Source organism: Anabrus simplex, chromosome 1 (genome assembly GCF_040414725.1).
Source record: "Anabrus simplex isolate iqAnaSimp1 chromosome 1, ASM4041472v1, whole genome shotgun sequence".
Taxonomy (NCBI): domain Eukaryota; kingdom Metazoa; phylum Arthropoda; class Insecta; order Orthoptera; family Tettigoniidae; genus Anabrus; species Anabrus simplex.
Window position 1 is genome coordinate 1,564,467,031 of NC_090265.1, and position 144,179 is coordinate 1,564,611,209.

General features: G+C 39.3%; 1 protein-coding gene across 1 annotated transcript; it reads right to left on the reverse strand.

Annotated features, from left to right (window-relative positions):
• Positions 1 to 266: 266 nt before the first annotated feature.
• On the reverse strand, positions 267 to 108,704 carry Paip1 (Poly(A) binding protein interacting protein 1). The gene is made up of 10 exons (XM_067138129.2): positions 108,595 to 108,704; positions 108,324 to 108,444; positions 96,146 to 96,258; positions 64,192 to 64,410; positions 53,199 to 53,308; positions 52,808 to 53,030; positions 31,783 to 31,986; positions 31,532 to 31,644; positions 29,407 to 29,539; positions 267 to 994 (listed from the first exon to the last, which is right to left on the reverse strand). Exons 1-9 carry the CDS (start codon positions 108,661 to 108,663, stop codon positions 29,434 to 29,436), a joined length of 1,278 nt encoding a protein of 425 aa, XP_066994230.1. The 5' UTR covers positions 108,664 to 108,704; the 3' UTR covers positions 267 to 994; positions 29,407 to 29,433.
• Between the last annotated feature and the right edge of the window lie 35,475 nt (positions 108,705 to 144,179).

Here is a 144,179-nt window from a genome sequence, read left to right on the forward strand (position 1 = left end):
AGTTGAAAAACCCATATAATACATATTGGTAAAAATGGGAGGATAGTAGATGGAAGACAGAAGTTCATCAAGATGAAAGGCACAGCTAATAAAGAGCAGCACAGATGTACAATCCTTTTAGGCCAGAGTGCAGAACTGGAGAAAAATGTAGAAACAAAAAGGAAGAAATTATATTTTGATATTTTTTGTTTCAATATAAACAACAGTAAACTGGGAGGTCTTAGCTGTTTTCAGTGAACATGATGCAGAGAAGATTCATTTAAGCTAACAAAAGTTCAAGTAATGTAGAACAAACTATCTAGTGTGTATCCAATCTGATTCTCATCTTGGCGAGTTATTTTCCACCTGCTTTCCTTCCCAATTTATTGTATTTGAATAAGATTTTAACTAATAACATGTATCTTGGAACGTCAGCTTTACCCTAAACAGGTGAGAAAAAGCTTTCTTCCAAAGATGTTTCCTTTGAATTCTCATCACAATAACAATTTTTCATACATAACAACGGGGATCAAGCCCAGTAAACTAACACAGTAAAGACAATGATCAAATACCAAGAGATGATGAAACTGGCAGTCCAATGGAACTACCAGTATACTAACAGCAAGCACTTACATGGAGTTTCTACAATGAGGCATGTGGACGGGTAAAACAACTCTGTAGACATGTAAGATCAACAACATATTACCAACTGCGAGCAAGAAACAACCTGAGAGCTAAAGAAAATAAATTAGTCATACTGTACATATATAATTCTTTTTTAAAATGAGATAAGACACCTAATTATAGTACCAAACATCCAACATACAAAGTAACTTGCTGTTCATCAGTTTATGTCTCTGAAGATGAACAGGTGGTAGGTGGATCTCTCTTTTTGGTCTGTGTCACTCTGGATAATTAGTACATCAAAATTTCTACCAATACCAGTATTTGAATGGAAAGTCCAGCCTGGTGATCCAGATCTCAGGTAACACAGACCATTTCTTCTGTTGTCACACTGGAAAGAAAAACCATCAACATATAAATATAAAATCACAAAAGAAAAAAATTACAAACTTATATCAACTCATCCACTTTGATGAACAGGTTTGCTGTTTTGTCACTGCATTATTGTCAGGGTTTGGGATGGCAACCATTCCAAATATCTGATGCGTGTAAAAGCTGCTGGATAGCCAAAATGAATAGGGGTGACTGTACATATAATTGACAAACACAGGGTTCGAGATGGAAGCTTCAATGGCTTCTATGTCCACTGCTTTTCTGCCTACAGTTCAACTGGAAAACGACACTTCTAAGATGGTTGAGAGTGGAGTGAGCTCTATTCCCTTTCTAGTAGCTTTTAGAGGCTGAGAACACCTTGTTCTTATCTCTTAACCAGGATTACCGGGTGAGTTGGCTGTGCAGTTAGAGGTGCGCACTTGCATCCGGGAGATAGTGGGTTTGAACCCCAGTGTTGGCAGCCCTGAAGACGGTTTTCTGTGGTTTCCCATTTTCACACCAGGCAAATACTGGGACTGTACTTTAATTAAGGCCACAGCCACTTCCTTCCCACTCCTAGGACTTTCCTATCCCATCATCACCATAAAACCTATCTGTGTCGGTGCGACGTAAAGCAAATTGCAAAAGAAGTTAACCAGGATTTAAATCTTTCCTAGACAAAGCCAGGAACAAATCTCGTGTCAACAAGGCTATTATGATTAATATGACTCTTATGACAGATATTTCTAAAGATAAATCAATGCAATATTTACAAATATAGAGAGACAGAGTTTGTTTATATGTAACAGGAAATCTTAAAAACGACTGGGCTAAATTTTAAATTTCTTTCACCATTCGAAAGACAGTAGCTTATCATTTTGGGTTTATCCTGGAATATCAAAAGATTCCTAGAAGGGAACCGTGATTTAAGGAAAAAATGGCAGCAACAATAAATCTCAAAAGTTTGTATGTTTGCCTGTCTATGTTGACCATGATATCTTGCTGCAAAAACTAACAGGTGATGGAATCAAAGGACCTCTCCTGGTTTGAATCATATCTTAAAAATCACATACAGATTGTTAAAATAAGGAATAATTTTTCTGCACCTATTATTATAATTATTATTATTACTAGTGGAGTTCCTCAAGGATCTCACCTTGCTCCCTTACTTTTTACTCTCTACATAAATGACATTTAAAAATATACTTAAAAATTCAGAATTGCTTTTGTTTGCTGAAGATGCAATTTTTTTTAGTTAACTTAATTCTCCACTTGATTGTTTAACACTTCAAGAAGATTTACTTCATCTGGAAAAATATTGTGAGCAAAATGGGTTCAAACTTGATCATGAAAAATGTAAAATAGTATCTTTTTTAAAAACGAGAAGAAAATATTATTTCAGTAAAAATTTCACAAGTTAATGACCTTGGTGTTTTATTCAATTATAACCAATCATTTAATGAACATATTGCAAATATTTGTAAGAAATCATTAAGAGAATTTTCCAACTTAGTTACCTATGGCTGTATGTAACTATGGTACACCCTATACTGGTATACTGTACACCTGTACAGCCTTTTCAACAGATCTTTATCTATAGACCAGATCCAGTACAACATAAATTTCTTCGTTTTTATTCATTTAGAGCAGTCTTCCAATATGATAATGTTGATTATACAGCCCTACATAGTCCGCATAGTCCGTTACAATGCTGTGAATTCCTAGATAAACTTTTCATTTTCAATGGCTCCACTCTGTAGTAATTTGCCCACAACTCCTAGAAAAAATTAGTTTACACATACCAGACAGACGCATGAGATTTAATCATACTGACACAAGTGTAATAGACTAATATAGGGGCCTAACTGGGAAACAATATTCTTTAACCCATGGGAAAATAATGAAAATGCTGATTATTAATATGACTTGTGAGGTATGGCAATGAAGTTGTTTACATGTATTAGTATTATTATTATTAACATAGATATGTCTGGACTTTTATTGGCATAAATCACGATCACATTATTTGTGAGGTTATGTCATGAAACACCTGCTGTATATATATTAATATGTGTTCATTTAATGTAAGAACATGTAATTAATAGTATGTAAGTTATTATTACTGTATGTATGTTGCATAATCCAAGGCAACGTTGTGCAATACACTGTAATAAGTCCAGAAAAACGCATGGTGTGACTAGAATTGTATAGAGAATTCTATACATTGTAAGTAGGCTCTTGGAGACTCTCGAATTTACGAGAAAATGTGTCATGTCATATTCTTCTAGAAGCCTGGCCAGGCAACGTATATAAAGAGGCAGTCTTGATGGTAGAGTGGAGTTGTTTTAATGAGACTTTTGTGGAAGTCATGGTGATTGAGTTTGAAGTCAAGTATGTGAATTGGTTTTGTTGGGTTGGTAGTTGACATGCAACTGTTGCAGTCCTTATCTTTCTTCACCATGGTGGCATTTTGTTTTATGATGGCAGCTTATTAATTTGCATGTGAATATGTGTAATTAATTTGTAAATAAACTAGTGTACACAACTGAGAGAATTATGTGCGCGTCTTTGCGAATACATCAACTGGTGACCGTAACTAGGATGTAAGAATAATTTTCAAGTGAATATAAGTGTAATGCAAGTTATACTAGAAAATATGTCCGTACAACAACTCAAAGACGAACTCTCAAAAAGAAATCTTCCGACGAATGGCAAGAAGAAAGTACTGAAGACACGGTTACAAGAAGATCTTCTCGAAAAAGACGAAGATCCTGAAAAGTTTCTCATCGAGGTAGACGAACATTCAAATTTGTCACCAGAAGAGGAGGTAAATATTACCAAAATGTGTTCTAAGTTAACAAGCATGAGACAGACACTCAATTCCACCTTAACAGACAACATTTCAGAAGTAAATGATAACATTTCAGACGTCAATTGTGGCCTAACAGAACATATTTCAGAACAAATTTCGAAGGTAGATGACAAGATTTCTGAACCTAATACAGGTTTAACTAGACAAATATCACAAGTGTACACGCAGGTTTACAAAGTAGAACAGTGCCTAGAATAGAAAATTTCAACCGGAGATGATAAAATTTCATCCCAAATCAGTGACGTCACCAATCAATTAACACAGCAGATACAGGGCTTCACGAATCTCAAGGAGGAGGTGGAAATCCAGGTTTCTGGCATAAAGGGGAGAATTTCTACTGTCGAGGGAAATTTCGAAAGACGTATCTCTGCCGTTGAGGGAAATTTTGGGAGCCGTATGCTGTTGAAGGAAAGTTAGAAAACCAGATTTGGATTATCAAGGGATATTTGTACAGAATATAAGAGAAAGCATCCTTCACGTGGCAGAAGATAGATAAACTCAAACAGGACCTATCGCCACGCTTCTAACCCCCTCAAACCTAACCGGCAATACAGGACACTTAGACCTGAAGGTGATTACAGAGAGCCTTCTGGAATTCCATGGCGACTGAAAGAGAACCCGACTAGCTTCATTGAAGGATCAGTCAGTCTATTAGGAAGGACTAATCTACCGGAGAACATCTTCGTTGAACTCATCACACTGCGATTAAAGGGGCAAGCCGCTCCTTGGTGGAATAACTTGAAGGGCTTAAATATAAACTGGATATACTTCAAGCCCTCGGGGAAGCCTGCTAACCCCTAGACGGAATGTCCCCGGGTGGCAGATAAGGGGACCCTACAATTCTGTAGGGCTGGTTGAAATACCCAATACAACCGGCAGACCAACAGGCAGCCCATTTCCTGGGGTCTTTAAAATACTGGGACACCCTCTCTACAGGGGTCACAAATATGGAGGGCCCAAGCTCAGGGTATGGGTGAAGAGCCCAACGGCATGAGTGGCGGAGACGGTGGACTTTGGTACAGCATCGGTAGCGGAAGAGGGAAACTTGTAGCGTCTGTACTCCAGATGAGCGGCTACAGAAGGCGCCTGTACTCCAGTGGAGTGGCCTGAAATAACACCTGGCAGTAGGTATGAAATGCCTTTGGGAGTGGCGACCCCATTGTGATAACAGCCTATATATGGTATGGTACTAGGAAAACAACCTCGGAAAAGGCTAGGGCGTGCCCTGCTTAAAGCGATGTGCAGTTCTCAGGGTACTAGGGGAACTGTGAGAAATGGGTGACCAGTAACCAACATTAAGATAGCAATAGTAAATCTTATGACCCTGACAGGAAAGGTGGAGGAAGTAGTAGATTTCATGGAGAAGGAGAAGGTGGAAATGATGGTGCTGAGTGAATTGAGATGGAAAGATAACGGAAGGAAGAAATTGAGGAAAGGATACACATTATACTGGCGTGGTGGCCAAGAGGCAATAAACAGAGTAGGACTAATCATTTTGAAGCAATTGGAGGAGTATGTTGGAGTGGTAGAAAGTGTGACAGAATAATGAAGATTAGACTAAAGATGAAGAATGAAGTGATAGACTTCATACAAGTGTATACACCACAGACAGGAAACAGGGAAGAAGATATTGAAGGATTCCTGAAGGAATCGGAAAGAGAAATTTCAGGTCTGGAAGTGATTAATTATGGGAGATCTGAATGTACAGGTTGAAAATGAGAGAGAAGGATACAGAGAAGTCATTGGACCATATTGATATGGGAAAAAGAATCACAAAGGAGAGGAACTAGTGGACTTCTGTGAAAGGAATGGACTTATAGTGGGGAATACATGGTATCGAAAGAAAAACAGCAGGAAAATGACGAGATATGGGTGGGGTGACAGAAGAACAAAATCAGTAATTGACTACATTTTGGTGGAAAGGACAAATCGCAGGAAGTTGATGGATGTGACAGCTTTACCAGGAGAAGCATTTGATGGGAACCATAAGTATTGGTGGCAAAATTACGGCTGGGAAAAATGGAAAAACTCAGAGAGATAAGAGAAAGCAAAATAAAAGTATATAAATTGAAAGACAAAAATGTACACGAAGATTTTCAGGAGAGATTGAAGCGGAAAAGTGGAAAATGTAGAAGAGGAGTGGGCCAATTTTAAAAAGGCATTTGTTAGTGCAGCAGAGAGTGCTTGTGGTAGGATATCTACAAGAGTGAAAGAAAAGGAGACACCGTGGTGGAATGAGGAAGTGAGGAAAGTGGTAAAAGAAAAGAAGACAGCCTGGCGAGAATGAAACCAACATCAAATAGAAGAAAGCAAAAGGAAGTATCTCAACAGTAAACAGAGATGTAAGAAGGTGGTAGGAGAAGAAAAGAAGATTTGGGAAGAATTTACAGGAAAAATGAAAGCGGATGTAAGTGGCTGTAAAAGGATGCTGTATGGACTTATAAGAAGTAAGAGAACAAAGAGTTACAATGTCAGAAAGAGAAAGATGTTTCACCTATTCAATACAATAATAAATTGTTGGACCAAATTAATGTTGCAACACAAATATGTTATGGGACCGGTTTCGACATATCTCCATGTCATCATCAGCCAATACAAAAATGGCAAGAAGTCAACACACAAAAAACATTAAAGGGTAATTGTAACACTTATGACACTTTTCTTGAAGAATTAATAATTGAAGTTCATATAGCACTTTTTAGTGAAGATAATTTTTTGTAGATATCTTAGGTTCTTGAGCACTCTTGCTGTAGATCTTGAGGTTAAGAGGATGCAGCCTAATTCACAATTCAAAGAGTTACCACCAAGCTAGTGAAAAAGGAAGATGGGGAACTGTTAACACACCCAGAGGAGATAAAGTTAAGATGGAAGGAGTATTTTGATAAGCTACTGAATGTGAACAACTATACAGGGGAGATAAAAGCAATACAGTGTATGGACTCAACAACAGAGGATGATATAACAATGCAGGAGGTGAAGTTAGCGGTACAAAAGATGGGAAAGGCAACAGGGATGGATGAAATCAGTGTGGAAATGATAAAGGCTGCTGGACCTGTTGATATGCAATGGTTGTACCAACTACTAAAGAGTATCCGGAAACACAAATGTGTACCAGAAGACTGGAAAAAAAGCATAATAATACCAGTGTTTAAGAAAGGGGACAAGAAAGTTTGTGGTAACTATAGAGGAATCACACTTATATCGCAGGTAGTTAAAATACTGTAAAGGATATTAGAAAGAAGCATGAGAAGAAAGATTGAATGAGAGTTACAAGACAAACAATATGGCTTTAGGAGAGGAAGATCTACAGTGGAACCAATCTTTAGCATGAGACAGCCGATGGAAAAGAATGGGGAATATGGAAGGGATCTGGTCGTGACTTTCATAGATATAGAAAAGGCATATGATAGTGTACCCAGAGAGAAGGTTTGGGAAACCATGGTTAAAAAGAAATGTTAGAAATGGTGCAAGCAATGTACAACAACTGTGTTAGCAGAGTATTGACCCAGTTGGAAAGACAGAATGGTTTAGGAATAAGACTGGACTAAGACAGGGGAGTGTGTTGTCACCTCTTTTGTTTATTATGGTCATGGACGAAATTGTAAAGGAAACAAAGGAAGCCTACGGAGATAAAGAGATGATTACTGCTATTTGCAGATGATTTGATCTGAGGAAAGGACAGCAAAGAAGTACAACAACTAGATGTAATGAACGAAAAAATTGAGAAGTATGGCATGAAAATCAGTACAGAGAAAAGCAAGACTATAGGCTCCATGTGTACAGCAATGTGCTGCTGCGGGTGGAAATTACAAGAACTACTTAGGGGCATCTTCATCAACAGCTGACCATAAAAAGCTAGAATATGCGTGATGTTTACATATATATACTCAACCATTTTACAGTAGCCCTATATCGCTGAATCCCTTTCTATGTTTTCAGCTAAAGCCATTATTAGAATCTCAGACCACATTCCCTATGTGTTGATCCGCTCATATTTGTGATGTAGATAGCTGCCGCGATGGATCACATTGGCGTGAAGAGTAGAACCTTGTGTCCCTGTACATTCTCTATCCCATATTTTGTTTTGTTTTTGAGACAGTATATGATACTTACCGAGCCCTTATTGAAGTGCTCATTTAATTAATCAGTCATTTATTCGAATGTACAGAGAATATTTCAATTTTACTAAGTACTAGTAACTGGCAGGAAACATCTACATTCAGCTTCACACGTCGCAATTTCTGCAGGGAGCTTGGAGCTCGGGTTTGTTTGCTCACCAGCTAAATTTAGAAGGTGGAATTTCGACATTACGCACACAAAGCCGAACAAGGGAACAATAGAACTCCAACGGACAACATTTCGGATGCCCGGTGAAAGGCTAGAGATGCCTGCAACAGATGTTTGAAGTAAGCGTCAGGTACGCAATGTGTTGAGCCAATGAAATGATAGAGCCACAGTCGATATGGCTAGGCATTGGTCTAGGGAAGTGATGGCCACAATTGAGGATACAACAGCGTCTTAGAGGACGAGTTAATAAAAACGATGACCGCGTCAGTTAGTTACCCTTTATTCGGCGAGATTTTGTGCAAGTAACATCGTGAGAAGTAGTTTTCATTTACGTGAGTGATCATGTGGGGGACTTGTAAATCTTGTTGGAAGACGCTCAGTCTGAGTTTAATCTATTCAAGTTTTCTAACACTGGGAGAATGGCATTTAACTTTCAATTTCCTGAGGGAGAGAACAGTTTCATTTAATTATGTCGAATGCCTAGTAGCCTGCCTGTGTGAATGGTTTCCCGAGGGCATAAACTTTTCAATTTCCAGTCCAGTTATGAGATTAGATAAGAGAAGCGGTTCCGCGATTGAATGGGAACTGGTTTCACGGTCAGTGAAAATTATCCGGCTGTAGTATTTTAGTATTTTATTAACCGGCAGGTTAATCTTGATCTAGTTTCTACATCGTGAACAAGGTGATGTTTTAGACGACATCCAGAAGCAGAAGAAGCGACAGAGAATACATCACCCTTCTACACCATCGATGGAGACCAAAGGACTGATCCAAGTCTTTTCTGAAGGCATCATCATCGTCATCATCATCATCATCATCATCATCATCAATATGGCTGGCTAAAAACAAGATGGGACTGGCTGTTTCCTGAAAGGCTGGCGGCGATAAGTCAACAAAATAGATGAGTACAAAGTTTTCAATGTAATTATGTGAGTGTGAAAGTGTTTAATGTTGCAAAATGGGATAGGTTAGTTTGATATTTAATTTCAGTAAATTTAGCCTTTGTTTGGAAGGACTAAGTCCTATTTAAAGTAAATGGTAGGAAGCTTGTTAATGTAAATATAATTGTAACGTAAATGTGGACCGTTTGCATGAGGTCGCAGCTTGCTTTCATTTTATTCTGATTTATTTAGTTGAGTGGTTAGAGTCATTTCTTTTACAAGTCAATCTTTTTATTTTAGCCTCATATTTTTTTGTTTTGTTTTGCTTTGATGTTTGAGACGCAGTGTACGTCTCGGGGCTTAAATATAAATGTAAATAAGGATTCAAATTAAAAATTAAAATGAGGAAGGACTAGATTTAAGTATGTATTATTAATGGAAGCACGAAGTGTATGGAAACATGCCGTCACGTTTTCTGGGATTTATTGCATGATGTGTGAATGAGAGTGTGTAAGACTGTGAGTTTGGATTCACAAATTTTGATAGCGTCATCTTCACGACTATTTGTATATCAAGATTGTAAATTAGTAATTGATTCATGAGTTCCGCGAACGCAGTTTCGTGTTTTCGAGTTCCGAATATTAGAATAAATTTCTGTAAAATTTATTATTATTAATTTATTATTATTATCAAGGAGTGTTTCTCGAGTTGTAGGATTGAGATATTTCAGTAACTTTCTGATGTTCAGACATGATCGATTGTCAATGTGGCAATTTCTTAGTTTTAGTAAGTTCATCAAATCTATTACAGAGTTGGCCACTTTATTATTCATGTTTACTTTGATCGCGAGTACTTTGATTTGTGACCAGCGTGGTCGTGTTTCTTTCATGCGAGTGATGTTAGATGATGTCCTTCATATTTCTTCAGTTTTACGCAACTTTAGGACATGAGGCATTATTTTGAGTGATTTGAAAGGCCTGCATTTTCTTGTTTGTGTGACTTGCCTTGGGTAGACTGTTGAGCAGCGTGTGTAAAGGGTTGGACCCTGTGGTTTTGGTATTGCTGCTTTATTTTGGGAGACATGGATCTACATTTTGAGTCATTCCGCCATGTGTTGGTGAGGGCGATATGTTTGTCTACCGAGGAGTTTTATTTGAGTGGCCTATACTTCATGATTTAATTGTTTCTGTGCATGTCTCTACTGTTCTTGCAGTCGACGAGAGTTTTATTTGGCAACGTTTGTTCGGATTTTCTTTATGATATAACCACGCTGAGGAATATTGTTTGTCTTGTAATCTTTGTTAGGATACAACGTTGAATTATGTGTTGAAAGTTAAAGCCTACTCTGTTATTTATTTTTCTGAACTTGTGTCATGAAATTTATTTCAGGAACCTGTGTAATTTGTTTCCTTATATTTTCCATCGAGGCTTTGAGCGACTGAGAGTTGCGTGAATGCCACATGCTTTTCTCGGTGAGCCCTGGAAAATATGATATCATGTTTTTGTTTCTTTGAATGTATATATTTTGCCATTTATGTGATAATGATTTTGTGTCGTTCCGATCCACATTGTTTGTTGTGCTCATGAGATTGCTCATGATTCGAGGTGTATATATTTGTGAGTAGGATGTTTTACCACTCAGCATGTCACAATATTGTACAGTTAGGTTAGTTTTGTCCCTCACTTTTTGCGCATTAAATCACGTCTTTTCTTAAGGTTAGGGAACCCACTGCAATGTCAAGTGTGCAGAAATGGGGAACGTACTCGTCTACAGTTAAAAGTATTAATAAAAGGTAAATCCAGGAGCGTGGTGCGAGCACGCAAGCCCAAGGTGTAAAATTAATGATACTTCAAGATTTGATTTGATATGTTAAGTATGTGTGTTGGCATATATTGTACATTTGTAATATATTTCTGATTCTCAAGATGGACTTTATCAAGCTGAAAGAAAACATGAGAGTCATGTAAAAACTTGGATCATTTCATACTTTTGCTATTAAAAAAAATTATTTTGCTTGTTTATTTTAATAAACAGACTTTCCTCCAAAAACTGACGTCATGCTTCACCTTGCTATATTTGTAGTTCTTAGTTGACCTCACCGTGTCCATATTTAGTTATATGTTTCCCATCAAATCCAGGGTGTATATATTTTTAGGCCATTATTTTTATCATAGTTCAGACTGAGCACTCCTGGGATCGGCTGACTAGTCTGGGGCATATTACATTGATGGTACAAACGGGGACACTATGTATGTTTTTTCAGCTAATTTCTTATCTCGCCCCTCCCTCCTCCATTTTACAATTAATATATTATCCTTCATAGTCTTGGCTTTACTCGACAGAATGACTAGAGACTGGGTATAACGCAAAAGTGGAACTCAATAAATAAATTAAGGAGGATAATTAGAAGAAGATTCATTTTTACAATGCTAAGTAGATGAAGAAAAAGAAGAATTTTACAATGTTGTCTTCAGATGATTATTTTTTAATGTCATAACATTCGGGCAGAACTATATGCTTGTTGATAGCTGCATTAATACCATATTTACTCGTGTATTAGATCCCCCCTGGCTTTTCGAGACAAAGAAAATGAAAAAAAAAAAAATCTCGCCTATAAGATCCCCCCAACGTAATTCGTCAGAGAACGATGACGATTCCGCTTTGAAGTGGGTACAAGTCTTATTGCAGCTCTGATGACATCGCACAAATTTGTGAATAGTTTCGTCCGTACGACCTACACAATGAAAAATGCGTCGAATCCATGCGGTACATCTGTGTTTCGTAGTTAAGAAATGTCCGCCTCTGTAGTGTAGGCCTACTGCAGCTCTGATGATGTTGCACAAATAGATGAATAGGCCTAGCTTCGTGTCCAACCTGCGCATTGCGAACATGCATCAGTTATACTATATGTCTGTGTTTTGTAGTTAATAATGTCCGCCAGCGTAATAGCGTAATGGTTAGCACAATTAGTTGCCGTTTCCGGGGGTCTGACTTTGATTCCCAGTACCGTACTGCCAGAGATTTATGAATGGCAGGAAGGTTGATATGCGGTAAAAGCAGTACATCAAAATCAAAATCCCTTTATTTGCAAATGAGGTGTCTACCTCGGTGGCAAATGGTACACTAAAATACATTATTGTCAAGCACTAAATATTAAATTAACAAGAGAAGAAAATTTTTCCTATAATACAATATTATACAATTTACGCTAACAATGTTTTCTATTAAACACACAGCTCATCCTTAATAAATTTATATTGTTTACAAAATTCTACTTATAATATATCCTGTCCTACTTACAAATATAGTCAACTGATATACAGTATGTGGAATTACTTCAAATGATACTATACAACTGGTATAACATTAATATTTACATTGCATTTATTTATTTACTTTTTTTTTTTTTTTTACCCGTTCTGGATCCTAAGTAGCATAACGACCTGCTGCGTCTTAACCAGAGCCCCTTTTGCCACCACTTTTCAGAGTTCCTGAAGGGCCTTCACAGCTACCGTAGCGGTCCCAGGGCCCTCGAAGTCCCCACTGTACTTCACCCCTACAGGCAGTCCCCTACTTTGGCTGTCCAAACTCCTTAGACCAGGGGATGGAATTAATTTATTCACACACATTTTTTTATATACAATAACCTGCACTGGTCGAACGCCCTCTAACATTTCATTTATTTTCTCTGTTGCTGTTTATTCTCTTCTTGAATATCTGTACAGATTTTGGAAAAGGATCAAACACTACCCCTGGTAAACTGTTCCACTCCTTCACACCCTTCCCAATGAATGAAAATTTACCCCAATCGCTTCTGCTAAAATTCCTTCTAATTTTATATTTGTGGTCAGTCCTGCCGATATAATTATTTTCCAACTGAAGCCTCTCACGGATATCTCCCCATGCTTCTTCTCCTGTATAGGCTCTATATAATCCTGTAAGTCTAGTTTTCTCCCTTCTCTTACTTAAAGTTTCCCACCCAAGTTCCTTTAACATTTCTGATACACTACTCTTTCTCCTGAAATCCCCTGTTACAAATCTTGCTGCTTTCCTCTGCACACTATCTATTTCTTTTATTAGGTATTCTTGGTGAGGATCCCAAACACTGTTTGCATATTCCAATAATGGACGAACCATACTCAAGTAACTTTTTTCTTTTAATTCTTTGTTGCATCCTTTAAGTAGCCTCATTATGACATGTAATGATTTGTATGCTTTCCCAACAATGTCATCAATATGACCCTTCCAGTGCAAATTACTTTCAAATCTCACACCTAAGTATTTGCACTTGCCATCTTTTGGGATAACTACCTCATCCAAAGTATATTCAAATTCAGTTTTAAAGCTCCTGTTTGTAAAAGTTGTAACAGTTGATTTGCCTCCATTAACCTTCATATTATTTTCTTCAACCCATTGTTGGATACTTTCAAGGTCCCTTTGTAATTCTGAACAATCCTCAATGTTGTTTATTTCTCTATAAACAATTATGTCATCTGCATACAATCTTATTTTTGATGTTATATTGTTCCCTAAATCATTTGCGTATATTAAGAAAAGTAACGGACCGATTATACTACCCTGTGCAATTCCCTTCCAAACTTTCTCTTCCTGAGATACATTATTTCCTACTTTGACTTTCTGAACCCTTGAATTTAGAAATGCTTTTATCCAACGTGTAACCCTTACGTCCAATCCTATTCCCTCCAATTTCTTTAATAATATTCCATGTTCCACTCTATCAAAGGCTTTGGAAAGATCTATGGCTATGCAATCTAACTGGCCTCCTGAATCCAACTGATCTGATATGTCCTGCTGAAATCCCACCAGTTGTGCCTCACAAGAAAATTTCTTTCTAAATCCATACTGGCTCCTCATGAACCAATTTTTATCATCACATATCCCTCTGATGTACTTCGATATTAAACTCTCCAGAATTTTACAAACTATACTGGTCAGGCTGATTGGTCTGTAGTTCTCTGGTTTCCTTTTATCACCCTTTCCTTTATAAATTGGTATTATTATAGATTCCTTCCATTCCTTTGGTATTACACTATTATTTATGACATAGTCAAAGAGAAATTTTAAATAAGGCACTATGTACCACCCCATTGTCTTTAATACCTCCCCAGTAATTTGATCACTCCCTGCTGCTTTTCCTTGCTGAAGCAGTTGGATTTCTCTGAAAATATCTTCGTTTGTGAATGAGAAGCTTCTTGTTTCCCTCTGTCTCTCTCCCTCTCTATCTTCTGTTTCGGTTTCCAACTCTTGACAATCATCTACTGAATCTCTAAATTCCCTACTAAAGAGGTTTGCTTTCTCAGTATCTGTTAAATAGTGTTCACTCCCTTCTCCCACCATTGTAGGAATTTGGATTCCTTTTCCTTTTTGATTCCTGATATATGAATACAGCTTTTTCCATTTCCCTTTGTGGTCATTACCCTCTTGAAGTATGCCATTCATATAATTCTCTTTTGCTTCCTTTTTCACTCTATTCAGTTCCCTCATTAGCTGTTTTCTAGTTTCTCTACTCTCCCTACCCTCTTTGATTTTCCTGTTTACTATTCTACATTTTCTTTTTAATTTTCTTATTTCCCTTGTATAATAAACAGGGTCTGAGGTCATTTTACCCTTCTTAACAGGTACAAATCTCTTCTCTCCTTCCCAAATAATTCCTTTAAATTTAGCCCAAAGTGTATCCACGTTACTCCCTTCACTTATCCAACAACTGAATTGTGAGTTAAGGTAAGTCCCAAATTCATCAACTTTAGTTTTTCTGTACAATTTCTTGTCTTGTGTAACCCTCTTATTAAGTCTTTTTGGTACGAGTCCTACATCCATTATTACAGCCTTATGGTCTCCTATTCCTTCAATTACCTCAGTTTTATCAACAATTTCCCATGGTTTAACCAAGAATACATCTAGTAAGTTATTGAGACGAGTCGGTTCTTGTACTACTTGTGTAAATCCTCCCTCCCAAATTAACTTATTTGCCAGTTTCTGTTCATGGGCTTCACTTGCAGCTCCTTTCCATTCAACTTCAGGCAAATTTAGATCTCCCCCAATTATTACCATATCATTATTATTGTTTTTACAAGTATAATCTATTATTTTTTCAAAGATTTCCATGTCTCTTTCCTCTCTTCCAGGCCTGTATGTTCCTATAATTCCCACCTCCTTCATATTATCACAAACTAATTTTATCCCTAATATTTCATCCCTTTCATCGGTAAACCATTCATGTGAACAGTAAGTTTCCTTCACCAGAATAAACACCCCCCCTCCCTTTTTATCTCCTCGGTCTCTACGATAGACTGTGTACCCTTCTGGAAATACTTCTCTATTACCCACCCCTTCTTTCAACCACGATTCCACTCCTATCACCACATCAGTCTCATAAGATTCCATCAATGTACCGAATTTTAATTGTTTATTTACTACACTTTGACAGTTTACCAAGAGCAATGTAACTCCCCTCTACTGAGGATGTGTCTAAAAAGAGCTGTACCACCTGGGGATGAGGAAACAAGTTTACATGAGAAATATTCACGGTTGTTGCTATTTATACAGCAGGCGAGATCATTAACAAAGTGGTCATTTAATATCTCGTAACTTGGGCCAATTTAGGTATATATTTGGAGAGAAGTAAGTTTAAAACGTGATAAAAGCTATCCAATTAAAACAATTGTTTTACTCACCAACGCACCTAACAAATAATAATAATAATAATAATAATAATAATAATAATAATAATAATAATAATAATAATAATTTTATGTCCCCATGTACTTTAAATGATTTTTGGAGACGCCAAACAAAACATACTAGGGTATGCGTTAATAAAAAAAGAGACAACAAATGTGCAAAATTAAACATTATGATAATAAACACATTACCGCCACACCTGTAGATATCCATAAATGCGGTATATTTTCCTGTTATTATTTTTATATTTTCCGTCAAACTTTTGGCACTATCAGGGCGATAATATACCTAACCTAAACAATGTGGTCTGTCTTATCTCATGGACAGCTGTTTACACATATCCTGATGTGATAAATGTAGAGAACAAGCATGAAATATACTTAAAAATAAGGGCCTGTGTTTCAACAGCCGCAGTTATCAAAATATTGTTTCCAGTTACTATGTATTACATTCGGAAGTACAATTCGTAACATACGCTAGTTATCAGCTGATGGTTTGGCATGCTTTCTACAGCACGGCTTCATTCGGAAGGAGTGGCTTCTGCTTCATATACACCAACTGGGAATAGATTTACACTGTTTAGACTCTATAGTCGGGAATGAAATTATTTTTAAAAGGTTCAAAAAGACAGGACCTCGTATGCTCTTGATTGCAGTACATGGCTCAAAGATAGAGTTGGGTCATTCATGAACTAACTAGTTAATTTGAACGACTCTTTTATATGAACCGGTAGGAGTTCATTCAAATTTTCTGAACGGGTCGTTCACGTGAGCATGCAGCATGTTGGAGGAAGAAGACCTAAGCAAGTACCATCTATTGAAAATTTACGTACTAGCTCGTGCCTCGTTCATTGAACGAAGTGCCGCGAGAACTGTTTCCATGATGACAGCACAAACAAACTACCTCGTCCATTTGAACGACAAAATAAGCTTGCACATAAATGGCCAATGGCTGCAGTGTTAATGATATAATGATCACATGACAGCACATCTCCTCTCACACTTCTCAGCTGGCGGCGGCGCTGTGCATTGAGAACTTGTTTTCTGTTTGTGCTAGGAGCTCCGAAAGAGGACAATCAAATTCCAATTTTGCAGAATGTCATACTTGCCTGCTAGCAATAACTGAGCTCATGTTTGTTTGAGTCCGGTCTTATGCAATATACAGTCCACAATACACACAATGGGGTGATAATGTTGCTGGTTTACCTCTTAAAACTTTACGAAAAGAATAAAAACGTGTTTTCAGTCTGGCGCTTGCGTACTGTAAGCGTTCTATAATACATGACAGTTGTGGAAATTATACAAGGGTACTGGTAAATAAATACTTTGTCTACACACAAAAATAACCAATGTTAACAACATGAGGCACAACGAAATCACACGCACTTGGAGCGGAGTAGCAAAACCATGTTATCACATGGTAACCGACACGAGACTACAGTATTGTATTTAGTATACATAGGTTATCTTAAGATGAGTGTATCGACGTAGAAGAATAATTAACTAAAATAACAACATATGTTAAAATTGTTCATACAACATAGAAAACGCTCATAAATGTCAAGGTGCCGAAATACAACATACTCTTGTCAGAAGATTTACTGGCACGTAAAAGAACTCCTGCGGGATAGAATTTTGGCACCTCGACGTCCATGGAAACCGTAACAATAAATGGGGGCCGTTAAACAGTTCAGATATTACGGTTCAGAAATAATAGCTGCTCAACTCTTCTTCGTGTGAGACGATTCCTATTCTCGGTCACTATCTGTCCTGTCCCATGTGTAATGATGTCTAAAATGAGATGTATGTAGTAGTGGTTAAAATTAGGTGGTGATCGACAGAAAACTATAGTTCATACCAGTAATTTCAGTCATTACTCCCCTTATTACAATATATTATTAATGGAAATAAGATTTTACACACCAATAGAGTGTATCGAAAGTTACGGGGCTTCTGATAAATTCACCTGCATAAATCCTGCCGTCAGTGGGTATGGCCTGACACATCCCACTCTGATGAGTGTAGTGTCGGGCATAAGGAAGATCACTAGTTTCATAGAGTAAACACTTGAAAAGACTTATATATAGCATTGTAACGCTAGTTATTCAGGAACATTCCTTATTAACAGGACATTTCCACAGGATTCGTCTTCCCCAGCTCTTTAACAGCTAAAAAGGACAATTATCATTTTAGAGAAATGTTTTCCCGTGGATAAAACCGGTAAATAGCTTCTCCTCTCTCAAACTCAAACAGCTGATTCATACGCCCCTCAAACTGTCAAGCTTTAAATAGCGTAAGAGATGGGGTGTGGTCGAAGACTATATGGTTTGTCGTTCATATTAAGGGAGGACGAAGACGTAAGCAAGCACCATCTATCATAAAATATACGCACTAGCTCGCACAGCTATGCTGTTGCTAAGATGCTCATAAGAAACTACCTCGTTCACTGAACGAAGTGCAGCGAGAGCTCTTTCCATGAAGACAGCACAAATGAACTACCTCGTTCATTGAACGAAGTGCCACGAGAGCTCTTTCAATGAAGGCAGCACAAATGAACTACTTCGTTCATTTGAACGACAAATAAGCTTGCACACGAATGGCCAATGATGTGCCGTGTTAATGGTCACGTGACAGCACATCTCACACTTCTCAACCGGGGGAGAAGGAGTTATACAAAATGAGAAAGTTTTTATCTCTCTCTCTCCGTCTCTTGTACATACCATTTCTTCACTTAGGCAGACTGCCGGTAGCATTGTGTAGCTGTTTTCAGTTCGTGCTCATAATAAACTAACTTGTTCATTTGAATGAAGTGCCGCAAGGGCTGTTGACATCACCTCATGAACTACCTCGTTCATTTACACTAGTTCATTTAAACAACTCTAGGCTATGAACTAGTTCAAGCAATGAACTAACTGGACCCATCCCTACAAAGAGAATGAAGCATGGCTGACGCGACTGACGAGAGATAGCAGTGAAGATGACGTCACTTAGAATGCCGACACGCTGGTAGCAATGCAGGGAATTTGGCGGCGCAAGGCGATAATTCAAATGAAAGCAGTGATCAGGTTTACTGTGTGGTAGGCCTACCGCTGAACTGACAGAGACAAATGACTGGCCATTAAGTTCTTTTGTATCAGTATTTAATTATATATATGACAACATGATACCCTTCTCCCTTTCTTCTACGGGATCGAGTATGAAGTGAGACGAATCTTCGTAGTGAGCTTTTACGGCCGTATGCCCTTCCTGACGTCAACCTCACCAGAGGAGTTAATGAGATGTAATGAATGACGTGATATGAGTAACTAAAATGGACTTTTATATGTACCGTAGGCCTAAAAGTCGTGTTCACCATTTTTTGTCTTTTTACGTTTAGAAATACTGCCTTCCGACGAAAATAGCCAGTATAACTTAAATACATTCTAAGTCTGTTAAATAATAGTATAGAATGTTTACACGTACAATTTATAGCTCTTTATAACCTAAAAATCATGTGTTCGCTGCACAAAATTTTGAGGTTATCGCATATTGGACCCCCCTTTATTATTTTTGGCTGTAAAAGTGGAAAAAAAGGGGTCTAACACGCAAGTAAATACGGTAGATACTGTAATGCAAAGGATTTCTTCACAACCTCATGAAATGCATTTGAAAATATGGTGGATTATAGCAGTAAATTGCAAGAAGTGATTTATGCCTATTGCTCACGGTAAAATGTTTCGTAAAATTTGTTGTACAATTAATTTTATAAAAATTTGGTGAAAACAAGTTGTGTTACTCACGGTAAAATTATGTTTAAAAATCCGTCGAAGCATCAGGATGGACAACTATGAACTCACTTCTGAACTAAGATTTGTATGTGCTGCCATCTATCGACACACTTTTAAACCAAGAATCAGCTATTCAACTTAAAGTGTGTTTGAGAGTATGGCTCCAACAAACAAAGCAAAACTTGCTGCTTTAGCTGCACTTATATGTTGTACAGTGGTAAAAATGAAGAAAAGAAATGCCAGAAAATGCTGGACTCAGGATTAGATCAAAAGAAGAAAAGAAGGTAGAGGATTGCTGTCTTTGGTCAAAAATTAGTTGAGGTTAGAAGACCAGCATTCATATAGGGATATGGCGATTGTGTTTTCTGCCTCTCTTCTTGCATTTCTGTTTGGTAAAGTGCTGTTTTAACTTCGTACAAACAAGGATATTTCTGGTATTCGTCAGTAAAACACTAACAGCTTCCTTAGCCCACCCCGATCCTGCCATTTTAGAAAGAAGTGTTTGTTTACAATCGAGCTTCACAATCTTTTCACGACGTAGCGCCAACATCATCGTGATGTCAGCTTCGCTGATTGGTTCGTTTCGTAAAATTAATTTTACGGAATAGAACATGTCCTATTTTATGAAAGTTTTATCAAATGTTTTATAAAACTTGAATATGACCATGAGCAACAGAAATTTTATAAAATTAAATTATTGTACAATAAATTTGACAGAAAATTTTACCGTGAGCAACAGGCATTAGAATTTATACAATTTAATTGATACAAAATAACTCTTTACAACATGAATTTTAACTTTTACAAATAGGTTAACAATTAGAAACAAATTACAGTAAAACCTCGTTAATTCGAAGTCGTTGGGACTAAAAAATCGGACTTCGAATTACGTGATTTCGAATTAACCGCCAATTCACAATTCAGAAGTACCAACTCTTGCCGCGTTACGAAATATTCTAAGGCCCGTTGCTGCATGCAGTTAACCTTGATTCACAGTTTATACCTTTCAAATGCCATGAAAAAAGAAATATTTCCAAAATTTATCCAAAAATGTGCATTTACAGTATTCAAATAATGCACTTGCATATCTCACTGGCAAATATAACCTCACGCAACGAAAGAAAGAAAAAAAAAAAAAAGCACGATTCAAAGACGACGAGAAATCTACGCTGGCTCCCATGTGCAAGTGCTTTATTCATTGGAGTACTATACTGTATGCATTTTAGATGCCTTGTATTTGAACAGAAAGTATCCGATGCCCTCAAAATCAAACTTTCTTATGACTCTATCCTTGTACGATTTCCCGCCATGGCACTTCTCTTGTACTTCAGAAATGTAAACACTTGCCGCGTCAGGAAGTATTCTAAGACCCATTAATACATGCAATCACCTCGATTCACAGTTTAAACCTTTCCAATGCCATGGAAAAACTATTTCCGAAATGTATCCAACAAGGTGCATTTACAATGTTCAAATAATGCACTTAGATAAATCACTGACGAACATAACCTCACGCAACGAAAGAAAAAAAAATCGCACAATTCAAAGACGAGGATAAATTATGCTGGTTCCCCAGTGCAAAAGCATTATTTTTTGGATATCTGTACTGTTTGCATTTTTAGATGCTTTGTACTGGGATGGAAAGTGCCCGACGCCCTTAAAACATTGTAGCTTATCAAACTTTTCTATGACGAGGGGATAAAGTTTCTCGCTTCCATGTGCATTGCAATTGCAACGCACTACAATGACCGTCATCCCCGACCCTTGTACGATTCTCCGGCTGGCACTTTCTCCTTTAAAACCGTAAGACCGTTTGGGCTTCACATTAAAATAAAGTAATGCAGTTTCATCGGCAATGACAGTATTGTTCGGTGCCTACAAATTTATTATATGAGCCACGCTTTTTCGTCAACTGTCGGCAGCGCCAGTGTTCGCGCATTCTGTTTTCACGCACACTGCCTGTTGCGTGATATTACGGCGTTCCTTAAAAGGTTGAATACAAAAGAATTCCGATTTCATTCAACTTGACAATCATGAAACGCACTGTAGACCCACCGAAGTGAGTGTAAGTGCGGAAAGCTACCCCTCCACGTTCCGGAACACGCGTTCTGTTATGACGCGGATAAATTTCGAGTTGAAATTACTCTGGAACATACTATTGTTTTAAAATGTAAAGGCAGTTTCGAATTAAAAGTCTGAATTTCGGTAACGGGGCCGACAATATACTTCGAATTACGAATTATCCATATTTCGAATTAAACAATTTAAATAACATGCAAAACTGTATCTCATGTTTCCGGGAACAAGAGCTTCTTCGAATTACGTGGGATTTTGAATTAACCGATTTCGAATTATCGAGGTTCTACTGTACTATAGCAATGTTATATTTGCAAAGCAAGCTGCAGTAGGCCATCTTTTTTTAGAGCACACACAACATAATACCGTAGATACACATTGTATTGCCATAGTCTTAATTATAGCAAGTATAATAATAATAATAATAATAATAATAATAATAATAATAATACCGGGCGAGTTGGCCGTGCGCGTAGAGGCGCGCGGCTGTGTGCTTGCATCCGGGAGATAGTAGGTTCGAATCCTACTATCGGCAGCCCTGAAAATGGTTTTCCGTGGTTTCCCATTTTCACACCAGGCAAATGCTGGGGCTGTACCTTAATTAAGGCCACGGCCGCTTCCTTCCAACTCCTAGCCCTTTCCTATCCCATCGTCGCCATAAGACGTATCTGTGTCGGTGCGACGTAAAGCCCCTAGCAATAATAATAATAATAATAATAATAATAATAATAATAATAATAAAATACCGTACTGTACTACAGACCAAAATGGGAAATTGTACAGTATTCTGTTACAACCTAACAAAATGGATTTTGAAAGGCAGTAGACAAATATAATTATACAAATAGGCCTCCATTGCGCAATATCAATAGCTCATATAAATACCGTATTTTACATCCGTAAATTCATGTCCTTGTCCCGAGGTGGTGCATTTCTTTTCAAGTACACCCCCAATGGAAACGAGCTGCATGCACCGTTTTAACCGCATACCAGTTTCTGGCAGTGTCAGGATTCAAGTCCCGACCCCCGAGGAAGGCAACTAGTAGCACCAACCATTATATTACAGAGGTGGAATTGATCATATTATAAATACAGACACACAATATAAATAATCACTTATTGGCAACTTTAAGCGATTCTGAACTTTGCTTCTCATGCATATTTTTTGAAAGTGTAAATGCAGTTTCAATATCAGGAAATTAATAGGTCCAACATCAAGTCTGAGTCTTTTTAGCAGAAAACGTTCCTCCACTCTCTTCCCCCTGTTGTAGTTCTCTTTCCCTACATTTGAGATGCGAGGTTGAGACCACATGGTCGATCAGTACGCGAGGTGACATGTTCAAATGCATGCATAAACAACAGCTGAAATATGGTTACATTTCGTGAAAACAATTATTCGCCTTCATGAAATTATTGTTACCAAGGCCTTCCTTAGAAAACATGGTTATGTTTAGAATTAATTAAAATAAATTAAACGCCTCTCTAGCAGCATTAACCTACGCTAACATGATATCGTATTAGAAATAGACTGAGGATATTTTCTGAAGACAGCATTGTTAAATGTGTATATGAGCACTAATCTCGTTATCACCACTAATAATACATAAATTACAACGTTCCCTCTATCGTGAAATGGTAGGATATCTAGGGAACCAATGTTTCTTTCTGATCACATTTGCAGTTATTGCTCTGTTACTATTTCCTGCAAACCATTTTTCTTGTAAATTTATTACATGACCACTTTCTGCAAGTTGGGAATAATGTGGCCAATTGTTCTTGCATAAAACACTCTGAAATCCCACTGTTATTATTTAGTCGGACATGGCAGCACACGGTGAGATGACAGCAGATATGTGCGCGGTGAAACGCATTAACTTACAATGTTTGCCACTCGCAGCGCAGCGGTGCATTTCTCCCTTCAGCGCACGGAGCCTATGGTGATGTGAAGAGGAGAAAGGCAAGGAAAGGGCACTGTGAAAATTGGAAGTAAGAGTCTGGAAACTGTGAACAGCTTTAAGTACCTAGGAAGTGAATTAATGCAAAATGCTAGGGTGGACATGGAGATTAGCAGGAGGCTACAGCAGAGTAATGCATTGTACCAAAGTGTAAGAAAACTTGTTTGGAGCAAAGAAGTACCAAGGAAAAGTCGAGAGATAATGTACAAAATGTACTATGTACCCATACTGACTTATGCAGCTGAGACTTGGACTTTCACTAGCAGGCAAGAGAGCAGAATTCAATCCAGTGAGGTGAAATTCCTAAGAAGTATGGTAGGAAAGACAGAATGAGAAATGAAGATGTTAGGAAGGAAGTTGGGATAGGAAAGCTAAATGAGAGAGTTGAAAAGAATAAACTAAGGTGGTTTGTACGTGTAAAGAGGATGGAGGAGAATAGAATTCCAAGACAGATGCTGGAGGCAAAGTGCGAGGGCAAGAGAGCAAGATGGATAGAATCAGTGAAGAGCGGCATAAGACGACGAAATTTAGACTGGAACAAGATTGTGGAAGAGGAATGGTGGAAGAAAAGAGGAAGTTGGAGAATTTCCATAAATATCCCGACCCAGCAGGAGCTGGATAAAGGGAAATGATGATGATAATGGGACTTCAAGAGGGAATTCCTGGCTAAGTTTAATTCCGAAGGGGTGGAGAGCTCTATTAAACGGAAGCTACTGACTGAGGCACAACCAACCGGCATGAGAGCTAGCGGGTTCATCCTTCAGAAGTACCAGCTCTTCAAGCGGCTGCAACCGGAAGGAAGCGAGAATGAGATCTTACCAGACATCACAGAGCTACTCCACGACATGATTCGACCCCTAGTATCACAACGGAGATCCTTTGTTGATCTGCGTAGAATCAATGCCCACCTGGAAGAGGAACACAAGAGCAAAGCTACGGAAGAGACCAGCGTGGTTAGGAAGTGCTACCAGTATGGAAGAACGGGACACCCGAAGAACAAGTGCCCAGCCTTAACGACGGAAAACTAGACCTGGCCCATTCTGGATGGAGGGGGGGGGGGATGGGACCAAGAACAGGAATGTGCCTCAAGACTCGACAGACAAGCAGCCCTGGTCAAGTAGGGGAGGGATGGGTCAGATTGTGAGCAGAACAGGCCAACCTCGCCCAGCTATCATCTTGAGGATAGGCAACGAAAATTTTTCAGCCATACTCGACAGCCAAACAAGACATTCATTTCTAAACGGGACTGTTGCCAGATTACTACCGCCCATGAAGTCTCATCATCTCTGAGGGGTAGTCGGAGCAGCGGACGGGGTAACCTATTCCATCCAAGGACAGACTAACCTAACCACTAAATGCATGGACTTGCCTATTGTAATTGACGTTGCAGTGATTCAGAACTGACATAATATCAGGTCATGACCTTCTGGTAGAATACAAGGCGATCCTAGACTATGCAGCTCATGAATTCTTTTTGGCAAAAGACAGATGTCTGAGGGTCACCTGGCACGATGGAAATCTCCGGACTCGCAAAGATGCGGAAGTCGACATAGACCTAAGAGATATCCAGTTAACGCATCTTCAACTAAGTGATGAAGAGGAGATGAGACGCGCTTTAAAAGACTTTCTGGAAGTTATCACCAATAAAATAGGACGGACTACCACTGTAACACACACCACTGAATGCAGCACTTCCTCACCCATCAAGCAATGCCCATATCCAATCAACGTGGATAAGCGCAACTTCGTCATTCAGAAGATTCAAGAGATGGAAGGGCAAGGTCTCATCGAACCCTCCACATCCTGTTGGGCTTCACCTATCGCCCTACCGAAAAGAAGAATGGGGAGTATCGACTGTGTGGACTTCCGCAAGTTGAACGAGAATACAGGTGACGCCTACTACATCATCATCATCATCATCATCATCATCATCATCATCATCATCATCATTTCCCGTTTCCAGTTTCCCGGGTCGAGTTGAGAATCAAGGACCTCCATCGCTGCCTGTCTCTCCACCACTCTTCTTTTTTAAGTACATCTTCTGGTTTTCCTCCCCATTTCTCTATGCACTCCCACACTGAATCTGTTCACCTCTTTCGGGGTGTTCCCCGTGATCTCTTTCCTGTTAACTTCTCTGAAAAAGCTTTTTTTGGCACTCTCTCTTCTCCCATTCTCACCATACGCCCATACCACTTTAGTTTCGTTGTTTCTATCCTGTCTTGAAGTTTCAAGATTACTCTCCTCTTCCTTATCTCTTAATTTCTAATTCTATCCTTTCTGGTCTTGTCTTCGATGTCTCTTAGGAATTTCATCCCTGCTGCCTGTATTCTACTCTCCTCTTGTTTTGTTGTAGTTCACGATCCAGCTGCATAGGTTAGTATGGGTTCATAATAGGTTGAATATAATACTTTCTTACATTTCTTTAGGACATCTTGGTTCCACAAAATACTCCTTATACTCTGGTAGAAGCTGTTTGCTTGTTGTATTCTTTTCCCAATTTCTTCGGTTATCTTCTGTGAGCATACTTCCCAACTACTTGAAACTTTCAACCACTTCCAGAGTTTTACCATTCAGTTTTATATTTCCTCTTCCTTTCTTCCTTCCTTCCTTCCTTCCTTCCTTCCTTCCTTCCTTCCTTCCTTCCTTCCCCTTGTCATCACTGTTGTTTTACTTTTCTCTGTGCTTACTTTCAACCCAAATTTTTCTATCTCTTGATTCCATACATCTACCTGTTTTTGGACTTCCATTTCATCCTCACCCCATATCACTATATCATCTGCAAACAACTTGGCTTTTGTTGCCTGTCTTCCCAATCTCTAATTAATGTTCTTATTAATTTCATCCATGACTATGATGAATAGAATGGGGTATAGTACACTTCCCTGTTGGAGACAGTTTGAACTTTAAACCATTTTGTTTTTCCTATACTAGTCTTCACACTACTAACACAATTTTTGTACATAGCTTTTATCATTTGCAATTCCACTCTGTTAACTTGTTTTTTTCTTAATGTGTCCCATACCAACTGTCTGGGCACACTGTCATAAGCTTTCTCAATGTCAATAAATGTCATCACTATGTTTTTTCCAAACCCTTTTCTCCATCGAATGTCTTAATGTAAAGATCAGGTCAAACATTGATCTGTCTTTCCTAAAACCATACTGTTCTTCTTCCATTTATCCTCCTAGCTTCATCTTCAGTCTTCCTTCCAATACTCTCTTAAATATTTAGCTACATGGCCAATAAGGGTGAACCCTCTGTAGTTATTATATTCCTTTTTATCACCTTTTTTAAATATCGGTATAATTAAACCCTTTCCCCACTGTTGTGGGATCTCTTTCTTCCTCCAGATTATTCTAAATAATCTATACTGCCACTGTAGCCTTACTGGTCCTGCTGCCTTTATCTTTCCGTAGTTACCTCATCCACTCCTGTTTTACCGCTTTTTATCTTTTGTATGGCTTCCTCTATTTCTAATACTGATATCTCCTTTTCTTGTTCTTCTTCTTTCCCTATTATTTCTTCTTGCTCTTTCTCATCTGTTAGTTCATTGTATTAATTTTTAGCAATTCTGAGAAGCATTCTTCCCATCTTTTTAGTATGTCATCTCTTTGCTTCAATATCTGCCCTATTTCAGTTTTTACAAATTTTGTATCTTCCCTATTTCATAAACTATTCTTCACCAAACCATACAAAACCTTTTTGCTTCCCTTTATATCCTCCTGTAAAGTTTCTGTGAAACTTTCCCAGCTTTTTCGTTTTTCTTCTTGTACTATTTTCTTACATACCTTTTTGGCTTCTTTATATTTCTGCCAATTTTCTGTACTATTGCTACCTATCCACTTCTCCCAAGCCATTTGTTTCTCTTTAACTGCTTCCTTTACCCTGCTGTTCCACCAAGGAGTCTCCTTTTCCTTTTTCCTCCCTGATAGTCTTCCACAGGTGTTTACTGCACACTTTACAAATCCATTTCTGAAACATGTCAAGTCCTCTTCCACACTGTTCACGTCATCTTTGGGAAATTCTTTCTTGAGATCCTCTTGAAACTTTTCCCTTATTTCCTTCTCTTTTTAACTTCCATCCCTTTATTTTTCTTTCCCTTTTTTCTATTAACTTCGTTATTTTACCAAGTCTTAATTTGGCTACTACCACTTAATGGTCTCCTTCGAAATCTGCTCTTGGCATTGCTGTCACATCTTCCAGTTGACTACATACCAGAATAAGATCAATCACTGTCTTTGACTTCCTATCTCTCCAACCACATCAAGTTATTTTTTTGTGAGTTCTTTCTTCTAAACCACTTAATGCCAACCATTAATCCATTCCTTCTACAAAAATCTATTACCAAATCTCCTTCTTCATCTTGGTTTCCATAACTATAGAGGCCAATTATCTCTTCTTTTCCATCTGTCTGTTCCAACATGTGCATTCATGTCTCCCATTATTACAACCTCTTTGTCTTCAATAAAACTTTCCAGTTCTTCTAGAAACTCTTCTAACATTCATCTGCATTCCCCGACTGGGGTGCATACTGTAAACCTGTATAAAATCCTTGATTCCACTCTCAAGTCCAAGTCTAATTTCAATTATCTCACGATTTTCTAAAAGCGTTGAAAGCGTGAACACAGGAATTTGTAAGCCTTTAGCTATTTCAGTTTTCGTTTCTTGTCCTTTGTCGACCTGCCCTATAATTTTCATCATCTCGCTCAGTGTCTTGGACGAATACCGATGCTTAGCCACGTCGCAACCCAAAAAAGGAACACACATGCCCTAAACTAAAATACCGCAGCAATAAACTAAAACGGGGTATTAATAAAATATAATAACTTCGAAGTTTATAACTGCACATTAAAACTTAAAATGAGTTACTACAAGAATACAAAAGAACTATGACTTCACTAGAACTTGGCAACTCTTAAGCACGCTGTAGGCACACCAAAGTCAAAGTTTGGAAAGATACCCCTGAATGATCCAGAAGACGCATTCTATCATGACGTGGAGAATTTTAAATTCAAATAACGCCGCAAAATATTATTTTTAACAAAATGAAAGAGAGTTTTGAATTAAAAGTCTGAATTGCAATACTGGGACTGATGTTCTTCGAATGACGAATTATCCGTATTTCGAATTAAACAATTTAAATAACATGAAAAACCGTACCTTGTGTTTCTGGGAACAAGAGATACTTCGAATTAGACAGCATTTTGAATTAACCGATTTTGAATTAGTGAGGTTCTACTGTATTTGTTTTTGTCAATTCTATGTTCAGATTTGTTTCCAATGGCCTTCAGTACAGCTTTGCATTTATCAAAGCCTCTACACTTTGCTAGTTTCAACTGTGTAGCAACATTCCCTGCTGTCTTGTTACTCTTTGTGGCCTTGTTGCTGATTTATCCTATGTTGCAATTACTGACTTTCTTGAATGGCACAGCACAGGTGGACAAAAATTTACTTCTAACACATTTTGATACGTCACGTGACACGAAGATTCTCAGAGAAGACACAATAATACACATTAACTGCAAGCACATTTAACGTAGGCTAGCAGTGTTCCACCATTTGTAATTTCATTGATTTTCAGAGGGAATATCGAAAAGCATTATGTTCTATAATGTGAGTCTTTAGTCAGATATTAAGTATTAAATGTCTACGTTTTCATTTCTCATTGTTTATAATTTCACAGCAAAGTACAGATCACAAAAAGGCTAATGGAATTTCTTTATCTACATGTAGTTTGCCCCCTGTTCTTTCTCAAATCAGTATAACTGGAACATTTACCAATATTAAGTCCTTTGTCATTATTTTTATGGCTGTATAAGAAGGGTAGTCTAATATTACAAATAGAGAACCAACTCCTTTTTTAGGTTATAGACTAATATTTTGTACATTACCTTTTAAAAGCACAACCACTTCACTGATCAAGTCTTTGTAGTCTGGTTTGATATTTTTAAAAATTCTTCATAGGCTGCTTCAAACTCCTCATCTTCTTCTTCTTCATCTGCTGGTGATGTTTCACCATTTTCACTACAAAAACAGGTCATCATTTGTATTAAAAAATCATAAATATTGCTGATTTTTAAGGGATGTAATTAACTTTTTATCATAAGAATTTGACTGTGACAAAATGTCATCCAATAGAAAGATTAAGCGACAGCCTTGATAAGCTGAAAATAGCTACTAAGAGCACATCACACTGAGGCAGTAACAATAAGGAGAAAAAATAGCCTTGGATGGCTGAAGAAATTTTTGAATTAATGGACAGGAGACAAAGATGGAATGACAGCAAAAATATGACCAATTACATTGGGAAATGAAGTTAAGTGTGAAACATATAACGAGGGTGTAGCCAAATGTGTAGAAACTGAGGAACTACAAAAAGAACCAAAGAGACTCTGGCAATAAAGCAAAGGCAAGGGGCAAGTGTTAATCGTTGATAAAAACAAAAGACTGGAAATTGATACTGCTGACAAGCTAAAGCTCTGGAGAGAGAACATCGAACAGCTGCTCAACAACTGCAGACTAGAATAGCGTGACGTGGTGGGAACAGACACTGGTCCTGAAAACTGAGAGAGGATGTGAGGAATGTTTTGTGTTAAGCAAAGAGCAACAGGGCCGAACCAGCCGCAAACTGTTCTCCTGAACTTGTAGATGATGGCATCAATGTCTTGGAAAGGACTGGCTGAAATCCACCTTTGTCACCCTATTGACAGAATCAAATACCAGGGATTGCAAAGAACATTATACAAACAGCCTAATGAGCCATGTCTTAAAAGCATGATCTTAAAGAATGATCATTCATAAAAGAATCTACGACGCATGCCAGGATACATTATCTGAAACACAATTTGGATTCAGGAATGGGCATTCTGCATGTAGATCATGGTCCAGTCGTACTTGGACGTGACAAGGATGCGCACACTTGTTACAATGAAAAATCATTTGATAAAATGCAATACAGAAAACTGCTGGGAGTCTTGAATACAAGAAAACCATCCACAGTGTAGCCAACCTTTTCTGGAACCAGAAATCCATGGTTAGAGCTGATGACAGAATGACCAACATCTTGGCTGAATTATTGGCATTGAGACCTTGGACTCAAAAGGGTGCTGCACTTGAATCATGTCTGATTAATTCTTCTGACTTCACCACAAAAATACACAATAGTGAATACATCCCTACACATAGCGTTGGCGTAAAACAGGCAAATCCACTTGTGCAACACAGCTTGCACCTGCAACTGCACAGACATGGAAGAAGAAAAGAATGTTCAAAATCCATGCCAGATGTGGAGTACAGCAAGGTTATATAATATCCTCCCTGCTTTTCAATTTCTATTCAAAGGTGATACTGAATGAGGTACTAGAAACACATGCAAAAGAAGGCTATTCAGATAAGATGGTGCTCTTACATGATGAAATAAAACATTTTCTAGTCTTGCTAGAAAGAGTCAACACTGCTTACAATAACTGGAGACTCTGAATAAACATAAAGACAAACCAAGTTTATAATAATTAACAGACAAAAGATGTTCAAATCAAGGTAAAATTGGGAAATGAAGAGAGAGAAGTGTTTGATATTACATATAACTTGGATCCTGAAAAGTAGGAATATAGCCCAGAGAAGATTACGACTGAGCATGAAAGAAGCATACTTGTTAAAATGGAGAATCTAACCAGTAACTGCAACTTAAAACTTGGATCTTAGATGTGAATGGTCAGGGGATATGCATTTCCTACAATGCATGGAATGGAAGGATGGACTTCAAGCCAGACCTTGAAAATGTGGGTTTACTGGTTTTGTTTCTCGCAGGCAGGAAAAAGTGAGCAATAGTGAGGTGATGGACAGGCTATATACAAGTCACTGAGAACCTGACCAATGAAGAACCATAGGGACCAGAAGAATACAGAAGAATTTTTCCACGTAACAGTATTCACAGTACACATACCTATGATGGTTGCCTACTTTTGACTGAACGTGGCACACAAAGAAGAAAAATTCCTCTTTAATATTACTCACCCATAATCATCATAATCTTCAGTCTCTGGAACAGATGCTACATTGTCCTGCAAGAACCGATGCTCTTCAGCAGTCAAAATCTGTCCATCAGGCCCATAAAATACTGGTTCGTTCTGCAAGATACAATTAGTTAAATAATTAGGTGTACTATGGATTGATGTAAAATAAAAATGTTCAGAAAGTTAAAATTATTTTTAAAAGATGGCCATAATTAATGCAGTAGAACGGAGACTATAAAATAAAATCCTTACCAAAGGTTGAGTTTGATGCAAGCTATCATCAGCCTGTGGAGCAGCAGAAGGATTTCCCCATCCACACTGCCTCAAATGCAAAACACTATTTACCATATAATGAACATTATTTGACTCTGGACATAATGATGGTGCTATTGAAAGACTTTCAAATAGTCTGTTCATAGAAATTGGATCCTGCTTGTCTAATGCAAAACCTGCCAACTAGAAAAGAAAACATGTTATTATAATTATAGAAATAAATTTCATAAGAAACCTTCTGCTACACAATAAAAAATACTCTCTTCGCACAACATAATGGTAAGTAAGAAGAGTTATAAACAAAACCAATACAATGCTAATTTTATTTATGTTAAGAGTTTAATAACATGTTTTACTATCTACGTCATTAGGAAAGAATGAAGGCCGCAGTAACCTTGTGAGGAAGTTCCAGCCGAGTTCAGATATGTGCAAGAGCCTACAACTTTCTAGTTATTGTTGTTGCCATGTGACTACAGGTATGATTTTCTGTGACTTATCTTTTTTTTTGCTAGTTGCTTTACATCGTACCGACACAGATGGGTCTTATGGTGACGATGGGACAGCAAAGGGCTAGGAGTGGGTATCGAGCTCGGTCTGTGACTAATCAGTGGTGTTTCCTGCCTCCACTCCAGGCTTATCTCAGGTTTACCAAAGAAACTTGGGTGTCAAAGTTAACTTCAAGGCTGTGACCAGTAGCATTTATGTCTGATTGCTACTGAGGATGGGGTACCAAACTGCTTTTCAGATGAAATTTTTGTCTTTTTTTTTTTTGTTTTTGTTTTTTGTAGTTCCTGGGTGCTAAAAATTTCAATGGCTTTAATTTGTACTCTTGTCATGACAAAACTGACATCTGACCAATAATTATGTACCTTTGAATGCATTTTGTGGTTTGTTTTCTATGCACGTTCGGCTACAAAGGATTTTTTGAGCTGCCGTCATTTTAGTATCTTGTGTTCCATAATTTCTTGTTCCAATGTGAATGAGTAGCCTTTACATGGGCCATGGATGGCAGCAAGTTCACAGCTTCCAATAGTAAGATCATTCAATTAATCACATCATGTTGGTAATTATTTGACTAACTGCTTGAGACGTAACTACATGCAAAGTTTTGCAGCAAAACAACTCCTCGGTGAACAGTAACTTATAGTTTTTCAGTCTGTTGAAACACAAAATGTAACACTATAACATACCTGTAAAAAATTAACAGTCATAACTTGAATGACGCACATCCTTCTACAAGAACATCCTCAGATTCTATAAAATCACTTTTGACCATGTGTACATATTATGCACAGTATCATTTACATCATGTAAACTTGTCATTGATTGTGAATTGTAATATTATTATGAACACGTGATGTGAATTACGAATTACCACTAAAAATAAATTCAAGGTACTCTTTAATTCTTAACTAAAGATTTTAATCCAAAGTTATGACCATACATTCATTCCACTACACGTCAAAACAAATAAACCACAGCCAAGTAGCACTTTCCCTATCTCCACAGAACAAAGGTTCTCTGCCCACAGACAGACAAGTTAGAAAACCACAACAGAAGCAAGTGACCTGGACTCAATCCAACAGTTGCTGCTAGAAAAGTTTGTGCGAGATAAGTACAGAAAACTTTCTCAAAGTTACTGAAGTGAAAACAAAGGACTTCTACACTCGTACATCTCAGTTGTTCATATCACCAATTCACAATCATTGACAGGCAGAGTTGGGAAGTAATTGATTATAGTAATCGAATTACTAGTAACGATTACATTCTTAGTAATTTTTACTTGTAATCGTTACATTTTACAAAAATGGAATTTTTACTTGTAACTTATTTACATTAAATGGAAGTAGAAACGTGAGCATATATGTTCAATTTCATTCTGAAAAATTGTAGTAGTATCTCTGCAGTAGCTTTCTGATGCAATCGTTTCAGTTTTCTTATTCAAACAGTCACCTAACCTAACTACACCTCATATGTATTATGAAAACATATTTCAACCACCAGTAGAGTAATGTCTCAAAACTTGTCTACATACATCTTATCTGATCCTTTACAGTGATCTCCCCAGAAAGTTTCCATCAGCTGGGTGGCAGGATTGGGTAGCTGGGCAGGGAATTCTATTTAAAAAATGAATATGATAAAATCTCAATTTGCACCCCCTCAGGGCATTAACAATAATATTACGTAAATATTAACTGCAAAATTAAACTATTTTAGTGTTATTATCACAGACAAGACATGAGTGTTTTGAACTAGTGTTCTATTGCTCGTTTATAATCATATAATTCCAGGGCTTATCACTCAGTTAATGTGGAGCGCCATACAGGTTTGTACAGTAATGCGGAATCGAGTGCTTGTAAGCGATTCCATGCTAATCCACACACCATTCGCATACGACACTATGTAATAGTCAAACTAAACATTCAAACACCAATGTAATTGATGCAATTCTGCTGACAATAATGAAGATTATTAAATGAACAATTTTACAGTACCTACATCTTAATTTGGAGCACCCAATGACTCAAAAATGTACTAATATTATGTAACTAACATATGTCTAGGTTCTGTTAGTCGGGCAGTCTGTAAAAATGGTCCATTAAGAAGGTCCTAGGGAGAACAATGCTTTACATGGTAAATACGACACAATATTCTAACCGCAATGTGAAAAGTCACCAGATCCATGCACATCACATGAAAATAAAATATATTTTTATAGAGTAATACGTTGTAAATGAAATTTTCATTTTTATATTGATTCTTTATTTAAGGATAAATGAAGTTTCAAAGTTCACTAGAGTTTTATTTTTAAGCAAAACACAATACCATGATAGCTTTCAGCAGAAAATTTAATACGTTAAGTAAGACCGAATTTTATAGGACTGCCGTCTAGTGCCGTGAGCTAATAACATCGAGTTACTCCCTGGTGCCAAAACGTTCACAGGCTTAACCAAGCAAATGATCGCTGAAATGAGGATGTATTTATGATATATTACGTCAACTTATTATGTATATTAGGTAAAATATTGCGACCCCATATGGGGTCATATTGGTCATTACGAATTGTACACGAACACGCGCCCCCATATGGGGTCGTACTTATACAGTAGTTACTGTCCCGACGCTCGGTCATACTTACCTTTTCTTTGCAGGGACGCGTTATATGCTGTTCATTATGAGAGATGTGTTAGCTTGTTCATTCTGGGGCTGTAAAAATGTAGGATCCCCGATTTTAGGTCAGGAAATGTTTGTAAATGGCGATCTTCCGATTTTAGGTTAGGAAATTTTCGTATAAAATGTTGTTATATAAAGTAGTGAAAATCATGTAAATTTGGTTAATTAGGATGTAACAGAATATTATTATAATAAGAATTAGTATATAATTTTATTTGTATAACATTTAATTTGAGTGAGAGAACCCAGCAGCGATGATCGTGCAACATGGGAAACCAGTGACTATATCGTTGAAATTACATAAAATAAACTTCATTATAAAGCCCGTATTGTCGTGAGTATACGTTGAAGGTTAGGTCAAATGTTCCACCTTTACAATACCAAGATTCTTTATTAACTAAATATTTACATGATTTTTAATTATATCGGGACATGTTTCGTCTACCTTGTAGACAACATCAGCCATAAAAACTTTTGAGAAAAAGCTACAAGGACAAGGACAAAGTAACACATTAAAATAATTCGGATAACCGAATATGTCATTTAAAATGGTGAAGAATTCAGAACTGTTTTGAGCACAGCACTTAAGAATACCGTTGACATTAAAATTAAAATTGTCCACATGGGATGATTCAGTAAAAACTTTGCGTTAAAATTCTTCTTGTGTGATGTGTTAATATATAATATTCTGTTTTTACTGAATCATCCCATGTGGACAATTTTAATTTTAATGTCAACGGTATTCTTAAGTGCTGTGCTCAAAACAGTTCTGAATTCTTCACCATTTTAAATGACATATTTGGTTATCCGAATTATTTTAATGTGTTACTTTGTCCTTGTAGCTTTTTCTCAAAAGTTTTTATGGCTGATGATGTCTACAAGGTAGACGAAACATGTCCCGATATAATTAAAAATCATGTAAATATTTAGTTAATAAAGAATCTTGGTATTGTAAAGGTGGAACATTTGACCTAACCTTCAACGTATATTGTTGAAGACGGTCATAATTGTTGCAACAGCTGGCTTGGAAACCCGGAATACAGCGGTGATGTGTATGCTGAAGACTGTAATTTATCAATATGGATGAACATGCGAGATCGCTATTTGCTCTGTACTGAGTTCAAAATTAATGTAACTATATACTACGTATGCATCATTGTCTGACTTGTTCGATATATCGTCCAGACTATTTGCACTAAGTATTTTACTGCTCGTTTTGCTAGTAACGACTTAAAAAAAGAAAAGGAAACTCGCAGCACTGCACAATTACATAAACAATCCGTGCGCGAGATAGACAATGACTTTTTCACCCTACATAGCACTTTTGACGTACCCATATGGGGTCGCGCCAAAACAGGAATTGAAGAATGGAAGGTGGACTATGCACGTACTTAAATAGACGACCAGCAGATGGCAGGAAGAGAACTTATACAGCTTCGAATCACATACTTAATGCGCACCCAAATGGGTTCGCACAGTTCTCGATTTAGAACGAACGTACGACCCCATATGGGGACGTGAAGTTCAAAAACTTGACTACTCTCACGTACCCATATGGGGTCGCTGTGCACTCAACGTGTTAAACAAATATATGTAACAGTTTTGTATGTGATCCTATATTTACTCTTTTACTGGCATGATTCCTTATAGCAATGGCAGAGTACAGTAATGTTATTTTTTTGTATTTGTAGATAAAAAATTACCGTATTTCCCTGCATAATCATTGCCACCGCATAATCATCCCATCCTTTATTTTGAATACAAAAACAGGATTTTAAAATTTCATCGCATAATCATCACACGTCCAAATTTTTTCATCAATCTGCTTAAAAGGTAAATGGAACTGCAATATAAGTTTCATATGAATGTGCAATTTAAATATGTATATGGCTTATCGGCAATTTGGCAACAGAGTTACATTTGCAAGATGTTGTACAATACAGTGTAAAACAAACGCTAAAGGTTTCCACCTATTCAATACTGTTAAGATAGTGTTATATACTGTTAAAGAAGTTACATATATTTGTTGAAACTAGTTTCAGTCTTACTAGAGACCATCATCAGTCAAAATCAAAGTAAGGCAAGACATGAATAAAAAAATAATAAAAAATATTAAAAAATTAATTTAAAAAAATATATACATGAAGCAAGCATGAAATTCATGACAAGTAAAATAAGAGCAAATAGTAACTTTCTTTATCGTGAATGAGATTCTCAGTGACTCATTTCATCGTCGGTTACCTGCGCGTTCTGATACTAGTCACTGAATCTATTAAAGAAACTATTTAAAATAGTTTTATTTGAGTACACCTCATCAATACACCTTATAATGATAGAAGATTATTTATTTTATCACACATGTTTCAGGAAAATCATCCATTCCCTTCATCAGTGGTGTCAGTTCAAGGAATAAAACAATATAACATTATCTTTTTTGTTTTCTCTTACAATTTAAAGAAGTATTGTATCCTAATTCACCATATCAATGAATATACATTTCCATTTATTTAGGAACAACCTCCTGTATTTACAGACTACCACTAAGTACAAGGTAAAACATATCAAATTTTCTGTACAGATCTATTAATTGAAGAAAACTCTAAATTATAAAGGAACAGTATAATTAATGCAGCATTTCAGAGTTGTAGCTGTAGAGGTGGTGTCTCAGGATCTTGATGGAGCCTCGGAGGACGAGAGTCGCAATTTCGGGGATGAGATTCATTGGGAGTTGGAAGCGCTTCCAAGTAGCGACGAAGTGACGGGGTATGGTACCGCGAGCTCCAACCATTATCCCTATTATTTCAATTTCCTGAAGGTGGTATTTAGATTTGTAGTAAGGGATAGTGGGTTTGTATTTGTTAACCTTTTCTAGATTAACCTCCTCTGGCTGACCGCTAAGGTGCTCGAACCTGACAGTCGGATCTATGATGAATCCTTGAGAGCTGTTGTCTTTAAAGGCTATGATATCAATTCTCTGTGTACTATCATTTATGGCCAGTCCATGTACCTCCTCATGTACAGTGAAGCCCTTCTTTCTCAGTTCTTCGGCAATGAAGGATCTGATCTGGTGGTGCCGCGTGTTTCTTAGGAGCTCCCCACGTGAGCAGAATCCAGAGACATGACCAAGAGTTTCTTTCTCTCCGTGGCAATGCCGACAGAGATTGTTGTCCAGGGATGAAATATAAGGTACAAAGAACATGTTAATGCAGTCAAACATAAAAGATATTTGGTGATGGGAGAGCATATGCTTGAAAAGAATAATAAATTTACAGACCTTTCTTATGACATGGAGTTATACATTTGGGCAAAAAGGAAAAATTCATTAATGTTTTGGAAAGTTAAGAAATTTATCTTGCAAAAAAAAAAAAAAAAAGGGCTTTGAATCAAGTTTAAATGAAAAAGAAGTACAGAAGAGAACCCATTGTATAAACTAGCCTTTGATCATTTAAGGAAGAAAAAGAAGAAAAACTAGAAGATCTTAAATTTATTTAGGTATTCTCATTCAATTCAACAAAATATTAAATTTTATGTAATGATCATTATCATAATATTTCATTAGTTTGTTTATTCATGGGTATGGTTTAAGATACAATACAATTTTGAATTGTAAGAAAAACAAAAGATAGTGTTACATTGTTTTATTCCTTGAACTGACATCACTGATGAAGGGAATGGATGATTTTCCTGAAACATGTATGATAAAATAAATTTTCTATCATTATAAGGTGTATTGACAAGGTGGACTCGGCATAAATCTATTTTAAATAGTTTTTTTAATAGATTCAGACAAGTCAATACAGGAACAAATAAAATACCTATTATGGTTAAGTTTATCAACAACCAGTCACTAAGAATCTGATGATGATGATGATGATGACGATGCCTGTTGTTTAAAGGGGCCTAACATCAAGGTCATTGGCCCCTAATGGTACGAAATGAAATAACAAAATGTTCTAAATATTAACAAATTCATCCACTGACAAAAATAAAATATAAAATGTCATGAAGAATGAATGGATGGACATGAACCCAACAAAAAAACAAAAACAAAAAAACAGTGGATCAGACTCAAAAACGTAAATAATAGTATTACTGACCAAGGGACCACTTATAAGCACAATGATGCTTGATGTCTAAAGGGGTGCAAAATCCATGTCTAAGGCCCCACAGAATGGTACATGTCGCAAGTAAAGTAGAACCATGGTATTTGTCATGTTAGGGTACTAATCAAAAGTAGCAAAGACTCACGGTGTTCCACACAAGATGGTACTACTCACAAGTATTGTACTTCGTACAGAGAACGCAGACCTATGGTGTTTCTCACACAATGGCACCACTCACAGCCAACGCAAACCGATGAGGTTCCTCACCCAGGTGTACTAGTCACGGGTGCCGTTATTCCCATGGTGTTCCTCACATAGTGGGCACCAATCACAGGCAACGCAGACCGACGGTGTCACTCATATAGCGGTACAACTCACAGGCTACGTCCAGACCCGTGGTGTTACTCACATGGGCACGACGCACGGGTACTGGAAACCCCCAGGCCAGCCTCTTTACTGCTACTAATCACAAACCTATTTCGTACCTAATTTAGTGGTACTACTCGCAAGTAAAGGCAACCCATGGTGTTTCCCGCATGATGGTACATATCAAAAGTAGTTTCACGGTTCTAATTCAATAATCCCTTGGTCGCCCCTTTTAGTCACCTCTCACGACAAGCAGGGGATACCGTGGGTGTATTATTCGTCTGCGCCCCCCACCCACAGGGGGTAAACAGAGAGAAAAAAGGAGAAAGAAGGGATTCGTCACTTCGAAAAATGAAGTAACGGACGAAGAAAGGCAAGGGCCACGAAGGGCGTGAAAATGAAAGACTCCCTAGGCCTCGAATGCTCTAATACTGTCGGGGTCGGAAAAGAACAAGAGAGGTCGGATAGGATAGACGAAAGTGAGGAGCCTGGCACAAGTGGAAGCAATGCCAAGACTCAGCTAAGGGCCCCGTGGTCGCCAATCCACACTCCCAAGTTGAGAGCCCCTTGGGCCCCTTTTAGTCACTTCTTACGACAGGCAGGGGATACTGCGGGTGTGTTCTACATGTGCGTCCCCCACCCGCAGGGGGTAGTGTGTTTGGTCCGCGAGAGGTATTTTATTTCCCTCAAGTCCGCCGGCAAGCCGGTTAGGACCCCCCTATCTGCCACCTGGGATGTAGGAGTATCACCTCTCCCCCTGCTACGCCAGCGTAGTAGGTTCGTGGCACTGAGAATCTAATTCACGAAAAAGAAAGTTACTATTTGCTCTTATTTTACTTGTCTTGAATTTCATGCTTGCTTCATATATTTATATATATAGTATTCATTACCCGGTAATTTGTCTTTTATTTTTTATTCATGTCTTGCCTTTACTTTGATTTTGACTGATGATGGTCTCTGGCAAGACCGAAACTAGTTTCAACAAATATATGTAACATTTTTAAGGTTACAACAAACGGTATTGAATAGGTGGAAACTTTTAGCTTTTGTTTTACACTATATTGCTCTTCAATCTGGATTAACTCTTACAGTGCCAAGATGCTGATGCATCGGCACTTACATTCTGTACGAAAAACGCCAGGATGCCGATTCGATCGGCACCCTCTTATATGGTGTAGTTATGCAGTAAGGCGCTAGACTGCGCCACAAATTAAGTAGAAAGAAGCCAGAATGTTTGTAATTCCTTCTTATGTCATTAGATGGCACAGACATAGCTTCATTTTTGCTAGTTTACTCGTCGACTGTGAGTGTATGATCTGCGAGCGCTTGACGTCTATAATTCTATATGGCAGCCTCCTTGTTTGTTTATATCCACGTGTTGTGATTTGTTTTCAATAATTTTACGTTCTAATTGATGCTTTTGATATATTTATCATAATATATCAAGTTAATTATTATTTCTACTGTAGTTATAATTACTTAGCAATTTATTTAGGTCATAGTGAAGTTGTAAATAGTACATTTATCACAACAAGGCATACAGTCACGTAGGCCTAATTCGGGAGAAGAAATTGAGAACTTTTGGGTTGCTTTGAAGATGTAAGCGACTCTAATTTTAGCAAAAGTGATTATTATGATGTTTTTGGGGTCTTCAGATAGTGCACCAGAGAATGATGGAGCCGTGCCATTGGCTAATGGGCTTAAAAAATTTCGTGCAATGTCAAAGAGTTATAGTGACAGTGCTAATGAAAATGACAGTGACAGTGACTCAGATGATTCTTGGACTGAATGCATATTCCCTGAAAGTAATGTTATCCCTCCCCACCATTTACATCAAATTCCAGGGCCAAAACATGTAGGCCTCCCTCAACCTGATGCTCCACCCATAGATTATTTCAATCCGTTCTTTACACTTTCATTCCTGACACTATTAGTTGATTTTGTATGTTGTTCAGATCCTCTGAAATGTTCTGTAGTAACAAATACTGCTACGAGACACAGTTCTCTCAAATGATGACTACGGTATTTCACGGCATAATCGTCGCACTTTTTATACCAAAATGTTCGAAAAAAATTGTAGGGTGCGACCATTATACGATGAATATTTAATACCAGTATTTGTATTACTCAAAAAATGTATTTATAACTAAATTGTATTTGATACAAATTTAAGATGCACGTAATACTCACGTTTATACATCAAAATAATTAAAATAGTCTAAAACAAAATTCATAATTTTTCGCAACAATTCGGCGAACGTTTTTCCAACCTGAAAATAAAAATGAACGTATTAAGTTAATTTGTCATTAATTTGAGTATTAAAGTTAAAATATTACACTTGCAAAAAATTATCGCTTTGTTGTGAAATGCGGACTTACCGGTACGCAATTTATTCCAAATCTTCGGTGTCGCTATCGCAGGTTTCGCTATCTGATGCGCCATCTTCGCCTCTGTTAATACCAGTATCAGATTCTTCGTCTCCCTGCCACACTGCGTCATCTTCGGAACCGTCTAGTGCATTCGAAATCCCAGTCCTTTTGAAGCTCTTGGAGACTAGTTCAGGTGGTATAAGATCCCAACTCTTCTTCACCCACGAGCATAACAAGTCCAAGGGTGGACGCCTGATATTTCCGGCGGGCGTCAATTGCTGATCGCCGCTCATCATCCACTCGTTGTAAAATCGACGTAAGTGGTCTTTAAAGGGTTTATTAACACATACGTCTAGTGGCTGCAAAGCAGATGTTAGGCCACCAGGAATGACTATCTGTCGTGTCTTATTTGTAGTGAGAATTTGCTTCACTTCGTTCACGAGGTGACCTCGGAAACTATCTAAAACAAGCAGAGCTGGTTGTTTTAGTAGTGCACCAGGTCTTCTATTCCACACAGTTTTAACCCAGTCCAGCATGAGTTCTACGTCCATCCAACCCTTTGGTTGCACTCGTACATGAATTCCACGGGGAAACTGTATATTCTAGGCATCGTTTTCCTCTTGAAAATGATGTAAGGCGGCAACTTTCTCCCGTCAGCTGTAATGGCTAGCATTGCCGTGCATCGCAATTTCTCACTACCGCTGGTTTTCATTAATACACTCCGTGATCCTTTTAGCGCAATAGTGCTGTTGCGAGGCATATCAAAAAAGATTGGAGTCTGATCGGCATTACCGATTTGAGAAAGCAAGTACGAAGTTTCCTTGCGCAAACGTATGACAAATCGGTGAAAATTTACAATCTTGTCCGTGTAATCAGCAGGCAACTTTTGGCTTAGTGTTGTTCTCCTTCGCACTGACAGATTGTGTCGTCGCATGAACCCCTTAATCCACCCACGAGTCGCCTTAAACTGAGTTACCAGTATGTTGTGTTTGCACGCTACCTCCTGTCCCTTAATTTGTAACATTTCATATGATACACTGCAGCCATTGTTACGTATTTCACTGACGTACCTAAACACTTCTTCGTCAATTATATGAAACTTCCGTTTTAGGACCTCTAAACGCGCGTCTAGAAGGGTTTGTGCTTTTTAGCTTGTTTTTTACTTTCCGCCAGTCACGCACCAACTTTTCACTCACAGAAAATTTTCTTTCTGCAGCTCTGTTCCCGTGCTGTTCAGCGAAGGCAATTACGCTTAGCTTGAAGCCCGCAGAATAGTTTCTATATTTACCCATAATCGCTTATAAATGCTTCACACGTTAATGTTTTGCGATATAAATGACTTTCCGTAATTGTTCACTATTAAAACAAATTATTTCTGCAAACACCCAAAACACAAATTAAAAAATTAAATTCTCACGCACACATGTCTACAGTAATCACGTAAATCTGAAACAAATAAATGTTAGGCAGCAAGGAAGCATGCAACAATTGTATCAGTTTAGCTCGTTGGTTGCAACACACTACTGCGCTTGCGCAAAGCTCGCAAACCGGAGCTCTAGCTAGCGCGGTGTAGATCTACTGTATAGTTGACTGTATTCCGAGACGTCAGTAACAAACATTCATTTTTTTCAATTTCTTTTAAACATACGGTAATTAGGTTAATATTTCTTGACTGCTTGGATAAAAGTTTTCATCCCATGCCCGGACACTTATGACGTAGTACTAAGATAAGAGTCTAGCGATGACAACTGAGACATCGTAAATAATTCGGCTGAATAATTCCGTGGAAATCTGCGTTATCGTCTTGGATTTCACTTCGTGCGCAATAACATAGGAGCCGGCCCCATGGTGTAGGGGTAGCGTGCTTGCCTCTTACACGGAGGCCTCGGGTTCAATTCACTGCCGGGTCAGGGAATTTTACCTGTATCTGAGGGCTGGTTCGAGGTCCATTCAACCTACCTAGCCGGTATTTCCTGGCGACATTGCCGATAAGCGATAACTTACAGCCTTACGTATTTCAAATGGGAACTCATAATATGTAGGTGGTGAATAAATAGTACACTGTCTCGCGACAACGTTGTCAAACTGCCGATAGCCTACCGGTAAGCATAATATGTAGGTGGTGAATAAATAGTACACTGTCTCGCGACCATGTTGTCAAACTGCCGATAGTCTACCGGTACGCCATGCGTCGTACATATACCGGTATTATTTATTTATATGTTGTGCAACATGTCGCAAACGTGACTGTGTTGCCAAATTGCCCATACACGTATTTAAATTGTGCATTCATGTGCAACTTACGTTGCAGTTCCATTTACCTTTTAACCAGATTAGTGAACAAAATTTGGACGTGCGACGATTATGTAATTAAAGGTTTAAAGTCCGATTTTTGTATTGAAAATAAAGGACGCGACGATTACGCGGTGGCGACGATTATGCCGTGAAATACGGTATTACTCTCCCAAAATTCATAAAATATCCAATCGTTGACAGCTTACACAGTTGGTGTCTTTTTCTCCACATGTTGAATGCTTTTGGAAATTAGTTTATAAATTGGAAAGTAGACCTACATGAACAATATAAATTGGTATATATAATCCCAGATAAGAGTTAAGATTAAATATCTTCACTTAGTCACTTTGGATTTAGTGTAAAATGTGCTAATTAATTTCAAATTATGTTTTTCCTTTTTAAATTAAAAAAAAAAAATTTGTGCACATTATTCCACAAAATTTTGTTTTTTGAAATGCAAGTTATTACGATCGCCATATCTATTGCACATTTCCCTACCTTACATACTGCTGTTCGCCTCGACCTCGTCCTCGCCGCATCAAGCACTCCGCTCACCTGTGCTCTACCAGTGTGATTACGTCATCCTCGCTGCACTTCGCCGTTGCCTGTGCGCTGTGTGTACACGTAACCTCATGTTTCTCGAACTCAATGGCTTGTAGCCTTCTCTACTTTTCTGGAATATTCTATTTCACTATATATTGCCCACTCTGCTTCTCCATATTTGAGTCGGGTTTCATAGCGGAGTGGTGGAGTGCCAATGTACTGTGCCTCTTGTAATCATGTCTATTCCATCTGGACTCTGTCTTCAAGCTATTTGGTGAGCAAGACTTATTATAATTTATCTTCATTTGGACTTTAATTTTCATCCGGCCTCTTGCCAGTTCAAATTTTCTTCCGTCGAGTTGGTATGCTACATTTTTAAAGCTCATAGACTGCATCACTATACGAACATGCGCTACGGACAATTATGAATTATTTATAATCATTTCAGATGTCTTCCTGGACCTATGTAAAAATTGGTAAATCTTGGAATACCCGGTGAAGAAAATCCTTTCCCCGCCCTAATCCTTATGTCACTTCCCTTCCCCCTTTCGTCCTTTTCTCTCTGGTCTTTATTCCTGCTGTCCTATTTAGTTTTTATATTTATTGTATGTTGGTAAATTATTTATTAGGCTTTCCCCTTATGCATTTTTGGATATTCTATTTGTAAATGTGGCACACTTTTCGGATTTTTCTCTACTTTCACCATTTGTTATAAATTTATCTTCGATTTTATTTATCTTGTTGTTATGTTTTATTGTTAAATATATATTCTATTCACATCGTTATTTTTTTGGTCTTCCTATTGGCCTAGCTCCTTCTCACTGTGCGTTTCCTTGGTTTAAATCATTCATTATTATTATTATTATTATTATTCACATCTACTGCACTACTATACTTTGGTACACTGAGCTTTCTACGGTATTGCTAATATCATATTATACATCCACTGTACGTACTTCTGATCACTTATCACTATTGTATAATAGTACACCACCCACGACAGTATGATAGCAGTACCACTCATTACAGTATTATCAGAGGTCCTTCCTCACTACAAAGTCACATGTTTACTGTACCACTAAAATAGCCCGACTATGAATTAATTTTTGAAGTTAGCACGAAGTAGATCTCAGGGCAATACTGGGTGATTTCTAGCTAGGGGTTGGTACAGAAGGCAGGGTCCTATCTGCAAGAAAATTTTAAGATAGTATGAATAATAGTTTTTTATATCCAGAAAATGCATTTTAAGTGCACATCACCTTACTGTTGATAGTTGCTGTCTCCAACATCATCTTTTGATGAGCCATGCTCCCAGTTCACCAGGCTGAACGGGACTGGAACACGTTCTGCAAGTTGCCAATATTGCGTTGAGATAAGACCGGAACACCCAGATCGGCTTGATATGGGTTTGAGTCTCGAACTTTCGATGTTCTGGACGATCTCCGACGTTCTCCGATGATGTTGCAGGGAAATCACTCGTCACATAACTTACACGAGTGTCCAAATTTACACAGTCCCTCGACACTTTGGTTTAACAGCACTGTTTCATTAAATATGGCTGGGATATGCCATTGAATTCACTCTAAATCTTGTAAATAGAATTTATAAGTTCACTAAAGATGAAGATGCAGGTAGCATCAAGACTGGAAGAAAATAAAGCACAATTCATGTATAGAAATAATGAAACTGAAAACTGTTCACGCACCTGGCACAGTTCGTGGCAATTTTCCACTAAATAGAGTACCACTTGACATCGAAAGAAATGTATGACTGCTCTAGAGTTTATCAAAGACACTGCTGTCAGTCATGAAATAATATTAAACACTTTGACGAAGAAATAAGATTGAAATGAAAAACACAGTTCGTTGTTAGGCACACTTGACATAAAATAGGTGACTGTTCGAGAATTTATCAAAGACACTGTTGTCAGTCATACACAAATAATTTATGCACTGTTCAAAAGAAATAATACACAATTTTGTTTGAATTGGATAAAGAACACAGTCTGAGTTCAGAGTGAAACACTGGTGTCGTAGCACACGATTATGGTAATCACTTGCATTAACATTCATGTGAAAGTTCGAACAATTTCATAAACACCCTTGTTTATTAATGAAATTATGCTGACTGAGATTTAACAAAAATGTCACAGTTAATAGTATAACGTATTAGTGTCACAGTGAAATTAATGATATGTGTTCAGAGATTAAGTTCTGCTGACTGAGATTTTAAAAAGAAATATCACAGTTCCTAGTATATCGCAGTAGTGTCACATTTAAATTAATAATGTTTGTTCAGAGACTAAGTTTCACACAGGCAACATGAACTCAGTTCTACAAGAACGAAAGTAAGTTATATCGAGAAGTTTCTACATGCGCACAGAATACAAGTTCAATTCAACTGTTGTCACCTAAGTCCAATACACGACCTGTCATAATCAGAGTTCCAATACGCGGGCAGATTATAAGTTCAACTTGATTGATAGACTCAATGTCCATTATAAAGACTTTGTTATACATCCGAGTTCACATGTTCACAATTTATAAGTTCAACACGACTGTCAGAGTTCCCACATGAAGACTCAGAATCATTCGAAGATAGACTCTGTCAGCACTTCGACGAACACTGCAGCGTGGAGAGTCAGGCTGGACACCCAGCTATGACTGTCTGATCAGGTCAAGCGAGCTCAGCTCAGTTTGGGGCTCCTACGTCAACAGATAATGTGATCCCTTTGAGGCTGATGATCTCGCAAATCCCTTGGCGGATTTTCTTGAGATTCACAATTTGAGACGTTTATGTTATCCTCTTCAAAATGACGTATTGCTCAAGTCGCAAAAATCTTTTTCAATCGAATGTTGCAAAAGGGTGACGTTCATATCCAGAACATACCAGGTCGGCTGACTACACGTGGCGTCAGGTGGGTAGTCTATCTTGTCCCTGCAGCTACGTCACACACACAGCTGTCGCCAGTTCGCCTGCTTGCTCCTCCGAATGTAAACAAACCAAGTTTGCTCTGAATGTCTTGCGTGATGATGGAATACAATTAATGGTCAAAAAATATGGCATGTACAGGTCGTAACTGGTACATTATATTCCTTGGAGTATATCAAGCTCACATACCAAATTTTACCTCCGTATCTTTTAAACTGAGATGTAAATAGATATTTTTATACAGTGATGCAAAATCCACTGAAACATGCTTGGCATTCTATGCACATGATGACCTATAACGGGTCGGCATCCAGAGGGTTAATATGAAATTTATTATCTACGATGTCATGAAATGTATAAATAATATCGGTATACATACGATGCATGGATTATGAACGTGGTCGCGAGACAGTGTACAATTTATACACCAGTGACATAAGTTCTTATTTGAAATACGTAAGGCTGTAAGATACCGCTTATCGGCAACGTTGCCGGGAAATACCAGCACTGCACACACTTGTTTTCTAGTACGGTTTTCAGAGCTTTGCAACCAGGGGTGCACTGGTATCGGACCGCGTAAGCAAACGGCAACAAAATGAGTTACTGAGAATCTAATTCATGAAAAAGAAAGTTACAATTTGCTCTTATTACTGGTAAACATTGGAATGAATGCGCTCTTTTTTTAAATTTTATAACATTGTCATGTTCTAGTGGTCTACTATAAAACATAATCGAATGTTCAGGCACTAGGAAATTTACGAGTAAGTACACCCCTGCTTGCAACTCTTGTAGTTCACGTCTAGTGGACTTCTCCACGTTGTGGGAGTATGCAGGTTTTTCCCGTTTCGTGTTTATTAGGTATTCTTGCGGAAGTATCGACTGCTCTGCAAAGTACAAATGCATGTGTGTGTTTTGAGTGGAAACTTGGTGCATGACACGCAGAAATTAAAAGACAAGCTAAAAAGTGTCTCAAAATTGACGAAAAAGTGTTTGTGTACATCGAGGAAGTACGTAACAATGGCTTCAGTGTACTATATGAAGTGTCACAAATGAAGGCCTGGGAAGTAGCGCACGAACACCACGTTTAGTTTAAGGCGAGGCGTGTGTGGGTTGTAGGATTCGTGCGACGATACAATCTGTAGGTTCAAAGGAGAACAACACTGTATTAAAGATTGCCTGTTGATTACACAGACAAGACTGCAAATTTTCACCGATTTGTCTGACGTATGCGCCAGAAAAATTCATACTTACTTTCTCAAATCGGTGACGCTGATCATGTTCCAGTTTTTTCGATACCGTATGCATCACAAAGCACTGTTGCACTATAAGGATCATGGAGTTTATTTATGAAAACCAGCAGTAGTTAGAAATTACAATGCATGGCAATGACTGCCATTACTGCTGAGGGAAGAAAGTTGCCGCTTATATCATTTTCAAGAGGAAAACGATGCCTAATCAAATACAGTTTCCCTGTGGAATTTGTGTACGAATGCAACCAAAGACTTGGATAGTCATGGAACTCATGTTGGACTGGGTTAAAACTGTGTGAGACAGAAGACCTGGTGCACTACTGAAACAGCCGGCTCTGCTTATTTTAGATAGATTCCGAGGTCAAAATGCGAACAAAGTGAAACAACTTTCAAATGAAAATAAGACAACAGGTAGTCATTCCCGGTGGCCTATCATCATCTTTGCAGCCAATGGGCATACAGTATATGTATTAAAAAACCATTTAAAGACCGCTTATGTTGATTTTATGGGTGGATAATAAGCGGAGATCAGCAATTGACGCCCGCTAAAAATATTAGGCATCCATCCTTCGACTTACTATGCTCGTGGGCAATGAGAGCTGGAACCTTGTAATACCTGAACTAGTCTCCAAGAGCTTCAAAAAGGCTTTAATTTCGAACACACTAGACAGATCCTAAGATGACGCAGTGTGGCAGTGATGAAGAATCTATTCAGCAGCGGCGAGGACGGCACATCAGATACCAAAACCAGCAATAGCGACACAGAAGATTTTGAGTAAATTATTTACCAGGAAGTCCATACGTCATAATAATGCAATAATTATTGGCTAGTGCAATATCAACTCTAATGTTCCAAATTAGTGACAATTAATGTAATAAAAGCCATTTTTATTTTCAGACTGGAGAAACGCTCACCGAACTGTTGCTAATAAATTATGATTTTGATTTGGACAATTTTAATTATTTTTATGTATTAAGTCCAACCCCTCGCCCACGTCGTAGGAGATGGGCAACGTCATCAAGTAGGGAATAGCCTGTGGTGGTGAAGTACAGTGGGGACTGTGGGTGCCCCGAGATTACTACGGTAGCTGTGAAAGCCCTACAGAAATCCTGAAAAAGATGGGAACTAACGGGGCTCGGGTGAAGTCACGGCAGGCCTAGAAAGCCGGTGATGGATATTAACTCGCTTTCAAGGAAACAAGGAATGATAAGCCGGATGGATGTAACAGACGACGACCTTGGCGAGGAACAGGATTACGAAATGGCATACTGAATACACAAACATTGACCGGAAAAATAGAAGAGGTCGTAGGCATGATGGAAAGAAGAAAACTGGATGTAGGGCTGGCAGAGACTAAGTGGAGGGGTGAGGGTAAGAGAGAACAGAGAAGCAGGAAAGACATATCAAAATATGGAAACTGAAGGAAAAGGAAACCAAGGAAAAATACCACGAGAAAGTAAGATTGAACTTACCAACAGATGATACAAAAACAGGAGAGGAAGAATGGGAAAGGTTCGAGAGGACACTAGTAAAAACTGCAGAGGAAGTGTGTGGGAGAACTAGTGCCAGGAAAAGACCCCATGGCAGAATGACAGAGTAAAAGTGGCAGTTAGGGAGAAGAATAAAGCTTTCAGAGTGTGGTTTCAATAGAGGACAATGGAGACAAGACAAGATTATAAGACCAAAAAAGGATGAAGCTAAAAAGGTTGTAACAGAGAAGAAAAAAATGGATGGAAAAGTGGACAAACAAGATGGAAGAGGATACCAAAGGAAATAAAAAAGTACTGTATGGAATGGTCAAGAGTAAGAGGAAAGGCATGAGGGAAGATGTTATAATAATAGACAAAAATGGAAATGAAGTGTATGAAATGGAAAAACTCAAAGGAATGTGGAAGGAGTATTTTGAAGATTTACTAAACCCAGAAGGATGCACTGAGGAGGAAATTAGGAGCAGGGAGGAAGTAAGAAATATGGAAATAGAAAATGACTTAACATGGACAGAAGTGGAGCTAGCACTGGACAAGATGAAAGGAGGGAAAGCCCCAGGTATAGATGAAGTGAGTATTGAGATGGTGAAGGCAGCAGGAGAGGTAGGGAAACAGTGGCTTTATCGTGTGTTGAAAGTAGTATGGAAGGAAAGAAAGACCCCTGAAGATTGGAAGAAAGGGGTAATCATACCCATTTTCAAGAAGGGGAATAGAAAAGAGTTTAAGAACTATAGGGGAGTCACATTGATATGCCACTGTGCAAAGGCATTTGAGAAGGTTCTGGAGAATAGAATCAGAAAGAGGGTGGAAGAAAAGTTAAGAGAAGAGCAGTATGGCTTCAGATCAGGAAGGTCTACAGTAGACCTTTTATTCGGAGTAAGACAGCTACAAGAGCGTCATTACGAATGGGGTAAGGATCTTGTGATGGCCTTCGTGGACTTTGAGAAAGCTTATGACGGTGTGTGTAGAAACAAGGTATAGGAAGCCTTACAGAGAAAAGGTGACGAGGAACAGACCGTAGAAAGAGTGAAGTAGATGTACAATGGGAGTGTCAGTTGTGTGAAAATAGGAGGAGAGAGAACAGGCTGGTTTGAGCAAAAAGGTGGATTAAAACAAGGAAGTGCTCTGTCACCTTTGCTCTTCATAGTAACAATGGACGAGATAATGACAAAAGTGGCAAGAAAAATTGGAGTGATGATGTTTGCAGATGACCTGTTAGTCTGGGGAGAAAAGGAAGAAGATATCCAGATGTTAGATGCTTGGGTAGATGAGGTGGAACAATATGGATGAAATTTAATGCCCAAAAGAGTGAGATAGTGATCACAACTAAAAAGAAGGAGAGACCTACGAGAGAGATATTGCTTGGAGGGGAACAGCTTAGGAAGGTAGAGAGTTTCGAGTACTTGGGAAGTATCATAGAGGAAAGTGGAAGAAATGATAGGGAATTTTTTTTTTTCTTTTGCTAGTTGTTTTACGTCGCACCAACACAGATAGGTCTTACGGCGACGATGGGACAGGAAAGGGCTAGGAGTGGGAAGGAAGCGGCCGTGGCCTTGATTAAGGTACAGCCCCAGCATTTGCCTGGTGTGAAAATGGGAAACCACGGAAAACCATTTTCAGGGCTGCCGACAGTGGGGTTCGAACCTACTATCTCCCGAATACTGGATACTGGCCGCACTTAAGCAACTGCAGCTATCGAGCTCGGTGATAAGGAAATAATCGAGCGTGGAAGACAAGCAGGAACATTTCTGAAAAGTGTCAGAAGCCTGGTTTGGAGCAAGGATGTCCCTCAGAGAAGCAAAAGGGTGATATACAGAATGTACTCTATACCTATTCTAACGTACGCAGCTGAGACTTGGGTAACGAGGCAGAGAGCCGTGAATAGCATACAGGCAAGTGAAATGAAATTTCTGAGAAGCAGGATAGAAGTGACAAGATTGGATAAGATGAGAAATGTGAAGGTTCGAGATATAGTAAAAGAAGAGCCACTACAGAATAGGATAGAAGCATCTAGACTTAGATGGTATGGAGACATGAAGAGAATGACAGAGGAAAGGTTACCGAGGAGGATGCACGAAATGGAGATAACAGGCAAACAACCAAGAGGAAGACCAAGAGACAGGTAGATAAAAGGAGTGGAAGAGTGTGTACAGAGAAGAGGTGAGGACTGGGCAAGAGTGACTAGGAAGAAGTGGTGGGAAGAAAAGAGGAGATGGAGAAGCTTATGTTCCAAGCAGACCCAACCAACAGCTGGAAACTACAGATTATGATGAGATTATTACGTGCATTTTAAAATACAGTTTAGTTATATGCTTTTTTCAGTAATGCTAATATTGGTATTAAAATATTCGTGTAATGGCTGCACCCTATTTTTCAAAAATTCTGGTATGAAATGTGCGACGATTATGCAGTGAAATGTGGTATACCAATAAGTGAGAGTACTATGTAAAATTTTCTATCCATATAGGGCTGTAAACTACATACCTTAAGAGCCTGGCAGGCATACTTTAAATTCTCAGCAGTAGCTACAGAAACCAGTGTTAATAATGTACCGAACAAGCCTATTCCAAGAACAGGAATACGCGCATTACTTCCCCTGGAATCGTCCATTTGAATATACAGCTCAGCAAGGAATAGAGTGTAGCCATGCACCCTCTGAGGACAGGAGTTGACCAGTATAGGCACAATGGAGTTCTCGTCCTGACACCTACAAAATAAAAAAATATATAGCCCAGTTTGCACACCCATTTCTTAAAGTAATGAAAATTTTTAAAGTAGATATAACAGACAACAAAACGATCATTCTGTCTTCAATGAAATTAGGTACCCTATAATGAATATTGAAGTGACCAGAAAAAAATAAAAATAAACCTACCTGCAAAGAAGACAATTCCTGAAACACTGCTGAACATCAGGACTAGATGCATTTTGAAGAAAAACACACAACCTTGCACCATTATATCGAAAATTAGGTTCCAAGATTGACTGAAAATTAGAGAAAATATGCATTATTTTTCAATTTAAGACACAAAAACACGTAACAAATTCTAATAAAATGCAGAATATAAGCAGTAAAACCTGTCTGCACATCATTATAAAAGTATGTACAGCAGTCAAGGAGGTGGAAACATCCTGTTTTCTATTCATTTCAGTTCAGTTACAAAGCAGCTCAGTTTATGAAAAGTTACTTTGACTTTTAGCCAGACAGACAGACAGACAGACATAGAGATACTTTTTTAATTATACTGAATGGAAGTACGAGTATACAGCATTTATTAAAAAAAGGTCAAAGATTTGGAAAATTATAACTGCTCACACTCTGGACTCATGGCACTTTAAGATATGCTAGGCAACAATGAAAGAGACAGATATTTGTACTTATCAGAGGCTAACTTTAGTAAATATAGCTTACGAACTTTTTGGTTTTTGTTTAATTACACTCATTGATGAAAAAGCTGAGTATCTAGAGGGTTGGATATGTATGTAACTGAATACGTTGAAAGATCATGCGACTACTGCTAAGATTTCAATATCGAATCAATCAGACAATGAAGTTGGAAGTACAGGCGTACTGGGGGACCCAAATCAGTAGGATGACCATTCCCCTCGTGCCTGGATACATTCACTGATTTGGTTTTGAAAGGAGTTACAGCTGTTAAATCAGCTGTTGTAGCTGGCCATCAATATCCTGTAGATCAACATGGGCTGGAGCTTATTCTGTACATGTTGTATTAGGGACATATCAGGGGGACCTTGGTGGTTATGGGAGTATCTCATCATGATGAAAGTAGGCCAAAGACAAATTAGCCATGTGTGAATAAATGTTGTCTTACTTAAGTACCGTACTAAGAGTGCTGTCTTATGAAGGGTAACAAATGAGGATGTATAATGTCATTGATGTACCACTGTGCCATCCAGGTTTCCCAAATCAATATTAGAGGTGACCTGAAGAAATACCTATGGCTCCCCACACCATAATTAAGGAATAATGGTAATGTATCTCTCCACAATATTGACAGGATGAGTCTTCTCCCCTTTGTGCCAACATACTTGCAAACAACGATCATCCACTGTAATGCAGGAACGAGATTCATCACTAAAATGATGGGAAACTACTTGGCCACTGTCAGTATCTTTTGATTATGGCATTACTCCAAACACAGTATGCTATGCTGTTAATGGTGGCCTAAGATGAATCTGTAGAACAGTATGACGCAAGTTGTCGAGGCACAGTGCAGGATGGAATGAGGTATTGTAGAGAACAGTAACTTTTAGTGTAATGCTTGGTACACAATTTTCTTTTGGTGGGGTCTATCTTTATAGACAAAACCTTCATGATGTGAGTGGATGACTTCACATACCCACTGACTCCAGCACCGTCCATTGTGATATCGAAATGCTCCACAAGCCTGGAAATAAAATTAAAGGATCACACGGCATCATCATAATAATAATTTCTTCGCTCCAGCAAGCTGGGTGTGGTTGTATATAGAGCCTCCAGCAGTTTGTCCTGTCCCACTGATGTTCATACATGTGACACCAGTTTACATTTCTGACCTCAAGGTCCTTGAAAATCTGCTTCTCCCAAAGATCACAAGGTCTTCCTCTTGGTCTCTTTCCAGAAAGACTGCATTCAAAGTATGCTCGAGGAGTCCTATGAGGATCCATTCTTTTCATGTGACCACACCATTGCAATCTCTTCACTTCAAGCAAGCTTCTTCCCAATCTAAGCTGTTGTGAGATATCCACATTCCTTATTTTATCCATTTTTGTATTTCCTGTAGACAAGAATGGAGGAACTTCGTTTCTCCTGCCTGAAGATGACTCTTTGTTGATCTAGTAAGTGTTTCTGCTTCCAGATCATACAGACCAGACATATTTTGTACAAGCTGATCTTGGAAATTAACAGAAATGTTTCATCCCAAAGTATTTGACGTACAATGTGACAGAATGTGGAGCTTTCTATATTCCGTTGCTTAATCTCTTGATGTTTGGTATTGCTTGACGACAGAACACTACCTAATTACTGGAAGTTGTCTACAATAACCATTTTTTCATCTCCAATTCTTAGATGAACAGGTGGGGAGTTTCTACTTATCACCAAGCCAACTGTCTTGGTTTTGCTGATTTTACATGGCCTCATGGAGACCTAAAATAGGGCCTCTATAAAAGAGGAGTTTTAGATGTGACATGCATCTTCTACGGTGCTCAAATGTAAGATGTTTTGGTACACCATTTATTTACAAGGTGGATCATATATAAACTAGAATTTTCACCTAGCAATTGAAGTACTAGCAGTGACCAGTTTGTGGCCTTGAATGGAGAGTGGTGGGGATATTTGAAGCCAATTCCTCACCTGAGATGGGTTGTGAGACTTTTCTCTTGTCAGTAGTGACATGAGTGAGGAAGAAGTACATCAGACTGCTGAGCAAGGCATCATCAATAAGTTTCTCATCAAGGAAGGCATCAAACTGGCAGATATTCTGAGAAGACTACAGGCACAGTTCAGGGAACAAACCCTTTCAATTGCACAAGTGTTTGATTGACAAGAAATGTTTTCATCAGGACGGGAAACTGTGGGAAACTAATCTCATGATAGGCCTGGACAAAGGTCACTGAATAAAATGTCCGTGATGTTTGTGACCTTACCGAAGCAGATACCTACATAAAGGTTTTTGAAATTGCAGCGGCAGTATGAATAAGTTACAGGAGTGCTCTGTCTATCATCAATGATGACTTTAACAATTGGAAAGTGCCTGCCACGTGGGTTCAGCATCTCCTTACTAAGCAACAAAAAGGTGCTCGTTTGGAAATTTGCCAGAAGCTTCTGACAAGCTACAAAGGAAGGAGGGAATTTTGGTGCCATATTGTCACCAGTGACAAACCTTGGGTCCATTGCTATACATCTGAATCCAAATAAGAGAGCATGGAGTGGTGAAAGAGAGAGGAAGCAGAGCAAGTAAAGGCCAAAAGGTACCTGTCATCAAGAAAAGTCCTTGCAACTCTTTTTTTGGGACTCCATGGGAAATTTGTCAGTTGATTTTATGAATGAAAAACTGATGGCTACAACTGCCAACTTTTGGATGGAGCAAACACTGCCATTGCAACAAAGTCAGCAACCAATCTGAGACGTCATTATTCTCCACGATAAAACACGGCTCCACACAATTGCTTTAACATGCAATAAGCTAGAAGAAATTAACTGGACACTATAAGATAAACCTCCTTACAGCACAGATTTATCGCCCTGCGATTATCAATTATTTGGGCCACTCGCAAGGCATTGAGGGGACAGCGATTCAATAATATCGCAGGAATAGAAGAGTTTGTGCGCAACTGGCTGCAAAGATATCCCCATTCTTTGTTCACGGATGGAATTTTAAAAACTGCCAATTTGACAGGAAAAAAAGTGTTTTTAAATTAGGAGATTATGCAGAAAAGTGATATGTTGCTTTTGCACGTTTTGGTCGAATTTCAAAAATTTAAAACTACAACTCTATTCTGTCCTAGTATTTAAATCAATTCTGCAGCCCACGTTCAAGTGACCATGTGCTCCTCACTGACTTCCTATATAATGGAATACTGAACAATTACAATTTTGCTTCATGTCACACCAATACAGAAAGATCTTATGGTGATGGTGGGATAGGAAAGGGCTAGGAGTGGGAAGGAAGCGTCCGTGGCATTAATTAAGGTATAGTCCCAGCAGTACTCTACAATTGAGGAGATGATCAGCAGTAACCAATCATCTATACTAATTCCTTTTGCTACGGTTGAGTCTCAACAGAATGAAGCATGGCAACAAGTGTACTGAGTACAGCACCCAACCTGCACCCTAAGTAGTCTACAGTCAATTTCGAATCTGGCTGCTGAACGTAGGTACATCCATACCGTGCAACTGGGTGCAGGCTGACGGAAACGTTAATTCTTGTTCGATGACCTGGTTTGTTTGGTTTGGTACAGTCACAAGGCCTCTACGGCTCGTCCCAATCACATGACGTGTCTAGAACAGTCACATTCTTGGAATCCTCAAGCCTTGAGAATTTCAATAAGTGATCACATCATAACAAAGGTGAAAAAATATTAAATTGTACCACAAGCTAATTGAAAACTTAATTCACACACAAATTTATCTGTAGAAATCCCATTATTCACCGACCATTTTCAGCCTGACGTACACTCAAGTTATAATAGCTTTCAAATAGGTTAATCATCATAATCGTCATCATCAGTTTGCATTTCCAGCGAGCCAAGTAGGGTGTTTGAAAATGAGTGTCTTCCAAAGTTGCCTATTCAAAAAGATTTTGTTGTCCATGACAGATTCCCAATTCCATTCTTTTCTCTCCATGACTTCCCTCAGTTGGTCCACCCATCTTCTTCTTGGTCTTCCAGCTGGTCTTCTACCTGTTATTCTCTTTTCCAAATAAACACATGGTATCATTGTGCTATTCATTCGTTTAACATATCCAAACCATTTAAGTTTAGATGACTTAAATCTTTCCTCCATTGATTCATTTAGACCTAGGTTAGATCGAAACTCATCATTTTTCACGTGATCAAGTTGTGTCTTTTGGAGGGGAGTTCTAAGAAATTTCATTTCACAGGCATGAATCCTACTACAATCCTTTGATGTTAGTGTGCCGGTTTCCTGAGAATATGTAAGGACAGGAATGAAATATGACTTCTAGAGGATCATTTTTGATCTTTGTGGGTCCTTGTCATCCTGTAGTAGGTGTCTAACAATACTGTTAAAGTTAGAGCCTTTGGTTATTTTGTTTGTTATTTCTATCTCAGCTCTATTATCACTACCCATTACGCTTCCTAAATATCTGAATTGGTGTACTACTTCAACTTGGTGGTCCTGTATTTTTATGTTGCATTCTGTATTGTTGTTGTTTGAGTCATCAGTCCATAGACTGGTTTGATGCAGCCCTCCATGCCACTCTATCCTGTGCTAACCTTTTCATTTCTAAGTAACTATTGCATCCTACATCTGCTCTAATCTGCTTGTCATATTCATACCTTGGTCTACCCCTACCGTTCTTACCACCTACACTTCCTTCAAAAACAAGCTGAACAAGTCCTGGGTGTCTTAAGATGTGTCCTATCATTCCATCTCTTCTTCTCGTCAAATTTAGCCAAATCGATCTCCTCTCACCAATTCGATTCAGTATCTCTTCATTCGTGATTCGATCTATACATCTCACCTTCAGCATTCTTCTGTAACACCACATTTCAAAAGCTTCTATTCTCTTTCTTTCTGAGCTAGTTATAGTCCATGTCTCACTTCCATACAATGCCACGCTCCACACAAAAGTCTTCAAAAACATCTTTCTAATTCCGATATCAATGTTTGAAGTGAGCAAATTTCTTTTCTTAAGAAAGCTCTTCCTTGCTTGTGCTAGTCTACATTTTATGTCCTCCTTAATTCTGCCATCGTTAGTTATTTTACTACCTAAGTAACAATATTCATCTACTTCCTTTAAGACTTCATTTCCTAATCTAATATTTCCTGCATCACCTGCCTTCGTTCGAATGCACTCCATTACTTTTGTTTCGGACTTATTTATTTTCATCTTGTACTCCTTACCCAAGACTTCATCCATACCATTCAGCAACTTCGAGATCTACTGCAGTCTCAGATAAAATAACAATATCATCGGCAAATCTCAAGGTTTTGATTTCCCCTCCTTGGACTGTGATTCCCTTTCCAAATTTCTCTTTGATTTCCTTTACTGCCTGTTCTACGTAAACATTGAAAAGGAGAGGGGACAAACTGCAGCCTTGCCTCACTCCTTTCTGGATTGCTGCTTCTTTTTCAAAGCCTTCGATTCTTATCACTGCAGATTGATTTTTATACAGATTGTAGATAATTCATCGTTCTCGGTATCTGATCCCTATCGTCTTCAGAATCATAAATAGCTTGTTCCAATCAACATTATCGAATGCCTTTTCTAGATCGACGAATACCATGTACGTGGGCTTGTCCTTCTTGATTCGATCCTCTAAGATCAGACGTAAAGTCAGGATTGCTTCACGTGTTCCTACATTTCTTCTGAAGCCAAATTGATCTTCTCCCAACTCCGCTTCAACTTGTTTTTCCATTCTTCTGTACATAATACATGTTAAAATTTTGCAGGCATGAGATACTAAACTAATGGTGCGGTAGTTTTCACACCTGTCAGCACCGGCTTTCTTGGGAATAGGTATAACAACATTCTTCCGAAAATCGGATGGGACTTCTCCTGTCACATACATCTTACACACTAAATGAAATAACCTTGCCATGCTGGTTTCTCCTAAGGCAGTCAGTAATTCACAGGGAATGTCATCAATTCCAGGTGCCTTGTTCCTATTGCGGTCACTCACAGCTCTGTCAAACTCAGACCTCAAAATTGGGTCTCCCATTTCATCAGCATTAACAGTTCATGTTCCAGAACCAAATTATCTACATCTTTACCTTCATACAACTGTTGGATATGCTCCTGCCATCTTTCTGCTTTGTCTTCTGTCCCTAGAAGTGGCTTTCCATCTGAGCTCTTAATATTCATACACCTAGATTTCCTTTCTCCAAAGGTTTCCTTGATTTTCCTGTATGCAGCATCTACCTTTCCCAGGACCATACAGCCTTCAACATCCTTGCACTTCTCCTTCAGCCATTCTTCCTTAGCTACCTTGCACTTTCTATCCACTTCATTCTTTAATCGCCTGTATTCTTTTCTGCCCTCTTCATTTCTAGCATTCTTGTATTTTCGTCGTTCATCAATCAGATCTAGTATCTCCTGAGTTATCCACTGATTCTTAGTTGATCTTTTCTTCCTTCCTAACATTTCTTCAGCAGCCCTACTGACTTCATTTTTCATGACTCTCCACTCTTCCTCTATAGTGTTTCCTTCAGCCTTTTCATTTAGTCCTTGTGCAACATGTTCCTTGAAACAATCCCTCACACTCTTTTCTTTCAACTTGTCTAGATCCCATCTTTTTGCATTCTTTCCTTTCTTCAATTTCTTCAACTTCAGATGGCATTTCATGACCAACAAGTTGTGGTCAGAGTCCATGTCTGCTCCTGGGAAAGTTTTGCAATCCAACACCTGGTTTCTGAATCTCTGCCTAATCATAATGAAGTCTATTTGATACCTTCCAGTGTCTCCAGGTCTTGTCCACGTATACAGCTGTCGTTTGTGGTGTTTGAACCAAGTATTGGCAAGCACTAAATTATGATCAGTGCAGAATTCAACCAGCCGACTTCCTCTTTCGTTCCTTTGTCCCAATCCAAATTCTCCTACTGTACTACCTTCTCTTCCTTGGCCTACCACTGCATTCCAGTCTCCCATCACAATTAGATTCTCGTCACCTTTTACATATTGTATTAAATCTTCTATCTCCTCATATATTCTTTCGATTTCTTCATCATCCGCTGAACTAGTAGGCATATAGACCTGCACTATTGTGGTGGGCATTGGTTTGGTGTCTATCTTGACGACAATAATTCTTTCACTATGCTGGTCATAGTAGCTTACCCGCTGCCCTATTTTCTTATTCATTATTAAACCAACTCCTGCATTTCCCCTGTTTTATTTTGTGTTGATCATTCGGTAGTCGGCTGACCAAAAATCTTGTTCTTCCTGCCAACGTACTTCACTTATACCTACTACATCTAACTTTAGCCTATCCATCTCCCTTTTCAGATTCTCTAACCTACCACAACGATTTAAACTTCTAACATTCCACGCTCCGACTCGCAGAATGTCAGTATCCATCTTCCTGATGATCGCCCCCTCTCGTGTAGTCCCCACCCGGAGATCCGAATGGGGGACTAGTTCACCTCCGGAATATTTTACCCGGGAGGAAGCCATCATCAGTACATCATTCATACAGAGAGAGCTGCATGTCCTCGGGAGTTAGTTACGGCTGTAGTTTCCCGTTGCTTTCAGCCGCGTAGCAGTATCAACACAGCTAAGCCATGTTGAGTATTATTACAAGGCCGTATCAGTCAATCATCTAGACTGCCGCCCTTGCAACTACCGAAAGGCTGCTACCCCCCTTTCGATGAACCATTCGTTAGTCTGGTCTCTCAACAGATACCCATCCGATATGGTTGCACCTGCGGCTCGGCTATCTGCATCATTGGGACACGCAAGCCTCCCCACCGCGGCAAGGTCACATGGTTCGCAGAGGAGGCATTCTGTATTATGTCTGCTGATTTTCAATGCTACTGTTTTTGATGGGTTCAATTTCATTCCATAATCATCAAACTTCTTACGCCATGCATTCGGATTATTTTGCACTCCCTCCTGTGTTTCATCCCATACTGCCACATCGTCTGCAAACACCAGAGCCTGAAAATCTTGATTACCTTTTCCTTTTAGTTCCTTTAAAGTAGCATCCATAACTGCTATGAATAGAAGAGGTGATAAGGCACTTCCCTATTGTACTCCTTTGAATGTATTGAACCATTCAGAGTGACCATCTTCAATACTGACACGGCTTTTGCAATTAGTACATAGCATTTGTATCTTCCTAATAAGGTACGCTGGTACACAAAGTTTTCTAAGACTTTCCCAAATAGTTGATCTAGGAACATTATCATACGCCTTTTCAAGGTCCATAAACACAATAATTAGGTCTTTCCCTCTTTCCCCGTGTTTCTCTGCCAACATCCTCAAGGCAAATATCACATCTGTTGTGCTTCTTCTAGCCCTAAAGCCATGTTGCTCCTCTTCTAAGATAGGCTCTAGTATATCCCTTACTCTGGCTTCAATGATCTTCTCCATAATTGTAAGGCCATGTGATAGGAGGGAAATGCCTCTGTAATTTTTCTTTCTACTCCCTTTCTTAAAGATAGGAACTATTATCCATTTTGTCCAATCTTCAGCTATTTCGTTACCCTTCCATATTGTTCTGAGAACACTATACAACCACTGTATTCCTGCTGGACCAGCAGCTTTAATCATGTCAGCTGTAACTTCAAATTGGTTAATAACTTATATAAATGTAGCAATAAATGATATACAAAGGAGAATTCTTTCAAGTATTTCAAATAATGTTGTAAAACAACTAATGCTACAATACTCTGTTTTTCCCACCACAATGGAATTCTCCAACCATCACTATTGTTTGTTTTGATGGTAACTTAAAATATGTACATGGAAGTACTTTCTGCTTATTAATAAAAATACTTTTGTACGATGAACATACAGGGTCTCTCTTATAAATCCAGACCTAACGCACTGTTTGTATTCTAGGCTACAGCAGCTGCAGTATGGGAGGCGCGAGCATAGTTCTTGACCTTGGAAGCAACCTCATGTGTTTGACCTGGCAAGCATGAGCTGCCAGTCTGAATCTCAGCTGTTAACATGTTGAGACAGTTATCATTGCAACACCGTACTTTCCTATGTAGAAGTTCTGGTTTCATTTTAATGGTCGTGTGAACAGTTATAAGTCTCGCTGTTGGTGTGCAGAAAATCCTAATGGTGTTTATGAAGTCCCTCATTATGACAGGAAGATTGGTGTTTGGTGTGCTGTTAAGTACAAGACAAATAACTGGGCCTATTTTTTCGAGACGACAGTAAATGCGGAGAGGTACCAAAATGACATTTTGCCGCCGTTCTTCCATCAGTTAATGGAAGAAGAAAAATCGCGTGGGTGGTTTCAACAAGAAGATTCTCTTCTTATAATCTCTTCTTATAATCTCGGAAATGTTTGCAGACAGAGTGATCAGTGTTAGTCTACTTCCCCCTCGTTCTCCACATCTAACTGTGTGATTTTTAACAAATCCTCACAAATTGGAGGAACTGAAAGAAAACATCACAGAAGAAATCAGAAATATTAAAGTGACAAAACTCACTCGCGTCAGCCAGAATGTGGTTACCAGATACAATGCTTGTATAACCCAGGAAGGATGACACTTCCAGCATCTTTTATAAGGTCAGATTTCATGTAAGATTGTATACACGCTTAAAGCAGGGCGGCTGCGCGCGACATACATTTGGCTGAGGCAGCTGCTGTAGCGCAGAGTACAAACACTGTGCATTTGGGCTGGGGTTATAAGAGAGACCCTGTATAAATCAATGCATCATTTATTATTCAAGCAGAACTATCCTATTACTTTAAACGGTGATTAGGAAATTTACAAAAAGATAAAGTGAGAATGTGCAAAGGATTACACAACCTATTGCTCCCACAGGTTTTCCTCTTTCCTAGTACAAAATATTGTCAATAGAAAACATCTTTACAACAGGATTTGTTGAAACAACAAATAGAAGAACATGATGATTTAAAATCTACATATGGTCTTACAAAATTTAGAAAGAGACTTCTGAGAGCACCTTATGTCATATATGAAATTTCCAAAGGATATAATAGTGAGTGACATTATCTATATGTATGTCCTACAGTTGCAGAAGTCAAAGACCCCGACTGTCAGTATGAAAAGACATGTGTTTAGAGCAAAAATATTTTTCAGAATGTTCAGAAATGAACAGCAAGAAAAATATAATCAAAATTACAGCACAGCACAGCAAAAAACTTTTATAAAGCTAAAACAGTACAGTGCACCTAGATTTACAATTCCACAATCTATGAACACCCAATATAAAGGGGATAAATAACTGTCTTATTTAACAAATACAAAAAGGATGCCACAATTCCTCATATATCAGTAACTTGAGGTTGAAGGGGCTTTCATTAGCAGAATGCTACAAAGTACAATTACTGTATATACCTAGTCCTCAACATCATCTCCTGCCTAGGATATACACTCTGGTCAAAACGTTATGAGAGATTTTCTACAAATTAAACTTTCCTTTCTATGAAAAAAATAACCTGATTTAAAACAAAAATGAAACATAGCAGCAATTATTTCTCACCTGATGCACAATAGCATTAACTACATCTTGAACCATTTGCATGTCACCATTATATTGACCAAACTTATTAGTTAAGGGTTCAATCACTGCATCAAAACGACCAGGGTTCAAAGTTAAACTATGCATCACTTCATACAGATGATTCATTTTAAACGGCTCTTGTGAAGGGATAATAGAGTGATATTGTGGAGGACCAGCATCACCACCAGGTCCAGGACTCTGCAAGAAGACACCAAAGTAAATCATCAGTAATAAAAATTTCACATCACAATGTATACAGCAAACTCTCGATTATCTAGGCTTATCACCGGACAAATTTGCACGGATAACTTAAAAACGTGATAATACAATTTTGTGCATTTTAATACATAATAAAACTTTTAATAATACAGAAAATAGAACACCATTTGAAAATGCAATAATATCACACAATTAACACATTCAATAACCACTTTTATCAATAAAGTAGGCCTAATAAAAAATTACTTACAATGTCTATTGTTGGTAAAACACTATAGGTACAAAAAGTATGTAAAACGCCAGTTTTTACTGCTTGGAAAAAATTATCAGTAATGTTCTGTTGCTTTCGAGATTCATTCAAGTTCTTTCGTATACAAGCACAAATGTTCTAAAGTTCAAATGTTCTCCCAGTTCAACATAATCTAAGAGAGTTTCAAGATTTTCCAATGATGAAGCATGTTGCACACATGCATTTTCCCTTTCTTCTAGCTGCTTGCGTTCCTCCCTTTGTCTTCTGTGCAAACATCCACTGTGGTGGCATTTCTTCATCTGTCATTAATTGGAAGCCTGGCTCACAAGCATCTATGTGCAACCACTCTTCATTATTTTCAGTGCTTACATTTTCAAATTCTTTAATGCAGGAAATCTAAGTGATTATGTCAGGTGGGCAGTTCACACATATTCAAAATGCCATGACAAAAATAAAGGAAATAAAATTGTTGTGTTGTATTGTAACATAAGACCACTGCAGTCAATTATACAAAGAAAATCTAGCTTTTCTATGCTTCCAATATTTCTTCATCTTCTCAGATGCTGACATCCTTTCTTCAGTTGAGAACACTCTACCTTTTGCCCTTTTATTCATTTTGGTTTGTAATCTCACATGCGAGTCACTGAGAATCTTAATTTTGTCTGTTTTGTTTTTGAGATCATTCAGTGTTGTTTGTAGTTCATTAATATCATTCTTAATTTCTGTGATCCACTTAATCCTGGTATTGTTATTCCATAATTTTTCTATTATTTTTCAACTAATTCTAGAGTCTGGTGTTCTAATAAGTCCAAAAAATGAGATGCGCTTCTTTCTAATTGCGCTCAATACTGGTTCATTTTCCTTACAAACTGTGTTATTTGAAGATATTCTCCAATGACCATTAACTGGATATTGTTTATTTATACATATTCTAATTATTATTCTTTCTAGCATAAGTATTTTATCAAAATAAAATAGTTTTACTTGCATAAGTCACTTGACTGTTTTATAATGTCTTAACTTTGCTGCTATCAATAAAGAGTTTTTTATTATATATGTTATATATGCTTAATATTTATTCTATTTTGCCAGGTTGGTTTTCTGTTTAGATTATATATTATAATTTCACCTAAATACTTAAATTTATCAACAATTCTGATTTCATGTTTATCGATATTAATTTTATTTTCAAGTGGTGGATCAGTTAACACGATTTTAGTTTTTTCAAAAGAAATTCTAAGACCAATTTTCTATGCTATTTCCTGCAGGTAATGAAAATAACAACAACAATAAACTTTGGAGATGCACAGATAACCCGCAAACCGGAAAATCCGCACCCAGAAATCGGGAGTTCGCTGTAATCAAAAAGTACAATAAAACTTGAGACTTTATTGTATTGTACATTCTTTGTCTTCAGGCATAAAAAGTGGATCCCTTGAAAATTGTTTTAAAAATCTCATTTTTCATGCAATAAAAACACTTTTTGATCATTTGAGTTTTTAATAATTGCTGACAATTTTTAATTTTTTCTTACATGCTATTTATTACTATTTGTTCAGTAATAATTATAGAAACTTTCAAACACTAAAAAACAAGTGTTGCTCCTCTGTTTTCAATGACAACTTAAGCTACTGGGACATGCTACATGCTAGGTGCATGATATACTCCTGAGGAATGACCTCTTACCCTTTACTCACAACTCCTCATCTGTTCCAACCAGTTCATAGTTTGCATCTCTAATACATCGAAAGAAGCAAATGTGTGATTTATCATCATCATCATCATCATCATCATCATCATCATCATCATCATAAGCATGAAGTTTTCTCTAATGGTGCAAGAGGCACCATAGGGTCTGCCAGATCCCCTTCACTGGACTAGAATACAAGGAACTCATTCACCCCTAACCATGGAAAAACTGACAAGCTCAACGCATTTCTGAATACTGATTCCTTCTCACATCATAACAAAACATCTCATAAAAGGTGTCTCAGAGGAGAAACAAGACTGAGGACTGCCCTTTTGACTTCACAAAACCCTTTCGGAACCACAGGTGGACTTAAGGCAGAAATGTCTCACATCCATGGAGAGATCAGTCTTCCATTGTTCTGTAGTTGACGATTGATGCTGGCTAGCAAACTGAAGTTGAACTACTCTATGGTGTTGCTGAAGTTGTAATCCCAGTGTAGGTATTTTTCTTCACAGATGAAATTTCATGAAACTTCACCTGACCTGACATTATCATCACAAGTGATTTTCACCATTTCAAGGTGACTCCTGATTTTAACTACAACTGATTACATGAGGTTATGCAAGATTTGAAGAATGGTGAATCCCTCCTCACCAGCAGAAGTAGACTGCCAAAGGCCAAATCTGGGCCACTTATCATAATTACTACTTTCACATAACATTGTTGTATTGCATGTCGGTCATTAGGATATGAAGCTCCAATTGCATTAACCTCTAGCCTCATAACAATAACTGTGGCCATTCTACACGAATGCAATTGCTAGTGTAACTTCTTCATGGCTAAAAAGCATTGTTATAAAGTTGAAATTAAGTCAAAATGGCAGCGAGTGAATGTCTCAGTGTGGGTATCCTCTATGCTACTGCAGTAATATGTGTGGTTAATCAAGGATTTGCTGTCTCGAATTGTGTTGGAATTTCTTCCGAGGAATTTAGTGGTAAAGTGGACTATAGTGAGTTTGCAATCACTAATGATATAATGGTGAAATCAGTGAGATGTGTTTCTGCGCCACGTGGTCAGGCTATGACCATCTTACGCACACTATGGGGCCGGCTTCTTCAGCTGCCGCGAGTGATCCGCCTGCAGGTATGCAATAGAACGTGGAAACTTCCCTCGCCCTCTCACAGGCAGGAGACTGGTTAACTTCGGATGCGTTGAATGGGCTCATGTTTATCTTAGCTGTTTAAAGCGGGAATATCTCAGCACTTCCTCGCACGTCAAGACGGTACTTGAGATTCCAATGCAATGCGCGTCATTCTTACCGAGTGTAGTATAATGGTTTATAAAACAAAGTTTCTTACGGAAGATTAATTATTAGATATTGTTCACAATGATTATTCTGGTGATGAAATTATCCCTGAAATAGACTCAGATAGTGAAAGTGAGAGTGAGAGTGACGAGGAAATTCAGATTCCCGAATTCGATAAGCCTATAGAGAAAAGTGAAGTGCCTGATACACATCATCCTAGTTATTGTCCACCCATTCCACCATTTATAGAGAATTCAGGTATAAACGTTCAAATAGAAAATAAGCAGGATATTTTGAGTTACGTTAGTATTTTCATGAATGACGAATTTTATCAGTATGTGTATGAGCAGACCAATCTATATGCGAGTCAAGTGATAAGTGCGGTGCCCCGGCCTTTCACACAGAATTCAATCGTGCAATCGTGGAAACCGATTAGTCCAAAATCCTGAGATAAAAATGTACTGGACCGAAGACCCTGTTTTCATACTACGATATTTTCTAATACAATGTTCCGAATACGCTTCCTTCATATGCTTTCATGTCTTCACTTCGGTGAGAGTAATCATTATGCCGAAAATACAGATAGGCTGTATAAAATCAGACGTATTTCAAAACCTGTGACACCAGATACAACACCCTAAATATTTACTAGAGGTAAGCACAAAGTATCATTTTTCTAACATTTATAGTTTAGGAGTAATTGTAAATTGTATTAAGTGATGCACGTCAAGAGGGCCGGGCATGAAAATGGCTGGTCCAGGCATTCAAGTGTCCCACTCAGAAGCAGGTACTGAACGTGTTAAAGGTGGAAAGAGGTTGGATATCGCAAATTATCGCCTGGTCTCTATATTACTTGCTGTATCAATTATTTGTGAAATGATCCACCAGCGTTTGCTTGCGTTTACAATTCCATATATATCCCCCCAACAACATGGTTTCCTCCCTGGAAGCTCCTGCGTAACTAACCTGGCTATCCTCCCCAATCATACCACGTCTGCCATCCATGTGGGCTCTCAACTTGACATCGCGAAGGCCTTCGATACCATGGGTCACACGCTTCTTGCATACAAACTTTCTGAACGGTTTAACGTGCATGGGAAACTACTAGCTCTAATTAATAGCTTTCTGAGTGAAAGACTACAGCACATGGTCCTTGATGGATGCAGTTCTCTCACCACCACCCTCTCTGGCGTCCCGCAAGGCAGTGTCCTAGGTCGCCTTCTTCTAGCCCTGTTTATTGATGAGCTTACTGATACTGTTTCCCACCATTCATGTGAAATCCTTCTCTTTGCAGATGAATGTAATATCTTCAAACAAATCTATTCTCCCACAGATACAATACAATTGCAAAATGCACTTGATTCACTGTCAGGTTGGTGTAAAACATGGCGTCTTAAACCTCATCCCTCCAAGTGTTTCACCATTTCGTTCATACTTCGTAAATCCCGTTCTACAAGATTATCACCTACTGAATCAACTGATTGCAATTGTTGACTGTCAAAAAGAGGAGTGCATTTTGACAGTAAATTGTTGTTTGTCTCGCACATAAACAGGTTCACCTCACGTGCTATGTCACTCCTTGGTTTACTCTACAGGTTTTCTGACATCACAGATGTACATGCCCTCAGAGCATTCTAAGTTTCATCTTACCTATTGTTGAATACGCCTCTCCAGACTGGTCCATTTCTGCTTCTTCAAATCTTGGCCACCTTGACCGTGTACAATCTTTTTTCTGTGCTAACATCAGAGCCAGGGTCCCTGCATGTCACAACTTAAGCACTATCCAAGTGCTTGGGAAACTGAAATTCCAGGCTCTTTCTGCTCGGAGGAAAGTTCTTTCTGCTAGTGGCTTTATGTCGCACCGCCACAGATAGATCTTATGGTGACGATGGGATAGGAAAGGCCTAGGAGTTGGAAGGAAGCGGCTGTGGCCCTAATTAAAGTACAGCCCCAGCATTTGCCAGGTGTGAAAATGGGAAACCACGGTAAACCATCTTCAGGGCTGCCGACAGAGGCATTCGAACCCATTATCTCCCGGATGCTAGCTCACAGCTGCACGCCTCTAACCACACGGCCAACTCGCCCGGTCAGAGGAAAGTAGCCGACCTAAAGCTGCTATACAAAGCAGCTAATGGTCTATTTAGGTCTCCAGATTTAGTTTCCACACTCCCCCTCCACGTCCCATCCTGTAGTACCAGAATGAAGAGACTATTCCATATTCCTTACTTCCTGCTTTCTCTTACCCAAAGGTCCTTTTCTGTATGTATTCTAGCAATGTTTAATACCTTATCTATCAACAAGAACAAAGGAACAACTAGAACCACTCATAGGCGAATACCTAGCGTGCTTCAGGCCCTACAGATCCTGTGTAGAAAGAGATACTCAATCTGAAAACCATCTTGAAACTACGACACTCAAGAAAACAACCCACAAACTGCAACTTCATGGACTTCCAGAAAGCATACGACTCCATTAAGGGGACTGGTACAATAAACAACCTTCAAAATTTGGAGATTTTAAATAATAATTATATCAGTTCCTACTGTATGTACAAGAACGAAACTTTCTAAATGAAGCATACTTCATGTTTATTACAGTATACAAGCACATATCTCAGAATTGAATTTGGCATTATCAAGCTCACTAATTAATTATTCAAAATGGCAGCTCTTTGTGTGTCTCTGCTCACTGTTTCCTTCATAGTTGGACGATTTATCAATATATCAGTGTTCTGAATTTTTAAATGTACTAATTGAAGTTACAGCTACAAAACTAACCACTTCCAGAACTATATTTGCAAAATTAGTATTTTTAATTTTGTGGTACATAAATATTGCACATTTTTTTCATTTTTGTTTGCATCTTGATAATTTTTTCCAAACAATTATCAACCCTAGGGATATGAGTTGGGCCAGTTTTTATAGACTCTAACACTAAAATCATGAGAGAAAAGTGACATTGTAATACACCATATAATTTAGGAGTTACAAGGGAAATGGTTTTGAAAAATATAGTTTTGAGAAAATGAGCAGCAAAGTTATCTGACCCCTGTAAAGACACAGCAGCCTTCCAGTGGCTGCTAAAATGTTCCTGGGGCATAGGATGTTCCCTCTAAAGCAGTTTTCACATCTTCATTTTTCAGTCTTAATCTTCTTCTGCTTTGTCTGGCCTCTTTTGTGGCTTCTCCAACCCTTATTTCAGCAAACTTTATACGCATCACATCCTCTTGTAGCATTGCACGTTCACAAAAGACAACAGGATTCATGCCCATTTGTTGCAGTACAGCCAACATATTCTTCACTCCATCATTAAATGTCATAACTGCATCATTTGTGGCAGTCTTCACAACTGTCTTTCCACAGGATCAAGTTTCTGGGCATACTTTCTAAATCCTAGCATTGAGAGACTCATTAGCATTCTGTGTATAACCTCCTAAACACCTTTTCAACAGTTCAGTAGCAACTAAATCCTTGAAAACAGGCTTAATCACATCCATAACAGCTGGAGGTAATGTGTTTTTGTGTCTGTATTTTTGAACTGTGCCTGCAGTGACAGCTCGCTGGTACAGGCACCGGGAATTATCTCCTTTTGGGCAGAAGTAATGAAGTGGATTTTCGTCAGATGAGCTTTTATGGTACCAAATAGCCCAGATAGCAGTTCTCATATCATTTACTGATGTTGAATTACTTCTTATGGCATTTCCATCTGTCAGTCTGTTTTTTCAAGGCAGTAATTTGCTAACTACTCGAAGCAAAACAAACAGATGATAAGTCTTTGTTTATGTTTACAGGACAAATGACTAACTAAAATGGCTGCAAGTATCAAAGATAAAACGCTTCGCCTCCAAAGTGCATATATGTATAAGATATTCCACTTTCAGAACAACAATCCCACAAAAATGGGCATGAAAGTGAACAGTCACTATGTGGGCGTGGCGCTATTGATGCGCATGTCGCAGAGCTCTCTAAATAGCCTATGCAATGTCTAGCATTTTACATCACAACTCTTAAACTAGTGCAGATATTTAAATAATTCTTTCACCAAAATGAACTACAAGAGTGCAGTTAAGCATTAAAAAATACTTTGAAAAATCAAATTTTTGAAGGTTGTTTACTGTACCGATCCCCTTAACCGGCAATCCCTCTTCCAAACACTGAGCGAATACAGACTGGACAACAAGACTCAATAAATCATCAGACTAACTCTCACCAACACAACCTCTCAAGTAAAATTCATGGGAAAAAAACTGGTGTCCGATAAGGAGATGGACTTCCCCACTACTCTTTAACATAGCCCTGGGCAAAATTATGAGAGAATGGGAACAAGCTCTAAAAGCTCAAGGAAATTGGCAACCATTAAGTATGACAAGAAAACATGTAAAAATTTCCTGTCTCGCTTTCGCAGATGATCTCGCGATCCTCACAACAAACGAACAACAGGCAATCAGCCAAATCGAAACCCTCAAGAAATGCTCAGAAAAATTCAGCCTACAAATCTCCTCAAAAACCAAGGTCATGTGCAACCAATGCAACCTTCAGAATTTGAACATGAAATTTGGCACAATCGGAAAAAGTAACCGAGTTCTGATATCTCAGAGAAATTGTAGTACCAACAGGAAAAGAACAGAATGCCCTCGAGGTCCGCATCCAGAAAAGGAAGAGAGCCCTCGGCCGAACGCAAAACATTTACAACAAAAAATGCCTTTCAATCTTCACCAAAATTCAACATTATAACACTGTGATCAAACCTGAAATACTATACGCGAGTGAAACACTTGATCTCCAGAGAAAACTGACTGACGAAGGATACCGACTGCAATCTCGCACAAAAACTGAGGAGCTCTCAAACATTGCGGCCGACATCAGAAAAAGACGCCTGATATTTTATGGACACATCAAACGCCTTCTAGAAAACAGACTGACAAGAATCTTACTTGAGGCAACAGAAAACATCAAAACAAATAGGTGGACAACGCAGCCAACATTGACTCCGACCATCATCTAACAAGAATCAAAGTGAAATTTACCCCAAAATGCTTCTACCAGAAATCCAAGGCAAACAAAAGATTGGACACAACACAAATAAAAACATCAAATCTCAGGGAAACATGGGAAAAAATCCCAGCCAAAACTTGGAACAAATTCCACGACAAAATCATGAAGAGTGCATCGGAGCAAATCCCACTACAGAAAAAGAGCAGACACCCGTTTTGGAACACCGAATGTGACCAAGCCATATTGAATAGAAAAAGTGCATACCAGAAGTTCATCAGCAACTGTAGACCTGAAAACGAAGAAAAATTCCGCGAAGTCCGCAGACAGACCTCTAAACTCATCTGACAAACCAAGAGGAAATACCTGGAAGACCAACTGAAGTCGGCTGAACAGGACTTCCGCAACTACAACACCAGAAATTTTTACAGTGTCTTCCGCAACAGATTAAATGGGTACACACCCAAAAACCTCTGCTTCAGAAAACAAAACAGAAAACTGGCACTCACAGATGATGAAAACACTAAGGAACTTGCGAGATACTTTGAGTCACTATTCAACTGCCCAGAACCAACAGAAAGGTTTCCACATAAACCCCACCTGAACCCAAACTCAGACTCATCCCCACCCACACAACAGGAAATACACCGACATATACGACTGAAAAAAAAAAAGCATCCAGAGATGATGGTATCGTAGCAGAGCTTCTTAAACATCTAGGAAATAATTCTATCCAAGAACTCACACAAATCATACAAGAAATTTGCACAATGGAAAAACTACCAGAAAATTGGACAAACGCCCTCCTCGTTCCACTTCACAAAACAGGTGACCGAACAGATGTGAACAATTACAGGGAAATTTCTCTGGTGCAAGTCGCATACAAAATCCTCTCTGCAGCCCTCCTCAAGAACCGACGATCTGGCATCAGCAAGTCAAGGGAAATCCTTCGAAGATGTTGAAGCCCATCTTACAGTTGTGTTGAGAGAATTGGATGCCTATTATTATAACAATCAACTTTGTACAAACCCAGCAAAAACCCAACTGTATGCATTTCATCTTAAGCACAATAAGGCACAATGTTAACATCGTGCAGCAAGGATTACCTTTAGTAAGTATGCCTCATCCAAAATATCTGGGAGTCACTCTCGACTGTACTCTGACTTACAAGCAACATTGCCAGAATATGAGGCTGAAGGTGGAAGGTAGGTATAACATCCTTTGTAAAATCACTGGTAACACGTGGGGCTCTCAACGAAAAACCCTAAGAATGACAGCTCTTGCATTATGTTACAATACTGAAGAACATGCCTGCCCAGTTTGGTACAAATCTACCCATGCAAACAAAGTTGACAAAGCGCTCAACCTCTTGCAAAACTCTACCAGCTTGCAGGGATAGCGCCACCAGATATTTGTCGCTAAGCACCTGCCAATGCAGAGAGAACTAAACAGGTCATTAGCAATCTCACCCATTAAATGGTTATATACCACCTACCTCTACTAGACTGATATCCCGGAAAAGCTTCCTGAAAACCATCAGCTACAGCAAGAAAACAAATGTGGTTTTCTCGACTTGATAATAACTCTACCTCGCCTCGCTTTTCAGAAAGCCTTCCACCTGGGCATGAACAAACTTGGATTGTGTGGAGATCACTCAATCATCTTTGTTCTGGAGTTGAAAGATCCAAAAGCAATCTCCAGAAACGGCACTTTCCTGTCAACGTTAGCTGCAACTGCGGAGACCCCCAGACCATGGAACATCTACTGGATTGCTTGCTGAGCCCTGCATCTTGTATAGTAGAAGATCTTTTCCTTGTGACATCAAACACTGTTGAGGTTGCACGTCACTGGTCTACTGTTGTGCAACTTAATTTAAGATTGCCATTTGTGTATCTACATTTTTTTCTGACTTGAATACAATACATTCTTTAAACTTTTCATTGGTTTTTCTATACAGCTGTTTTGTTTCTTTTGTTCCACAACCTCATTTCCAATGCTTCCAAATGTTTATCATCTTGTTTCAAGAGGGTCCATCTTTTGCAAACATACAGCAATACATTCCAAATAAGTGTCTTCACAAACTGCTAATTTCATTCCATGCAAAGAGAGTTATTCACTAATACATTTTTTCTCTCTATGAAAGCTTGTCCTGTTATTGCAATTCTGCTTCTAATTTCCACAGAACATCTGTTGTCTTTTGTAATCAAACTGCCTAGATAACAAAATAACCTGTATAGAATTTCTGAAAAATCTGTTGTGTTTTTTGGCATTGGTATACTCCTGGTAACGAGTAAAAGAAAAGAAAAAAAAGAACTGTGTCCTGTTTGACCTATGTAGCTTGCTTGGCATTGTGTACAGTTCAACTTATAGACCCTGGAATTAGTGAATTTTGTTCTGGTATTAATGCCGTGATGATTGTAAAACAAAGTAGACATACCTGACTGTTTGAAATGCTACACTGAGATTTTGCTTTTTGAATATGTTCGTGATCTGCTAAATATTTTCATTGTTGAAAGTGACACAATTTCCCTTTTTCCCCCCGAGTATCCATATATCCGATTTTAATTCTTTTTCAACTATACAACAAGACTTGTTCATTCTCAAAATATCCAATAAAGGTATTCTGTTAAATATTTATGAGAACATCTTCATCAATATAGATCGAAGAAATAACCCAAATGGTAGTTTAAATTAAATTTTAGAAACCCTCAATATTCTTTTTGAGATCATAAATACAGGGCGACCCAATAGTCCGTTAACATTTGACAAGGCAATACTTCACGAAATATTGGAGGTGGAAAGGTAATAATTAATAAACATGACTGGCATGACATGGAGTTTTATTGACACCAAAATAAAGTACACAAAATGGCCAACAGATGGCGCTGGACAGCAACACATCAGGTAAAAATCACCACACATGCTTGACACAACATGGAGTTTTATTGATACAACAACGAGTGCACAAACAGGCCAACAAATGGTGCTGGACAGCAACACATCAGTGATACCGCATGAGACCCGTGTACAGTATAAAAGGAGCTGTCATGAAAGAGGGCATCAGATGCGCCTGTAATCACAGCAATGTCGTGCTTGGCCTCCCTGGTCCCCCAACCTCAATCCATGTGGTTACTGGTTGTGGGGTTACCTGAAGTTGCAAGTCTACCGCCTTCTGCCGACCTCATTAATGATGCTAAAAGACAACATACGATAGCAATTTCTCACCATACCTACGGATATGCTGTACAGTGCTGTTCACAACATTGTCCCCCCGACTACCCATTGCTGATGAATGACAGCCGACATGTTGAGCATGTGTTATAAAGAACATTGACATTGCTAAACCTTATTGTTATGCTGATTATTGCTTGTGTATGGTATAAAGCACCACCTGTTGATCATTTTGTGTACTATATTTTTGGTGTCAACATAAACCCATGTCATGCCAATCATGTGCATCATTTATTACCTCTCTACCTCCAATATTCCATAAAGTATTGCCTTGTAAAATGTGAACGGGCTTTTGGGCCACCCTGTACATTCTTTGTTAAAACTACCGTAACAGACACACGTAGTCTTTCCCCCTTTTCTCCCTCTTCAATTTCCCCTCAACGCCTCCCTCTTGCCTCCGCTCACACGCTTGCTGCTCCTGACAGACAACCGGCTATCTGTAGTCATACACAAGGCCGCATGCAGGTTGGCCGGGCTAGAGAGAGACAGGCGAAGAAGAACTTTGTAAGTACTCAGATGCTTCTAACATCATTATTCACAAATTTTGCTCACCTTTCAGAATGTTCAGAACGTGTTGGTCGACTATGTTAATTTGCCCGACTACTTTCACATTTGACTGCAAAGAAAAAACAAATATTGGTTGGTACTGACTGGCATCTGAAGTCGTTTTAAGTACTTCAGTACTTCTTCAGCTAACATGACTGTCATTTTATATTTCCCATAATTTATATGGAGATTTCTGATTTCTTTCCTAAATGCAAACCTTTCTTTTTTTTTTTTTTGCTAGGGGCTTCACGTCGCACCGACACTCCTTTTTGTTGCAACTCCTTTCAACATTTCAATAAACTCAAATCATAATACAGAATTCATGTATTTAATTTAAATGATGCAACTTGATCAACAATAGGTGGCAACTGGTCTATAATATTGCATCTGCTTCCGTTTTGGCAGCACGTTGGTAAAGTGCTCTATAGTATCTTATTCCACGTTCGTTGGCTGCTAGTATGGCAACGACCACAAAACTCGGCCTCAGCGAGCGAATGCATTGCAATATGTGTCGCCATCTCTGTGTTATTCTGTGCTCGTTGGCAACCACCTACAATGAAGCTTCAGACAATTTTCTTCAGAAAGTACAAATTGTGGTTATAAGAAGTTTATTGTATTTTTCTCATAAAGAACTGGTACTAATTTCAGCTGTTGAAACCTTCCCATTTTCTCAATATTGCTGTGAATGACAGACAGAATTAGCCCTTGTCTGTAACTACACTCACATTGGGTGGTTCCACTAAAATATCACTCTAGAGATCTTCAGTCAGTAGCATATCCAATGCTTCTGAAAGGGAAAATCCCTTTCTACAAGAAAGACGTATGAATTAGGATAAAGTAACAAGATCTGACAGCTGCAGAAATTTTACCGAGTATAAACACCTAGTGCTGACACTAATGATTCATCAAGCACTACTACGGCATTGTGGGCCCGTACTATTTCAAATGCTTACAACATATATAATCAAGTGTGCACAACACTACTGTAAACATAATTTAATGATACAACTTTATTTATAAATTTTATATCCTTCTTACACGAAACTTGCAGCCAATTCATAGGAATATTAAAATAACCAACAGTCCACCACTCCTTGTGTAACAACAGTAGATTTTAAAATTAAATAAACATGATTACTTGATTCTACTAACACTTGTATAACTGTCGGATGACACCATAGTCTTCCAGATTCTTTCTTGTTGTTGCCAACAGTACTAAAAGAAAAAGGTGGAAAAATCATTGCCATATGGCAACGCACGACACTAATGGGTTAAGCAGGTCTGTTGAAGTGTATATTTTTAATTGTGACATTCGATTGAGTTTTTAATGTATAACTCAAGAAGTTTAGAGATGTTATTTAAGATATGGCAGTTTATTAGGAACTCCAAGGGTATATTCACTATGTTTTTGTTCTATGCTAAAGATGCCTCCCAAATAGAGATGAAGCATGTCAGTTTGATGCTGTTTTGAAAAGGAATTTAAGTATTGCAAAGATTGAGTTTACCATCAAAATATCCTCAACTCTTGTTAAAGGTGAACTACGTGTAAAGAAAAGAAAGGATGATAATTACACCTGATCTGGATTTTCATATAAAGGTGACAAGGACTATTCATGAATCCAGAGTGTTGCTTGTGGCGACATTCTTGCTAACAAGAACCTGGAACCTTTTCTACTCACATGCTACAGTATTTAGAAACTAAGTCTTCTGATTTTATTTTACATAAAAAGCTAATGAGTGGAAAAATGATTGAAGCTCTTTTGAACCTGTTACAAATTGTGACAATGAGAATGCTCTCAAAGCCTCTTATTGCTGGAACTGCAGAAATGCTATAACTGTGAAACCTCATTTGATCACAGAATTCTAGTGCCACCCTGTATAACCGATGTAGTAAAGCACATTCTTGGAGAATCTTCAGGAAAAAGTCAATATGGTACAATTGTCCAACAACAGGACTGACTGCTGGATTAAAGACTTGACAAAGTATGCTGAAATGGAAATTCTGGAAAGTTTGTAGAGTCCTCCTTTTTGAGATTCAACCTGACAAATAGACTGATGTTGCCAATTTATTCATTTTGCTACTTTTCGGCCATTATATTAACATTGCCATCTGCTATGCTTATAACGCCTCGTCATTCCAGCTGGAATCCTGTACATACAGCAGTGTTATAATCCTCTGCTACTCACCTCAGAGCACTGCAAGATGTTCCTTGCTGTCTTCCCGTCTGCTGCAGGCACCTTAAACTCGTAATATTTTACCACATAAAGGTTTTCCATTTAGGTACTGTTTTGTGAGCAATTTTTTCAAGAAAGATAGCAATTGGTATTTTACAAATCAGCTTCCTTAACTGCTTGTTATGACTGTTGCCAGAAGATGAGGTGCAGGTTAGTACACAAGATTTTGTCAGTACAGGCAGAACAATGTCAGTAAAAGTTTCACACACTCTGGTAGATTTTTGATAACAATGCTTATCTGAAATGTTCCTGATGTAAATTAAATCTGTCAGCGGGGAACTCATTTTACCATTGTCGATTAGCCAATAGCACAGTTTACATTGAGTTTCCTTCCCCACTTGATATACTATAAAACTTCCAATGTATGTCATCGATGCTTGTTCCATGGTAACAAATCCAAGACCTGAAATTTAGGTAAACAATGAGTGCATGCAAATTACAGTAAACATAATAGAACGTATGGAAAAATATTGTGGATAACAGAACTTACGTGGAGGCTAAATAAGGTTGTATAAGATATTAGTCACTGGAATAGTATTCTGTTAAATTTCTTTTCTCTGCACATTCTTGCATGAGGTGATCTTTGTCTCCATTTTTCCTTTATTTCTCTGTATGTGGGATGATAATGAAAATAAGCCTGTTTTCAATATTCTGTTCACCTTGAATATTACTACCCTAAAATCCAGAATATTTCCTGAAATATGTCTTAATTTACTGAAGAAATTCTCTATTGCGTCGCTGTTAAATGTTCTCATAAGTACAAAATGAAATCCAGACGACAGAAAGTACTTGATACATTTAATGGCCAAAGAAGTAGCCTTTTCTTCACTCCATTTCTTAATTTTCGCCAGATACGGCGGAATCTCATTTTCCAACCAAGATAGTCTGTGGCCACTTATGTAAATAAAAAAAGTGTATTTTCTCTTTATGTAGCCATGCATTACCGCTATTTATATCATGAACATCGAACAATTTCTTTATTAATTTCAAAAAAGTAACAGTTGCACTGCAATTCTTAAAAGCTTGCGCTTTCATATGGGAAGAAGTTTCCTTCAAATATTTCAGAGCAGTGATGACTTCTGTAGAGAATACTTCTTTCGCTCTTTATACATTCAACTTCTCGAAGTTCGTAGGTGTAATGTGCTTCCTTGTTAGGAAAGGAACAGGCTTAGTTATTTCCTTTGACTGCAGTTCATACAAGTTTTCTAGATGCCTGCCTGTTATTTCTTCATGTCTGTCACTGTCTTTTCTAGAAAAAGGTTTCTAACATTCTTCAATATGTGGCACTGGTCAAAAGCTAGAAATAAAGGTCTGCTTTGGTCTTCCGGATGATATATTTGTGATTTTCCTTTGAACAATCATCTCGTCATGTTTCCATTAGTTTTGTGATTGTCAGTAATTAACCTCAGTATTACAAAACCACAAGCTTCCACTTGTTTAATTAATAACAGTGTTAGGGTGTGAAATTCAAAGCCAGAAAGTTTCTTTGAAAAGATGTATGCCACACAGGAATTTGGTAGTTTGCTGATAAACCATTTATCAGGAAGCACAATAAATGGTTCGCAAGTTCTGTCCGATTTTCTCTCGCATCTTGAAGAATATTACAACTTGTAAATTTCATAAGAATTCATCGGATCTATTTCCACATGTACGGTATCAGCTATTGTATGTGCTGAAAGTGTCCTTACGACCAAAAATGTATCCAGTTTCTTATTGTACTGTAGCTGATGTTTGATAGACACCACATCAATAATCAGAGAACACATTCTTTCGACTTCATTCAATCTTTCTCGATCTACTTGAAGTCTGGCTTTCACTACATCCGTTACACCTGTTTTACAGGATGTATCTCCTATATAGTGGTTCAGTGTGCTCTTTGTTGGTAATTCAAACAATTGTGGCCATCTGGGTGATATTTTATTAAAGTTCACAATTTGATACAAAATACACGAACATTTTATGTTGAAAGGGTTATGTTTGTTAATTTCTAGCATACCTTTTAAACATGAAGAGTGCTGGTACAACTGCCTCCTCTGGTCTTATACCTCCATCTCTCAATGTTTAACTTTTTTATTTGCATGCCTCAGTTTGATTCTTAGTGACAACAAACGCTTTGCAGTGCTAAAATTAATGTTAGCATTATTTTTCCATCTGAACTTCAATGGACTTGTTATAATATTGGTCAAATTGATACATTGCAAGTTGTGTGGGTTTTCATCATCTCTTCCTGTTTCTAGCGTAGTAGTGTCATTATTGCCTTAAAATATGTACTCATTGCCTAACTTCTTCTTTCCAGGGTTCACATTATTTTTCACAATTTCTCTCCTATCTGCAATTATTTTTAGGTGTTTTGTTTGCAGTATAATCTTTAAACACAGTGGGCTAAACCTTATCCTGCAATTTCTTTATTTTCATCCCAAGGCAAAAATCAGATTCAAGAAAATGCCGCCCACATATGAAAGATGTTCTTGCCTGAAAACTGGGTACAAATACATCTCTAGAAATAGCATTGAGTCATTTGTCTGAGCTCTGAATTCATGAAAGGAAATCCTCTTTACTTTTCCATTCATACTCTCGCAGTATGGCACACAACAGTAGCCTATACCATTGTAACTAACCACCACCTACGACAAGTAAACATTATTACTTTTCCCCGATAGGCCTATGAACGCACAGAAAAATTTGAAAAATGAAACACCAATTAAACACAAATAAACTGCACAACAGAAAGACATACATTAGGTTCCTAAAGCGTGATTCTTATTCAGTCGCAGCTAATCAATAAGAAACCCGTACAAAATCATGAACACTTCGTTAATCACCAAAAAACATGTATTCACAAGGGATATGTTTGTCTGTTGGAACTAAGAAAGTCATCAAGAGGGACATCCTACCAGGGCTCCTGTGAGCAAAATGTCAACTACGAGCTGTTCACTGTTTAGCATCGAAGTGAAGGCAAATGGCAAGGTGTTATAAGCATAGCAGATGGTGATGATATTAATCTGTAGAAGTGTAGCTATTATTCAGCAAACCCTTAAAAAAAGAGAGTACTAGAAAAAATAAAGTTAACCGATGAATACTTCGTGGAAATACAATACCCTGGAATTGCTGTGTAGGCATTTTGTCTGCTGATGCAAAATCTATGACAGGGTATATTGGTGGGTTTATTGCTCAAGTGAAATTGGTGGTGCCAAACTCTTCTTGGACACACTGTCGCACTCACACACAAGCGTTTGTTTCCAAATGCATGCCCAATGGATTTAGATCTGTGTTGCACGTTGCAGTGAAAATTGTCTAATTTTCTTAAGGTTCACCCTACAAGTTCCCAAACTTTTGCAGCGTTTTGTGAGGAAATGGGAAGCATTTACAACTGTTTATTATCTCACACTGAAGTTTCATGGCTATCACAGGGTAGAACCGTTTCCAGATTTTGCTTACAGACAAAGTTTACGATTCTATCACCTGGCATGCCTTTCACAAATGAAAGTGCATGGAAAATTTGATATGGCTTCAGACATTAGCTCATCCGGCAGACATTTTCAAAAAATTAACAGGTTAAATATCTTTTCAGGGATCAAATGTAAATGTATCTAATATAAACATATCAAATCATTCATAAAAAACTTATCTTGTGGGAAACGTTTCAATGCCAATCAAACGGAGTTTAACTTTTGGGAAACGTGTTTCAATACCAATCAAATGGAGTGCTCTCATGCCTTTTATGACAACCTGGTGTAAATTCTTCTTTGGAAGAAAATGTTAATATGGTTAAAGAACATTTGAAGGGACTTTGAAAAACCTTCAGGGAATATTTGCTTGCTATGTCCAAGTATAACAACTGGCATTCCCTTTGAAGAGACAAGAATTTTGGAATCCACACCAAGCACAAATAAACAACAGCTTCTTGAAATTTCCACTGATTTTCAGTAACAGAAAAGTTATAAATTTCTGTCATTTATTGGGTTTTGGTTAAGCTAAAAGGAGGAGTTTCCAGTGATAGCAAATAAAGCCATATCAGCTTTATTATCTTTTTCATCTACATATTTGTGCAAAATGGCTTTTTCTTCATATGTATATACAGACTTTATGCTGAAAGTGATTTGAGATTTCATTTATTTTCTGTAGTTTCTGAAGTTAAAGCTGTATCATCAAAAAGAGATGCATCCTTCTCACTGAATTCCAAGAAAGAGGTAACTCTATAACGAAAATTTGTCGGTACAGAGATATGTTTAAAACACTGCAACTTTAGGTTAATTTAAGGTTATTAAACTTTCCGCTTTGAATTAAATTCTATGCATGTCTATTGTATGTATATTTATGTTGGCATACATAATTCAATCTTTTTGTGATAGACAATTCTCTATATTATGCTTTATAAGTTTTAGGGCAAAAACTATGAAACAGCCTTACAGCAATAATATAATATGTATTCTAGTGTAACAAAATAAAATAGTGGAAATTAGTCACAAACTTTGGGGCAATATTTTAAAAAAAAAATTAAAAAAAAAAAACATCACAAAATAATGTGGAAATGATACCATGCAACTACACACTCAATGTCAGTCAACGGCATGCTGAGACCAACCTTGAAGACTGAATTGGGATCTGGAGGAGCCCAGCTACAGTTAGAATATAACCTGCCCTGCTGAAGAACTGGTGCATTTGCCCAGTGAGGAACTGAAGGTGTATAATATATAGGAGGATTTCCTCGCCCCTAAAAATTCAAGAGAGAAAATTCATATCCATCACAGCCTTCTTCATTTTCCTTACCTGTCACAGTACAGCAGACAACATACATGTACTGAAATTCTCAACAATCAATATCTAGCTCAAATAAAATTAAACACACATTACTTGGTAATATGAAAGAATTTAGCCTATAAACTAGTAGAATAGTAATAACCGGCTTTCAAATTATACAAATCGCATTACAAATAAGAATGTACCAATCCAAATAAAATGGGATAAAGGACAGGAACAAGAATAATATATTACATATAAGTATCCAAGTTCAGCCAATGTTCAATAGTGTAAATATCTGAGTCTTCAAATCCAAATTACTCCCATAAATTTGATGCACACATAAGAAAAGCTACTGGCATATACATGATTTTTTTCTAGAAAAAGTGTCTTAAATTACCATAGAAAAGGGAGCGGGGGGGAGAGAGGGAGAGGTGGGGAGGGGAGGGGAGGGGAGGGGTAACAGAAAGGGACATAGCTGTGGAACTGTGGGGAGAATTTGTGGGGAGGGCTAGAGACATGAGAATGGAGGTCAGGTCTTCCCTAGACTGGGCACCAGTTGATGTTCAATGAGATATTCTTCCCACCCTCTTGCCCTTAACCCAAGAGAAGTCACTGCATGGTCTTTTCAACCGCACATTCACTTTTTTTCTCCATAACTTGTGAAGAGCTTAAATCTGGCTATGCTCTTGCACCTCTTTACCTTTGTTGGACTGTTGGCAACTCTACTGCAGCAACAGTTAATTTTAATTTAGTGTCCATTATTGTCTTGATGACACAGATGCTGATTACCATAGGGAACTTGAAATATTTGTTCTGAATGAGCAAATTTACAAATTTAGTGTCCAACAGCGGACCAACTATACTGGTGTTGTCATTATTGTCTTGTCGAGAAAATTCTGAACTCGACAGAAGTCGTGGTCTTTTCTTCCATGCACGAGTAAATGTGTTTTACTTTGTTCTTTTGTTTGTGCTGTGTGCATACCAGTCTGAATGCGAATTCTGCAGATTGTGTTATTTATTTTTATACAAGACATGGATCCTAAGTGACAAGAAAGAATTTTTCAACTTCTCCAGAGTGCAGAAAAAGAAGAAGAATAGCTGAACAGTGCTTTGAATGAGAACAGAGTACTACTAGATGCCATTCTTTTGATGGTAACGATTCTGATTGTGTGCCTTTTGATAATACCCAGACCTCTGATAATGAGCATCCATCAGGGAATGATTCAGTGAATGAAAGTGCACATAATACAGAAACAGGGGAGTCTGGTTAATCTGAACATGAAACAGACATTCCTTCCATAGTGTTTGATCCAGCACCATATCTGATTGGTAAGGACAATAAAACAAGGTGGGATGCTCATGTAATACATAAAATAGGTTGTACAAGAAAACAGAATATAATACCATCTCATTTACCAGGTGCTATAACAGAGGCAAGACATATCCAGTCTTCCTTAGAAGGAAGGCAGCTATATTTCCCTAACGAGGTACTTGAGGAAATTTAACATACACCAATTTACGGATTGAAAAAAAAAAAAAAAAAGCACCTAACTATGACAGACCACGTGATACTGCTAACACAAACATTGCAGAAACAAAGGCTGCGAATGGTCTTCTGTATTTGGCAGGTGTACACAAATCAAGGCATTTGAACCTGAGGGACCTGTGGGCTACAGATGGGACTGGGTTGAAGCTTTTCACCTTACGATGTCCAGAACAAGATTTTAGTTTCTCTTATGTGCTCTCAGATTTGCTAACACACATCAGGATGATTTTTGAGGACTTCATATCTAGATGCATGAATTAATATTCACTTAGTGAATATATCACAATTGATGAGATGTTAGAAGGCTTTTGCGGTCGATGTTCCTTCAGACAATATACTGTAAAGCCAGGAAAATATGGTATCAAGGTATTTCTACACATATAAGGTGGAAGTATATGTAGGTAAACAACCTGAAGGGCCTTATAAGGTTGATAATAGTGGAAAAAGCGTAGTTGAGCGGCTAGTTAAGCCAGTTTCCGGATCTGGGCGCAACACTACTACGGACAATTAATTGGTATACCTCAGTATCACTGGCGGAATCACTACTTACTAATCACAAACTTACAATGGTCGGGATGAAGAAAAAACCACGGATTCCCCCAGTCCTTGTCTAAAAGAAGCCTCATAAAGAAAATACTGGCCTCTTTGCATAATGAGGAGAACAAACACATCTCTCATATGTTCCTAAAAAGAACATATATGTACTTCTCCTTTCTACGATGCATGGCGATGATAAGATCGACCCAGATTCAAGAGAAGCCTACAAACCTGAGATGGTTACTTTTTATTACCTTACAAAAGGGGGTGTTGACGTTGTTGACAAGATGAAATCAGAATACTCTGTTTCTAGAATCAGTAATCGATGGCCCCTTACATTATTACACATGCATTTGAACATTGGAGCAATAAACAGTTTCATTATTTTTAGAGACAAACAAAATGGAAGTGACATAACTCCCGGAACTATTTGAGGGAGCTCTCAATGATGTTGCGCAGGTATTACACGATTCATTGTGCATCAGTCGACTGTATTGCTCCTGATATAAAGATCCATTTTACGCAGCATTTCGGGTCTTCAAGAAGAGAACTGATGTCAGGTGCCGGTAAGTCAAATGGGCACTGTGCTTTTTGTGACAGAAAAAAAAAAAAAAAGAATCGTAAAACCAAAACCAGGTGTGCTTCATGTTCATGTTTCATCTGCCGAGAACACACATCGCCAACATGTGTCCAGTGCATAGTGGAAAATATTGAAATGGTAGAGGAGGATAGTGATGACTGAATACTACTTGGCGAGTTTGGATATGTTGTGAAATAGTTTTCAATCGTTATTGAATTTGTTGTGTTTTCAGTGTTATTTTACTAGAACAAACTTTCACCAACATTTTTTGAATTGGAGAATGAAAATAACTAAAGACTAGTGTATTATGGAGTTTGGGAGTGTCTTGAATGGGTTTTTCATTCTGTAAGTTTTATAATGTTTAAATTTTTATCTGCGTAGAACTTTCTTTAATTTATATTCTCTAATGAACAATATTCATAACAAGTAGTTCTGATTGCCAAACATTCTTCATAAACTAATGTGCAGAATATTTATTTTTGTTATGTGTAGTAGGATAGCTTATAATGCCAAATACTCTCAACAGGCTAGACATACATTTTTGCAATAAATCCATGGTCTGGCATTTATACTGTGTGCTTAAACAATAATTTTAGTTTTAATATAGCTCATAGAATCCGCGCAGTCAAAAAGATTGACCGCGGGTTCTGGTGGGTGGAATAGTACAGCAAGTTACTGAGGGTTAAGAGAAACGTGGTGGTGATTATTATTATTAAAATAGAGAGTACAACTAAGCAACCATCCTCCCATAACTCTAACTACAACAGAAAAATGAAAGGGAAGGGTTACAATTGGCACGAAAATGAAAAACTCCCTAGACCTTGGAAACATAACACCATTGACGTTGGAAATGAATGAGTTGATCAATGGAGGTCTTAGTAGAAAAGATGAAAGTGAAGAAACTAGCACCAGTTAAGTGGAAACAATGTCAGGCTCAGCTAGAGGTCCTATGGTCACCAACACATCCTCCCGAGCTAAGCGCCTCTGGTGATTCCTAATTTAGCTACTTTTTATTACAGGCAGGGGATACCGTGGATGTATTCAACAGTCCCACCTACAGGGGTTAGTAGACTCTAAAAGTTCAACATTAACCCTGGAACCGGCAGTCGTCGCGATCGCGACTCATTTCCCTATTACTCAACCGGCAGAGTCGCTGTCGAGATGCATTACGCCAGCGCTGACTAATTTCGAGATAGCGTCCTGACATTCAACATCTTTATGACATATCTTGCATCATGTTGAAGAGGAAACTCTACTCTATAACACAGCACAATTCTGAAGTAGTTTAGTGTGACAGAGTGTGCGGTATACACGTGGAAAAACGAGGACGCTTTGCAGACGGTCATTCTGTTGTGCTTGCTATGGCTGTTTGATGTGCATTAGCTTTTGCAGCACAAAATGAGTGAATTGTCAGGAAGTAGTGAAATTCGTAATTGTTTGTTTGATCTGGATGGCGAAGGTGATAGTGAAGAATTTTTAGAAGGAATTGACGATGATTTTGACAATAATTCGTCAGGTAGTGGCGAGTAATATGAGCTGTGATTTCCACACTGATATTGACAATGTTGTGGAACACAATGAACCAGCCATTTATGATGATAATGATAATGACAGTAATGCAGTTGACCAAACAGAACCGAAGTGGACAATAGTTTATCCTCCAGAGCCAGAAATAAAAGTGGAAGAGAAGTTCAAGTTTCGAAACGCAGTTGTATGAAATTGTCCGAGAAACAGTCCTCCTATAACATATTTCTATTTTTTTTCTCGAATGCTATCTGGAATCTTTTAGTAACTGAAACTAATAAATAAGCACAGCAAAATAAAATGAATTCCAGAAATATGGGTCCATATTCTCGTTTGCAAAGATTGGTTGAAGTTACAGTATCAGAAATGAAAAAAATCATTTCTCTAGTTATAACTATGTAAGAAATTCTGGTTCGTAACTGTCACTAATTAACGCCTGTAAAAGTCTGAAAATGTTACAACGGTATACTACTTCATTAATGTTCCAAATTTCAAATTCACAGGTGTTTAGACAGTTTATAATGGACAAGACCATACAGAATGGACATTTCAAACCACCTCTGTTCACTATAATAAAATACACCATCACTTCCCTGTCACTATTTACAAGCAATTCATTTTCACCCTGACACATTTTAATTTCAGAATTTGTTACGTTACACAATCAAAGAGAGGCACTGGTAGTGTTAGGATTTCAGTTAATTGAGAGTAGTGTATGTAACCTTGATGATGAGTGTCAGTGTAGTATGAAGTTGAAAACAATGATCAAAAAGTGCATTAAGGTGATAGTAAATGCTTTCATCAATAGTTATGGTAAAGCTCTTTAGGAAAGAAGTGTCTCAAAAGAACTGGCAAAGACACTTCAATCTGAAAACTCCAAGAGAAGTACCTGTAATGCTGCAAATGCAGAACCAAGGCAAAAAGCAAAGGGATACAAAGTTTGAAACTTAGCAGTAAATGATCCTCTTCAAAATATAACGTGTCAGTTTAATTTGTTAAGAAGGAAGCCATACTTTCCAGTACTGACTCGTTCACACTTGTTACATTAGCGCTTAATGAATCCCACAGGAGGTAATCTGACTTAAACGTCTGGAACGTGGGTTAGGATATTCTTATCTGTGGTAGGTTCTCTGAACTTACGCACTGTCCTCGTCACTCGAGACAATCCTTGAATTGATTATCATTTATCACAAAAAATAACATCTTACAATGACTCTCTAATTAAAAAAGTTCCAGTATAATAGGCAGACCATAAAATGTTCATTAAGAACCCTTGCATATTTAAAAAATAGTTAAATACGAGAAATAATGATAGCAACTACAATAATATTACTAAGGACACACTAGAGGTAAAGCACCTGAAGGAGGAGTGCAGCATTTCACTGACCTGACCAGGTTGGGGGAGTGATATAGTAGAGGGCAGAGAACTTGCAGTTGTTGGGATTCAAGCCAATAAAGGAGCACCAGTTTTCGAGTTTTGGAGTTAGAGAAGGCAGGACTTCATTAACATAAGTTCCAAATTATGAATTCATAGGTGTTTAGACAAAGTAAACGAGTACTGAATGTGACTTGATAGAATCTGATGTTCTTTTAAGAATGAAGCATGTCATTCTTTGTTTAATAATAACGTGTTTTTTTTTTACAGGTATCTTATAGTGTAATGTTTGGCCTATATTTAACTTGTGTGCTCAACAGATTGAAAAGCTTTTTTATGTGTGTCAGTTTAGTTTGTCTCTAATCTTGAGTAGTGACATTGAAAATAACCTGATGTTCTTACAAATACACCTTTAATTGTACATTTCAAGTAGGATGTGGCTGGTGAATGTGTATTCGTTGAGCATGTTATTTCACTGTCCTGGGTAATTGGTTTTTTCATGTAATATTCCTTTGCTGATAAGACCTAGTATTCTCAGTGCACTATGTCTTCTCATATGGGCTGGAGCAATTTTGTTACATTCATTAAACTGTCTCAGTCTCATCCTTGGCTTTGACAACATGAAAGTGACTGAGGTATGAGTGATTCTAGTAATGCCATTCCTTATGCAGCCAGTCCCTGTCATGGACGGTGTGAAAATATTGCGTTCATTTTAGTGGGCTTGGCAGACTGATATGTAATTGCAACTTCTGGGTCAGTGAGGAAAGCAACGGGAAACTACCTCACTTCTCACTTCCCTAGTATGTCTTTTCAGTGACAACTGATGGGAACTGTTGAGCCTCCAGGCTGAGCACTTAACATAAATACATGTTGTGTATTGATGTGATTTACCAACAAATGTTGGTTTGATTTTGTCACTTTCAAGTGTACTGGCTGTAGGGTTATGTTAGTGAGTCATGTGCTTATTTAAAGTAGATTTGGTTGCTGAATTTCTCATTTACTGAGTACGGTATGCTATTTCAGTGCTTCCCCCCCCCCTGTAATGTGTTGCGTGTGCACTGTTGTGTTTTACCAACAAGTGTTGGTTAAATTTTGTCAATTTCAAGTGTTGTAGGGTTATGTTAGTGAGTCATATGATATTTAAACTAGGCCTGGTTGCTGAATATCTTATTTACTAAGTGCAGTGATGTCGTATCCTAGGGAATGGACAGGCTGGGCACTAGGGTTCAAATATCAGACTGACCTTGATAGAAAACACTTTCTGACACCATTAAATTCTTACTCTAATTTATTTTAAATAGATTGTCAAGTATATCCTTTTCAATAACACTACAGCACACCTGTAATTATTCTTCTCTCAACATTAATTTTAAATAATCAGTTTATCAGTCTCTGACTTCTTTAGAAAACACACACACTTCTACATTTCACTATACAACACTTATAAATTCCCTTCAGTCTTTTAGTATCTTAACTAGTTGATACTTATCTCAGGTTTTGAAGTTTCTTTCTTGAATCCTCGCTGTAGGGTTCCTCAGATTCTTCCCTGATGGTTTCAGGACTTGAACACAGAACTTTTTCTAAGGTGAACAGTCTCCTTCAAACACTCAGCGAGTTCTCTACGTACTGACTCTGTGCCTTACCCTGTGGGACACAGCTAACCAGTTCTCCTGATTGGCAAGCTCAGCTGCTGCCTAATCTTAATAACTTCTTGTACTGCTATCTTTGCTAACTGATGGCACGCTCAGCTGTTGCCTGATCTGACTAAAGCCCCATTAACAATGCAAACTTAACATAACGTTAACTTAAAATTAACGTTAACTTAGAAGTTAGCGGCCATGTTATCTAATGGAACCATTCACAATGCGCCGACGTAAACTTAACTGTGAGTCCGTAAAATTAAGGGATTGCAAACTCCAAGCTCTTGCGGTTAATTTTACGTTAGGTTTAAGAACCAGCCAATCAGAGCAGACATAAACATTGTATTTTGTGCACGATATAATGACTTCTTTCGACGAAACACTTGTAATTCCCTTTCAAAATAATCGTTGTGTGTATGTATGATAAAAGGAAAAAGAATTACAAAGACTCTGTACCAAAAATTAATACATGGAAATAAATATCCTGCAGCAATGAAATCTGACGGTATGACGGGAGACAAGCTCACAGAGATGGCGAACGGACGAAAGACAATCCCTGTCATAGATTAAAAAGTGTCCCTACATATTTCTTAACATTATGACGGACTACTAGTTTACGAAAACGATATCCAAACATCTCATCGGGGTATGATAGCTAGGGTCACAGGATACCTTACACTTCTTTTTATTAGAAAAGGGGAATCATATCGTAAGATAGTGTCAAAGAGTTCAGGTTTCATCCACATGTACAAAACGAACTGATGAGGGTCATTTCTTACAGTAGATTACTGAAATTGCCCTGACATAACCTTCTTTGATTCAAGGTATGAACCCATTTTCTGCACCGTTGCTTAGTTCACCTTTTTAGGTACACAGCTCCCAGAAGCAAAGCAAGAGGTGTTTGAAGTAATATGAATTCCACTACCACGTTGTTTGATTCCGTCGAGGTATTAAAATATAAAACTGCAAGATAGCCCAAAACTTCCGTGCTAAATAACATGGCAGTGTTTTGATTGGCTGCTGTGTACTCTTTACGTTCATGTTACTTTCCTCCATTGTGAATACCTCAAATTTTACGGTTACGTTACGTCGTTAAGTTTACGGTTACGTTTGCATTGTGAATGCGGCCTAACTCCATATAGTGCTATCTTCACTGACTTTATTCTACAGAGTCTGTTCTCTGGCAAGTTACCTAGTGACCATCCCTTCCCGAGAGACTGCTTCTTTCCAAGTTACCAGAATGACCGATCAGAATGACCACCAGAATCACCATGAGTCTCCCTTGTCTCTCCCTTTTATCACTTCTCTGAGCTTCTAGAACAAGTCATCTCTTACTACAATGTTCCCTAACATCAATGATTTGTTAGCTTCCTATTGGTTACTTCAAGTGTGGTCCCACCCGTCTTCTGTACGTACATGTGACTGGTGACCTTCCACAGAATATTTCTAGAAGGAATGACTGCACCACTATGTGCGTTCTTATTTTGCAGGGCACCTTCCTATGTGACCAACAACAGGCTTGCTTTTCCTGGTCCACCCAATTTGAGCCTCCAACTATGGCCTTCTGGTCTGTTTACTTCCTTCTCTGACAAATATACTTATTGCCCAATATTGCTTCACTCTCTGGCTCACTGAATGTTCCAAGTTGAGAGTAGCTTTAAGAAATGCTTTTAATTATAATTCTGCACTTATTCACTGCAATGATATTTGATTTACACTTAATCACTCACTTCCACTGTTTTTGCTTTATCTTCTCTTTATATGTTACACTTAAATTACTCATGATTATTAGGGATTCTGACTGGGAGGTCACGGAACGAACCTTGCAATATAAACGCCGGAGTGGTGTATAAATATTGATAACGGATAAAAACTAACACGCCCGATTTTGCGTGTAATAGCGGATGAATCAGTAAAAGGGTTCTCATTGTAATCAAAGAATATTACTCAGAATAATATAGGAATTTTTGAAGGGCATAATAACACTGTCATAAAAACGGGAATTCTCTTCTACTGTATTACAGCGGCCGGATGTGTATCTGAGTCTGACATTTCACTTTAGCCCTAAGTGTCTGCACTCAAATTCCTCTTCTGCCTTGAATCATACTTAGCAAGCTTATGACATCTTTTCCATAGCACCTTCATGTAAAAACAAAGTAGTAAAACAGATACCCCAAAATAAGCAGATTCACTTTTAAAAAAAAAAGATGACATTTTGAGTCTTTTAAATAATCCGCTCAGACAATCATCTGCAAAGGTGGACATATCTGGATAAAAGAGGACCTCTGGTCACCCTACTCTTATACCAATTTCTTCACTGCTTTGAAGAGGAACTACTTACACATCCAGTATTACAGAGTAAATGTGATACTGGATTGAATGATAGCAACAGATATTGACGGGTTAACTAGAAAAAGTGTAAATAAAACAATGTAGAAAATGCGCTGGAACATTTAGAACAGTCCAGTCTTCTGGAAAGGAATGCAAAATGAGCAAAAAAGATAGAAAATTAAGTTTATCATATGATTTTCAGTGCTGGGAGTGTCCGAAAACATATTCGGCCTGCCAGGTGCAGGTCTTTCTATATGATGGCCATGGGTGACTTTTGCGTCTGGATGCGAGACAATTAATGAGGCAGGGAGAGGATGAAATCTGGTGTCAGTACATAGTCTACTTCTGTCAAATAACACCAAGGGGTCAGCTTGAGGCTTAATGTCTTCATTTAATAGACAAATCATCATCATGATCATCATCACTGTCATATGCCCTCACTCCAACTGAACACTGCAGAGAGGTTTGAAATTGAATCAAGGCGTTTGGCATGTCAGACTATATAGACTTGACACCATAACGATCATGGCCATCAGGTGGGCAATGAATGAAGAATAAAACATTCAACTGTGTGTTTTTGCTGGTAATATATCGTTCAAATTGTATTTTATTTTTTAATTATCTGCAAATTATTCTTCACTAATAATTTAGATACAAACCACCATCCTACATTCATGGTGATGGAGAAACAAAATAACATAGCAAATGTTCTTATGGAAGGAAAATTACGGAAGCAATAGTAAGCAGCCAAGATAAAAACTTAAAAAGATATCAGACAATTCATTGATTCAGTTCCTTATTTTTTAAAGTGGGAGTAACTACACCCAAGCAAATACTCCCAAACACTTCATCGATAAGGAACAAGAGACCATTTCAGATATTCATAAAGCTTATTTTGCACATTGTTGAGAAAGACATGTTGCGTATGGAAACAACATATTTTTTAAATACAGTAGTTTGTTCCTTACGAACCTGATACTGTATTTTATCCCTCATGACAATATGATTTCTGCATTGTGTATGTGAACACTAAGAAAGAAGGAAGAAAAGAAAGAAAGAAAAGAAAGAAAGAAAGAAAGAAAGAAAGAAAGAAAGAAAGAAAGAAAGAAAGAAAGAAAGAAAGCATGGAAAAGTCAAATTTCAAGACTTGCAAGCAGTGATGGAATTGCCAAAAGAAGGTTTATACCAATATTCTATTAGAAATTAAAATCAAACATACTGAACTTTAATACAAGCTGTGATGATCTCACAAATCATATTCCATTTTGTAAACTATTTTTGATCTTGTGCCTGAACCTCCACTAAATTCTTATTACTTTACTCTGAGAACACATTAAAGTACTGAATGGAGGAAACTTGAAATTGGAAAAATTTATGTCGGTAGTCGCGGCGAACTCAGAGATCAATGACGACGACACCAGTAGCCGATTTACAAGTAACTAATCTCATTTTGTTCTGTATTGAAGATACAATAAGTAAACTTGAAAGTGTTTACCAGTAGCCGAGGTATTTGAGTCACACTGATGACAGACAGGCTACAACTGCCCAGCTAGGAAGATAGTGGGGAGCCCACGCACAGGCTTACCACTTGCCTTAGAGGTACAAGTAAAATTGTACCTATCCGATCTGTTAGATCACCTGCAACTTTTGCAAGGTTAAGACCGATTTTGTCACCCATTTCCCATTTCTTTCCCCATGAAGTGATTCCAATCGCAGATATTGTCATGCCTAGTAACAAAAGCAACCAAATCCATTTACCTGCATTTTCGGCAAACTGCAAAAACCTGTCCAGAATAAAGAACTATATAACTAACATTTTAAATTAGCCATTTAGTGCAACATTTTAAAATGTAAAAGTCTTATGGAATATGGTTTGTAAAATATCTGAAAAAAAAGTGGAGGAAATTTGGATGTGGCATTGTTTGATACTGAAATTGGGATTTAGCGTGTTCTGAAACAAAGGAATGAAGGATTTGAAAATATGGGTAACACTAAAGATGTGCTATTGCCTATGAAAAACAATAATCGCTTTTAATAATTAATGGTTACTAGTTTAAGTTAATTTAGCTATCTATTCGAGTTTTATTACCACCTTATAAAGGAAGTTATCACTCAATTACAACCCAGTTCAATAATAATGTTATTGGTTTTACTGTATGTCCCACTAACTATCTTTACGCTTTTCAGAGACACTGAGGTGCCAGAATTTTGTCCCACAGGTGTTCTTTAACATGCAAGTAAATCTACCGACATGAGGCTGACGTCTTTGAGCACCTTCAAATACCACCGGACTGGGCCGGGATCGAACATGCTAACTTGATTTCATAAGGCCAGCGCTCTACTGCCTGAGCTACTCAGGCCAGCAACACAGTTCAAGAAGCATTAAGAAATTGAAACTTAAGTTTTTTTAACACTTTTCTTGGATTGACGCTACATGTGCGTCAAATTCTTCTTCATGAAATACTATCTTCATGTTCTTCAGCCTGAAGTCCTAGATGTTCCTGTTTTTCTAAAGTTGAATAAAGCTGAAGCAGCTCATTATTCCTCCATTCTTCTCCAAAAATGTTTTGTTAGTAATTTTAACACCACATTCAAACAGATGAAAATGCTTCAAGGGTGTGACATGCAGAGTAGCAGTAAACACACACGTGAAGCGCTGATTGGCTGACCGGGATTTGGCGGACTTTGACAGTAAAAATGTCACTAAAGGTGTTGGATTTGGTGGATACTGAAACTCAACCTCATATCTGACTACGTATTTTAAGGGCATATGTCGGGTTTTGATCCAAAACCAATGTTGCATTGAATTCCTCGGGATAAAAATTGTCAGTAGTAATGTATAACTCCATTCTGTCAAAAAATGGATTTGGCAGCTTTTGATACTAAGCGCCTCAGATGAGTTCTATAATTGTCTATGTAATAGGCTGTCACTTTGTTTTCCAGTATAAAATACAGACTGTCTCAATCACAAAAACTACCAGCCCATTCACCATGCCACTTTGCTAGATAATTAATGGTGAAACCACACCCAAGCTGCAAAGGTATAGACAGTATGGTTCTCCAAATACAAAGCTAGACAACAACAGCCTAGGCTCTGAAGAGCTATCAAGAACTTACCATGCACAAAATTTCAAGCTACACATCTAAAACCTCTCGCATTTATTAAGAAAGAAAACAGCTGAAACGTACATCTTCAAACTGCTGAGAACTGTATCCTTTCGGGAAAAATTCCTTAGCATCCGGTGATAATGTAGTTTTCTTCGGAGCATCTCCACCTGCTCCAGGATCCGGGGCAGCCAAACCTAAGAAAACAAAAAGTAAATGTCAACAGAACATTTCACTCAATTCTGCTACAACTCTGAAAGCACATGAACAAAGTATTGGCAAGATAAACTTAAAAGGAGCATGTAAGAGAGAATCATCATCATCATCATCAATTCACCTTTTCCAGCTGACACCAGGTGGGGGCAAATATGATTCCTTTCCACTTCATCCTGTCTCTCCACCATTCCTCATCCAACATTGTATTCCAGTTCAGGTTCTGTTATGCTGTTCTTCAAACCATCCCATCCATCTTATTCTTGGTCTCCATCATCCTCTCTTTCCTGTCATGTCTTTCCAGTGCTTGTCTTGGCAATCTTTCTTCTTTCATCTGCTTGACTTGTCCAAACCACTTCAATCTGTTCTGTTCCTGTTTGTCATTTAATTTTTGTACATTCAGCTCTTTTCGTATGTCTTCATTTCTCACTTATCCCTCCTTGTCTTCTGTACCATACTCAGGAATTTCATTTCAGCTGCCTCAACTCTACTCTCATCTTTCTGAGTCATTTCTGTTGCATAGGGATATTATGCCTAAAGGGTAAAGGTGTGAAACTGGGAAACTAACAGTGGGATTCGAATCCACGACCTCCCAAATGCAAGCTCACAGCTAAGCGACCCTAACAACGAGCCCAACTTCCTCAGTACAATACTCTACACTCTGGACAATATAGGCCTAGCTTCTAAATTGATGTTGCAGCAGATTTTGGCTCTATCTGGTGGTTGAGTACGGAAACATATAAATATCCAGCCAATCCCAAGCTGACATACATATTGATTTATACGGGTTGAGTGCAATCTCAAAACCTAGTTGCCAACTGTATTATGTTCATTCACCACGTAGTTAAGCTACTTTGCTCGGCATGTATGGTATTCGGTACAGTTCGCAATCTTTTACATTTTCTTCAGTAATTTGTGTTTTTCGTATTGTTATTTCTAGTCTTTATTTCTCTAATATAGTACAGTATAGTTTAGCATGGCATAAATTAGTAAAACAGCCTACAGTCTTTTTATAGGTCTAGCTGTAGTTTTATTTACATCCGTGTGTTGGTTGTATATAGTTCATCTGCATATCATATGTCCCAGTGTAGTTCATGAAAGACAAGCGGCAAGAGTGTGACTCTGAAATCAGCGGAGTGTTCTGTTTGTAGGCCATAACCTTCTTCTGGTGCCAGCCATTAGCTGTGAATAATTTATTACGTTTAATCTTAATGTATTCTCACCTTTTAGTGTCAGATGTTGTTAGTAAGTGCATACAGCACCTTTGAAGTTTTTATGAATTTGTTTTCACTTGTGCCATAGTCATATTACACCAGTTGTTCTTGCATAACATGCCCTCGGGCATACAGAACGAATGTAGAGTGCAATGGGACTCATGATTATCCATTAACAAAATGATAGGGTCTTCCTTCGAACACCTAGTCATTACTTGACATGCTCCAGTACCATTAAAAACAAAGGTCCTGTCATCCAGCTACTTCTAGGACTATTGACTAGGCCAGGTTTCCATGTGGTGCACCAAACATCAGTGAGTCAGCATGTCTCGCCCTTAGAAAGACGAAGACGGGTGGTAAACTATTACCAACAACATTGATTATCATACAAACTGTTATCATTGTCCCGCGCTCTCCAGAAACTATTTGCCCAACCTGCTTTACCCCCACCTGTGCAACAACATTTGGAGACTGTACAACTGTAGATACCCCCGTTTCATCGAGATTCAAGACTCTGTCCGCACTGATCGGCACCAATTTAAGTGCGTTCTCATAATTGTCATAAAATTCCATTACATTTGGTTTGTTGAATGCACTGGCTCTGGCAAGACTTGTATTTTCAGGCTTACGAAGAAGTTTCTTATGTCACTTCATAAATCCCTGTACCCAGTCAATTCCTGCAATGTTGTTTTCATCCCAGGTAGTTGGATATTAATAGCTCGATTTCTTAGCATAATTGTATGTGAACTGACGGATTGGCATGCAAGTCATTCCGTAACTAATTTTAGAGCAGTTAAAAATGTAATCTTGTACATTAGCTCTTTATTTTCACTGAACACTTGCTGACTTGCATACCGCGAAGAAAACACACAAGATTTGTTTAGGTCATTCTTCTCCTTTTTAACTCTGTAGTTCAATGCAGTGAGAGTCATTCCATATTTTGAAGCACCCTCCCTCAACGAAAGACTTCTCTCCACGACAGCTCTTACAGCCTCCCCTATAACCTCCTCCGGGACATCCGGTTTGTTTCTCTTCTTAATGTAAGTACGAACCATCGTTTTGCTCAGTCCTAAAATAAATTCAATCTAGTCAGTAGGAGTTTTTTGTTATATTTTGCTTCATAAACGTGTGTACTTATAGTGGGGCACATTTGAACACTTGCCCCCAAAGGCAGTGTTCAAATCTACCCCGCATGCAGTCATTAACCATAACCTTAAATTTTGCTCAACAGCAAGACCTTGCAACAGCTTTGTTCTACTGGCATGCTTCACAACCCATTAATATGTAGTACAGCAGAAACAAACTTACCTTTTATGGAACAACACAAACACCTTACAAAGTTTACTTGGCAAATTTACATTCCCCTACTGCTAATCCCCACTTCCCGTGCACATTGCGTAGCAGACTTCTGTGGAGAATTAGCAAAACTTTCCAACACGTGAGCCAACGAAGCAGGACTGGTAGCTGTGCGCGTTCTTCCCTATCTTCCTTTGTGAATATCGCAAATCGTTCCATGCGTCTCGAACTTCCCAGTAATGCGTTTAATTGTTAGGTGTGTTGGAGGTTCTGTTTCAAACTCCCTCCTCCACTGACATTGTACTTCAACGACATTATCAAACCTGATAAACTACTTCAGAATGTGCTTTCGTTGCTCGAACGCCAAGCGTGCTCCATACATTTTGTTTTCCCACTATCGTGATGCTTTTTAAGAGAGTTGGGAATAGAACTGAAGGATACGAAAGGGTGATTGGTAAATGTGGGGAAGATTTGGAAGCTAATGGGTATGGGAAGCGTTTGCTGGACTTCTGTGCTAGTATGGGTTTAGCTGTTACAAATACATTCTTCAAGCATAAGGCTATTCACCGCTACACTTGGGAGGCTAGGGGTACCAGATCCATAATAGACTATATCTTAACAGACTTCGAATTCAGGAAATCTGTTAGGAATGTACGAGTTTTCCGGGGATTTTTCGATGATACAGACCACTATCTGATCTGTAGTGAACTAAGTATCTCTAGGCCTAGGGTAGATAAAGTGAAATCTGTCTGCAAACGAATAAGGGTAGAAAATCTGCAGGACGCGGAAATTAGACAGAAGTACATGGATATGATTAGTGAGAAGTTTCGAACAGTAGACAGTAAGCAGGTTCAGGGTATAGAAAGTGAATGGCTGGCATACAGGGATACTGTAGTAGACACAGCAAGGGAATGCCCTAGGAACAACTGTGTGTAAAGATGGGAAAAGGCGAACATCTTGGTGGAATGATGAAGTGAGAGCAGCCTGTAAACGTAAAAAAAAAAAAAAAAGGCTTATCAGAAATGGCTCCAAATAAGTAGTGATGGGACATTCGATTCATATTACTGAATCGATTCATTTGATTCTGTTCACGTTACTGAATTGATACAGTGATCCGATTCACGGCTCATTGGTCACCGCTCCTACTGCATCTGTGTAGTATGTGCTGGTAAGACAGCAGAAACAGCATTCAGTGCTCGCAGCTGCCATCTGGTCTTCATACTATGAACTCCTTTCTTAGAAAAAATGCCAGTTACTCTAATACATCGAAGATTTCCGGCGACGCAGGGTGGGAAAGGTTAGGATTAGGAAGGTAGCAGCCATAGCCTGAATTAAGGTACAGTCCCAGCATTTCCTGGTGTGAAAATGGGGAAACTACGGAAAACCATCTTAAAGGCTGCCGACGGTGGGATTCGAACCCACCATCCCCCGAATGCAAGCGCATAGCCACGCGATATTAACCGCATGACAACTTGCTCAGTCATTTTTGAAAATATGTATTTTTCTATCAGCTGAAGATTTTTTAAAATCGTCATATTTTGTATAGGCTACCCGAGATGTACAGTAGCCCGCTGGTTTTTCTGATTCAACATACTGTTATTGCGTCTGTCCACATATGATTGAAGTCTTGTGCAACGATGTGACATATGAACTGAGAAAATACTGAGCCTTTCTTCCCAATATAAAACAGGTACTTTTGAGTGGTCATGAGCATGACTCATAGTCATAGGGTAGGCTAGAGTCTAGTTTAATTGTCAAATATCAACTAAGTTATAATACTAAGATTCATTAAACTAATAAATAGTATAACCTAATAGCCTATCTACTTACTAGCTACTTCAGAATTATGTTGTGACTACCTTTTTAACACTGCGAATAAATCCATCTATTATTTAAACCTCCCTGTAAGAAGAGGACAGTGAATGCAAATGGGTATTATTTTCAAATGAGCTGAGCTCAAGAGTCCATTATAGCATACGATTCTTTCAGTGCAACATGGCTCACTGTACGTCACGCTGCAGTGAGCCGGTAAGGAGCCATGCGTATCTTGTGTCTCACTGAGCCGGCTCGTTCATGATTCTTTCCGTGTGCCATGGCTCACTGTATGTCTCGCTGCAGTGGAAGCTCGGCTCTCCGCGTGTCCAGTGAGCCGATAAGGAGCCGTGTGTATCATGTGTCTCACTGAGCCGCGCTCGTTCATGATTCTTTCGATGTGCCATGATTCACTGTCTCACTGCAGCGGAAGCTTGGCTCCCCGTCAACGCCCAGTGAGTGCGCCACTCAGCACTGTCCGCTGGGAGTAAGCTGAATCGTGTGCCGTGAGCTCGCCGTTCCTGTGAATCGATTCACTCGGACACTTGAATGAATCGATACACTGCTTCGAATCATGCATTCAGTAGCCAACACTACAAACAAGGGCCGAGGCAGACAGGGATTTGTACGTAGATGAAATAAACAGAGCGAAACAAATAGTTGTTGAATCCAAAAAGAAGTCATGGGAAGATTTTGGTAATAACCTGGAAAGGCTAGGTCAAGCAGCAGGGAAATCTTTCTGGACAGTAATAAAGAATCTTAGGAAGGGAGGGAAAAAGGAAATGAACAGTGTTTTGAGTAATTCAGGTGAACTCATAATAGATCCCAGGGAATCACTGGAGAGGTGGAGGGAATATTTTGAACTTCTCAATGTAAAAGGAAATCAGCCTGGTGGTGTTGCAAACAGCCAAGCTCATGGGGAGGAGGAAAATGATGTTGGTGAAATTACGCTTGAGGAAGTGGAGAGGATGGTAAAAAAAACTCCATTGTCATAAGGCAGCAGGAATAGATGAAATAAGACCTGCAATGGTGAAGAATAGTGGGAAGGCAGGGATGAAATGGCTTCATAGAGTAGTAAAATTAGCGTGGAGTGTTGGTAAGGTGCCTTCAGATTGGACAAAAGCAGTAATTGCACCTATCTATAAGCAAGGGAACAGGAAGGATTGCAACAACTATCGAGGTATCTCATTGATTAGTATACCTGGCAAAGTATTCACTGGCATCTTGGAAGGGAGGGTTGAGAGGAAGTTGGATGAAAACCAGTGTGGTTTCAGACCACAGAGAGGCTGTCAGGATCAGATTTTCAGTATGCGCCAGGTAACTGAAAAATGCTACGAGAAGAATAGGCAGTTGTGTTTATGTTTCGTAGATCTAGAGAAAACATATGACAGGGAACCGAGGGAAAATATGTTTACTATACTGGGGGACTATGGAGTTAAAGGTAGATTATTAAAATCAATCAAAGGCATTTATGTTGACAATTGGGCTTCAGTGAGAATTGATGGTAGAATGAGTTCTTGGTTCAGGATACTTACAGGGGTTAGACAAGGCTGTAATCTTTCACCTTTGTTGTTCTTAGTTTACATGGATCATCTGCTGAAAGGTACAAAATGGCAGGGAGGGATTCATTTAGGTGGATATGTAGTAAGCAGTTTGGCCTATGCTGACGACTTGGTCTTAATGGCAGACTGTGCCGAAAGCCTGCAGTCTAATATCTTGGAACTTGAAAATAGGTGCAATGAGTATGGTATGAAAATTAGCCTCTCGAAGACTAAATTGATTTCAGCAGGTAAGAAATTCAACAGAATTAAATGTCAGATTGGTGATACAAAGCTAGAACAGGTCGATAATTTCAAGTATTTAGGTTGTATGTTCTCCCAGGATGGTAATATAGTAAGTGAGATTGAATCAAGGTGTAGTAAAGCTAACGCAGTGAGCTCGCAGTTGCGATCAACAGTATTCTGTAAGAAGGAAGTGAGCTCCCAGACGAAACTATCTTTACATCGGTCTGTTTTCAGACCAACTTTGCTTTACGGGAGCGAAAGCTGGGTGGACTCAGGATATCTTATTCATAAGTTAGAAGTAACAGACATGAAAGTAGCAAGAATGATTGTTGGTACAAACAGGTGGGAACAATGGCAGGAGGGTACTCGGAATGAGGAGATAAAGGCTAATTTAGGAATGAACTTGATGGATGAAGCTGTACGCATAAACCGGCTTCGGTGGTGGGGTCATGTGAGGCGAATGGAGGAGGATAGGTTACCTAGGAGAATAACAGACTCTGTTATGGAGGGTAAGAGAAGTAGAGGGAGACCAAGACGACGATGGTTAGACTCGGTTTCTAACAATTTAAAGATAAGAGATATAGAACTAAATGAGGCCACAACACTAGTTGCAAATCGAGGATTGTGGCAACGTTTAGTAAATTCTCAGAGGCTTGCAGACTGAACGCTGAAAGGCATAACAGTCTATAATGATAATGTATGTATGTACTATCGTGATGCAAGTACCGACATCTGTTGAGTGAAAGACCATACTACAACATTTAAAAACAATGATAGCAGTTGACAATGTCCATATCCCGATATCGTCTAACAAAGAGTGTATACATTTTTCTGATGGACTCTGTATATAACGAGTTGAAAGCTATAAAGCATTTTTAAAACATAAAACAAGTAGTTAAAAACACAGAATAAAAGTGTAATTTAGATTTCAAATATTAAAAAAATTAATTTACAGTAAAAAAATTTTTTAAATGACTGCAATAAAATTTTATTGTTAAAAATGATAAAACATTAAAAAAATATGTTTTAGGTCGCACCAACACAGATACGTCTTATGACAACAGAATAGAAAAGGACCAAGAGTGGGAAGGAAACAGGCATGGCCTTAGTTCAGGTAAAGCACCAGTATTTGCCTAGTGTGAAAATGGGAAAATGGAAAATGATAAAACAGATCAGGTGATAGTGGTGATTACTTTTTAAGAGGAAATACAATTGGGCAACCACCCTCTATTAACAGTAATCAGAGGAAATATGGAAGAGGTCTAACAATTCAAAGAATGAAGGTATCAGCAAAAGAGAGGGAAGGGCCATGAAGGATGAGAAAATGAAAACTCCTTTGGCCTTGTAAACCTAATACTGCCAGGATAAACAAGAACCAAGATCTGAACAAGAGAGGCCAGATAGGAAACATTAAGGTGAGGAGCCTGCCACAAAAAGTGGGAACAATGCCAGACTCGGCTAAGGGAACTGTAGTCGCCAACCCATGCTGACAAGTTGAGAGCCTCTGGCCCCTCTTAAAATGATGACGAGGTCTACTGGCTGCTCGTCATCTCATAGAAGGAGGGAAAGGGGGCTCCGAAGTTTTAGATTGCAGCGCAGATCAGCCACACTCCATAAGGATGTGTAATACAGTCAGGTGAGAGCCGCAAGAACAGGAAGTGGTCTCTTCTTTTTATCTTTGCTGTTGTTATGATATATTAAATCTTTAACTTCATCAATTAACTAGGCAACTTCCTTCAAAAAGACAAACAAATGACAATCGACAAGGGCATACTGTGTACTACTCGTGAGACATCCATCGATAGTGTTTCAGTGCATCCCTATTAGATGCAAATGATCCTGATTCAAGAACGTGGAAGCAATATCAGACTTGGCAAGGAGGACTCTATGGTCAACACTCTACAGTCCCAAGATGAAATCCCCTCGGGATCCCCAAGTCGCTTCTTATAACAAGCAGGGACTTTTAAATACTAAGCAAAACGTTTGATACGACTCCGATTCACCCAGTGTTCTCCCCAGGATCATTTTAATGGGCGCCCAGCCGTTTTTACAGACTGCCCGGCTAACATAACCTAGATATATATTTGTGCTAGTCACACAATGTTAGTACATAGGCCTATTTGAGTCATTACGTGTTCCAAATGAAAATGTAAATACTGTAAATCGGTATATTTAAATGATAAATCTTCTTTATTGTCAGCATAATTGCGTCAAATACATCAGAGTTTCAATCTTTAGCTTATCACGTAGTTTCGCACGCGAGCGGTGCGGTGTCTGTATTAGATTGGAATTGCATGCGAGCACTCGATTCCGCCCGAAGTCACAAACCCATATGGCACTCCACAGCAACCGAGTGGTTAAGTTCTGGTGTTACATGATTGTGAACCAGCAGTAGAATACCAGAAGTTAAAAATACTCTGTTATGTCTTGTTCATGATGATAACACTGAAATAGTTCAATTTCGGCGTTAATACTATTGTTAATGCCCTGAGGGGACTAAATTTGAAATTTTCTCATATTCATTTTTTACGTAGTATTCCCCGCCCGGCCACTCATTCCTGCCGGCTTGGCGAAAATTTCTGGGGAGAACACTGTCACCCAATTCACTTCTTGCACCCGTAACTAACTGTTCCTCTTCTTCACCACTCGCCTCTGCCTCTCGGTACCTGACCAGTTTAAATAGTGCAAGATCATATTTTCACGCACCTTTAATGAAGATTTCTATTAGTATTAAACACCCATAACAAAATTGGCAATGATCAACATTTTTTAATAATAACGTCATTTTGCTTTGTGTCCCACTAACTACTTTTACGGTTTTTGGAGAAGCAGAGGTGCCGGAATTCAATCCCGCAGGAGTTCTTTTACGTATCAGTAAATATACCGACACGAGGCTGATGTGTTTTAGCACCTTCAAATACCAACAGACTTAGCCGGGATTGAACCTGTCAAGATGGAGTCAGAAGGCCAGCGCCTCAACCTTGCGAGCCACTCGGCCTGGCGACATTTCTTTTACCCAAACTAAGTGTATATAATTATATATTTTTTCACAAGAACATCAGTACACATACATGTGCTAATACAAGGATCCTGAATTTCACAAAATACTCTAGGCTAGTAGACGTAATGTTATAACTTGGGAAAAAAATGAACTATTCGTATGCACAAATTAAAAACTGTTTGGACTTTACAGAATGTAACACATTCAGATGGGAATAACACAAAAAGTAGCCTAGATTAACAATTATATAATATAAAGGTGGTGGTGCAGAATGCTTTAAGAGTCCTATTATGATGTTGAGTGTATTTCCAGGGAAATCTAACCCTTTCAAGATATTCCAGGTGTATTTTATAGTACCTCCGTTGCTACCAAAAAGGAATGCTCTGACCGACCAATGTTCTAGTTGGATGTTGTAATATCTGCTTAAATATGTGAGGCATGGTTCACAAATGTCTTTCTTCCTGTGTCAACCTCGATCGCCCGCTCAATGTCTCTTTCAAAATGAATAGGCCTACTGGGATCCAACAGTAAAGCAGTGTGCTTTTTTGGATGAATGGTAATGATGTCAGCTCTTCTATTCGACCCTGTAGAAGACACAAAGTTAACTACTTCGTAAACTGGCCACTTTATTTCCCTTCATGTTTAAGCTAGAGCTGATCTAACCCTGTGATGGCTATATTTCTTTGCAGTGCTCCCTTGGGACAGATACCAGGCACGTGTCTCAAAGTTTCAGTCCTGCCAGTCAGGATGATGGCAGCAAGTTGTACTTGTGCACCTTCTACGGAATGCTCAAAATGCCGAGATGTTGGACAACATTATAAGGGCGTTTGACCACTCCACTATGATTATTTCACCTAAAAGTTGGCTTTGGGTAAGTCAGCATACACTGAGATGCCCTGTCGGATACGTGAACGAATCCGATGCATGAAATGTCACTAATATTTTTTTTTTGCTAGTTGCTTTACGTCGCACCGACACAGATAGGTCTTATGGCGACGATGGGACAGGAAAGGCTTAGGAGTTGGAAGGAAGCGGCCGTGGCCTTAATTAAGGTACAGCCCCCAGCATTTGTCTGGTGTGAAAATGGGAAACCACGGAAAACCATTTTCAGGGCTGCCGACAGTGGGGTTCGAACCTACCATCTTCCGAATACTGTAATATTTGTCCCAAATGGAAGATAATAATTGCTTTTACTCAAATACAGAGCAAAATCCGCGGTAAATTAAGAAACAGTACGACATATTTTACGTGTAGAGATAATATGGATACATACTTTACTACCTTACAACTATTTTTTCTGCTATGTCAGAACACTTCCGTATGGGTTTTGTTTGTCTAACACTTTCGTGTGTGATGTCTTCGCTCAATGAAGTTGTTTGAATTAATTAGGTGTCGTTTTCTTCATGTTACTCGTTCGTTTTGTGCCCTAGCTCATTCATTCATTAAGTGATATATTTAGGTCTATTGGTCCAGGGATCATGCTAATTTCCTTTCAACAAAAAAAGTAATATATTTAGTGGTCCAGGGATCATGCTATTTTGCTGTTTGAACTGCCTGCGCTAGTCGTATGGACGAAAATAATGAGAATTCACAGACATAGCACTCCCATTCATCTGTGCTAGCCCTGGACCTCAAGAAACAAAAGACGGCACGAGCAGTGGAATGCAACACAAGGGGATTATGCCTACAGTCCGTTAAATACGTATACATATTTCTCTATATATTTCTCAAGTAATGACGTTATTTCTTAATTTACTGCACATTTTACACTTTATTTGAGTAAAAGTAACTATTATCTTGTCTGGCCCCGCAGTGTAGGGTGCAACACGTCCGCCTGTCACCCAGCGGCCCCGGGTTCGATTCCCGGCCGGGTCAGGGGTTTTTAATTGTAAATGATTAATATCCCTGGCCTGGAGACAGGGAGTCTGTGTCGTCCCTAACGTTCCTTACATTCAACACTTTACCCTTTTGCCATTAAAATTACACGCAGGTGCAAGTAGTGGCAAAAGATCTTTAGAGGTCAACGCCACGAACAAAAAGGAAAAAACCTATTATCTTCCATTTGGGACAAATATTACAGTAACATTTCGTGGATCGGATTCGTTCACATAACCTGCCCTGTCCTCTCAAGGAGTAAGAAGCCCATGTATGAAAGCCTTTCTCCCTTAAGACTTCTTAATCGCTTGCCAGTCCAGTTGTTGTTATCAGCTTCGTTGATATTTAAAATGCCAAACACAGATTTCCTCTCACACCTAAAGAGTCTGACAGTGGGCATCTTTGACTCAAAGCAGACAATTACAGATGTTACAGTGTTGCAAGGAAGCCTCCCGTTTAGCTTTCACAACGTCCAGCCCACGGCAACTTCTTGGCGCACAATATCATTCCATCTGGACAGTCATGAGGAAGCCCAATGATTTCTTTCACAACTTCTCTCAGTAACATATCAACATCATAAACCTTTTTTAATCTTTACTAACAGTGCACACTGCAGGGGATATACGAGACTTTGCCAAATATACTAATTAATGAAGGAGAGTTTCTGATCAGATTTCAGCAAAGATGAACTGCACAATTTATATTGAGATGGTCCCACCGCACTAGTATGACTTCACTAATATTAGGCCTAAGCATAGACTAATGAGCTATAGGAACTCTCTTTCCCCCATTAGCTTTGTAATGGGTCCCTATTTGCTTATTTAAGAAAAATAGAAACCTTCTTGGAAGGCTCAGTATATGGACTATACAATTATTACTTATTGACACTATACAAAATCCCAGTTCTAAGTGGGCTATTCCATTAACCACATACGGGCAATGCTTTTACACATATTAAGAATTGAAGTTAGCTCTCAATTCTGATTCTAGCAACATTTGGAAACTACGAGCATGCAATATACCCAACCAACTGTCATCCAAAACCTAAAATGTATTTAGCAAAATACCTGGTGCATTTGTTGAAGCTGAATGAGGTCGACGTAGTTCGCCAAGATCCTGACCTTGTCTCCAAGGACTCCTTCCTCTACCTCTTGGCGTGTGTATGTCTCCGGCTGGTTTCATGTTTGCCTGTGTCACATGTAGACTATGTTACACTACAGTAATGCAAATGACAAATATGGGTGGGTACGTTGTTCAACATAAAACAGTGTTACTTCATAGGACATACATTTACATTATCATAATTTCAATCTACAGTAAACTCCACCTAATACTAACCTCTAACCGGCTGTTTTTAAATTCGAACTCCACAAATACAACACGATCTCCACAAGCCTCCGAATACATTCGTCAACTAATCTTCCATATTGTATTTGGATACAAACGCGTTTACAACAATGTAGCCAACGTTGTAAACTGAAGAACATATTTAACACAGTGTTGTCCAGTGACGTACAAATTACCTTCCAGTGTCACTAAAATGTAGTCAATAAATTGCATTAATACGACTAAAAATGTACGAAAATTATATTATATATGAAGGATAATGGACGCTTCTCTTTTTTGTTTAGTTCACGGACCCTCAAATTTCTTATCAAAACCGTTCTCAAAGTGTACTTTTTTTTTTTTTTTTTTTTGCTAGGGGCTTTACGTCGCACCGACACAGATAGGTCTTATGGCGACGATGGGATGGGAAGGGCCTAGAAGTTGGAAGGAAGCGGCCGTGGCCTTAATTAAGGTACAGCCCCAGCATTTGCCTGGTGTGAATATGGGAAACCACGGAAAACCATCTTCAGGGCTGCCGATAGTAGGATTTGAACCTATTATCTCCCGGATGCAAGCTCACAGCCGCGCGCCTCTACGCGCACGGCCAACTCGCCCGGTAAAAGTGTACTAGAATACTCATCAATATTACATATATTTCTGCGCAGCTGACGGTCGAAAAAATAGTTAGGACCTATATCGAATTGAAATTTCAAGAAGAGATTGATGGCCACCGTGACGCGTTACTTCGACATTATAAACAAACCCTAGATGGCACAGACTTCGAATCTTACCGCATCTTAAGAAATCGCAAAAAGCAGCTAATCAGAAATAAAAAATGTACCGGTATATATTTCCGGAATTTAGCTAACAACTTAAATTCTAATCGCACATGGAAACAACTTAGAGATCTAGGAAGAGGAAAACATCACCAGAGGCAGACCACTCCTGACACTACACGTACCTAACGAACTGAACGATTACCGTACTTCAGTAGAATAAGTATTTAACCTACCTACCCATATTAACTGCACCGACTCACCGTCCTCCCCTCCAGCCAATCCACCATTTACATTTCACAGTGTCACAGAAAATCTTATGGCGACGATGGGACAAGAAAGGCCTAGGAGTTGGAAGGAAGCGGCCGTGGCCTTAATTAAGGTACAGCCCCAGCATTTGCCTGCTGTGAAAATGGGAAACCACGGAAAACCATCGTCAGGGCTGCCAACAGTGGGGTTCGAACCCACTCTCCCTCGGATCCGAGCTCACAGCTGCGCGCTCCTAACCGCACAGCCAACTTGCTCGGTGGAAGCTAAAGGGCCTTGCAGAGGTGTCGCTTCCTTCTCTGTTCATTTTTCCAAAACCAAACTCTATGGCGTAACAGCCCCGAAGGGCCATCGCCTACCAAGTGACCGCTGTTCAGTCCAGAGGCCTGCATACGAGGTGTCGTGTGGTCAGCACAACGAATCCTCTCCGCCATTATTCTTGGCTTTCTAGATCGGGACCGCCATCTCACCGTCAGAAAGCTCCTCAGTTATAAACACCTGGGCTGAATGTAGCACGAACCAGCCCTCAGATTCAGGTAAAATCCTTGTCCTGGCCGGGAATCGAACCCCCTATACCTCGGGGCCAGCTGGGTACTTTTAGATCTCCTTATTTTAGAATTTGACTTAAGGCATTCTGCATTCGATTCCCGGCACTGACAGAGTTAAGAAAGGCATGGGATGGGGAAGATACAGCCTTGATTTCTGGCGCAGTAGAGTTGGCCTTCAGTCTCCCGTAATCGAAATATCTATGACCTGGAAGGTAGTCACCTTCACGGGGTGTAGTACCAAAGTGATTCCTTTTTATAAGAAGACAAATTAAATGAAGATTCTACTTCCTCACAAATGAAGAACGATATTATCAAATTTACGAATAGTTTCAATAATGCAGCCGTTTTATGTTAAGAGTACAGAAGATATGATTGTACATGGTAACAATCAAAACCAACAATATCTATTGAAGATCCGTCACCGCACTCGGTAGGACCGGCTTTCTTTTCATATCCACTGGGCGAGTTGGACGTGCGGTTAGGGGTGCACAGCTGTGTGCTTGCATCCGGGAGACAGTGGGTTCAAACCCCACTATCGGCAGCCCTAAAGATGATGTTCTGTGGTTTCCCACTTTCACACCAGACAAACGATGGAGCTGTATCTTAATTAAGACCATGGCCGCTTCCTTCCCACTCTTAACCCTTTCCTTTCCCATCGCCGCCATAAGACCTACGGTGCGACGTAAACCAAATTCTAAATAAAAATTAAAATATCTTTTCACAACCCCTTCCAAGGAAAAGTTTTATCCACGCTACTGGACTGGACTGGACTGAAATTATTTTGTGGGTACGCCACTGCATCCACTCTCCATTTAAGGTACAAGGAAAGCCCGAAGAATGGTTGGATACTCAAAATATACCACCATAAAAGATGCGGTTATGGTTCAAAAGTATAAAGAAAGGCAAGGGACGGGAGCTAGTGTTTTAAGTAGAATCCGCATCAATAGAACGTGACTTCCCATTTTAGAAATGTTTCATGCATCGACTGCGATTTAAGCCTGGGCCGTCCTGGTGAGAATATAGAACCATTGGAACTGAGTTATCACGCCCGCCAATTACAAAATAAAGCACTTTTGATGGTGCCATTTGAGGTTCCAATCAGTCCCCGGGCATTGCCAAAATATAAAGGCCTACCTATCGAACTTACGCATGCATCCGCGATTGTCTTGCTACTGTTAGAATTTAAAATTAACTTTTTCGTAACTTACTGAGGATACACATAAGCTAGTTTTGGCTTCTCAGTGACAAAACGCCCCCTCTTCCAAAAAGTTACTTATATGGCACAAAATGGGAACTAACGTGCAGCTCACAATCCTGCCACAGTCTTCCCGACGCTGCAACTTAAACGCAGCACATCTCTCAACCGCGGTACAAACCGATGTACAAAAGCAGATACGACGTTGTAAGCTTGCAGCTGTTTCTAGCCGGGGCCCCCTTTATCTCGGTGGTCGAGTTCCGGACCCCTATTGAGTAATCCCTTGCTAATTGCCCCTTTCCTCATGTCTTGACATTTGTCAACACACGGTTACATTCCAATACTGAGGCATCTACAGGGATATATCCCCGCACATCACAATCCTAAGTGTTTTCCTTTCATGTGGATAATTATGTATGGCCCTATTGAGTCTTGTTAGTAGAATCTTTGTCGCTGCGTTAACATTTCGGCCGTATGTAAAACAACAGCTGATCCTCGCTCTAGTTTCAGGAAACATTTTGGCCCCCTGCCCCCTCCCCACCTTGGCTACGCCAGTGGCATAAATAACATGCAATCGTGTGAAGGAAGCCAATAGCCAATAGGTACAACAAAATAATTTGTGCATTCACAAGTGATAACGAAGATATTACCCAACGACCAATATTATGACACCTTTGAAAAAATTTGAAAGTAGCTCCGCCATGTTTTCTACTAGCAAAGAGGAAGGGGGCGGGGCAACACACTGGGCCGAATGGGTAGCTGAAGAAACATTGTTAATTTAATGTATTAAGTAAGTCATTACCGTACCAACATTCTGTATATATAAATGAGTTATGAAAACGGAAATAATTGTCAAAAAATATTTCAGATATTTATTATTGTTTAAACAACTAATTACGTTTTGACATACATTAATGGATGGGTCCAGTTAGTTCATTTGCTTAAACTAGTTCATTCGATACCGTTCGTCGCCTAGTCGTTCATGTTACGGAGTTATCCGTGGAAGTCAGAGGTGAAAGAAGGTGCGGGCTGGAATGGGTCTAACTACAAGTTCGAAAGATGAATTAAAATTTCAACAAGGTTATATTTTCAAAAGTTAACAATGGTGGCATAGAATTTTGAGCTTACAACAAATAACAACAAGTTTTTATACCCTCGTGGAAAATTCGAGACCTTTCAAGAATGAGTAGACACACCCCCTCAATTTTTATTGGTAGACTATGAATTACACATGGAAATTTGAAGAAGAAAGCTATGATTGGAGGAAAATTAATTACAGAAATTACTTATTGGTTAAATTCAAAACAGGCGGGAAGAAAGGGTTAATATTGCCAATCCACAACCCACGGAACAAAATTTAGTAAAGACAAAACTTATGAATACAAAATTTCTTCAAGAGAGTTCATTCCATTGCACCAGAGTGTATTACCATAGTTTTTGGTAGACACAACCAAGAGAAAAATATAAACAGTTTCCACTAGGGGGAAATAACAAAGAAAATCAGGTACAATGCCGCTTTACAAGAAAGCACCAGTTAAGTGGTCTTTACAAATTCTGGGCTACGGGCCCAAATTCATCAATCCTTGAGCTCTCAGCTCACAATCACAAAACACCAAAGGGCAGAAAACCCTTAATTGCATGGAGCATTAGCTCCCAACCTTACATTTCTAGCCTTTCTAAGGCACTTTTACCACAACTCCATAAAGAGCTGACCCGCTCTCGATCTTTCAAGCTTATAAAGGCAATAATAAACTTTTACACAAACTGCCATCAAGGCATAATAAAGAAACGGGTATCTCGTACCCAGTCTACTGGGCCTTAGTGTGCAAAACCAGGTTAATTTAAATAGCCCAAAACAAAAAGGATGGAGGCGTGAATTTGCACTTCTAAATCTACATTTTAAAACCTAAGTGGCGCTAGACCGATACACAGGGGCTAATCCCAAGCTAGGGAGGTGACTCGTATGAGAAAACTTTAATACATTAAGGAAGAGAAGAAACGGTTATGAAAACGTAGTCACCTCAATTTCAAATGAAGGGGAGCTCGAGAGGGTAAAGCACTCTCTATCCCCGAATTAAAGTTCAAGAAAACTTTACCAGAAAAGGGTTTACATGTTTAATAGTTTACATATGAAAGGTTCCGAGCCCTCCCCGAGAGTTAAACTGCTGAGCTAGCACGAAATAAAGATGTTAAAAGGCCATTACCTTGTTGGAGATCGTTGCCCGAAGAAAGAGGCGCTTCCCGCCCCCTGCTACATATCCACACACTAAGGTAGATGTTACTGAAGTGGCCCGGAGAAAATCAGCAGTTTTTATACCCTCGTGGAAAATTCGAGACCTTTCAAGAATGAGTAGACACACCCCCTCAATTTTTATTGGTAGACTATGAATTACACATGGAAATTTGAAGAAGAAAGCTATGATTGGAGGAAAATTAATTACAGAAATTACTTATTGGTTAAATTCAAAACAGGCGGGAAGAAATGGTTAATATTGCCAATCCACAACCCACGGAACAAAATTTAGTAAAGACAAAACTTATGAATACAAAATTTCTTCAAGAGAGTTCATTCCATTGGTAAAGACCTCTGTTAGAGTCTGTCCACACTTCTTGATTAATAAAAAACAAAACAAAAAAACAAAAGCCAATCAAGAAACACACAGTGACAGTAGAGTTAGTTCAGTTTTTAAAGTTCCGAGCTTCTCCTGTAGAGGAGTTTCAATTGGCGCAAGATTTGAACTTGCGTCGCGTAGAGGTGTACCGCCCGGTACAGTTCATATGAACTACTTCAAATGAACGAGGTGGTTCATGAGGTGATGTTACAGAAACAGCTCTCGCAACACTTCGTTTAAATGAACGAGTTAGTTTATTATGAGAACGAATAGAAAACAGTTACCCAGTGCCGTCGCCAGTTTGCGTAAGTGAAGAAATGGTATCTACGAGAGGCGGAGAGACATATAAGCTTACTAATTTTCTATAAATCTTTCTCCCCCAGTTGGGAAGTGTGAGAGAAGATGTGCTTGTGAGAAACCAGTAATACGTGTTATTTGTGTTTTTGAATTCCTTGAACTTGGTTATGTACTCATTGGAAATGGGAACTACGAGAGTGTGTAAAAAGGAAAATGTGTGAGAGTAAGGAGTGTTTTAAAGCGCAAAGGATGTTTCTTAGAGAAAAGATAGACATGTTAACATCTAAACGGGCTCGTTTCACATGTTTAAAACCCGGACACAGGTGTGTAGGGTGTAAATTCTCACTAAAATATTTGATCTGTGGGAATAAACATTATACGATAATGTCTTCTGATCTGCCTAGAAATAACGGGAAACCAATATTGTCAGAAGAGAATAGATGGGAAAACACGAGTGTCGTTGGACCAAACCACTGTTGTTCTCCAGATGTCCTGCTGCAGACACTAATGGTAGTTATTGCAGCTAAGGGTGGTCAATATGTGGTAATGGCGATAAGAGATACTGTATTTCAGCGTTCCTATATTCTAAAGAAGACTGCTCTGGAAACGGCTTGTTCTTGCGTTGGATTTGAGAATCTGATACAAGTTCTGTTTGGGGGAATCTCATGGCAAAAACAAGTACACATGCAATTTTGCAGTGCATGCATCTAGGCGTGATAGCATTGTCATTTGTTTCTCTCTCTCGCTCACTTCTCGTGATGGTCGTGATCATGCGGTGGACAGGACCGCCAACTGTTCATCGAAAGAACTAGTCTTAGTGCAGTGGCGCTACTTTAGAATTTATGAAACTCGTACATTATTGATCTGGATACGTTAGGGTGTGGATTGGTTAGGGTAGGTTAGTGACAAAGCCATTGGTCTGGATTGGTTATGGTAGGTTAGTGACAAAGCCATTGGTCTGGATTGGTTAGGGTAGGTTAGTCACAAAGCCATTGGTCTGGATCAAGCAAAGGTTAGAAGACGCGAAGCGGCCCCAGGCCTCTAGTATCCCGTGTGACACCTCCATTGGTCTGGATACGTTAGGGTAGGTTAGTGACAAAGAAGTTTCCTGCTGACACGAGGGTGCACGGGTTTTTTAAAGCTGCAAGCGTGCTGTAACCTCCCCTACATTAAGGCGAGTTGAATAGAGAATTAAGCCTATTGTTCTTCTGTATTGTACATCCTTTCTTTACAGATTGCATTCACGTGTGTGTTTATTGTGCAGTTGTGTATGGCTTGTGCGCGGGCTGGTAACGGAGTTCATTTTACTTCATTGCTGGGAGTGACCTCATATCCAATTGTGTCTCACCCAGTGGAAATCCTGGTACGTAGTTAGGTGATGGAAAATGGCACGTGATAACTGCATTAGGTTATAAAATTACTTCTGGAGGACAGCGGGTGTGTTCTTGGCTGTCGCAGTGAACACATCTCTCCCCTACAATGTATTCCACTTAAAACATACGCCCACACAAATCAGATTGAATGGTTGGAGGAGAGCGGGGTTGTATTTGACGGAGTTTCTTGCTTATTACATGTTATAAACCTCACTATTGGTGCGTAGGTGGATTAAAGAACACCTTTATCGTTTTATTGTTTGTCGCTTGCCTCTTGATGTCTGCGGTGTTCTCTTTCAAACAAGTTGACAGCGGTGGATGTAGTATTTTGGCACACAGTGAACGGTTCAGAGCACATTATTCCCATGTCTGTATATCTATACCAGTTGTCTTCATAATGTGTTTCAGCTGGTCATTTTAGACACAAAAGAGGGACTCCATGAGGTCTACTGCCGGAGCAAAGTTCACCATAAAGAATTTGGCTGGGAAGTCTGGTATCACCCTCATCTCAGTTGATGAGCGATGATTATTGCATCAATCCTATTTAGCTCCGCTTTGTCGAGAACTGTCGTGTTGGTCACATAGTCCTCCCACTTAAAGATGAATCTCATTTTCTGTTTGTTGAAGCGTTCAAGTGTTTTGATATCACAGCGATAGAGTGTCCAAGTTTCACAGCCAAACAGCAGCGTGGAAATGACAACATCTTTGTACACCATGAGTTTGGTTTGAAGTTTTTGGTCATTCATGAAGACTGTGTGCATTAACCTTCCGAATGCTGCACGAGCATTCCCAATTCTTTTATCAACGTCTTCTTCGCAGGTACACCATTTAGAAAAGATACTTCCAAGATATGAAAAACGATCAAACTGTTCCAGTGTTGTGTCTAAGATGGTGATACTGAACTCAGGAACAGTTAATTCTGGGGCAGGTTGTGCATGTAAATTTGTTTATTTCGCAATAATGGCAAGACAAAAGCGATCTCATGTAGTTTTAAAGCAGTTGACTGACTGTTGTAGTTCTCCAGGTGTTAGAACGGGAGATGCGGTGCCTTCGGCTTAATGCAGTTCTTACGCTCGGGTAACCAGAATACATCATTGTGAGCGAAGTCTTGCCAGATTGAAAAGGCCTCCATCAAAACAAAATTTAGTCTCCATGCCTAAGTTGTTTGCAGATGATTCATGCAGCATGCCAGCCATGTACAGTGCAAAGAGTGTAGAAGATAGCACATAACCTTGTTTCAATCCATGAGTGATTGGAAACTAATCTGATAATGAGTTACCATGAAGTACCTGTTCAGACATGCCATCATGAAGAGCTTGAACCAGTTCCACATACCGTTCAGGACATCAAAAATGTCTCAATATTTTCCACATAGCAGATCTTGGTGTTGAATCAAAGGCTTTTTCCAGATCATAGAAAATTAATATCTAGGTTGCTGTTGCACTCCATTTTTCGTGGAGTTGTCTACCACAAAAATCATACCTGTTGTGCCTCTGGAGGTTCGGAAACCACATTGAGACTCAAGCAAAATCCTCCCTGAGATAACTCGGAGCCGGTTTAATAGAATTATTTCAAGAATTTTACCTGCAGTTGACAATAGCGATATTTCACGGTAGTTCTCACATACACTACGATTGCCTTTCTTGAAGATAGTGATGATGGTATCATTCTTCAAGTTGTCAAGTTTTACTGCATTGCGGTTGATCTATCTAAGGCATTTGAAAGGGTGGATCATGGAAGACTACTGGCAAAATTTAGCGCTATTGGACTAGAAAAAGAGTGACTGAATGGGTGGCTATTTTTCTAGAAAATAGAACTCAGAGAATTAGAGTAGGCGAAGCTTTATCTGACCCGGTAATAATTAAGAGGAGAATTCCTTAAGGCAGTATTATTGGACCTTTATGTTTTCTTATATATATCAATGATATGTGTAAAGAAGTGGAATCAGAGATAAGGCTGTTTGCCGATGATATTATTCTGTACAGAGTAATAAATAAGTTACAAGATTGTGAGGGCTGCAGGGTGACCTCGATAGTGTTGTGAGATGGACGGTGGGCAATGTTATGATGATGAAAGGTGTTAAAAGTCAGGATCTGCGCTCGGATGACCTTCATTTAAACCGCAGTGGTACGTATAAGTTAGGAAATTTGTTTGGAAGGGTAATAGGGAGGTACATTCAGGGAAACGGGATGGCCTAGGGAGCGGTGATAAGGGAACAAGGAACTGGAAATCAAGTAGGGATGACATCAAATTGTTAGTGCTGAACTGTAGAAGTATTGTAAAGAAAGGAATAGAATTAAGTAATTTAATAGATATATATTTACCAGATATTGTAATAGGAGTTGAATCATGGCTGAGAAATGATATAATGGATGCAGAAATTTTCTCACGGCACTGGAGTGTGTATCATAGAGATAGGATAGGAAAGGTGGGAGGGGGAGTTTTCATTCTGGTGAAAGAAGAATTTGTAAGCTACGAAAGAGTTAAAGATGAGACACATGAAATTCTAGGTGTAAGGCTCATTTCTAAAGATAATAGGCAACTTGATATATTTGGAGTGTACAGATCGGGAAAGGGTAGCACTGATGCGGATTCGGAATTATTTGATAGGATAGTAAGCTATGTGGGAAACAACATGGAAAGAAATGTGATTGTAGCGGGAGATCTGAATTTGCCAGATGTAAATTGGGAAGGAAATGCGAACGACAGGAAGCATGACCAACAAATGGCAAATAAGTTAATATGGGAAGGACAGCTGATTCAGAAAGTGATGGAACCAACCAGAGGGAAAAATATCCTGGATGTGGTGCTGATAAAACCAGATGAGCTCTATAGGGAAACTGAAGTAATAGATGGTATTAGTGATCATGAAGCTGTTTTTGTGGTAGTTAAAAATAAATGCGATAGAAAGGAAGGTCTTAAAAGTAGGACTGTTAGGCAATACCATATGGCTGATAAAGCAGGTATGAGGCAGTTTCTAAAAAGTAACTATGATCGGTGGAAAACGGTAAATAAAAATGTAAACAGACTCTGGGATGGGTTTAAAGAAATTGTTGAGGAATGCGAAAACAGGTTTGTACCTTTAAAGGTGGTAAGGAATGGTAAAGATCCACTATATTATAACAGAGAAGTAAAGAGACTAAGAAAGAGGTGCAGATTGGAGAGAAATAGATTTAGAAATGGCTGTAGAAGTAAGGAGAAATTGAAGGTACTTACTAGGAAATTGAATCTAGCAAAGAAGTCAGCTAAGGCTAACATGATGGCAAGCATAATTGGTGCTCATACAAATTTTTGTGAAAAATGGAAGGGTATGTATAGGTATTTTAAGACAGAAACAGGTTCCAAGAAGGACATTCCAGGAATCATTAATGAACAAGGGGTGTGTGTATGTGAGGATCTTCGAAAGCCAGAAGTATTCAGTCAGCAGTATGTAAAGATTGTTGGTTACAAGGATAATGTCGAGATAGAGGAAGAGACTAAGGCCAAAGAAGTAAATAAAATTTAAGTATGATAACAATGACATTTACAATAAGATACAAAAGTTGAAAACTAGAAAAGCGGCTGGAATTGATCAGATTTCTGGGGATATACTAAAGACAATGGGTTGGAATGTAGTACCATATCTGAAGTACTTATTTGATTATTGTTTGGTCGAAGGAGCTATACCAGATGAATGGAGAGTTGCTATAGTAGCCCCTGTGTATAAAGGAAAGGGTGATAGACATAAAGCTGAAAATTACAGGCCAGTAAGTTTGACATGCATTGTATGTAAGCTTTGGGAAGGCATTCTTTCTGATTATATTAGACATGTTTGTGAAATTAATAACTGGTTCGATAGAAGGCAATTCGGTTTTAGGAAAGGTTATTCCACTGAAGCTCAACTTGTAGGATTCCAGCAAGATATAGCAGATATCTTGGATTCTGGAGGTCAAATGGACTGTATCGCGATTGACATTTGATAGGGTGGATCATGGGAGACTACTGGCAAAAATGAGTGCAATTGGACTAGAAAAAAGAGTGACTGAATGGGTTGCTATATTTCTAGAAAATAGGTCTCAGAGAGTTAGAGTAGGTGAAGCTTTGTCTGACCCTGTAATAGTTGAGAGGGGAGTTCCTCAGGGCAGTGTTATCGGACCTTTATGTTTTCTTATATATATAAATGATATGAGTAAAGGAGTAAAATCGGAGGTAAGGCTTTTTGCGGATGATGTTATTCTCTATAGAGTGATAAATAAGTTACAAGATTGTGAGCAACTGCAATGTGACCTCGATAATGTTGTGAGATGGACAGCAGGCAATGGTATGTTGATAAACGGGGCTAAAAGTCAGGTTGTGAGTTTCACAAATAGGAAAAGTCCTCTGAGCTTTAATTACTATGTTGATGGGGTGAAAGTTCCTTTTGGGGATCATTGTAAGTATCTAGGTGTTAATATAAGGAAAGATCTTCACTGGGGTAATCACATAAATGGGATTGTAAATAAAGGGTACCGATCTCTACACATGGTTATGAGGGTGTTTAGGGGTTGTAGTAAGGATGTAAAGGAGAGTGGATATAAGTCTCTGGTAAGACCCCAACTAGAGTATGGTTCCAGTGTATGGGACCCTCACCAGGATTACCTGATTCAAGAACTGGAAAAAATCCAAAGAAAAGCAGCTCGATTTGTTCTGGGTGATTTCCGACAAAAGAGTAGCGTTACAAAAATGTTGCAATGTTTGGGTTGGGAAGAATTGAGAGAAAGAAGAAGAGCTGCTAGACTAAGTGGTATGTTCCGAGCTGTCAGCGGAGAGATGGCGTGGAATGACATTAGTAGACGAATATGTTTGAATGGCGTTTATAAAAGTAGGAAAGATCACGATATGAAGATAAAGTTGGAATTCAAGAGGACAAACTGGGGCAAATATTCATTTATAGGAAGGGGAGTTAGGGATTGGAATAACTTACCAAGGGAGATGTTCAATAAATTTCCAATTTCCTTGAAATCATTTAGGAAAAGGCTAGGAAAACAACAGATAGGGAATCTGCCACCTGGGCGACTGCCCTAAATGCAGATCAGTATTGACTGATTGATTGATTGATTGAGGTTGTGTTTCACAAATAGGAAAAGTACTCTCAGTTTTAATTACTGCGTTGATGGGGTGAAAGTTCCTTTCGTCTATCATTGTAAGTACCTAGGTGTTAATATAAGAAAAGGCCTTCATTGCGGTAATCACATAAATATGATTGTTAATAAAGTGTACAGATCTCTGCACATGGTTACGAGGGTATTTAGGGGTTGTAGTAAGGATGTAAAGGAGAGTGCATATAAGTCTCTGGTATGACCCCAACTAGAGTATAGTTCGAGTGAATGGGACCCTCACCAGGAATACTTGATTCAAGTATTGGAAAAAATCCAAAGAAAAGCAGCTCGATTTGTTCTCGGTGATTTCCGACAGAAGAGTAGCGTTAAAAGAATGTTGCAAAGTTTAGGTTGGGAAGACTTGGGAGAAAGGAGACGAGCTGCTCAATTAAGTGGTATGTTCCGAGCTGTCAGTGGAGAGAAGGCGTGGGAGGATATCAGTAGACAAATATGTTTGAGTGGTGTCTTTAAAAGTAGAAAAGATCACAATATGAATATAAAGTTGGAATTCAAGAGGACAAATTGGGGAAAATATTCGTTTATAGGAAGGGGAGTTAGGGATTGGAATAACTTACCAAGTGAGATGTTCAAGAAATTTCCAATTTCTTTGCGATCATTTAAGAAGAGGCTAGAAAAACAACTGATAGGAAATCTGACACCTGGGCGACTGCCCTAAATGCAGATCAGCAGTGATTGATTGATTGATTGATTGATTGATTGATTGATTGATTGATTGATTGATTAATTAATTATCACTTCAGAGTATAAGAGGAAATTATTCTTTTCTATATGTGGTTCAATTCCTCGCATTAATCAAAGTGCTTGCCTGCAAGAATTAAAGGAGAAAGGATTGTAGTCTCTGAAATTGGAGCTGGTCATCCTACTACTGAAATTTAAATTGGAGCTGATTATGCAGGAAGCATGTTCACGGGAAATATGGCTGGACTACAGTGTGGCTTAGTGGCACAAGAAACTCGGCTTGGCTGGGTGATAATGGGATCAACACGAAATACAGGGTATAGTAACACGGCTAACCTGGTAACATCCTTACTAACACATAGTGAAGATCTGGCAAGACTCTGGAGGTTAGATGTGCTCGGGATTACAGATCTAGCAGACAGGAAAAACAGAGAGGAGGTGGAATTAGCAATTCTGAATCATTTCAAGAGAACAGTCGCTGTTAACGAAGATAGTAGATATGAAGTCTGCCTGCCCTGGTGTAAAAGAAGAGAGGATCTTGAAAATAACATAATGGTAGCAGAGAAAATACTTGCATCGATGACTTCAAAACTTGTCTCCGAGAACAGATACGAAGAATATCAATCAGTACTACAAAACTGGCTACAATAAAATATAATTGAGGAAGTTGATGACATTGGAAACAAGCAGGGATACTTTATGCCTCATCGCGGAGTTTTCAAGAGTGATTCAACTACGACGTGCAGACCCGTGTTTGATGCTTCCAGTAAACAAGGAGGAAAGCTGTCCCTAAATGACTGCTTGGAGAAAGGCCCCAACTTGCTGGAAATTCTACCATCCATCCTGCTGCGATTTCGGGAAAGAGAAATAGGAGTAGTGTCAGATATGAAGAAGGCCTTACTGCAAATCTCTGTGAACGAAGCGGATCGTCATTATCTGAAATTCCTTTCGGGGGATGATTACGCGACCAGGAAGATTAAGATTTTTCGCCACTGTCATGTTGTATTTGGTGTAAATTGCAGCCCGTTCATTCTAGGAGCTGTTATAGAGCATCACCGTGAAACTGCAGAAAAACTCAAGCATTCATTTTATGTGGATAACTGTGGTGCTTCAGTCAGTTCGTAAGAAGTTTTAAACTGTTTTATTCAGGAGGCTTCTCTTTTGATGGCAATGGCAAAATTTGAGTTAAGAGGTTAGGCGAGCACTGCACTAAATGAAAGCGATGCGATTCAAGAAACCATACCGGTACTTGGATTACTATGGAACAGAACAACTGATAGCCTGTCTTGTGCAGGGAAAGTACAAAATATAGAGCCACCTGTAACAAGGAGAAAGATTTTGTCCGTCTGTCAGGCAGTATTTGATCCGCTAGGGTATACATGTCCTGTCACTGTTGTACCGAAAAAAGCTATTGCAGGAAAGTTGGAAAGAAAAGACAAGCTGGGATGCTGAGGTCTCGGAAGATCTGCAAAGAAACTTCGAAAGGTGGTTGGAAGAATTGCATTGTTTGGCTGATGTTGAAATTCCTAGACGATTTACTTCAAGTAGCATTCGAATATCATACACTTACATGTCTTCGGTGATGCTAGTGCTTCAGCCTATGCTGCTATTTTATTTTTAAGTTAAAGTAAATGTGGGACGACAGTGCAGTTGTCACTAGCGAGGTCACGAGTTGCACCGGTGAAGAAAGTAACTATGCCTAGACTAGAATTGTTATCTTGCTGCATTGGTGTCCGATTACTGAGAGTCAACTTAAGACCTTAGCGGTCCCTTTGATGTTAGTCAGACTTCTGGTCGGTGAAAAGGCTTCCGCAGCGCCAAATAGTTCCCTAGGTTTGTTACTTGTTCCTGAAGTCAGGAGCTTCCTTCAGTTTGGTTAGATATTCTGGTGAGCTGATTTGATGAATTAAAATTTTTGCCCTGTATAAATGTGGAAAATATATCACAGGTTGTATGTTATTCGGGTTCGTTACCAACTCTTATATTTCATACGTAGATGGCTGTGAATAGTTATTGTTCTCAGTGGTGTATGTAGCAAAATAATAATAATTTAATATGATATTGATATCTTATTGCACTGTGTACTTAGTAAGTTTGTTCGAGTTCATTCCACTGTTGATAAGTTTGCATAATAGGTGGGACGTTGAAGATGGATCCAAGAAAACTGTTGGCAATACTGGCTGCAACAGCGTGTTCACTGTTCAGTATTCATAATGGCTGCGAGCTGTGAGCAAGACGTGTGTGATGCGGTGACGCTTGAGTTCCCTGTGAAATACTTTAAAGCTAACAAAAGTAGAGGAAAATAAAGTAGAAAATCTAAACCAAATTGTTTTAAACGTTTACAGTAGCCTACGAGATTAGAATCCACTGTGGACTGTGGAAGACGTGAAAAAGTCCGCGCAGCCGATCGGCGTTTCTGTGTACAGTGTTTACGCCGCTCGCTTGGAATGGAAAATCGAAGTCTCCAGGGAAAGAACGATGTGTCAGCTCAGCACTCGCCGTAAATAAAACAGGAAGGGCCTTAATACGGTATGGGAATAGGAACTTTGGCGTATTCGATGATGGTAATAATAATAATAATAATAATAATAATAATAATAATAATAATAATAATAATAATAATAATAATAATGTGTACTTTACTTCATATTCGCAACCGCACTCTACCTACAGTAATGTTGTCATGAGAGGATCATGAGTTCGTTTTTACCTTCCGAATGACGAGACTACAATATTTACAACATTCCTGGAAGCATTGTATTTTGCAATCCCACTCACCGGTGGGGTTTTCAGCTTTTTTAACTATGAGAAACTGCCACTGACAGTCGTTGCAAGAGAGCGGAATCGTATACGTATGTTGTAAGTCTCCATGTGCCTCACACAAATCGCATTATGAAACAAAAATAATTCTTGCTTCTCTTGCCTCGGAATTCGTCAGTAATCTGTAGGTTTTAATGATCAATGAAGGGATAAATAGGTATGGTACGTAATCAAAGTACAGGTATGTGAAAGGCAGTGATTTCGTTTGATGCTTCACTATTTCAGAATGAAGTACTGTACTTGACAGATGGACGCACGGCGTTAATGATAAGCTGGTTGTGGCGGAGATGAGGACGAGTTCGACTGCGCTAGCGAGAGGACATACGTGCCTATCGCTCCGCTGTCCCTCTCCTCTCACCGAGACCGTCCAGACTTCGAGAGACTACACAACTATCCGCACACTTTATCTTGGTGCATTTACATCCTAGTGCTGAATCGGTCGACCTCGGCGATCTTCGAGATTCATACTGGCAACCTCTGAAACACAAACTATGAATCACTTAAGCATCGTTGTGCGACATCTGGCGTAAACTTTACGTACTGGTACTGTTGTTGTTTACACATCAAAGTCAAAGTATAGAATTCATGCTAGGAACAAGATTCGCATCGAGAGATATGTTTTATAATGTTATATAATGTGTATGTGACATAGTTGTTGGCTTAAGATGATAACGGTTTAGAAATTTCATATCGATCGATCATCTTCTCGATTCAATTCAGATTTCATTTTCATTCAGTTGGCAGCACCAGGCAGCACTATCGATACCGGGACAGCTCCCTCCTTACTCCTCACCACGTACACAAATGCATCAAGATAAAGTGTGCGGACAGTACCTGCCCCAACCGGTTACCGCTTCTCGGTACCTAGGGTTAAATAGGGAATCTGTGGACCAGGGACCCGCTTAACAACGGATAATCCCGCGCCCACTAGTTCGTATTAGAATGTCCCCACACCAAAACACACGGAACCAGGTTCGTAATTCCCAAAAGAGCAATAAATCGCATCGGAAAGAGCAATTTGTCGACGAGCCTGGGACCATTACAGACACAATCGCCGAGCAACTAGAACGTCCAGAGGAGACCGAGAGGGAAGAGACGCTGTTATCACAGCGCTCTGACCAACCGGCTGGCTCCAAACCTACGGCGGAGAATGAGACCCCCCCACGTCTCTACTCGACTGTGGCGACGCTGTACTCACAGCGCCTCAACTTCAACACCACATATCCGTGGCTACAGTTTGAGGGCAGCCCCACAGCAACGGCCGCTGGCAGGAATGTTAAGCCAGCCTTTCTTAAGGCTGGCACAGGTAGCCTTGTCACGCGCGGCCCCAACCGGTCACAAACGACCCTCGCTCCGGACACTGACCCCGTAGAGCAGGGAATTAACGTGACAGATAGTGTTTCACTCACGAAACACTACATCCTACACATAACAGGCATACATAGCACTGACACTAACACTAACACCCCCTTGACAGCTAACCGGAGCTTAAGCTCGCACCTACCAGTCCAACCAGTGCCGGCCCGCGCGGAACGCTGTATAGCAGAGCCAGCGACCGGCCTGGCGAAACCTGGGGGCGGCGCGCCGACCGGCCCGGTGGCCCAAGGGGCCAAACACAACACGGAGAGCACCTCTCCCCCCAATGCAATCCACCCCCTCCTACCTAACCTAGTGGTCGCACTGCCAGACGCCGGGAAAGAGGGACCCAGTCCTGCAGACCCGAGCGAGGAGGCGGCCGCCCAGGGAAGGAAGGTTGGGGAAAAGAACCGGACTCGGCGGAAGGCGCCAACTAAAGTCCAACCCTCCCCCAAGCAAGCCAGCAATTCAGACTCCAACTCGGATGAGGCTAAACTGGTGATGGACCTATCAAGTTCATCCCAGGAGGCCGACTCTGAAAGTTCGGAGGGAAAGCAGCAGCGCGAACTAGGGGTGACCGAACCCGAGGTCCCAGCCACCCGGCCTGGAAATCAGGGTGACGGTTTTAAGGAGGCCAAAGGGAAGAAGAGGGGGAAGGGAAAGAACCCCAGCCCCGGAGCCGCAAGGCTCAGAAAGGCGGGGGTCGAAATCCGAGAACCCAGGCCGATAGCTCCACGGACACTACAAATGACACGTCTATGCCACCACCAAACACAAACACGAGGCAGACATATCAGGAATCACCTCAACCAGCCACCCGTAAGGGGTCTAAACCCCCACCCCTTACGGTATACACAAACAACATCAAGCAGATTGAAATGGAGCTTCTCAAAGAGCTGAAACATGAGCAGAGAAACTACTATTTCTCTAAGCCGAGATTTAGTGCGCACGAAGCAGTCCGGCTACACATGTCTAGCTTCGAAAGCTATGAAATCGCTATACAGGTGCTGAGGAGGCTTAATATCACATTTGTAAAGATATTTCCCAACGCTACACTAAAACGATTCGTAGTGAGAACGCCCAACAACACATACGAGCCAGGAGATATCGGGCTAGCCATGCAAGCCCAGGGTATCAACGCTCTTACAGTGCACCGGATGCGAACAGGAAACAGACCAGCCAAAGGCTGTCTCTTCCTAGTTGCCGTGGCGGACACCCCAGGAGCAGACAGTCTGAGGAGAATGCGGATGCTGGCGAATATGCTGGTGACAGTCGAGTCGTACCGCCCCCCAGCCACTGGCCCCCAATGTGGAGTGTGTCAGAGGCATGGGCACTCAGGAGCGGCCTGCCGGCTAGATCCCAGATGCCGCAGATGCGCCGCCTCCCACCTGTCTCGCGACTGCCCCCACGGCAGCGACCCCGCGTACTCTCAGTGCGCAAACTGCGGGGGGAAACACGCGGCTAATTATAGAGAATGTCCCAGCCGCAGGGACTAAGAAGCCGCTTATCAAGGCAAAGGGCCAAAGGGAGACAAGCGTGGCAACCCTAAAGCCCAAGCAGGCCCATCAGGCACAGGCGCTTCACGCAAGCAGAAAACAGGCCCCTCAGGTAAAAAGGACCCTTCAGGTCCTCCAGGCCCTTCAGGCTCAAAGGGCCGTAAACAAGGCCACTCAGGCAAATTAGACCCTTCAGGACGGAGTGTACACACAACCCTGGGCCCTCAGCCCAAGCACCCCCCACCTCCGTCCAAAGTAAGACCTCCAGGAACTACTCAAAGAAGAAGGCCCTACCCCAATAACTACAAGGCAGGTTAAGCCCACGCACGGTGCCCCCGAGCTGCCCCAGGGCCCCCCCGGGCCAGCTCCACCCCCCGCAGACAACCTGCCGAAAAAGACTAGCATCCGAGGCACCGCCCCCATTGCCCGCCCCCAACACCACAACGAACAGACCCATCTCACCACATACACACAAATCACCAAGCCAGGTACAACAGCCCGAAGGGGACACGGCAGGGAGAACATTCAAGGAAAGGATAGAGGAAATCCTGAAAACCATCTTCCCGAACTTGAACCTCACTGCAATCATAACCTCTGCAGTTATGATAGCCAACCTGCTGCCCTTCCCCTGGCTGAAGGACCTGGCGAATACAATTTACGAACTCCTAACCCAAGATGGCTGAACAACTCAACGAGAATAATAACAATAATAACAATAATAACAACGATAACAATAACACGCAAGGGCTTCGAGTACTAATATGGAACTGCCAGGGCGTTAGGTCCAGGAAATACGAACTCGAACCCTTCCTAATCGCGAACACTATTCACGTAGCACTCCTAACAGAAACGTTCCTCCCACCGGGGAAGAAGTTTAACATAAGAGGCTACAAAATACACAGAAGCGATAAGGCCAACGGAGTTGGAGGGGTGGCAGTTCTGGTAAGAAAGGACATCAAACATATGGAGGTGGACATACCAGAGCTGGTCGAACTGGAGGCATGTGGAATTGCCATACCAGTCCGAGGAACACTCATAAATGTCATAGCGGCATACTCAAGACCGAAAAGCCTGAACACACAAGATATAGACGCAGTACTAAGGCTAAATCGAAACACGATCCTAGGCGGAGACCTAAATTCGAAACACGCCAGCTGGGGATGCCTGAAACCTAACTCAGAAGGCACAAAGTTGTACACCCACATGCTATGTGGTAACAGCCCCCAGCGAACCCACGTTCCTAGCGCCAAACGATCAGGTCGACGATATACTAGACATAGCCCTACTGCGACATATTCCTCAAAGACATAGCATAACGGTAGTGAACGACCTTGGGTCGAGGCACCAACCAGTGATATTTACACTAGATGCGAACCGAGAGGAATATGAAAACAACCCCAAGCGTAGGCTCAACTATAAAGCAGCCAAGTGGGGCAAATTCGAACACAAGCTAGACACACTCCTACAGGGAAGTGAGGGTATGCTATTAGACAGCACAGCCCAAATCGACGAAGCAGTCAAAACCCTAGTAGAAGCAATCCAGGCAGCCGCAGCAACGAGCATACCAGAAAGCAAACACAAAGAATACCCACAATTCGAAATTCCAGCCCACATTAAGGAATTAATACGCAAGCGCAACAGCCACAGACGCAACTGGGCACGACACCATAGAGGTTACGACAGAATTATGAAAAATGAACTCAATACCGAAATACAAACCAAACTACAGGAATGTAGGTCGCGAGAATGGAACAATAAACTCCGTCTATTCGACACAAACACCAGGCCTGTGTGGAACCTAGCGAGACACTTCACTCGTGAAACACACAGAATCCCTACTATTAAGGGACCAAATGGCCCGGTATATGAGAACAGTGATAAAGCGGAAGTCATAGCGGACTCGATCGAAGCGGCATTCACTCCGAACGAAATACCATCTGACCCTGCCTTCACCAGGCAAACCGAGGCAAAGGTAGCTGAGTTCCTCGAAAACGCACCTAAGCCGGAGGTTAAGAGGACAAATATACACGAAATTAAATGGATTATAAGTCATCTTAACCCCAAGAAGGCGCCTGGCCCAGACGAGATACAGAATATTATAATTAAGAAATTAACACACAAAGCCCTAACACTACTTACCAGCATCTTCAATGCAATGTTCAGACTCCAATACTACCCTGAACAATGGAAAAGGGCTAGAATACTCGTATTTGGAAAACCAGGCAAAGACAAGTCAGACCCAAATAATTATAGGCCTATCAGCCTCCTAGACGCCCTCAGTAAAGTATTTAAGAAAATACTACTAAAAAGGTTAATAGGGCATATCAAGGAAAGAGGAATAATTCGCAACGAGCAATTTGGCTTCAGGAACGGGCACTCAGCCCCACAACTGCTCACGCGATTCATAGAAAAAGCGACCATAGGTTTCAATAAACGAAGGGACACAGGTTCGGTTTTCCTTGATATCCAGAAAGCATTTGACAAAGTCTGGCACGAAGGCCTACTAGCGAAGCTAATTGACCTCGAATTCCACCCAGGCTATATAAGGCTAATAAAATCCTATCTGGAGGGCCGAGAGTTCCAAGTAGACGTACACAACACGCTGTCCAGCACGCGAAGGATTAGAGCGGGCGTAGCCCAAGGGTCACTTATCGGCCCAATTCTCTTCGTCCTATATACAAATGACATGCCCACTACGGAACTCACTACCACATACCTCTACGCTGATGACACTGCTATCACAGTCCAACACCCACAACTAGCGTGCGCTCGGAATAGGCTCCAAGTAGCGCTAAGAACTCTCGAGCCATGGCTAACGAAATGGCGCATCAAGGTCAATGTTGACAAGTGCCAAGCTGTGCTGTTCACTAGGAAGAACAGACGCACACGCAGACCAGCCAACATTAAACCGCTAAAGCTTTACAATCAGGATATAACATGGCATGATAAAGCCAAATACCTAGGAGTAGTCCTAGACCGAAAGCTCACCATGCTATACCACATCAAAGATATCCAAAGGAAAGCTCAGATTAGACTCAGCCAGCTATACCCTATACTGAACAAAAAGTCCAGTATAAACACAAACGTAGCCATAAATATGTATAAGGCCTTAATTAGGCCAATAATCATGTACGCAGCCACAGCATGGGGGTTCACTGCAAAGACGAACCTGGATGCGCTAGAACGAATACAAAATAAATGCATTCGAGCAGCGGCCAGACTCCCTTTCGACACACCAATACGCCAACTACGCGATATTGCTAAAGTCAGCACGATTAGGCGCCATATACGAAAACAAACACTAAGAATGTACACAAAGTCATGGGGTAATAAGATCAACCCGTTAATAAACGGGATCGGACGCTACGACGTCGACCTTTACAAAAAATATCCCACACCGAAACACATTCTGTTCAGCCACAAGGTTGGGGGGACGAAGAGCCGATAGCTGGCTCCTCCCCAAGCTGACACCTAGACACCACTTAAACCACACACTGCAGACAACATGTACCTATGTAAATATGTAAATATGTAAATATGTAAATATGCTCCCATGATTACAGCTGTCTTTAACCCAGGGACCAGGCGAGGAAAGACTGATAAGCAACACAACACGAGAAGAAGACGATGGCAACTCAGCCAGACGGCCAAGGGCGAATCAACCACCTCCGGCCCCCGAAAGAGACACGGGAGCGGAACATCAGCCCGCGCCCTATAACGAAGACAGCAGTAATAACATAGTTACTATTTCGTGTCATTCTTCTATTACTTAGGTAGAGCACTGGACGTGAGCGCAGGCAAGCAAGCCGGCACTCCAAGGAGCACCTGTATATATATATTTATTGTTCTAATAACCCTAGCATAGTTGCAGATCTGCAGTGAAATGTGTGTTCCAACAACACCGCACAGAGGGACATCGCCAGGCGGAAGAAGAAGACAGCCCCTTGCACCAAGTAAGGCTTGGCTCTCAATCCCCCTCTCCAAACGGAGACTTGGCACCAGGGACCGCTGGCTGCTGGGCAAAGGGACGATCCTGTGGCCCAGAGCCCAGACGCTAGTGGACCCGAGCCGTCCCGGCAGTGACAAGATGGACTGATCCCCATAATAACAAACAATGGCAAGGAAATGGTTATGATTGCATGACACATCTTCCTAACTAACACAACCTCTGGACTTTCCAGCCCACATCCTTGCATGTGCTATCAAAAGCTGTCAAGTTTTACACGTAGGCTCTCTCTCCTTTCTGCCTATGTGGTTTTTCCCTGACCCTTCAATACCACACTTCAACACCACCTTACCAAACACAAACTTTTGCCGTGGTAACGAGTCTAACTCGGAAACCGGCAGATACTCCTTGTATCACTTCCCACTCTTCCCTGCTATCTCTTTCTTCTTAGAAATTAATAGCATGTCGGAGGCCATGTAGATTGAGTCGATGGTCACGGCGGGGGAGCGGGCTACGGGGGCCCCCCGTAAAAAAAGTGGCGGAGATGGAGAACCGCGACGAGACGGGAAGGGGAAACAGGGGACGTGCTCACATGCGGAAGGATACTTTTCCTAAGCTCTTAACTTGAATTTCAGTTTATAGTCACTGTCAAGAACAGCTTAGGTCTCATGGAGATTCCTCAATATTGTTGGACTGACTCGACTATTGTACTGAGTTGGATTAGGAGGGATGTAAGATGTAGAAACTTCGTAGAGAACAGAATAAAGGATACTAAACTTCACACAAAGGGATGAGTGGAACCACGTTCCTGGAAAACAAAACCCTGCTGACTTGCCGTCGCGAGGGTGTTCAGCTAAAGAACTCTTAGAATCTGCCTGGTGGGAGGGACCAGCACGGCTAAGGCTACCTGAGGAGGAATGGCCCAGTAATATAATTGTGGGCATAGAGTCCTGTTGTCAGGAAGATGAGAAAGGGGTAGTGATGACAGTTTGTAGTTCTACCTCATGGTTTCGGGGTACTTTTCGAAGTATATCTAGATAGTGAGGATGGTGGCATAGATATTCAGATTTGTGAAGAATAGTGCAAAACAAACAAATGAACGTTATAAATCAGTGGCGTATGCTGGTATTAAGACGTGGGCTACCACTAAGGCTACCCCTTTTCGATAGTTGGTTTAGGGAACATCAAGCCACAAGCATTTTGAGCTGCATCCAACAGCCAACGGAGCTGCCCGCTGTGTTGTCTAGGCTGCTTCAACAACCTACTGCCCTGGCCTCTGCCACCGCCAATACTCAACACCTGATCAATCGAGTTGGTAGCCTAAGGTTTAGCAAACTGAAGTCCAGCTTTGAAGCTAAGTGGATAGAATGCTTGCCTTTGGTCCGACGACCCCGGTTAGATTTTCAGAATCAACCCCCTCATACTGTTAATTCCCCTGGCTTGGGAACTGGGTGTTTATGACGTCTTCGCCATTCATTTTATCCTTATTAGGTCACCACTAAGCCTATGTAGGTGCCATGCACCATTATTATTATTATTATTATTATTATTATTATTATTAACATCATCATCATCATCATAATCGTTAAATAACAATGTTGAATTTTACAGCGGTCGTACCCATCGTTCAATGGTTAATTATCTTCCTCGGAAGATCATTGGTGGTGTCCGACCCATGATCACGGGTTCGATTCCAACCAACAAAAGAGAACACTAAACCTGAAAAATTGCGTTTCATTTTAGCAGATATACCAATAAAAAGAAACTATATTACTCCTATAACAGCAGCCCTGCAGTGTCTTCCTACAAGGATGTAGAAGTAAACGGGAGTGAAATACCAGCTCTCCGTTATCTATATATTTAAGACAAAAGGATGAGGTGAGTAAGTATATACGATGAGTAACGCATGGTGATAGCTGTGGCGATCTGACGGACCGAAGCCTAGCACAGCTATCCTCCGCCGGTACCCGCACCTGTAGGCAGACAGCAGCAAGCCGCGTGAGGCGAGTCGATGGGAAGGGACGAGAGTCTGGGCTGCACTATCAATCTCCGAAGCCTTTTCTCAGAAATACGTGCGAAGTTTTTTCTCATTGCTTTCAAGGATTGCAAATGGAACAATGTGTCAGATACTTACAATATAATGCGCTTTAGACTTCCATCGCTCGCATTTGAGGTTTGGGCTTCACTGATAGCCTTGGTAGCCCTCAGTATACGCCACTGATATAAAGGGAAGTGAACAGTGCGAGAAATAGAAGGGGCTGAAAATAAGTATATACAAGTGCTACAAGAGGAAACGTTCACCAAAGAAAGGGTTTCTAGTTTGAAACCTCTATGTGTCTTCAACGATGCAGAAGGAATCCTGCGAATAAAGACGAAAATTGTGGAAAGGAAGAACGATGATAACTTCAAATGCCCGGTTCTCTTTCCAAACAAGCATAAACCAGTTCAGCTTTTGATTCAGGAGGAACATGAAATACTGCTTCATAGTGGAACTCATATACTACTAGCTCACCTGCGACAGAGATACTGGATACTGAAAGGTCGAAGAACTGTTAGAAATGTGATTGCATCGTGCAAGAAATGCAGACGACATGAAGCCAATGTTATGGTTCCAGAAGTACAATGCCCTCTCCCAGAAGATAGAGTGAAGGACGCATAATCGGTGTTTGAAGTTGTGGGAACAGACATTCCAGGTCCACTATTCCTCAAGGGAGGACAGAAGTCGTGGATTGTACTTTTCACTTGTGCCGTGTATAGGGCAGTTTATCTAGAACAAATAACCACTCTGTCAACAAATGGGTTTATTATGAGTCTTCGTAGGTTCATTGCGCGAAGAAGCAGGCCAAAGATAATTTCCAGCGACAACGGAAGCAATTTGATTGGGAGTAGTATCCAGCTCAGATCCATTGTCTGGAGCAAGATAGAAGAATATTCCACGTTGCTACGACTTCAGTGGACGTTAAACCCTCCAACCGCTGCCTGGTGGGGAGGTTGGTGGGAACGGATCGCCCAAACAATCAAAAGAGCCTTTCGTCCTGTGCTGGGAAGAGCATCTCTAAACTACGAGGAACTACTGAGTGTAATATGTGACTGCGATGCTCTGATAAACTCTCGACCTCTCACTTACATGTCAGAAAATCCTGAAGATTTGAGTCCAATTACGCCTAGCATACTTCTACAAGACATGTCCAATGTGAGTACTCCTGATTTGGACTTGATAGATAAGAGAAGTTTTTACCAAAAAGAATGAGTTATATTCAGCAACTAAGGCAAGACTTGAGGAAGCGGTTCAGGGATGAATATCTGGGTCGGCTTGTACATGGTCATCATGAATCAAGTGGTGAAACAACAAAAATCAAGGAAGGGGACATCGTGCCCATTGGTTGCGACCAGAAGAGGCGGATCGAGTGGCCTATTGCCACGGTGCGTGAAATATATCCTGGAAGAGATGGTGTGCTTCGAGTGGTACGGTTGAAGACTTCTTCTTCAAATCAACACAGCACTGCACTGTACCGGACAGGGAAAATGGGAAGGAAAATTACGCTGCACACGTAGAAACAACTCAAATCAGGTGCAGAACAACAGTGAAACAAAGCAATCACTGCTCTGCTACCACTCAAACCCTACACCATCCACAAGGTCCAGAAACAACCAACGGATGATGGGTTTATTAACCTCACATCCCTGAGAGAGAGAGTCCCCCAGGAGAAATTAAACAATAAACAGTGACAGTGCTTCATTGATTTAGTGAAATGAAAATCCACCATTAGTAAGAAAATAAAGCTGAAAATTACAGGCCAGTCAGTTTGACATGCATTGTATGTAAGGTTTGGGAAAACATTCTTTCTGATTATATAAGACATGTTTGCAAAATTAATAATTGGTTTTACAGAAGGCAGTTTGGGTTTAGGAAAAGTTATTCCACTGAAGCCCAACTTGTAGGATTCCAGCAAGATATAGCAGATATCCTGGATTCAGGAGGTCAGTTGGACTGTATTGCGATTGACTTATCTAAGGCATTTGATAGGGTAGATCATGGGAAACTACTGGCCAGAATGAGTGCAATTGGACTTGACAAAAGAGTGACTGAATGGGTGGCTCTGTTTCTAGAAAATAGAACTCAGAGAATTAGAGTAGGTGAAGCTTTATCTGTCCCTGTAATAATTAAGTGGGGAATTCCTCAAGGCACTATTATTGGACCTTTATGTTTTCTTATATATCAATGATATGTGTAAAGAAGTGGAATCAGAGATAAGGCTTTTCGCAGATGATGTTATTCTGTGGAGAGTAATAAATAAGTTACAAGATTGTGAGCAACTGCAAAATGACCTCGATAATGTTGTGAGATGGACAGTAGGCAATGGTATGATGATAAATGGGGATAAAAGTCAGGTTGTGAGTTTAACAAACAGGAAAAGTCCTCTCAGTTTTAATTACTGCGTTGATGGGGTGAAAGTTCCCTTTGGGGATCATTGTAAAGACCTAGGTATAAATATAAGGAAAGATTTTCATTGGGGTAATCACATAAATGGGATTGTATATAAATGGTACAGATCTCTGCACATGGTTATGAGAGCATTTAGGGGTTGTAGTAAGGATGTAAAGGAGAGGGCATATTTGTCTCTGGTGAGACTTCAACTTGAGTATGGTTCCAGTGTATGGGACCCTTACCAGGATTACTTGATTCAGGAACTGGAAAAAATCCAAAGAAAAGCAGCTCGATTTGTTGTGGGCGATTTCCGACAAAAGAGTAGCGTTACAAAAATGTTGCAAAGTTTGGGCTGGGAAGACTTGGTAGAAAGGAGACGAGCTGCTCGACTAAGTGGTATGGTCCGAGCTGTCAGTGGAGAGATGGCGTGGGAGGACATCAGTAGACGAATATGTAAGGATGGCGTCTTTAAAAGTAGGAAAGATCACAATAGGAAGATAAAGTTGGAATTCAAGAGGACAAATTGGGGTAAATATTCGTTTCTAGGAAGGGGAGTTAGGGATTGGAATAACTTACCAAGGGAGATGTTCAATAAATTTCCAATTTCTTTGCAATCATTTAAGAAGAGGCTAGGAAAACAACAGATAGGGAATCTGCCACCTGGGCGACTGCCCTAAATGCAGATCAGTAGTGATTGATTGATTGATTGATTGATTGATTGATTGATTGATTGATTGATTGATTGATTGATTGATTGATTGATTGATTGATTGATTGATTGATTGATTGATTGATTGATTGATTGATTGGTTGATAAATTAATTCACCTTATTTCAAGAAAATAAATATATTGCGAAATTGGAAGAGAAAAAGGAATCTAAATTGAAATAAAAGGTCTTGAAATATTATTTAAACTCTCTGGATAACACTAATACACTATGAAAAGTCCAGTAGTCGAATGCTCAAAATCAACAACTGAAAAACCAATTAACTTAGTTTATAAAATTAATAGTTTTAGAATGACATTAATTTAAAAGGACAACAAAATTCAAATTCAATAAATAAGTTTTGAAAAAAAATAGAACGCTGACCTCGATAAGGAAACTAAAGAAACAAGAATTAAGCTTGCCTAGTCGACCGGTCGCCTACTCTAAAAGTATTAAACTTAAAGTCTAGAAAAGTTAGGCATAGGTTGTAGTAAAATTCACCACAAGATAACTCTTACTGGACGGCGAGCCTTCGCAAGGGATAGTATATAATACCACCAAAACACGCGAAACCACATTTCAAAATTTACAGAACCCGGAAAAATAACTGGCGAAATAAATGTAAGTAGACTTTACACTTAGAATACACGAAAATCAATCACATCCACATTAAGGAATGTACCACAAAGACACCATGCTCCGATTAAAATCCAAGTTAACCCAACGATGCCATCAACAAAACCCCGTTGCCAGGGGCGAAAACAACAATAAAGCGTGTTCCCAAGTACCAAACGGACACAGAAAAACCCCAAAGGAAAGAAATAAATTAATAAGAGCCAGAAAAGGCAAAACAAGAATCATTAAATAACCCAAAAACCAACTCCAAAGAAGAAAAATTTAGGAAGGCTAACTAAAATTCAAACAGAACCTTGCTGAAGCTCTCCATTTACATAAATTCCCAGAAAAAATTTTCAGATGAAATCATAGTTATACTTAAAATATTTTTTTAAAATTTTAGTCCGCACTGTACTTTCCTATTAAAACACTAAGATGAAGTTTCTTTGTGAACACATGGTAACGTAGCGAACATGCAGACACTACACCGATCGGAGTTTATCATTATTATTATTATTATTATTATTATTATTATTATTATTATTATTATTATTATTATTATTCCGGGTAGATATCACTTTTCACACTTCTGATCGAGATTTTTCTTGAAGTTTTTCAGTTCGTAAACTTTTTTAAAAGAAAAGGTAACTTACAGTTTTTGATCCATGAACAGGGAAGGGACGCCGCGAGCTATATTCAGATACCTTACACAACCAGGCTTCAAGTTTAAGTTAAAATGCAGTTTAACTGCTCGTGCACCAATTTGAAACTAATCGAGGCCAGTTTCAAGTTTTATAGGGCACCAAATGCCCACAGGGGCCTGGTTTTATCCATTTTCGAAGCTACTGCCCCGAACCATATCGCCGGTCCAACACACACGTCTTCTTTCCATGGCGATTCACTTCGAACTAACGGCGTTCTCACGCCTCGTAGCGGGCTTGCATTGTCGCCGCGCGCACACGCGCAGAACCCATCGTGCAGACACGAAAGTTTAAAGCTTAGTTGCCAGAGCGTTGCACTTCACAGCGCGACAAGATAGGGTAATCGAAATCTGACAAGAACGGCGAGGAACTTCAGATTAAATGTGAAACAATAATGTTCTTTCACAAGGTTTATTGACACAAATTTCTAGGAGTACAGGACCCAGTCCAAAGGGTTTACTTGGGAGGTTATGTACCTTAAATACCGTCACAAAACAGTTCAAAGGCTAAATCGAAAAGGAGTACAAAATGATAAAATTGAATACCTCTCCACTGGATCTATCACAGTAACGTTTCGTGCGCAGATATTTCCGCAACAAGTGTCCTTGTATAGAGTTTATTTAGATGTTGAGCCTTTTATTTTACCCCTATTATGTGTCGGAAAATCCAGCGATATGGCCATACAGAAGGAAATTGCAAGGCACAGGTTTACAGGTGTGGTAAATGTTCTCAACAACATGCTACAAACAAATGTACCGAACATTTAAAAAAATGCGTTCATTGCAAACGGGACCATTTGACTGGATCTACAGAGTATCCAGAATACAAATATCAGTTGCAAGTGAAAAAAGTAATGAGTACAGTACGTGAACCTTTTCTTGAGCCCTGAGCTCCATAGTGCTGAATGAGAACATGGGCTCAAGAAAAGGTTCACGTACTATACTGAATATATCTCCTTCAAAGACGCGAAATGTAAAGTAGAACTTTCCGTATATTATCCTCTGCAAAACCCACAACATTTTCACTCTTTGTCTCAAGAAAATACCCTTCCTCTTCGCGAAAATCCCAGGAAGAGAAAATTCACACAAGTTATCATGGACTCCCCTAAGCCCATTCCTCCCCCAGGTTACGATTACTTCGTAAATAAAACATTCCACTGGAAAGACCCGTTTATATGCCGGCTACTGTACCTGCCTCTTCAACACCACAACCTTCAACATCTGATACGCAAAATGTGTGCAATAGTGATATGTCATCACAGCAAGAACACCAGCTACAAAGTAAGAAGGGTCATCACCAAAAATAAAATCACCTCATTTTAATATTATTATTGCAATCACTTGGCAATTAGCCGCAATTATTGATGTCGTTCATCAATTACGGGACCGTATAGCTAATATCCTTGAGTTTTATGATAAACGTCCTACAATGGAATGCTAGAAGTGTAATTTCTAAAAAAACACGAACTACAATTCCTTATTCAAGAAACTTTTGCTCGTATTCTTATGATTCAAGGAACATGGTTTACCGCTCAAACCACCTTCTCTCTTCCGGGATATAATATTGAGCCACAAGATGAGCCAGGCTGTGCTGGTGAAGCGATATGTATACATAATTCTTTTTCATATCAACTCTTATCCATCTTGCGTCAGATCCCTCAAACTTACGTGGTTGGTATTACACATAATAATTTACATTTAGTTAACATATACTGTCCCCCTGATATATATATATTTCGACAACACAATGGTCGTCCTTCTGTACTCAGTTTGACTCTTTATCACATTTTATTGTGTTTGGAGACCTTAACTGCCACCATACTGCCTAGGAAGTATAAAAGATACCCCAAAAGTTTCACAACTCCTTTTCGCTTCATATTAGCATAATTTTACGATCCTTAATAAGGAATCCCCCACGAGACTCTCCCCTCCAAGATTTCCTCCCAGCGCTGTGGATTTAACTTTGTGTCGTGATTACATGGTCCCCATGATTACTTGGAATACCTTATCAGACACTTATTCTAGCGACCACTATCCAATTGTCATTACATACGGTATTGGTAGACCACGCACTTCCGTGCGGTTAGCGGAACAAACCAGTAATATACGATATTTTAGAAACTTTGATAACGATACTTACGTCGCATATCTAAACAGTTATTTTAATAGTCCTCACGGACGTACGATAACATATTCGATGCTTCTTACAATCCTTAATAATTATATTACAACTTTCCATCCATATAAACAATTAATCCTGTCTACCCCCCGGCCCATTCAAATTATACATTGGTGGGACAAAGAGTGTCATGAACTGATTAGACAACATAAAATTTTATTTAAAACTTATCGTCAATCATTAACGCAAACTAATTATTTGAATAAAGCGTCATATTGCTCGAATTAAATTATATTTAATAGTAAAAGAGCTGCTTGGGGAGGATTCATATCGTCTTTAACCGCTCATGTCTCGGTGTTCCATTTGTGAAATGCAGTACGAGTGCTTACAGGAGCCTCACAAAATGAAAAACAGCAACCCATATCTCGTTAAATACTCTGTGCCTTTCTTAATTCCCTTACTCCTGATTACGGTACCACAACTCTCGTTTTCCTCCTACATGACTCACCCCCAATTTTCTACTTTACTACAACCAATACAAATAACGGAATTAAGAGCCGTATTGTCAACTGCTAACAGTTCCTCCCCAGGTCCGGATTCAATAACGTACACAATGCTTTGGTTACTACCTCCTCCAGCACAACTTGTACTACTTAATTATTACAACAATATTTTGCATACCGCGCGCATCCCCTCTTAGTGGAATGATTTTCATTTAAAACCAGTATTGAAACCATATAAATCTCCCAATGATCCCGAGAATTACCGTGGAATAGTCCTGGGTTCATGCTTACGTAAAAGCTTTTGTAAGATTCTATCACACCGCCTAATATGGTCTTAGGACTATAACGATCTTTTTCCAAAATTTCAATATGCCTTTTTAAAAGATCGAAATATCCAGGATCCGATCAGTATCCTACTCATTGCTATTCTATTAGCCCGCTGGAGAAAACACAGCAATATTGCTATATTTCTAGACATAAAAGATGCGTATGATTCAGTTCCGTTACACCTCCTGTGGGAAAAGTTGGCTGCAAAGGGAATGCCTTTTAATTTTTATCTATGCTACATCAATTGTTTTCTTATCGCATATTAATGATTAAATCGGCACATTACCATATTCCTAGTCGACAGGCAACGCATGACTTACCAGAGGGAGCTATATTAAGCGGCGAGTGAATTAGAACAGATTATAACACCAATTGCTCGAGTTTTAGCTTTTGCGGATGATTTCGTCATTTACGCCTCACACATTAGCATAGATGAATGCCGAAGATCCATAGCAACTGTTATGAGTAATGTATTAACATGGTTCAACATACTTGGCTTACAACTTTCTATTTCAAAGTGCGCTGCAATGATTTATACACACAAACGTTCGTTTGATTATACGCCTATCACCTTTGATGGATACAGTATTCCTTTCACTAGTCAACATACCTATTTGGGCATACATATAGGTCGTAACTTAATTGGAAACAACATATTCTGACATTACGACACAAAGCAGATGGTTACCTGAAAATCCTTAAAACATTCACGAGGCGTCAATGGGGCGCCGAACCCTCAACGGCGTTATCGCTATATCGAGCAACTATCCGTTCATATATAGATTACAGTGCCAACTTCATAGATATGGCGTCGGAAGCCACTTTATATCACCTTGATACACTTCAACATCAAGCCTTACGAATCTGTATCGGCGCTCTTAAAACTACCCCTACCAATGCTCTATTCGTAGAAACCAGCGAGTGTCCCCTTTTCATTAGAAGCAAAATGCTCGCGAAAAAGTATATTCTAAAACAACTCACCCTATCCCGTTCCATACTAATACCAAACCTACAACTTCTACACGAAATCTATAGCCAACATACTCCAAAATATTGTCGAGTCCCCGCAGTATATCAGGCTTACGTAGAAATGAATTTTCTTCGCAATTCCTTCCTACGCACCCCTCAGCTCACTATGCATTCCTTTTCCTATCATAGTTCAGATTTTACTCCCCATATTATAATTACAACCACGTCGATTTCCTCAGGTCAATGGAAAAGTACCGCATTCCCTTTTCAACGAACAAGAAAATTAAAATCTCTCGATTCGACTGTGGAGTTGATATCTATACTGACGGATCGAAATCTCATCGGGGAGTAGGCGCGGCCTTTTTCGTTTCCAATACGCACACAACCGAGCGATTCCATTTTCCAAATAACTTTTCCATCTTTTCATCAGAAATCTTTGCGATTCATCAAGCACTCCTATATTTTAAACACCATTCCCTAAAAAACCAAACATATATACCGATGCCCAACATGTTTTACAAGCTCTCAGTTCGAACACGCAGTCGTATGATTGGTATTTATATAATGTAAAGATTTACTATATCAGCTTGAAATTTCGGGCGAGTATTTAACTTTAATATGGATCCAAGTACATTCCGAAAATCCAGGAAATGACAACGCTGATCTTGCTACTCAAGAAGCGAGTAACTCACCTACTGAGCCGCTTACTGTAGCTACACCTCTCACATATGCTTATCTCCTTATTACCGCCTTTCAATCTTGGCAGGAAGTGTGGCAACGCTCAGCTCGCACGAAAGGATAATTTTATTTATCCTCTACAACCATACATCCCACTGAAACCCTGGTATCTTAACGGTTCATATATACGAAGAATAATTATTAACATTATACGTTTACGGTTCAATCATGCACTCACTCCTCAATATAAATATCGTTTCAATATTACTAACCTCCCCTACTGTATATGTGGTAATCCAGAAGGCGACAGTAATCATCTGCTTTTCCAATGTCTTGAATATTCTCCCTCGCGACCAAAATTATTAAAGAAACTGGTTCAGTTATCCATTCCTTTACCAACCAGTGTTTATTGTTTATTATTTGAACCCCATTCCAATATTTTAAAAACTCCAAACCAATTTTTAATGACTATAAATTAATTTTGTAAACAAATGATCTTCTTTGTTTCACAAATTTTCGCACTCCTACGTTCCATTGTCATATGAACACAGAAACTGTGCACTTTGATTCATAGCTTACGATCAAAACGTGTGTATAATATAGTGTTTTATGTGAATGGTGCTTTGTTATTATGTTTGTGTTTATGTGGATCCTTCTTATAACAAATAAGTAATGTTTTACTCCTAATTTGGACTGGGTAACATTAAAAGAACCCAAAAAACCCCCGTCTACAAGGACAAGAACAAGAACTTGGTTATGTACTCATTGGAAATGGGAACACTGGGAGTGTGTAAAAAGGAAAATGGTGTGATAATTGTTGTTTGTAAATGTCTGGAGAATTAAACCTCGTGTGGAAGTATGTTTTGTGTTGTGAACTGTGTTTAGGTGACGTCCTGTAGATATTAATGCTGGTGCAAGGATCTTTGACACAGGTAGTGCGCGAGTGTCTAACCCAACAGTGCTGTTATGTGACCATTAAGACTGCACGCCATTGGCCATTCGCGTGCGAGCTTATTTTGTCGTTCAAATGAACGATGTAGTTCATTTGTGCTATTTTTTGGAAACAGATATCGCGGCACTTCGTTCAATGAATGAAGTCGTTTAAGTGAACGAGGTAGTTCATCTGTGCTGTCTTCATGGAAACAGGACTCATGGCACTGAACGAAGTCGTTCAAATGAACGAGGTAGTTTATTATGAGCAATCCTGGCAATAAAGCACAAGCGGCGCGAGTTAGTACGTACATTTTACAATATATGGTGCTTGCTTAGATCTTCGTCCTCCCTTAATATGTATGACCAACCATATAGCCTGCGATCGCACCACACTTCTTACGCTGTTTAAAGCGAAGGGTTTCGAGGGGCGTATGAATCAGGTGTTTGAGAGAGAAGAAACTATTTACTGGTTTTATCCACGGAAAACATTTCTCTATGATGATAATTGCCATTTTGAGCTGTTAATGAGCTAAAAAGACGAACCCTGTGGAAATGTCCTGTTAATAAGGAATGTTCCTGAATAGCTAATATTACAATGTTAGAAGTATGTCATTTCAGGTGATTACTCTACAAAACCAGCGTTTTTCCATAGGCCTGAAACTACACTCAAGGCGGAGCACAAACTTACTGGACAAGGGACACGACACATGGGATGCGACAAAACGGAGATGTTCCAAGTGGATGCAGCACGTGCAATCAATAGGAAGCCCGCACACTTATCGGTCAAGGGCTGGACTGTCCAGTGTGTCAGCGGCCATGTCCCGTCGAGGTATCGCATGTTGTTTTTCGTGGGACGTGTCCCATCACTTCGCAGTGAGTTTGGTGTAGTGATTTAAATACATGCAACTCAATAGAGGCATGTCTATACATTTTTATAGCGGAAGTGGAGAAGCCAGAAAATGAAATGCTGTATAAATACAAATTAAAAGATTATTCAAACAGGTTCATGTGTGAAAATATCTGGCGAGAAAAGGAGAAGCGTTCAGCATGAGTGTTGTAAATAATTCTTCACCTGATAGAATAGTATCCCTGAATTTGGTATTTTTTTCCTAATT

What these genes read in the sequence shown, in the direction of transcription:
- Paip1 (XM_067138129.2), bottom strand. Translation starts at nt 108,663, where the DNA reads ATGTATTCGGAGGCTTGTGGAGATCGTGTTGTATTTGTGGAGTTCGAA. An exon ending in AGCTTCAACAAATGCACCAG is followed by an intron (nt 96,259 to 108,323) that starts GTATTTTGCTAA and finishes TTGTTTTCTTAG; the next exon opens with GTTTGGCTGCCCCGGATCCT. An exon ending in GAAGATTATGATGATTATGG is followed by an intron (nt 29,540 to 31,531) that starts GTGAGTAATATT and finishes CTGTTTTTGTAG; the next exon opens with TGAAAATGGTGAAACATCAC.